We start from the raw sequence: 144,179 nt of genomic DNA on the forward strand, positions 1-144,179 counted from the left end.
ATCCAAGCCCGCTACGACCCTGGTGCAACTTCTGGTGGTGGTTAGCCATTGCTGCTGACTGCTGAGAGACAAAGAAGCATAGTAAGTAGAAGAGAAAAACTTTAGTTTTGAATCCCATCGCTCTCTGTGCCTGCGTCACTACCAGGTCAATTTCTTTTGTAATCCTGATTTTTCTTCTTGCGGTGTTATGTTTGTGTTCGTGTTGTTTGGTTTGTGGGCGTTTCTTCTTTTTGGGGCTTAGATGAGGTATTTTGTACGTGAAAATTTGAAAGGCAAGGGCTTTGCAAAGATACCCATTTTGGGGTTTCTTGTAGAGTTTTCTATGTTTGGGCTGCCATCGTGTGCTTACTTTTTGGTTGCTGGGGAAATTGAGGGAAAGTGAATAAAATGAGAAATTGGGTTTTATGGTTTCTTTTCTTGTTTTGTTTAAAAGAATAGAGAGGGAAAAAAGAAGAAGCACGAATTACTCGCTGAAACTCCTTTTTTTTTGTTGGTTTCTTTACTTGGGTGTTGAATAATGGGGAGTGTGTGATATTACTTTTGGTTTTTTTTTTACTCATAAAAAAAAAAAAAATCCAACAATCGAAATGCTTCTAATTAGAGTAATACAAGAGGTGAATTGCCCTGCATCTTACAAAATCTTCATCTGTTTTTCCTTTTTTTTTTTTTCACCCTTCATGAACTAGGTTCTATGTCCTCCAGAGTGTTTCCTACTCTTACTGCTGTTCCATTCAGTTAGTTGTGCTTTTAGGCAATGTGAGACTTTAATTATAGTCTGATGCTTCTATTAAAGTGCTTCTAGCATTTTATGGTCTCTTGTATGACTTTCGAAATAATTGAATATGTGGAAGACAGGTGGCACATATGTGGTAATTACTTGGGTAGTCATGCTCATCAGGTCATTACCATATAAATGGAATTTAACATATTTTTTGACTGTGTTAAACATATTGAGTTCTAATGGGACAGATGTGTATGATCATCTGTTTCGTGCTCTTGTACTTTGCCAAGATTCTTCTCTTTGTGTTTTTGCATCGACTGTTTTACTAGAAGCACTTTTGTAGAGGCTGGTTGCAGATTTCTGTTAGATTTGCATGCTATAATGTTTTAACAAAATCGAGCATTTAACATTTTCTATAAATATAGTGTTCTACTCAAAGTGAGCATCTTCGAGTTTCTGTGGATATATAACTTCAACTATCTGTATGGGCACTAAAAATGTTCAGCTTTGACTGTGTATTTTGTGGCTTTCACCACTTCTATATTTTTGTTCAGGAATTCATTTAACTTTTTTCTGCTTGAGCTTACCTAACCCCACTCTCTTCAATTGCCACCGAAAGGAAGACGATGTCAGACTATCTCCCAAACGAGGTGATCATCGAAATCCTCTCAAGACTGCCTGTGAAGTCGCTCATTAGATTCAGGGGCGTTTCCAAGACATGGTACACTCTCATCTCCAGCGCACACTTCATCGCTACCCACCTCAATCGCGCTCTTTCCAATCCCCAACACCCACCCCACCTTCTCCTCCACCATTTAAACTACGAACTCAATAAAGACAGCTTCACTCTCCATTCTTCTGATGACCCATTCCCTCACAACCATTTCACCAAACACCTGGACTACAGCTCCCCTGCCATACATATCCTCCTGCTTTCTCTCGATAAAGAAATAGAAGAGAAAGGGGGTTTCTTTGCATATCCATCGGATTTCATAGAATTGCATTGTTTACACCAGAGCATCAACCATTTCTTGTACGTAGTTGGATCGTCCAATGGCCTACTTTGTCTCGCGGATGATGTTTTCGGTAACAAAGTTGGGTTATATGTTCTTTGGAACCCTTCTATTCAAAAAGCTATATCCCTTCCGGAGCCTAATATTGGATTTAGATCTCACGGTCGGTTTATCCATTCTCTTGGCTTTGGGTATGACCCCAAGACTGAAGATTACAAATTGGTGAGACTTGTGTATATTGAAGGCACTACTGATATTCGTTTCAACACTGTTCCACCTCTAGTTGAGATTTATTCGCTTCGAACCAGCGCATGGCACTCTGTTAAGGCCCCTGGTCCTCCCTATGTCATCGAGATGTGGTCCTTATCAGTTTTCTTGAATGGGGCAGTACATTGGCCAGCACACACTCAGCGACACCAAGGTGCGTTTCGCAATGTGATCGTGTCGTTTGACATGAATGATGAGGCCTTTCGTGAAGTGGCTATGCCTAAGAGTTTGCAAGGAGTGGAACACTTGAATGTTACTGTGGCCATAGTTGATGGGTTGCTTGCACTTGTCCCCTTTAATGAATGGGGCAATGAGGAGTTTTACTCTGTGTGGGTGATGAAAGAGTATGGAGTAGCGGAATCTTGGACGAAGCTGTTTGATATTGACATTGGGGAAGGGTTGGAGAGGGTGATAGGCGTTACAAAGAATGGTGAAGTTCTACTGACCAAGGCTGGAAATTTGTTTTCTTATGGACCTAGTAGCCAACAAACTTTTGATCTTCACATTCGTGGCGCAACAGACTCATTTTCTTTGGATACCTATGTGGAGAGCCTTCTTCTTCTGAATACAGCAGATGGAGTTCTGGGAAACTAGGCAACTCAGTCTTGTTCTATTAACCACAAGGTTAAAGGAGAGGCAGATAGATGATACATGACAAGTCTTAGAAGTTACTATGTCATATGGCTTTGGATATATGCTGAAAATACATTTATTTCTTTACCGTGCTAATTTTTACCTGGTGTTGCTTCTTTTTGGTTCTAAGCTCTGTTGTGTTTTTTTTTTTTTGGGGGGGGGGGGGGGGGGGATGGGTTTTACAAATACTGCTGGGTCTGTTGAGCATAATTTGCATAAAATCCAAGTTTTGAATGATAGGTAATCATGCTACAAAGAAAAATAGTCATATTTTTGTTCCTCATTTAAGGTCAAGTATCCTGGATGTTTTAATGATGGTTGCTCAAGTATCGAGGTTAATTCCGAATGCATGAACATGTTTTCAAAGCTTTATATCTCTCTTTCCCACTGAGTTTCCTCATTTAAGGTCATCCTCAGGCATCCTGTTGTTCACGGCCTTTAATTTGGGTTCTTGTGACCATATGAAAGTGATTGGGGTTCCTTGTTTTCTACTGTCATTTATAGTATATATTGCTAGTTCATAATTCAAGTATATCTGCCTTGCTTCCCCCAGGCAGATAGAGAAGGATATATTTTCATTATCATGCCAAAACAAGCAGATTGGTTTAAAGTCAAGAGATCATTGCTGGGCCTTGAAGGGTATAAAAAACTTAAGAGAACATCAAATCATTGGAATGTGCTGTTACACTTCTGTGCCTTGAGGGAAAAAACGAACTGAGAGAAGCATTTGTGTCTGCCCCCATTGAAGTGCATGCTTTTATGTGGTGAAGATAATTTCATGAATATGCTAGAAAATATTAGTCGCTAGCTAGCAGTCCTTATCCTTAATTATGTTTCATCAAATATATGGATTTTCTGTGGTCGTTCATCTGTATTTCTTTTACTTTCTGTAGTATGTTAGAAAGGGGAATCTTTTGGTATGTTTCTGTAATGCATTTCTGAAAATCAGAAGCAGAAGCATTATGGAGTGTTGCCATTCAGGTATCTAGTACTCCACTTGCTTTTTCCTCTTTTATTAGGTGATTGTGGCATGAAAATGCAAATAAATACAAGATATTTTTATCCTGAGATCCTGAGTAATGGGAAGAGAGTGAAGCTTTATAATCATTGGAAGAACATTGGTGAGTTGTTTTTGAACATTTTATTAATGAGTTTGAAGGAAATGTGTTGGAATCGCATAACTTGGCCAAGCAGGCCATAAGTAAATGTTGTTGATTTTCTTTCTATGTACAATTGCATATCGTAGCTGGTTGTTTCTTTAATCAATTAGCAATTTTACTGAAGTTAGCTGCTGCCACTTTTTATTAAAAAATAAAATAAAAAAATCTTGGCTTATTATTGTTTTGTTTTTTGTTTGATTCAAGAGTAATGATAGGCAGGGGCCATCTTACCGGCCCCTGCCCGGCCCTTTCCTACGTGGAAAGGGCCATTTTAGTTTTACAGTTTTTTTTTTTTTTTTTTTTTTTTTTTTTTTCATAAAAAAAAAAAAAATTAAAAAAAAAAAATTCAAATTTTGAAACCCCCTCGGTTATCTATTCCCATTAGATCATTTTTTTCATTTCAGTTCAGAGCTTCCCCCCAAATTTTTCCCTCCCTCTCTCCATCTACCCATTTTCTTCCCACCGTCGACCGCGAAGAACGACCCGCCACCGCCGTTCTCAACTCACGACCCGGCGTCGCCGTTCTCCACGCACGACCCGCCACCGCCGTTCTCAACGCACGACCCGGCACCGTCGTTCTCAATGCACGACCCAACTCCGCCGTTCTTCCAGTTCCGGCAGTGACCATTCGACCATTCCAAACGTCTTTATCTCTGTAACTAATTTTTTGGTCCCCAAAACCACTACAAACGGCCACTGTCGTTCTCCATCTCCGGCCAAAACCCAACCACCGTGCGATCTCCATCTCCGACAGAACGACCGCCGACGAGCCTTAGGGTTCCGGCGACCCATTTCTGGCCCAAATTTCCCTCATTTCCGGCTCTGGTACCGATCTCCCCCATTTTTGCGTTTTTTTTCAGTTGTTTTCAGAGTTGCTTTCTTTAGTTCCTTGCTGTGATTTGTGGTTTTTTGCTATTGGGTTTCCGGTTATAAAATGCCTTCAGAATGGGATGTCTATGAATTCAAATAATTATCATTGCTGATTGTACCAACCGGAGAAGGCGAAGAAGAAGAAGAAGAAGAAACTCTCCGAGGTAATACCCACTTTCTCTCTCTCTCTGTGTCTCTCTCTCTATCTTTATGGTTTGGTTCTTTGGTTTCGTTGTTTAGTAATCTCTCTATACGGGTCGGTGTGTATCGTCCGTACGTACAGCTAGGATTTTCTGTGTAGGTGTGGGAATCTGTGAGATCGGGTTTTGTGGTGATGTTTGGTTGGTGAGAAAGGTTGTTGAAAGCAAGAGAAAATGGAAATTGTTGCTGAAATTGGAGTTGTCTATGCTGTTTTTTGGTTCTCTAGAAATGGCAACGAAATTCAAGAGTGAGAGTAAACGTGGAAATTGTTGCTGAAATTGGAGTTGTCTATTCTGTTTTTTGGGCCTCTAGAAATTGTTGACATATATGGGGGCTGTATTAAAAAACAATCACGTGAATCATTTCCCCTGTTTTTTTAGTTGCTTGCTGTGATTTAAATCACTACCAAAGGAACTGATTTAAAAATGTTTTTCAATTTATGGATGGACACAAAAAAAGTGCTCGACATATGTGGATTGGTTCCAGATTTTGTTTAGATGTTATAAAAAGTGTTCTTAACAGACGCTTCCTGTAATTAAGCTATAAATGAAAACTTCGGATTATTCTTTTCCTATTCTTAGCATCTTTGGAATTTTATTTTATCTTTTTTAATTCATCTGTTTAGTGTAAGAAGGCGATTCAGTTTACTTGATTAGATGTTTTTTTTTACTTCTCTTTTTTTTTTTTTTTGGGGGGGGGGGGGGAGTATGACTTTAGATCTTGTTCACTCTTATTTCTGTCATTTCTTTGTTGACCTGCAATCACTTCTGTTGCTATTATTTTTGTAAATTAACCATGGGAATTTGTCGATGAAGGAGTTTCAGCTTATTTACATCAGCTTTTAGTATGATTATATAATTCATGACAAATGCTTAGGGCTTTACCCTTTACTGCTCCTATTTTACTGATTTCAAGATAAATTGTTTTATCCTTCCTTTGAGAATGATAGCTAGTTCCATTACTATAGTTGGGTTGTGATTATTTTGGTTGCAGAGGAAGGTTGAAAAGAAAAGAAGTTGGCTTGCAATTTTGGATCATGCTGTGTGGACCCAAGAAAGTTCAAACTCAAATTTGAGACAAGGTATATGGAGATGTTTTTGGTTAGTTAATATGAGTTTTCTTCTTGGAATTTTGAAACACTAATGGGTTTTAGATTTCATTGAACCACCCCCTGCAATACGACCAATCAATGGAGATTACTGTAATGGAAATCTAAATGAGTATAACCTGTCTGATTTGGTCTTGGATCAGGTCAAAAACCCTTTTTTCTTTTTGTAAAGGAAATAGCATAAGCCCTTGAGCTGGAAATATGCTTAGATAATCATATTGGACAGATTTGGCTTAAACGTACCCACAAGTTGGTGGATAAAATTATAATGGTTGAAATTTGATGGTACAATCTAATATTGTGTTTAGGTAGGAAATGGGTGAAGGGGTTGTTGAGATTCTTCAGATAAGACAGATATATAGTTATTATTTTTTCTTCAAACCATTTTGAAAATAAGTGCTTTCATTTTTAAATAAATACATTAAACGTACAACTAGTTGGCCAAAGTCATACCAAAAGGCCAATGGAATAGGATCCTTTCCATTTGATGGAATCATTTTACCGTCTGAATTATGTTTTCAGCCCAATCTCATTCATCACTCTAAACAAGTTTTGTTATGCCTTAATTTGTATCACTGTGTCATGCGAAGAATAATTAGGGCATCACTAATTATGCGAACCACATTATTAGATGTTAACATATTATAGGTGTTGTCTTCTGAAAGTGGAAGTCACCAAACTACACTAATGAAAGGCTATCTACTAACATGCCCATGAAAGAAAAGAGGAAGATCACATCAAGCTAGCCTACAAATTTTTTTTTTTTTTTTTTTTTTTTTTTTTTTTTTTTTTTTTTCTTCTGTTTTAATAGACAGTTGTCTGCAATTCTGCAATTTTATCAATGCAGGGAAAAGTTCAGATATGGGAGGTCATTGCAGGCGCTGAAGACCTTGTTGATAGAGAAGGTGTATTTCTGACCATGACATGTTTGAGCAGAGGATGAGAGGCGTTGGGATAATTAGTTATTAGAGATTTGGTTTGCTTTCACCTGTTGCCATTTCTGTTCGTGAAGTAGTTCCATTAACAAAACTCTCTTTAGTGGAAATGTTTTTTGCTAATTAATTTGTAATCTCTTTGACAGTAATAATGAGCTCTTAGAAGTGAAGCTTGATTATCTATGTGCATGTATATTAATACATTATTAGTCAATAAGGAAGTGTGTACGTATGGAAAAAGAGAGACTTGATTTGTAACTCAAGTTGATATCTGTTATTTGTTTTAAATTATTCAGATCTATTCATAATCAATTTTCTGTAGGTGAATGCTGAAAGAAGACACCGGAAGTGGGGGCCTGCCTATTTGGCAGTTTGGTTATATTTTGGTTCTTTTGCTTCATTTGGACTTGTAATCATCCACAAATGCTTTATTTGGACCTGCAAGTAGGACTAATTGCTGCCATGTCTCTCGACGTGGATCTTTGGTTTAACTCAATAGCAAATGCAGATTCAGTGAAGTAGATGACCCTAAGTGGAAAATGTGTTTGAAATAATGACAATGATTTTGCACATACTATCAAATTGAAAAAACCAAATGAGGTAACTTACCTCTTACTATTGATCTTTTTATAAGGGTTGACAATTGCAGTCCATTGGCTTATCGTTGGCATAGCAGATATGTTTCAAAATGCATGTGAAAATTACATTGTCAATTAAAAATACACTTGTTAAGAATCTCATGCAAATTGGATAAAAGAGAACAAATATATATATACAAAATGAGAAGTGAAACTGTTGCTGCAGTGGGAAGCTAACAAAAAAAAGAATGTAAAATGAGGCTGCTCAAAAAGGTATGATCGCCTAAGATCCAACTGAAAATATGATACAAACGAGCCTTAATAAATGGTAAAATTGTTTAGGCTGCAGTAATGGGTACCCAAACAACAAACAATACAAACACACTTAACTGGTACTAAGTTTCTATTCAAAAACACCAAACACAACTCCTCTCTAAAACTTACAAAACTCAGCTAAACAGACCAGCCAAAATCACCCAACCAAACAAATGTGCAAAGAAAACTGCAGGACCATTTCTTTCAGATGTTGTGCTAATTGTTCTTTGTATTTTTTTTCAATCAATTCCTCAACTCTGTCATTATCAGCAAGTCTCTCCACCATTTCTTTCAGATGTTGAGCTAATCTCTTCTCATATGCAGACATATCCTTATCAGCCCACTCCAAAAAATCACAATTACTGGCTTTCTGCATGAAAAAAAAAAAAAAAAACAAACGACAAAATGTCATAAACTACTAACGACAAAATATAACCCAAAGCTAATTTCAAAAATTACCTTATAGTTATTACATCCATACTACTTTTTAGTGGGATTGGACGTGGTCCTTAGAACAAGAGTTCCTTAGAACAATTTGAGAAAGCAATGCACATGATCTTTGCCAAAACAAGAATAATTTGAATCAATAGTTAAACAAGCGACAATTCTTGCACAATCAGAAACCAGATAAGGTGCAAAACTATGTGAAATTGAATAAAGACATACAAGAACACGACAACCATTGAATAGTTTCTCTACTTGAGCAACGATTCAGTACATTAAAAAATAGACCTTAATTTCTATATATCAATTAGGAGGGAGAGAGATTTATTTTCATATATTACACATCTCTCCCGGTTGCCAATCTAAAAACAGAAGGGATATATGGACCCTCAGTGCTCAAATCTTAACCTTAACACAAGCATGGGCCGTAATTGAGTTAAAATTGGAGATTGTAATACTCAAAACCCATCTTCATTTCAGCTTAAAATCTCATTGAAATTAACACAATATGATCTGAAATCTAAAACTCATTAGTGTTTAAAAATTCCAAAAAGAAAACTCATATTAACTAACCAAAAATATCTCCATATACCCTGTCTCAAATTTGAGTTTGAACTTTCTTTGGTCCACACAGAATGATCCAAAATTGCAAGCCAACTTCTTTTCTTTTCAACCTTCCTCTGCAACCAAAATAATCACAACCCAACTATAGTAATGGAACTAGCTATCATTCTCAAAGGAAAGATAAAACAATTTATCTTGAAATCAGCAAAATAGGAGCAGTAAAGCCCTAAGCATTTGTCATGGATTATATAATCATACTAAGAGCTGATGTAAATAAGCTGAAACTCCTTCATCGACAAATTCCCATGGTTAATTTACAAAAATAATAGCAACAGAAGTGATTGCAGGTCAACAAAGAAATGACAGAAATAAGAGTGAACAAGATCTAAAGTCATGCTCCCCCCCCCCCCCCCCCCCCCCCCCCCCCCACCAAAAAAAAAAGATAAGTAAAAAAAAACATCTAATCACGTAAACTGAATCGCCTTCTTACACTAAACAGATGAATTAAAAAAGATAAAATAAAATTCCAAAGATGCTAAGAATAGGAAAAGAATAATCTGAAGTTTTCATTTATAGCTTAATTACAGGAAGCGTCTGTTAAGAACACTTTTTATAACATCTAAACAAAATCTGGAACCAATCCACATATGTCGAGCACTTTTTTTGTGTCCATCCATAAATTGAAAAACATTTTTAAATCAGTTCCTTTGGTAGTGATTTAAATCACAGCAAGCAACTAAAAAAACAGGGGAAATGATTCACGTGATTGTTTTTTAATACAGCCCCCATATATGTCAACAATTTCTAGAGGCCCAAAAAACAGCATAGACAACTCCAATTTCAGCAACAATTTCCATTTTCTCTTGCTTTCAACAACCTTTCTCACCAACCAAACATCACCACAAAACCCGATCTCACAGATTCCCACACCTACACAGAAATCCTAGCTGTACGTATGGACGATACACACCGAACCGTATAGAGAGATTACTAAACAACGAAACCAAAGAACCAAACTGTAAAGATAGAGAGAGAGACAGAGAGAGAGAGAAAGTGGGTATTACCTCGGAGAGTTTCTTCTTGTTCTTCTTCTTCGCCTTCTCCGGTTGGTACAATCAGCAATGATAATTATTTGAATTCATAGACATCCCATTCTGAAGGCATTTTATAACCGGAAACCCAATAGCAAAAAACCACAAATCACAGCAAGGAACTAAAGAAAGCAACTCTGAAAACAACTGAAAAAACGCAAAAATGGGGGAGATCGGTACCAGAGCCGAAAATAAGGGAAATTTGGGCCGGAAATGGGTCGCTGGAACCCTAAGGCTCGTCGGCGGTCGTTCTGTCGGAGATGGAGATCGCACGGTGGTTGGGTTTTGCCCGGAGATAGAGAACGACAGTGGCCGTTGGTAGTGGTTTTGGGGACCAAAAAATTAGTTAAAGAGATGAAGATGTTTGGAATGGTCGAATGGTCACCACCGGAATTGGAAGAACGGCGGAGTTGGGTCGTGCGTTGAGAACGACGGTGCCGGGTCGTGCGTTGAGAACGGCGGTGGCGGGTCGTGCGTGGAGAACGGCGACGCCGGGTCGTGAGTTGAGAACGGCGGTGGCGGGTCGTTCTTCGCGGTCGACGGTGGGAAGAAAATGGGTAGATGGAGAGAGGGAGGGAAAAATTTGGGGGGAAGCTCTGAACTGAAATGAAGAAAATGGTCTAATGGGAATAGATAACCGAGGGGTTTTCAAAATTTGAATTTTTATTTTTTAATTTTTTTTTTTATGAAAAAAAAAAAAAACTGTAAAACTAAAATGGCCCTTTCCACGTAGGAAAGGGCCGGGCAGGGGCCGGTAAGATGGCCCCTGCCTATCATTACTCGTGATTCAATCCTATTGTTTTTTGTTTTCAATTGATTGGGTTGGGCCTAAACCTATATGGGCTTATTTTTTATTTTTTAAAATTTTTCATTGGACATATAAACCCAACAATTTTGAGGCCGAAACAATTATGAAATAAATCTACCTGGGCCCTAGACAACTACAATGTATGTTTAACAGTTTAGCATATTGCACAAATAAAATTTAGCACACATAAAACTTAAGTTACATAAAAAAAAAAAAAGTTACAAAATATAGGCTAGTAGCCAACAAATCACTAGACCAGGCCTTGGCTCCTAGCAACAAAATCCAACAGATAACAGCCACCAAGCAGAATGCAATTTCAAGTCACTAATCATCCTCAAGTAAAATACTGATGTTCTTCAAAGTTATTTCTATAAAGAATGAAGTAAAAAAAAAAAAAAAAATACAATTTCAATTGAAACTGATAAATGAAATTTGTAAATAAAAAAATAAATTAAGAAGTGAATAATAGAAAGCTTACCTAAATCGAGCTTATAACTTTCAGTATCATTAACCATCTTTTAGTTATAGCCATTGCCACTAATTAGGGGTTTTGATCTTAACCAGTTTTGATAATCAGAATACTTTGATAATTAGAATCTAAGTTTTCTTCTTTATTTATTTATTTATTTTTAATACTTTTTTTCAATTCAAAATACTCCTATTTGAACAAAGATTTTAATTTATATTGTTCATTTTTTGATTTTTTTTAATACTTTTTTTCAATTCAAAATACTCCTATTTGAACAAAGATTTTAATTTATATTGTTCATTTTTTGATTTTTTTTAATACTTTTTTTCAATTCAAAATACTTCTATTTGAACAAAGATTTTAATTTATATTGTTCATTTTTTTTATTTTTTATTTTTTTTGATTCTTTGCTTCAAAAGAAGGCAAAAAATGATTTAATTGTTGTACAGAAAAAGAATAAAAACGCTTTCAAAACATCAAAAAGATAATTAAGCATTATTTTACTGCAGTAAAAGATGATTTATTTTACTGCAACAAAATATTAACACTTAATTTTATTTTATTTTTATTATTTTCTATTCAGTTGATTGAATCTATTTTCAGTACAGAGGAGGCAAAGATTATTGAGGGTTTACCTCTTAGTAAATATGGCCGAAATGATTTGTTGATATGGCGTGGATATTCTTCTGGTGAGTTTTTTGTTTGCAGTACTTATCATATAGAAAAAGATCGAATAGAGGCTTCGGGGGGTGGTTGTTCATATTTTTTGGAGTCTAATTTATTGTTGAAAAATATTTGGGGGCTAAGGATTCCAAATTCTATTAAAATGTTTTTATGGAAAGCTTGTCAGAATATTCTTCTGACTAAGGATAATCTGAGTAAGCGTGGTGTGGATTTGGATCCTTTTTCTTTGTTTTGTAATTCGGCTCGGGATACAGTTTTGAATATATTGTGGGAATGCCCTTTGGCTATGGATGTGTGAGGGTTGGTGGGGAGTAATTTGCAAAAGTGTTCGAGCACAAGGACAACATTTTCAGATCTTATGAAGTTTATGTTTGAGCGTCGAAATTTTGCAGAGGTAGAACTTAATTAATGCGGAGATTGCTCGAAGAATTTGGTTCAGGCGAAATGCGATTATTCATGGAGGTGAGTTTTTGCATCCTAGACTGGTTATTAAAGCTTCTATTGATTCTATAACTACTTATCGGAAGGTGTTGGAGAAGAATGCTGAGGTTGGTGAAAACAATTAATGGTTTTCCTGCCCTTGTGATTAATTGTTGAAAATTGCCTCCTTCTAGCAGTTATAAGGTAAATTGGGATGCTGCTCTTGACAAACAAAATGGGTGTATGGGATTTGGATATATTGTTAGGGATTCCAATGGTGGGGTGGTGGTTGCAGCTTGTCATTCTGTGAGGTTTTTGACTGATCCAATTATTGTGGAATCTCTTGTGGCTTTAAAGGCGGTTGAATTTTGTAGAAACATGGATTTTTTTAACATCATTTTGGAGGGTGATTCTCTGATTGTGGTAAAGGCTCTTAATAGTAGAGATGATAGTTGGTGCTGGTATGGGAAAATTGTGCATGATATTGTTGAGGTTCCATTGTTTTAGTAGTTGGCAGTGTTGTCATATGAAGCGGGGGGACAATAAGGCAACTCATACGTTGGCAAAGGAGGGGATTTTGAATGGCAATGATTAGGGCTGGCAATTCTGACACGACTCGACAACCCGACACGAAATTAGTGGATTTGGGTCGACACGAAATTAGCGAGTTTGAGTTTACCTTAAACGGGTTTGGGTTATAAACAGGTCGACTCGTTTATTTCGTTCTCCGGGTCATGTCACGGGTCACCATTGGGTGACCCGCCAGACACGATTATTATTTTTTTTTAAAGGAAATGGGATTAGGTAGGACCGTAGGAGTTTAGGACTGGACAGAAGAGAAAACAAAAAAAAACTGGAGGAGTCACGCACGCGGCACGCTGCATGCAAAAGAGAAAACAAAAAAAAAAACCTAACCTTTTTTTTTTCCTTTAGGCTTCACTCTTCAGCGCTGCCCTTCACAGTTCACTCTTGTAACGCCCCGCTTTTGAAAAAAGCTTAAGTGAAAATTTTCAATTTCTACATGACATTACTAACTCACCAGAGTTATAAATTAGCAGTGAAATATAATATTTTTTTTTTAACAATGACATGTCAGAGCTGACTGAATAACCTTAATATAAAAATAATAACCTTTTGTTCTAATATAATAATTACATTCCAAAATAATACAATATGTGCCACATGCGGCTCTTAATAAATACATAACTACTTTTTTTTTCAAATAATGATTTTATGTTAAAAGTTTCATCCTTAAGCTGCTTCCTCTATTCTTGCAAAAATTCGCATGTGATTGTGGTTAACACCACAATGTTAAGGACCGTTGACTCAATCAACCACAGCATGAGATTGTGGTTAACATTGTGGTGTTAACCACAATCACATGCTGTGGTTGATTGAGTCAACGGTCCTCAACCACAGTGATACATTGATTTATTTAACCATATACAATGCAATCAAATGATGATAGTTATATCCACATACATTTAATCTCATTCATTTATCTATTTTAACTCTTGATTTGCTTAAGTCATATACTTGCATTCATTCTTGCTAAAGTCTTGTGCTTAGCTAAGGGGTTCTCTATGAGCTTTGTGCTCCTTAAACTGTAAAGCTTGTTGGTTCTTAGGGCCTTGAGCCTCAACTGTGAGCGTTGTGCTCGCCAGTTTACCACGGGGCATTGTGCTTCAACTGTGGGCCTTGTGCCCGCCAACTTATTATCATTATTCCTTCAACCTTTGGTTTATCCATCGGTCTTATCAGTGTATTGATACCTTGGTAGCTAAAATTTCGGTTTACTCGTTGGTCTAGTCAATTGCTTGACACCTTGGTACTTAAACCTCAGTTCATCTGTTGGTCTACTCAATTCACTAATGCCTTACCTAAACCTCCAGTCTTTTTATTAACCCATTCATAACTCATAATATGATCATGCAAATAACATCATATACATAATTCCAACAAGAGCATGTTAAACAATATCAAATGCCAAATCATATGCATACAATTAAATAAAACAACAATCACTAGTCATTAAAGACTAAACCACACGTATCATCCTCAGTGAGTAAGAAATATTCACAATAATTTTTTTGGCTTCAGGAAAACGTTCACAGATATAATTACTGAAATATATACATATACAATACAAGCAAAGAGCGAATTAGTATAATTCACTAAAAATACATTTTAATCCTATCTTCATTTCTAACTTTTAAACCTTAATATAATTTCCTAATTATCTCCACATTTACAATTTGTCTAATTACATTTTATTATTAATCTTTTATGCAGAATTTATTACGGCATTTATTAAGATCTTTAAGCATAATATTTATTTTTTCATTTTTGATCTTTAATCAATATAATGTCATTTGGACATTATAACAGCATATAAAATTGATTAATTATATTGCTACATATTTCATGCGGGCATTATAATAACATTTATATATAATAACCAAAATATACATTTTATAAAAATAGATAAAATAGTTAAAACTCATAATTTTTACAATAAAGTTTTGCAACCCAACATAACTTAACCTTAACTTAACTAATATTAAGGCAAGTACTGTTTCAGTTATTTTAACTGAAACATTGAGATACCAAAATATATTTAAGTCTATATTTGACTCATTTTTATATCAAATAAACTTAATAAATATGTTAATATAATTAACGAGTTTTATACTTTAAACACAAGTGTAATAAAATAACTTTGTACTAATTTCTTATTTTAACCTTATAAAAATTGAGCAGAGTAACGTCATTAATATAATAAATGCCTGAATACTTAAAAGTATTTGGGCAGCATAACGACGTTTTTGTAAAATAATATATTTTCACTCGGGCATCATAACGGCGTATTTTTTATATTTTAATACTCCGCTTGAAATACCCTGTTTAAAACACATCTTAAAAACATTAGATTACTTAACAAATAACTCATAAAATCACAATATTAAAACAAAACTTTATCTGCGGGTAGAGCCGAGAGAGAGAGATAGAGAAATAGAGAGGGAGAGAAAAAGAGAAAGAGAATCTGAGAGAGATTACCTTCTGATCTTCCTTCCTTTTTTTGTTCTGTGCTGGACTCAAACCAAGAGAGAGACGATCAAAGATTGAGAGAGAGAGAGAGAGAGAGAGAGAGAGAATTGAATTTGAGAGAGAATGGGAGAGAAATTGAGAGAGTTGAGATGTGTGATCAAATGAGGGATTGAGTTCCTTATATAGTGAAATGGACGGCTTAAATCACTCCAAAATAATCGTATCTAACAGTTGGGACGAAGATTCAGGTAGATTTGGTATTAAAAATCAAATCCTAGGTGATTCGGTGCATGAATCTGTTTTCTGCAGAAAGTCGATCGATCGACTTGAACAGTAGGTCGATCGATCTACTTTTTACACTATAAAATAATCAATCGATCTATTATACTTAACCAAATTTTCATCCGTTTCAACACCTATATAACTAAATCGCTCAATCGATTATTTAATCAATCGATTGATTTCGGCTTCTAATAAGGGTTCGATTCCTTAATCGTACGATCGATTTTAAGACATTAAACAATCGCTCGATCGACTTTAATATCGATCGATCAATTTAGACTTAGTTTAATTCTAATCCATTTTAACTCTTATACAATTATACATATATTTCTAATAAATATTTAATTTCTTAAATATTTATACCTATCTTGATGAATATTTATTCCACAAATATTCATATGTATGTTATTTCTATTTTAAGATATTTTACTCAATATCTTAAAATACGGGGTAGTACAACTCTTCATTCAATCTTCAGCCAATCAGCCTCTTCTTCTTCCTCCATTGATTTTCATTTTTCTACTCTCTCCCGCTCGACGCTCTCTCTCTCTACTCTTCACTCGTTGCCGACATCGCAGCCGCTCTCCCCCTTTCTCTGCTGCGTCGCCAACGTTGCTCTGTCGCTCTCTCTCTTTTCCATCGATGTCGCATTCGGTACCAGTATGTTAATATTTGTTTATTTGTTAATTGATGAGTGCCAAATATTGTGTATTTGGACCCCTTGATTTACATTAGTTAGACCTTTAGCCTTGTTATTTTCTGATGCTTTGGTTAGTTTTTGTGTTTTTATATTTTGTAGGTCAATAAGTGAGGAATGGCAAAATTCATGTGGAATTGCTTGGAAAATTCGGAAGTTCTGAAGAACTCGATCGATCGAAATTTTTCAGAACTTACTTTTGCAGAAGCGCGCCAGAACCCCCAATCAGGAGCTTCTCCATGACAAAAAACAGTTTTCCCTCTGATTTTCGCAGCAGAATACGCTGGTTTCATGACCTTGGTTGTCTCTAGCAAGAGAGGAACCCTAGAGGGGATTAGAGGAGTCATTTTACATGGGTTTCTAGCCCTAATTTCCTTCTATAAAAGCCATAGCCATGCCCCCTTGTGGAGGGAGTTCAGAGAGCAGTAGATAGGTTTAATTTCGTGCATTTTGTAGTGTATTCCAGTAGTTTTTGTTCTTAGACACTTTCTCTCTGTAAAGCTTTTCTTTTATTTCCATATTTGTTCTTCATTTTCTTGTGGTGTTCTTAGTCATGGAAAGCTAGTAACCACAACTAAGGTTGATGATGAAACCTTTCCAGTGATGACACTCACACTCTTGTTATACTACTTGCACATTTAATGATATATTATATTTGTTGTTCAAATTCCATTCATTTAATGCTTCATCTTTTGCAATGAATGTGGTTGGTGGTAGATATAGGACATTTAATATGTTTCAACCGATGGATACATTGTTTTATCGGTTTGAATGATGATATCCATTGTGATTTGTTCATTGAAGAGATACATTGGATGATTTGATTTCAAATGGGTACTCTTTGTGATTTATCTTTGAGTTGGATTCATTTAATGGTTCTAGAGTTAGTGGTTAAGACATTTGAATGACATCCAATGCTTAATGTTCTTTGGGTGTTCAAGTGGAAACCAAGAGTGTGAGTTGTTGGATTTGGTTTGATAGATTCCTTAGCCTTAGTTCCTTTTAATTTGCATATTTCATTTCATCTCTTTTATTTAGTCTTTTGTTCTTTAATCAATCCCCAAACCTTTGGAACTAGGTTAAAATGAAGTTGATTAAACAAGACACCAATATTTGACCATTTCCCTGTGGATTCGACCTCGTACTTGCACACACTATATTGCAAACGATTCGTGCGCTTGCGAGTACTCATTAAAACACACATCATTAATCTTTGAAAAAATTGTTTATAACTTTCCAAATCTAATCTATTAATCTTTGTTTATTTGTTTATAACGTTAGTACCAAACCTAATCGTCTAATCATGGATTCATGAGTTAAGATTTGAAAAAAGAAAAAAGAAAAAAAGATTTTGATGACTTTTGGTATTTCGGCAAGTCTCAGCCCCTTGTTTTCTGCTGATTTCTTAGTCTATGTATGTATGTGTTTTCAAATATAAAACAATGAGTGAATTCATTCTGTCGTATCTTCTGCCTATATGTGTTTCTTGTTCTTATTATATGTTGGTGTCATTAACTAATTATGTGCTATTCTTCTTCATTCTTTGAAAGTGCAGAATTTCTTTTGTAGGATTAGAAGATATTATGTTCAGATTTAGGTATAAGAAATTAGGTGCAGAAATTCTAACTTACTAATGATTATGTGTGTAGGTGATTAACGAAGATTCGGTTGTATTCGATGACAATGTGGTTGAAATAAATACAATGGAAGATCCTTCTATTCATACGAATCCGATGAAGAAAAAAAAGGTCCAGAAGATGCGTAGGAAGACCTCAACAGTTTGGACCCATTTTGATGAACTTCTTTCTTCAGATTCAAATGACACAAGGATATGAACAAAATGCAAGTTTTGTGATTATAAATATATAGCTAACAGTTCACATGGAATTGGAAATCTACAGAAGCATGTGAAGGTTTGTGAGGGGAAAAATGATCATGATATTCAGCAATGCTTCTATCTAGAGATCAAGGAACTCTATCAGTAAGTGCCTCAAAATTTTGTCCTAAAAGATATAGAGAAATGTTGGTTGGTACGATTATTAAGCATGACTTGTCTTTTTTATATGTTGAATATGATGGTGTAAAAAAAATACATAGATACTTGCGTAGTGATGTACCATTAATTAGTAGAAATACTGTTAAGGCTGATTTGATTAAGATGCATATGTTGGAGAAACAAAAAGTTAAGTCTTTGTTAAATGTTTGTTCTTAGAGGATTAGTTTGACATCTGATTTGTGGACTTCTTTGACAACCGATGGGTGTATTTGCCTTACTGCACATTTTATTGACAAAAATTGGGTATTATCTAAAAAGGTGTTAAGCTTTTCATTCATGCCACCACCATATAATGGTGCATCTTTGCTTGAAAAGATATATAGTTTGCTAGAAAAGTGGAAAAATATTTTTTCTATAACATTAGATAATGCTTCTGCAAATGATTTGTATGTTATGAATCTCAAACCAAAATTAAACATGAAGAAAGCCCTTCCTTGTGAAGGTGAGTTGTTTCATATGCGTTGTTGTGCCCATATTCTTAATTTGATAGTGCAAGATGGATTGAAATAGATCACTGATGCTATCCAAAAGATTCGAGATAGTGTTAAGTATTTAGATGATCACAAATGAGAAAACAAAGTTTTCTTCAGGCTGCTAGTCAAATGTCATTGGATAGTAACCAAAGGGTTAAGACAAGATGTGCCAACTAGATGGAATTCGACATATTTTATGCTTGAGAGTGCAATTCATTCTAGGCGTGCTTTTACTTATTTGGGGATGACTGATAAAAACTATATGTTTTGTCCTAATGCACTTGAGTGGGAAAAGGTGAATGATATCAGTAGTTTCTTGGGTTGCTTTTATCGTGCTACATGTGCTTTTTTTTTGTACCAAATATCCCACAGCCAATCTATACTTTCCCATAGTTGCATTGATTTATCTGAACTTGAAGCAAGAACTTGTGAGCGAAGATGGGTATAGGAGATTAATGGTAAGTTAAATAATCTCTAAATTTGAAAAATATTGGTTAGAATTCAGTTTAGTGTTGGCCATTACAGTTGTCTTAAATCCTCGTATCAAGCTGTGCCTTGTAAAGTACTATTATATGAAGATTTATGGAGCTAAATCTCAAGAGTATGAGAATGTGACGAAAACATTAACCAAACTTTGATGGAGTATAGTGCTCCTACGACTTCAAGCTCCACATTTGTTCAACCCCAAGAAGACTCAGATTGAGAAAAGGTGAATAATATTACAAGTTTCTTAGCTTGTTAGTAACTTAGTATATATACTCATAACCATTTACTAATTTTATGTTTATTTTATCTCTTTTCATGTAGGATTTTCTAGCAGATGGAGTCTATGCTGATGCACAAAAGACTTAATTAGAACTTTATTTGGATGAACCCAAGTATTTGGATAAGATTACGACATTTGACATCTTTTCATTTGGAAATGAAGTGAATTTCGCTATCCTGAAGTAGCTGTTATGGCTCGTGATATTTTGAGTATTCCTATTTCTACTATTGCTTCAGAATCCACTTTTAGTATTGGTGGACGTGTAATTGATCAGTATAGGAATTCACTCAAGCTTGATATTGTTGAGACATTGGTTTGGACTAGAAATTGGTTATATGGAGAGCAAGGTAATATTAGTTATTTGCTATTTAATTTCTTCATTTACTTGTATTTTTTTTATCTTACTTTAATGACATTAATTTCTTTCATCTTTTGATATAGAACAAACTTTAATGAAGGTGGATAACGAAGAAGATGATGTTTTGACATTGGATAGTATCAGTTCCTGTGACATTCCAAGTTCATCTGGAAAATGAGCATATTTGTGGGTCATTCAAGAGTGGACAATATGGGTAAAAAATGGGAACCCAATTTGTATTTGTAAATTTGTAATGATGATTTTTTATTATTATTTTTGGTTATTTGATTAGACAATTAAGCATATTAAGTGATTTGGTGCTAGCCTACTAGGCGTTTAATTTCTAGAGATGAATTGGTAAAACTATTATTATTTCATTTAAATACCAAAAAAAAAAAAAAATCACTTTTAACCTAAATGAATTCAACGACATTATGCCAAACGGGTTTCACGAGTCATGTCGGGTGACCCGTGAAAATTACTGTGTCGTGTCGTGTCTAGGGCTCTGACCCGTTAACATAAACGGGTTATGTTTGGGTCTACCTTAAACAGGTCGTGGGCCCCCACGAGTTGTAAACGGGTCGACCCGCAAACCCGTTTTGTCAGCCTTAGCAATGATAGAGTTTGGCTTAATGTTATCCCAAATTTTCTTTTTCCTGTACTGAACTCAGAGCAACAGTCTCTGGTTGTTTAGGGCTTTTTAGGCTCTAGTTTGTAATCTTGGTTATGCATTGAAATATGTATCAGTGATATTTTATTTAAAAAGAAAAAAGATTTTGTTTATTTTGCTCTTTATATTTTTTCGAATGTTCAAAATTATATTAATTTTATTTGTATTCAAATATAATATCAAACCAACAATATTAGAAATTTATGCTAATTTTTAATTAATGCTTTAATAATAGAATCCAAGTTTTCTTTTTGCTACTCTTTTTCTTTATACTTTTTTTTTTATTTTAAACTACATGTATAGGAACAAATACTTGAACATGTTTTAAAATTTGATTTAACATGTTCAGTAACATACTAGTGTACCTTTAGTATGATAGATTGTTTTATACACATTTTTTAATCTATAACAAAAAGCACTATAGAAATACATTTAAATTTTAAAATTAAATTATAACAAAGAATCCAGCACATAACACGGGTTATGTGCTAGTTTTGATAAAGGTGAAACCCACAAGAACTAAATTTATTACTTTTAAAATTCGAGAGTTTTTATTTTTTCTTTATGGTAAACCATAGGAGATCAAATTTGTCTTTTAAGCCTATATATAATGCCCACTAGGAGAATGATGTTGTAGATTCATGTAATAGTTCAAGATTGTTAAATTGATATAAAATTTGAATATTACATCTTTTATTTTTTTTGAAAATATAAGAATCTTTATTAAAATAAACTCCAATCACCTAGGGTCAAAAATGACTCCCTAGATATAATACTACAGTTATTTTTGAGTGCTCCATTGCCACATTTGGACTTCTGCTCTTGAGTAGTTCTGGTTATTCCCTTCCAATTTTGGGGGGATGGGGTCCAGATTTTTATGGGTCAGCTGAAACCACCAAGTTATGATCCAAATTCCAGACTTACAATCCAACCACTGCTATTAGGCCCAGATAAGCTTTAATTTGAAATCTTTGGAAAAATATGTGTCGGTAAGTTATGTTTCGAGTCCATTTGAATTTGTGATTTTAAAAAATTATAGTTAAACGGTTGATAGAATCACTATTTAACGTTTAAAATCATAATTTCGATTTTAAAAAAAAGCAACTCATTGCTTCCCGTTTGAAAATGTAAATTTTTTCTACTTTTTCTAAGCCGAAATTATTTTAAAAACGCACTCCCAAACAATAATTTTTTACGATTTAGTTTAAAATTGTATTTTTTATTTATAAAATCGCAATACCAAATACACCTATCAATTGCTATTTACTTGCTCAAAGAGAAGGACTTATAAATCGCTAATGACTTGTTTGGATGTGTGATTTTTTGAAAAATTGTGAATGCCGAAAGAATTTATTTTTTGAAATTATATTTGATTGGTTTAGAAAACTTGAGACAAAATTTTATTTTATTTTTTAAAAAAATAGATAAAATCTAAGTAGAATTTAAATTCTAAAAAATAATATTTAAAATATTGAAGAATAGAGTTCACCCAAACATGCCTTTAACTGTTGCTTTAATTGTGAGGGAGAGAGACGCTTGTAGGTCAAAAAAAAAAAAAAAAAGTTGAGTAGGTAGACGTGGGAATTTGATTATTCGTAGGTTAAAAAATGACAGAAAGGAAAGAAGTTATGTATGCATGTGGATGCTATGCGCCCTTTATGCATGTTGTCCTTAGAATGAATCTATCCTATCCCGAGGTTTCTATTAATCAACTTTAATAGGGACCACAATCATTCAACAACATATAAATTGTCTTATAAAATTTAAACAACGACGATTAGGGAAATGAGTAGCTCATAATTTTAATTTTTTTTTTTTTAAAAAAAACAAGATAATATATATATTAAGTTCATCATTTATAAAAAAAAAAACCAAAAGAAGTCTAAAATGTAAAGCAGATGTCATAGACGGTCATTACAAAAACATCATTTGCATGTGTGCTGTTATGAGCAGACTCAGTAAAGTACAAATGCAGATGTAGTTACTAAAATTTACTATCAACAAAGTGTGAATGCATATACAAAATAAAGGTATTATCTGTTCATATAGTATGATTTATACCCTTACAATAGGGTATGACTTATCAATTATGAGCAACTGATGCCATAGATGCTCAAATAATAATAATAATAATAAAAAAAATGGAGAACTTCACTTAAGGGTATTGAGCTTTCACCATTTTTGAAATAAGGTACTTAAACTTCAAACCGTCTTAATTTAGGGTATTTATTTTTCAGAAAATCTTAATTAGGGATCCCTCTGTCAGGATTTTTTTGTTAAATCATATAAAAATTTCCGAAATACCTCTCATTTTTTAGAAAAAAAAAAAGAAAAAAAAAACTGTTAGGATTTAGGTCTTGTTTAGAATTTAACAAAATTTCCAAGAATATTCATACCTGAAATTTTGAAAAATTTTATAAATTATTTTTAAAAAATAAACACTGGTATTTTGTGTAATAGGATTTAACGAAAAGTCCTAACATAGGACCCCTAATTGAGACTTTTCGAAAAATAGATATCTTAAATTGAGATGATTTGAAGTTCAGGCATATCTTCTTTAAAATTAAATGGTGAAAGTTCAGTATTCTTAAGTGAAATTATCCATAAAAAAAAATATATAAATAAAAATAAGAACCAGGGTGATTTAACTTGTACACCACCCCTTTTTTTATTTTTTATTTTTTTTTAAAAATCTATATTTTTGTGCTCGTTTCAAGCTGACAATGATGTATCACATAAAAGCAACGTAATAATTAACCCTGTGTTTTGTTATATATTATTTTGTTGTTCTTTTTAATGAAGACCTTGGCTTTTACCCTACGAAAGGAAAAAAAAAAAAAAAAATGATAAAGGCTAAAAATTCCATAACCTGGGGTCCACAAGTTGTCAATGGGATCGATGCGAAACATGATACACGTTGTAATAAAGAGTAATATCCTAAATTGCAAAGCCAATATTCTGCTCAGTTAAAAAGTTAATTGGTATATATATATATATTTTGATATAGTATTTCTTAAGTATGTTTATGGCATGAAAACTTTGCCTCGAACTACCACCAAAATCTAAGCAAGCTGTACTTAAATGGCAGTACTGTTGCGTAATGTGATGATCATCCTGATGGTTTTTTTGAACGGAAATTTCATTGCATAAGAGGTTTGAAGGCAAATACAACAGCCCGAAGGCCAATAAACCAGTCTCGAAATCTACAACACAAGCTCGGATCTTGATGATTATAACAAAAAGAGAACAAAGTCAAGATAATTAAACCTCCCTCCTAAGTACGCACCTTTAATTAATAGTCACGGGAAGAAAAAAAATGCACATTATATAATTCTTGTAACATATTAATGTCAAGTATTTCTTGGAGATGGAGAATCTCTTGAAGTTGTGAAACTCACATGTTTTGAACAATTTAAAAATATGACCCGGTACACATGTTCGTCCGAATTTTATAAAAATTCGAAACAATCTAATAACAAAGGATCACAATCCATATTTTGACATTCTAATTAATATAAGATTTTAGACTTTTTGGTCGAAGATATATAAGGCTTTGTTCGTTAATTTTGACATAAATGTTTTTGGAAAACGTTTTTCTTATTTTTTGGTGTTTAGTAGAAAATCTTAGTCAAATTAAAAACATTTTCAATTGACCAGGAAATTGAAACTCCCATTAATTTCCATAAAATGATTTTATTTTTTTATTTTTTTTAATTGTAAACCATTTTTTCGAGTTTGAGTTTCTCATTCTCAAATTGTCGGACCAGTACTGTCGGAAGCCACTGGAATTTGTCCGAAGTTGTCGGGTCGCCGCTTGAATTTGTTGGACCACCGTCGGAAGCCTATGGGCACTGGAGTTCACTGGACCGTACCACGACCGTCGTAAGCTGCCGAACCGCTGCTATAGTTTTGCTATCCCTAATTTTCCGTACAAAGTTAAACGCCAAAAGAAAAAAAAAAAAATCAAGATATATAATCTGAAAAATAGTTTCGTTGAAAATGTTTAAAACACGAAAACAATTGGAGCCTAACAATATATGGAGTCTAAAGCAACCAGAGAGCAATATCATGACATCTGGTATGCGCATGTTAGAAAGTCGTTGTCCTGGTTTAGGTATACATAGAGCCAATAGTCTTGGGTTTGATTAGTTGTTACTGCTTCCTATAAACTTGTAATGAGAAGGACCATCTTTATTCAATCCTCTTCCTTTCTTTTCCTTTTGCCCTCACAAATCCAGGGCACTTTCATTTCAAATACGATATATATATATATATATATGTTTGTTTTTTCCTAGCTGGTCAGTGGATGATATATAAACGGCAACCATGAAATGATGAGTTCCTGGGAAATATCATATCATATATATAGATGTGCATATATAATTAATTTGAAGCAGAAAATATTCAGCAGGTTATTGTGTCTACACCAACATTAAGATCGAAGAAGATTGAAAAGGATCGAGAGTGCCAATATTTCAGAAAAGAGAGGTTTCTTCACTTGCATGAGAAGTCTACGTGAAGGAATAGAATTGCTATATAATTAATATATGGCCTTTTATTTTCTTTTTCTTTTTCTTTTTCTTTTATTGGTTAGTTTTATTCCGGAATAATTCATATTTTAGCTTTAGGTACACTCTACGACGACATAGGACCTAAAATCTCAATCTCTCTCTTTCTCATATTTGGTTGCCCCATCGCAACTCAAACCCTTTTCCCAACTTTTGTTTTTTGTTTAAGATTTGAACCCGTTTTAACAAATTAAATCTCCCTTTATTCTTCTACAAGTTTTTATACTTCTATAATATATGCAAGCAAAACCAAACTTAAGATCCAAGCAACACTTTTCTCTCTCTCTCTCTCTCTCTCTCTCTCTCTCTCTCTTCAAGTTGCTATATTTCTGAAAATTTGATTTTCAATTTGATTTTTTAGTTCTCTCTCTGTCTCTCTCTCATAGAAATTAAGACAAGGAGGGAAGGGAGGATTGGAAAAGTAGAGGACTAAAAAGCGAGGTGGAAGAATTTAATTCCTTCCCAACCCTCAAGAAGAACATGCATGAGGGGAGCGAGGTAGCAAGCTTTAGAAGAGACAAGTTTGCTTTTCATTCCTTTTAAATATTCCCATCTCTCTCTATTCTTAGGATTTTGTATGTTCGAACGTCGTCCAAGAAAGAAAGATCCACTGTGGAATGACCAAAAGAGGAACCTACACAAGGAAATGACTCATTGCGATGACCAAATAATCATTCCTGCAAAATCCAAAGATAATCTTATTCGAGCTTGTCCATCATGCGGTCATCAGATCAAATGCCAAGATAAGCAGGTTCTAAATAAATTTCAATCTCTCTCTCGAGCTCTTATATATTGTTCCAATATCATTTATATTTTTTAGGGTAAATCAGATTTTCATGAGTTTTACCAGCTAGCTTCTTTAGTGCATGTGTTATATACACACATATATATAAAATAATCATAAAAAAAGAACTAAAATATATATATATATACAGACTGGACTTCATGATTTGCCGGGGCTACCTGCGGGTGTGAAGTTTGATCCAACTGATCAAGAAATTCTTGAACATTTGGAGGGGAAGGTGCAGTCTGATGACTCTGATGCTTGTGCTCACCCTCTCATCGATGAGTTCATCCCTACAATTCAAGGAGAGAATGGAATTTGTTACACCCACCCAGAGAAGTTGCCAGGTGAATAATTACAATGACCCAAATTTCATTGTTTTTTTGTTTTTGTTTAATCATGCATGTTAGCTTCATTTGTTTTCACAATTATTGCTAAATTCTTTGTTTAAAACCCCATATTAATCGATCGTAAGTAAAGTACATGTATCAACTTAATTTTCCGTTTGTTTTTGCATGGGGAATTAAACAAACAACACCATGCACATACTTAGAACTCTAGAGTCTAGCTAGACCTTATTTTAACAATGTAATTTATTTTTTATTTTTTTAATTGTTTTTTCTGACTTGTTTAATTTGAATTGCAACGACAAATTAAATTACGGTAGTTGATAATTCATATGATATCAGTCTTCCAGGTTCAAGTTAGACTGGTTTAATTGTATAACATCTTCAGCATGACAATTAAGTGCGATTAATTTCTCGAAATTCAGTAAATTTCTTATCCAATGAAGCTTTAATTATTAGATTGCGTGGTAGAATATGATATAAATGACGACAATTATCTGAAGGAAAAGACCTCTAGTCTCCCATAGAAATATATATATATGCAAAACCCACTCAATCAATTCCATTGAAAAGTTAATCTATCTCTTTTGTTTGAAAAACCCCCGGCAACTAACATGCACTAGTATGTAGCATTTCCCATTATAAATGAATAAACCTTCCAACTATTTAACCAAATGGCATTTATGTAGCCTCTTTAAAAAAAAAAACCCTTCAATTAATTACCTTAGTAAGACAAGGTAAGATATATAGTGTCTTGGAAGCATCTGTTTAAGTATTAATTAAATTATTTATTATACTATTTTCTATTAGTTTAAGTTTTTTTGGAATAAGTGATAATTTAACATGGTATCAAAACAAATGTTTAAATTATGTTTCCGTTATTCACCTTCTATTTGAATTAAATATTTCATGTGTTGAATTAATTAAGTTCACAAATAAAAAGAAATGTTATATATCATTTTCTATCCATTTAAGCTTTTAAGATATACAAGTGGTGAAACACATTGTTAATGCGTAATATTATTTGATGCTCCATTAATGTGATAATGCAGGAGTAAGCAAAGATGGCTTGGTCCGCCACTTCTTTCACCGACCTTCCAAAGCGTACACGACCGGAACACGGAAAAGGAGAAAGGTGCACACGGACATGGAAGGCGGTGAGACCCGGTGGCACAAAACAGGAAAGACTCGGCCAATTTCCGCCGGCGGCAAGGTGAAAGGGTTCAAAAAGATACTTGTGCTCTACACCAACTATGGGAAGCAAAGAAAGCCTGAAAAGACAAATTGGGTAATGCACCAATACCACATCGGTAATAATGAAGAAGAGAAAGATGGAGAGTTAGTGGTGTCAAAAGTTTTCTACCAAACACAACCGAGACAATGCGGTTCCTTCATTAAGGACTCACTTTCTTCAAAATTGAAGGGACAAAATGGGCATGAGGGTGGTCTTAGAAACAATGCACTTTTTGAGTACTATAATTCTTCTTTGATATCCTTTGATCAGGGCAGCCAAAATAGGGCAAGCAGCACTCCTCAGCTACTTTCTCATTTTGCAGTCCATGATGGGTCTTCGTTTGTTTCTTGAAAGAAAGATCAAGGGAGGACAAAAAGGTGGGGAATAAGGAGGACGATATCATGCATGTATAGCTAAAGATTAGGCTATAGTTCTCTCTCTCTCTCTCTCTCTCTCTCTCTATTTGTCTGGTTTTTTAGAGTCTAGTTCATGGTTTCTACAGGTCAGAAAATGTACATTCAAAGGGGCCGGGTAATGTCCGCTTGATGCCAGTGCTGACTTTAGTCGAATGGATTTTAACTTTGTCTTTGTTATTTGATGTGCACTTTTCTTATATGACTCCTTGTAATGATTAAAATAAAAGTATAAAATTATTGTACTTGTTAATAGGAACAACTCTTTTTAGTTCTCTATAATCGAGTAGAGTGACCTTATATATATATATATATATATATATATATATATATATATATATATATATTGAAGAAATTCTAAAGGATATAGAAATATAAAAAGCAATAGTGGAAATAAAAGAAATAGACAAAAAAATTTACGTACGTGATTTGGTGTATGACCTCCGTCCACATAATAAATTCTTAAGGCTACATCGTGCTCTTATTCCTTAATAAGTTTACAATATAAAATGCTCTATTTTTAGAGCTTATAAATGAAATATAATTTTAAACAAATTCCTTAATTTATGGTGATTCAATCTCATCAAATCATCATTGAATCTTAAAATTAGACTAATTTAATCTTCATCAAAGATAATACAATCCTCCTCAAATTCTTAATTTTAGGGTAGTTCAAATATATATATATATATATGGTTTTTCTTTCTAATTAAGTTTGAAGAGCCAAAGGAAACTTAATGCATGGCAATGTCACAATCATCTGGATTAGCACATGAACAGTTCAAGATTAGCTAGTTTAATTTGTAGGCCTTGGAGGGGAACAGGGGATTTGGGCCTGGCATGAACCCAACTCTAAATGCCGGGAGCTCCAACATTAACCATCAAACTTAGCCAAACTTGATCCGTGAGATTTCAGTCTTTGATGTTTACCAATTTGCAATAAGTTTCTTATGATTTAAAAAATGACTGTTGTAAGCGTAAGTGAGAAATAACTTCTCATCCCAACGCGCCCCTCCACCATTTCCATCGGCGCGCCCTCGCTCCCTGTAGCCATTGACCGTTTCATCTTCCGACATCTACATGCCGGCACGTGGATCTCAAGCATTTGCGCATAGATCTAACCCTTAGGCGATTGGATCTTATGCACCGGCCCACGTACTCCTCACCTTCCTCTGCTCCACTTGTTGTTGAAGCTGCTAATTTTTGGGTCTTTTTTACTGTCTTTCTGTTTCTGTATCTTTTTGTTCCTTGGGTTTTTGTCTCCTTGCTTTTTTGTTGCTTGATCTTGTTTTCGGAGACGGGTACGTGTTCCTTATTGGCAAATTTTGTTCAGATTCTAGCAATGCGATTTCCCCTTCAACCGCCTTTCGATCATTGTTGTTGCCAAATATGTGCATGGGGTAGGGTTGAAGAATATTTTGAGTGTCATGCCCCTGTCTGCGTTCTTTAGGATTCGGGTAAGGTTGAAGGGTCTCAAGACGGTCATGCCCCTACCTGTGCTTTCTGTTTTGGTGTTTTCACCTCTTTATCTAGCCCCTATTGATAGGACCAGATCATTTTTTTTTGACTCATTTTCTACCGTTTATTTGTATTTGTTGTACTGTTATTTCCGTTTTGGGTTTGTTGCCGGAGAACCCACCCCTTTGTTTAGGCCTTCCACTCTCTCTTCCTCTTGAATCAAGAATAGAAAAGACCCTTCCTTATAACATTTTCCTCGTATTCAATTATAAAAAAAAAAAAAATACCAATAATAATAAGACATATGTCCCATTTGATAAAAAAATATAAAAGAAAAACAACTTAATATATATATATATATATAGAAAATAAGGTGTCAGAAGAAGCAATAGTCTGTGCATAAGTCCACTGCCGACAAATTACCAACGGCCTAGCCTGGCTCTAATGACACGATAGGAGAATGGTATTAATATGTAAAAGTTTTCTAAACATCGCTAAGTTGTTGGAAAGAATTGCTAATTTTTCGACATTTTATAAACGCTGTTAATCATTCATTTAGCAAAACACTAATAAACAAAGAAATAAAACTGGTTGAATTACCGTACCATCATATTACTAAATATAAGCTACATAACCATGCAGAAAATGTTCAGATAGCAAGCAATTATCTACAAATGCTTGATTTTCAAGGAAAAATAAAAAATAAAAAAGATCTGTCCAAGCATCCAAACATTTGCTCAGTACATTCTTCCCAAATAGTCATGAGAACATTACAGCAACGACCATCTGTCCAAATTAATAGTCATTACTCAAAGAGCTATTACGCCTCATCGTCCTCATACTAACCCTCGTCCTCATTGTCTGCAATTGAACATTAAAAACAAAGAAATATTAAAAAAAAAAAAATCAAATTGTGCAATCAACAAATATTTGAAAAGATTATATAAACACGAAAGGAGTATAAAAGAAAGGTTAATGAAATTTGTACACACAATATGCATACAAATAACACGTACATTTAGCTATGACAAAAGAGTTTACCACAAGCACAGAGCTTGAGAGTGAGAGGTTCAGTTCCTAACAAGAATACACTAAAAAAAATGTGTGTAACGACCACACCCAATCCACAATAAAATGAGGCAAAAGATGAAAAACACAACCACCAAAAGCAACAAACAAAATCAATCTGACGCTCAGATTGGATTTCAATTCAAAAAAGGAAATGGGAAAAAAAGGGAAATGATAAACAGAAAATTGAAGCATATCAACTACAAGCTAGCAGTGTAGTGAGGGTGAAAGCTTACCTGGACAAGGGAGAGAGAGAGAGAGAGAGAGAGAGAAAGATTAGGCTTTAGGGGTTTTACAACCCAACTGCCAACACACTCAAGAGTGTAAAAGTAGTGTAATCCACCCGGGAAATGCTGGTGTTCCCACCAGCCTCCCACCCCCATCCCACCACACCCTACGTGAAAAAACTGAAAATGAAATTATTAAATAAAAAAATAAAATCACTTAGGGTGAGTGGGATGTTGGTGGGAACACCGCCATTTTCCAATCCACAAACATTCATTACATTCCTATTGCTACAAATTTAAAGAACTTTGCTTTGGTGCTTAAAAAAAAAAGAAAGGGAAAAATACATATAATTCTCTCAAACTACCACTCAATTGTCAATGTACCCTCTAAACTATCAATTGTGTCAATGTCCCCTCCATAAACTACCAAAAAATGTCAATGTCCCGCCTAAGACCAACAAAAAGACAAAAATGATCATAATTTTTTTTGAATAAGAAAAAAATGTCCTCATAAATTCAAAAAATTAAAACTAAAACTAAAAAACTTAAAAAAAAAATAAAACTAAAAAAGAAATATTTTAAAAAAATTAAATAAAAAAGGAATTTTTTTTTTTTTTCAAAAAAAAGAACTAATTTTTTAATTTTTTTTTTTAAAAAAGTAAATAAAAAATAACTGAATTTTTTTAAAAAATAAAACATAAAACAAATGAAAAAAAGAAAAAAAGAAAAGCCAGTTTCTATTTAATTAAAAAAACAAAAAAGAACAATTTTTTTAAAGAAAAAAAAAACGAAAAACAAAAAATAACTGGAATTTATTTATTTTTTGAAAAAATAAAACAAATGAAAAAAAACCAGTTTTTATTAAATTAAAAAACGAAAAAGAACATTTTTTTAAATGAAAAAAAAAACGAAAAAAACAAAAAAAAACTAAAATTTATTTTTTTTTTAAAATGAAACAAATGAAAAAAAAAAACCTGTTTTTATTAAATTAAAAAAACGAAAAAGAACAATTTTTTTTAAAAAGAAATAAAAACTGAAAATTATTTTTTAAAAAAATAAAAAATAAAAAACAGTTTTAATTTTTTATTTTTTTTTGGAATAAATTTTTGTTATTTTATATTTTTTTAATAATTTTTTTTAGTTTTTATTTTATTTTAATAATTTTATGAAGGGCATTTTTGTCATTAGGACGACATTGATATTTTCTGGTAGTTTAAGGGTGGAGATTGACACAATTGGTAGTTTGGGGGGTACATTGACAATGATATGAAAGTTTGAGGGGGTTACGTGTACTTTTCTCAACAAAAAAAAAAAAATTGCAGCACGTGTAATAATTTACTCAATGGTCTAAATTTAATTTCACTCTCTCTTTCTTATAAAAAATTTGAAATTAAATTTAGACATCTGTTGTAATTTTTTCACAAAACCTAAGCCAAATCCAAATTTAACAGTAGCATATGCATAGTCTTTGTCAAAGGCCAAACTATTTAATAGTACCCCCAAAAAAAAAAAAAGAAAAAAAAAAAGCCACCAATCTTCCCACAAAACAGGCCACAACGTAGAATGGTAAACCATATAAATGTTGTCCAAATGGCAGTACCAAAAACCATACAAACGGCCAATTAAAAACAGCCTTTCTCACAGAATTAAATATTTTATGTGTTGGGCCTTACCTATTAAAAGGAATTTCGAGCCCACACGTAAGGAAAATGTTAAAATATTAATTAAATGATTAAATTTACATATTCCTATCAGCTTAAGTTTTTGAAATAAGTGATGGTTTAACTGTCCACAATTTTTCTTTTTAACATAAAAATTGGAGCCGGTTTTCAAAACCCTAAACTAAAGTGACACTAAACTAAACTCTTTCGTTTCCGCTTTCATTCTCTTTAAACTAAAAGCTAATATTAACATTAACATCGAAATGAAAACAGAGGTTAACTAAAGGGTACCAGCCATTAATGTTGGTTTCTTTGTTAATTAACACAATGGAAAGAGGTCATTTATAGGCAGATTAAGTCGTAGTTTAAGCTTTTAATTTGAATATATAGTCCACCTGCGTACGTACCTCATCCAAAACAATTCAAACATATAAAATGTTAAGAGTATTGATAAAAAAAATAAAAATAAAAAAAAACACCCACATTATATACCAATTACACACTCACACTAATATAAGGTGTAACCCATGTGATGAGTCCTACTCACATGTAGGGGTGTATAAGCGGTGTAGTTATTAACCAGAAATAACCGGCGCAGTTATTAACCAGAAATAACCGGTAACAACCGTTAACCGGAGAAACTGAAAAATTAAAAAAGCGGAAATAATCGCAACCAGATAATCGGATACTTGGTTGCGGTTACCGGTTATTATAGTTTAAAAAATCAGTTAATAACCGTGTAACCACACCCGGTTTTTATTTTATATATATACTATTGTTTGCCTAATGTTTGATGTCAGATTTTGATTCTTTTTTGGTTCTGTTTTGGTTTAAAAAGTTGTAAACAGAGTTTTGTCTCTGCATGCCAATGTATTGTTTCTGGTTTTGTTGGTTTTAGCTTGCTGTTTTGATCTGATTGTAATCTGGATCAGTTGTTTTGAATAAAATTGCTTACTTATTCATTTTTTTTAAAAAAAAGGAGGAGAAATTAAACCATTAAAAAAGAAGAAAAACAAAAATAAGAAAGTTTTGGTTGTATTACTTGAGTGTTTCGTGTAGCACAAGGAGGACAAGATGGTGGTGCGCATTGGTGTACCCAAAGCTTGGAAGTGATAAAGACTTCGTCCCTGGATTTTTGATAAGAACATGTCCATAGCAGTACTGTGACTCCAGTGATATCTTCATCACGGATGTTTGATTGGTTTGGAGGGTCTATCTACCAGGGGTCCAACAAGAAATAATTCAGTGTTATTTTGACAAGTAAATTCAAGAATAAAAGAAAACCGGTTGTCTGGTTAATAACCAGTTTAAAATAACCGGATAACCGGCAGTTGATAAAAACCTCAACCGGTAGCCGGCAGTTGTTAAAATAGGAATAACTGGGAACTCCGGTTGCAGTAGCGGTTATAAGCAAATAACCGCTATCGCAACCGGTTGTACACCCCTACTCACATGGATCCTAACCCATGTGAGTAGAGGTGTACAATTGGTGTGCATTGTGGGTGTCCCAAAATGCTAACATGTGAAACAACTATATTTCACATTTGCATACGTGCATAGAAGGGCATGACCTTACTTGAACATCATCTATTCTATAGGCTTGTACCTCTGCGTTCTTGAGTTGCATGTAAGAGCATTCACAGCAGCTTCCTTAAATAGAGTTTGTTCCCTAAATTTTAAAGAAAATTTCAAAAAAGTTACAAAAACCCATTCCCAGCAGTTTTCCTACAATTTTTGTTTCCATGGGAAGCTACAAAACAAAGAGAATCCAAGGACCAACACAGAGAGATAGCGGGACACGCCTACACGTGTCGCCTAGGAGGAGGGAGGGAAGGAGGGAGAGAGAAGGAGAAGGGGGGGGGGGGGGGGGGGGGTGCCTATTCTATCGCTCCACTCCGAAAATTTCATTCATTTTTTACCAATTAAAATGAACTCCATAGTCCAGAATAGCAAATTAAGCAATGTGAACCAAATAAATTGCAAAATCCATTATTTTCACCAATTTCCAGAACCACAAAACATGCTCTACAAACTGCATACAAAAGGGTTTTTTCTTTTCTTCTCTTTTTTCCATTTTCCTCTTTTGCTGCTTCTCATCCATTTTAGCAATCACATGGAAGCCATTTAAAAACCCAGAAGGAAATACGTAAAAATTGAAGTGCGAGGAAGCCAAAACACCCCTTTGTATTCTCTATATGAAACACATTTCACATATGAACAAAAAAAAAAAATGATACCCAAAAACAGGAAATGGAAAAATATCAAATGTAATCATACTTGTCACAAATGAGCAACAATAACTGTACCTCATTCAAAATGAAGCTCTTGCCCTGACGAGCATGGGCCCAGACGGAGACAACCCAAGAGGATCCTTTAACTTGCCTAAGCGATCCAATGGCTTCTGCGTCCATCTTCAGCTTGCCATTGTCATCATTGTACACTCAGGCGCAAAGGCCTACTGAACTACCTCTGAAGCATGGGAACCTAAAACGAAACCTTTAATTGTTCCTATGCCTCAAAGGTTCGGTTAGTATTACTGCAAAATATACATATTTTGGCACCCAAGGAATCCTAAACACAACCATCACCTCAAGACTTGGTAAAATTAAATTTAAATAGCAGGATACAAAAATTTCAATGCAATATATAGCTGTTTGCATCAAAAGTTTTTCAATTTAACATCCAGCGAAATGAGAATTGCTTGAGAAACTGAAATTTTGAGTCAATTGTGACAACATAAACTAACAATTCAATATGCTGTTGCCATATCAGAATCCTAAGTCACAGACAATCTTAGGACAAAATGCAACAATGATATATTGTGTTGTTATGCCACTAGAGGGGTGGGGACAATTTGATTCAGGACTGATCACTGACATTAGTGTTGAGTATTACAATACTTGTAGTCCTAACAAATATAAAATAAGAGGATTCAACCAAAAACCAGATTGAGTACTTGATAAATCTTGTGCTTCATGGTCGTCACTGAATGGGTCGAAAATCCAATTAACCTATAAATGATCTTCCACTGATTAAAAAGGCCAACTCCCTTCCAAGTATGCTCACAATTCAGACAAGACATTCTGATATCATGGAAAAGGAAAGCCATGAGTGTAGTATAATGCACAAGACAATCAGAAATTATGAGATTAGAACTTATGAAAAGAACTACCCAAAAAAAGAAAGATCTTATCAAAGACTCAATAACGTAATAACTACCAGTATATTATTTACTCTATTGCCTCCATTTGAATTTCTACCATCAATATCATTTGTATTATAATTGTCAGACTTTGTGTTTGGTGGCGCTTAAGACCAGACAAATAGAACCCTCTTGCAAAAAGAAGAAACAAAATGGTCTCCAAAAGTTCAAGGCAATAAAGACATCAAGGATTCATAGATATACACTCATTTAAGTTCTGGAAAGAAAGTATATTGGTGTAATACTTCACTTTCCCTCTTTTTGGAATGGAATTATTTCAGATACTGTGAAAATGTGATATTTGTTTGTAGGTTATTATCCAGGTTACATAATTACACCACATCAGGAATAAAGGTTGGAAACAAGACATCTATACAGACATGCCCATACAAACCAGTACACAGCACTTCGCTGCACTTACACTAAATGCAGTAATGCAGTACTATTTTCATGTATTGCTCTACTAAGCAGTTCGTGTGGAAATCAAGCGCTACGTGCAAGGCTAGTTTTTGTTTCGACACTATAAAATATGGTACATTCAATGTAAGACTTTACCACAAATTGACCAGTATGTATCTCCTGTTTGTTTTGGTTTCTTGATGTACGTGTCCTAGGCACAACTTTCCTCCAAAACCTTGTATACTACTAGGTTCTAAATCATTCACCTCTAAAATTGCATAGAAAATGGAGCAAGCCATCCCAGTTGTATACTACTAGGTTCATTTTCATGACAAGGACAACCCGTCATGAACAATGAATGATTTAGAACCAATGGCTTGCTCAGGTGGTGTATAGCACAAAAGGCCTTTTCTGCATTACCTTCAAAAAGATCCAAACAGGAAAAGTCGAACCATATAAGAAAAATTTGGAAGGATATCATGATTTGGGTCATGCAGATCACACAGAGTATTGGTAAATTTTAAAACACACGGGCAAAAAATCTACAAAGATGGAGGTCAAGAAATAAAGCACTTCATAATATTGACACGGATATGACAATTAGAAGAGTTCAAAAATCAAATTTCAAAATGTTGGCAGCAACGAGTTGTGAATGCCACAATTTCAGAAAGGATCACCCAAAATCACCAAAATGCATCAACTATTTTCAGTTGATAGAATACCATTTCAAATCCTAGGGGTTCCTATTACACAAGCAAAGAAAGATGAGAGAAGTATTTAGGAAGGGTAATCAAAGAGCAAAATCTTCACACACATCATGCCAAAATCTGATCCATGGACCCGTAACCCAAAATAAATCTGGTATGACTACAAAACAAATTTCACCCCTTCCTTATATTCTTCCAAAGAGCTAAATAGGTAATCAAGTATGCAAATTGTAGAACTACAGACTATTATAATTAATGTATTACCTTCTTATGCTATCTTCCCGAGACTCCATTTTTTGCATTTAGTAAAATGAGGCTCTCCCCGTATTTATCCAAATAAAACCAGTCCTCACAATACCTAGTTCCAGTTTCCGATTCTTCGGTAGAGGATAAAAATCCAAGTTGAGTTACTCGTTTGATATGTGGTTCGTACGAAAGAAGCTCCCCAATTCTGTCAGTAACTAGAACTTCACCATTTTTCCTGAAGGCTACCACCCTCTTTAATCCTTTACTGATATGAATGTTGAATAGCTTAGTCCAAGATTCTCCAATGCCATACTCTTTCATGATCCATATAGAAAAAGACTGTTCCTCCATTCGTTCATTAAAGGGGACAAGACAAAGTAATCCGTCAAGCACCGCAACAGTCATATTCAAATACAACTTCCCAACAAAGCAGTCGGGCACTGGAATCTCATGAAAAACTTCATCAACCATATCAAACGCCACTATCACATTGCGAAAAGTGCCCTCTTCTGGTGGAGTATGCGCTACCCAGTGGGATGCCCCATTGACAAAAACGGATAAGCAACGCTCATTGACAATATATGATGGAGCAGGGGCAGCAATGGCTCGCCAGCAGCCAGTGTTAAGCGTATAGATCTCGACCAGCGGTGGAACCTTGTAGCCATGGAGACGCCCTTCAAGATATACAAGTCTGACCAGCTTAATATCATTGGTAGAGGGGTCGTAGCCAAATCCATGGGAATGCTTGGAGCGGCCGTGTAATGAGAGGGTGAAGTTAGGCTCTGGAAGGCTTAGAGCCCTATGAATGGAAGGGTTCCATAGAGTATAGCTATAGTAATTTCTCTGATAATGATCATTGTAAGCAAAGCAGAATAGCCCATTCCACGAACCCACTATGTTGGTAAAGTCATAACGAGACCAAAAAGAATGTGGTTTAAGTGGGCAACTCAATTGGATGAAGTTATTGTTATTACCAAATGATCCATCATCAGTGCGCAGACTAAAGTTCTCGTATTGTCCAGAATTTACAATATTAAGGCGAATCGATTTTCCGTACCGAAAGAGAAGTAGGCCGCTCTTGTTGTTGTCATGGCGGTTGGTGTGGGTGGCGATGAAGGTGTTGCTGGAGATTAGAGAACACCAGTCCTTGCAAACGCACCTGAGCCTCACCAGTGACTTCACAGGGAGTCTGATGAGGATCTCGACCACCACATCGCTTGGGAGAAAATCCGACATTTCCTTTGCTTCTTCTTCTTTCTTTGAGAGATCGAATCCTCTAGTTTTGGGCCAAAACTAGAGCGTCAGAGATATAGGTGTGAGTATTCAGTTTTACAGTTTGACCACAGCTTCGCTTGGGATTTCGTTTGCTTCGATCTTCTTGTTCCATTTTGACCACAACTTCGTTTGGGAGATCATCTTTTTTGTTAGAGAATCTTCTTCTTCTAGTTTTGGAGATCATCTTTGTTCAATCTACGAATTAACATCTTTGGAATCCGCCAACTACCGGTAGTGTTTGAGCAAGATGATGATGAGTACGACAGATTCGAACATATGCAGGTGAGCGATGAATAATAGCAAAGGTGGAAGACTCACACACATGTAAAAGTCCTCTCCATGCGCTTTAAAGTTATAATTTTAGCATTATCCATTTCCTTTATGGATTTGCTGTCGGCAGTTCACCTTGTTAGACTTTTCAATCACCTCAAAAGTTGGTTAGAAAGTTATATACATTAATCAGTCCATTTCAATTTCTTTTCTTTCTCAATTCTAATTCCCAAACAATAAATTTCATTTCAGCACCTATCAGCCTAAATTTTCTTTTATTTATTTATTTAAATATCTACTTTGAAAATTTCTCCATCTCAATTTATAACACGAGTCATAAGAGAAAAGTACAACAGACAATAATGAATATCATAAATTATATATATATATATATATCATAAATTCGTACCACCAAATAAAATGGTTTTTATTTTTTATTATTCTTTTTTGGTAATAAAATTCATTAGAAAATACAGTTGGTAGGACTAGGACGGCTCCCTGCCTCCCAACAATTAATAAACAAAGCTTGTCGGTGCAGTACCCTATGCTCACACCAATACTAATATACACATTAAATCTTAACTTTTTTCCGGTATATGTTGTTAGAATAATGTATTTGTATAATTATTTATATATACTTTTAAGATAAATGATAACTGTTTATGATGTATATCTATACGTAGTTGATATTACATTTGTATCTTTTTTCTTTTCTTGTACACTACATGTGGTATAATTGTATATTGGCTTCACATTTAATTTTCTTCTCTGCAATACAATTAATAATGTCCTTCCCAAACCACTAAAGTGTTCCGAATAATCCCGCAATAACAAAAATACACTTAGTGAAAAATAAGAAAGGAAAGAAAAAATGAAAATACCCAAGGGGTGGTTTAAGCCATTTGGGGGGTGGTCGAACCACTCCCAAGCTGGCCAGAGGGCAGGAGCGGAGCCAGCATTTTGAATTTGGGAGGGGCAAAATTGAAAAAAAAAAAAATTGGGAGGCAAAACAAAAAAATAAAAAATTTAGTTGTAAAATTAAGGAACTCTAAAAGAGAAATGAGTAATTCTTTCCAACACATAAAGGAAAGGAATCAGAAGATAAAGAAAAGGTGGGAATGCAAATCTAGTCACGACCCAATTTGCTACATGATGGACAAAGATGTTTGCATTTTAGTTGATGTGTCTAGCAAACCAGCTTGTAGTAGAAGGTATGGTGGTGGAGAAATCCGAGATAATCGATGAAATTCTCCGATCTTGAGCAATCTTCGGATTGTTGATGGAAAGAGTGACTGTAAGAGAATTACCCTTGAAAGTGACATGAGACAGCTTCAAAGAATAACAAAGTTGTGCAGCTAATTGAGCTGCAGTTGCTTCTCCATAAACTAATGTACAAGGTGGACTGATTCTAGTTAAACATTAAATAATGGCTCCACTTGAGTCCCAACAAACAGTTGCTTGGGCAAAGAGTTATTTCTGATGGCTGTGTCGTAGGGGTGTACAACCGGTTGCGGTAGGTAGAGGTTATTAGCTTATAACCGCTACCGCAACCGCAACTGAGGCCCCTGGATATTCCTATTTCAATAACTGCAACCGCAACTTGCAGTTTTTAACAACTACCGGTTATCCGGTTATTTTAACCCGGTAATTAACCGGATAACCAGTTTTTATGTATGTCGATTTTATTTTATTTTTTTTGGGCAAACAGACCTTTTTCGACGCCATTCAAATCACCATCAACCCTCTCATCCTGCAAGTTATTAAATATTTTGCTTAAATAACGAATTGAATGAGACTGTCCTTAATCAGTTGGATTAATGCTTATTGAGTCTGAGAGTCTCTAACCTCTAAAAAGTATCTAAAAATAAGAACCCACAGGAGCAGAGATAATGGTCACAGAACTGCCAACAAAACAAATTTCTTTTATTTCAATTCACAAAGATTGGCGTATATAACCTTCTATCGGATAAAAGCATACAACTATATATCTATGGTACAAGTATTTTATACACTAACGAGTAATGGAATCACTTAATACTCATCTTTTTGGCTTTGACATGGACAAGAAGACAACATTAACTCAAGTCAATCTTGTTACGTAACTTTATATAATCTTGTTAGGTAACTTTATTAACTCAAGTCATGGAAATAATTGGTTGCGGTTATCTCGTTATTAACCGGTTTTTTAAAATGTAATAATCGGTAACCATAACCGGGTACCCGGTTACCCGATTATTCGGTTGCGGTTATTTTCAGTTTTCTTGATTAGCAATTATTGGCGGTTATTGGTTATTTCCAGTTAATAACCGCCTCGCTTGTACACCCCTACTGTGTCGTAATTAATCTTTTAGCAATGAGGATCAAGGTTTTCCCAAACATGTTTGGTTGTAATTGTTTTTTTTCAACCAGGCGGAAAAATGAATTTGAGAAATATGATTAACAGAGGCTGAGAGTTAGAGACTTCACTGTGAGGTAATTTTTCATCATTTCTTCCTCTAAACGCGATTTTTTCCTCTGCCTCGTTCATTCCACCATCGTTTGCAGTTAGGGCTGGCAAAACGGGTACTCGACAAGACCCGTGACCCGTTTATGCTAGACCCAAACACAACTCGTTTATGTTAACGGGTCAGGGCTCCAGACACGATACGAACACGATAATTTCACAGGTCACCTAACACGACGCGTGAAATCCGTTTAGCTTAACAGACAACCGAATACTGCAAATGCCCATCAAACTTCAACAGAATTACCAGAACTCTGAACCTCATCACAAACCCTTATCTGTCCAATACTGCAAAGCTTACAATTACGGTAAATTGTCACTAATTCAGGAAAACATCAAATTTAAAATAAAGGAAAGGAAGAGGCTAAAAGGATTAATTGCATGGACAAAAAGAAGGAGTCATTCTTTGTTTTTCTAGCAAGAAAATGAAGCACAGACACTTTAGAGGAAAATATTTTTGAAAAATCCTTATTTATTTGCCTAAATTTCAGAATACGAAATGGAATAAATTAAAGCAAATGATCACCAATTTTTACATGGAGACAAGAAAAAGTTGGATTTTTTTTTTTTCACCTTTGTTCATCAATAAGAAAGTGTCTCTAGATAGAATTGGGCATTTTTTGGATGCCATTAAACACAAGGCTACTGGTTTTTCAGTTTGCAAGTGGAGCCATTGTTTTAGGGATGCAAATGAAGTGGCTCATCTGCTTGCTAGAAGGGCTTCCTCAAAGGGCATTTCTCATGTTTGGATTGAGGATATGCCTTTGTTTATTTCCTCAGTTTCTTTTAGAGACCTTTTGGTCTTTAGACTGTAATGGTCTTTTTCTTTAATGAGAAGATATCCCTTGTTCAAAGAAAGAAAGAAAGTGTCTCTATGACGCACAAACTCACAAAGAGAGAAAGAGAGAGAGAGAGAGAGAGGTTGTTGGCGATAATCGTAAGATTCGTAACAGAGAGTGATGGAAATCAACTATTAACATACTAGGTCCAAGTGTCCAGCGACTCCAGCAGACTCCAACGGGATTGTGGTGTGGGAGGAAGAAGAAGGGTCGGCGGCGGCGCGGTGCGGAGCTGAAGAAGAAGAAAATGGAAGAAGAAGAGAAGGGCGGCGGCAGCTGAAGGAAAAACTAAAAGTGAACTTTTGAGAAAAAGTTAGGGTTTTGATTCTTTTGATTTTGTCACTTTTGTAGTTTTTGTGTTTTTGAATTTCAGCTAAACAGAAAATCAGAGTTAATTACATAATTTCCAATTTCTATTTCCCCCCCCCCCCCCCCACCCCTTTTTTTTTATTTAAAAAAAAGAAAAAAGAGTAAGAGTTAATCATGTCTGGCGGGTCACCCACGGGTGACCCACCACCCGACTCGTCAGACTGAGTTAAACGGGTTGAACCGTTTAAAGTAGACCTAAACCTGCTAATTTCGTGTCGTGTTCGTATTGGATTATCGGGTTGTGTCAAAATTGACAGTCCTATCTGCAGCTCCTTGGTACTCTCTCTCTCGGAGTCTCCATTGGCCACTATCAAAAGAGGATGAGCAAGTTTATAGGTAAGGTGAGGCTTTCGATTGGAATCAGATTTACAACTTAGTTTCAAGGGAGTGTCGATGGCTCGAAAATGGGTTGCCTATTCATGCTTACAAGAAGGATGTTCTTCGACAAATTCATTACGAACAGGTTTGTTTGTTAATTTTTTTCGTGATTTCCTTGTGGGTTTTGAATTTATGTTTTGAAAATTTTGTCCTTATTTTTTAAGTTTTATGATATTTTTTTCGGGGGTGAGTTGTATATATAACTATTTTTTTTTTTTTATGAGTTTGGAGGAATATTGGTGGGAAAGATTCTAAGATGATAACATATTGTTTATATAAATGTATGGGGTGCAAATAAGGGTATACAACCGGTTGTGGTTTTGACTTTTCTTTATGTACTTATAAAAAAGAAAAAAGAAAAAGAAAAAAAAGCTTCTTGTTGAGGAAGCAATGGATGTCACTTTGCATGTACACTCTTGTAGTTGTGGGGTTTACCAGATAACTATCCTCCTGAATCAGCGTCTACTGCCCTCAAATCTTTTTTTTTTTAAAAAAATTTCTCTTATTTTTTCAGTTGAAAATTTTTGTGTCAATTTTTAAGACATGTAGTCATAATATATTAATGGATATTTGTTTTGAAATAATGTTCATTGGTCCATTGTTATATCTTTTATATTTCATGACAAAGAAAGGTGAAACATATTTGAATTCTGGAAAAATACAATTTAGCTCTCCAAACTATCATCATTTTTTCGGATGCCCCCCCCAAAAAAAAATTATCAAGGCTTGCACTCCAGCCTCCCAAACTACCAAAACCTTTGAAAAATGTCATTTTTTGCGAAATATCTCCATAATACCCCTGACACGTGTCATTTTTCAATTAAAAAAAATAATAAAAATTTAAAAAGATTTAAAAAATAAATAAACTAAAATCTTATTTCTTACTTTTATTTTTTTAAAAAAGATGGGTGCTTGGGGTAGCGTTATTTCTCAACCGCGACCCGATCTTCCCGACACCCCTCCAGCCACCGTTTGTTTGCAACACCGCGATGACTGGTTTTATAGCCCGGCTTGGCGAGTTCTAATTTGCAATCATCAGCTCCCTGATCTTGGCCGAGCTCAAGCTTGCCCCGCTTTGAAAAATATCCTCCACCTGAGAGAAAAACTTGTAATCCTTAAGCTACAGGTAGCTATTGGCCAACGTTTTGAATGCTAAAAAATCACAGAGAGAAAAATGGATGTGAACATCAACGAACAAGTTCAAGGCCGTTGATTTCTCCGTCAGAAACCGATCGAGATCTTCCAAAATGATGATAGACTTGCTCGTCGTTTGTAACAAAACAAAATTCAGATTGGAATCATTCATAGCCTTCAAAAGATCAATATCATAGACATCAAAAGATAGGAAATTAGCCAGGTCCGCATTCGAAGAGGTGGGGACGAGTTCGCCGAGCTGAAAGCAGGTATCGTGCCCAACGACGATGCTGAAAAGAAGTAGTACGTCCTTCGGTCGATCGCAATATTTTTTTTTTAAAAAAAATTATTATTTTTTAATTTTTAATTTTTTTAATTATTTAATAATTAAAGTATAAAATTTGAGTAAATAAGTGATTAAAGTTAATTTAGTGTCCTTAAAAATGTTAGGGAATATTTTTAAAGTCCAAAGAAAATAGAAAATAGAAATAATAGAAATGAAATTAGAAAAAAAAATATAAAAGAAAAGAAAAGAAAAAGTAAAAGAAAAGTCAAAAGGAAAATTTAAAGAAAGAAAAAAGAAGTGGCTTGATGGCCATTTTACATGGCCATTCGGCCATTTAAAGAAATGGCCACGTGGGTCATTTAAAACATGAAAGCCAAATGGTCATCAAGGAAAAAGGGGGACATGGGTGGCATTTTTAAAAAACAAAGGGGGGCATGATGACCACCTAAAACTAAAAGGCCAAATGGCCTTTCTATGGTGCGTTTGGTTTGAATGAATATTCAATATTCGAACCGGGTTTTTATTCAAAAATTCAAACTCGGAACCAAGTTGAATAAAACCCACAGGCACTTGAATAAAGTTTGAATTCAGTTTGGATTTCAAGGTGATGATGCGTGAATTCAAGCTGACGTTTCTGGACAAGATGCACGCTTTCTTTTTTCCTCTGTTGCAATTTCTCTTATTTTAATATTTTTTAAAATCCATCATTTTTTTTCTTCAAGAAAAATAGAAAAATGCGGTGGCCTGCGAGCCACCCCAAGGGTCGGGGAGTGGCCGCGCGCCACCCCGCGACCTCTGGGGTGGCTTTCGAGCCACCTCGGGTGGATTTCGAGCCACCCCGGGTGGATTTCGAGGTGGCCTGAAAGCCACCCCTAAGCCTTATGGGTGGCCAGAAGGCCACCCCTGGGGCCAGGGGTGGTCGCGCGCCACCCTTTGAGCCCTAGGGGTGGCTTTCGGGTCACCCCAAATGGATCCAGGGGTGACCGTGCGGCTACCCCCAGTGGCCGGGGTTGGCCGCGTGCCACCCCCTGAGCACTACGGGTGGCTTTCGGGCCACCCCAAATGGATTTCGGGGTGGCCCGAAAGCCGTCCCTAAGCCTTAGAGGTGGTTTTCGGGCCACCCCTGGGGCCGGGGGTGGCCACGCGGCTACCCCCAGTGGTCGGGGATGGCCGCGCGGCTACCCCCAGTGGCCTGGGGGTGGCTTTCGAGCCACCCCAAATGGATCCAGGGGTGGCCGGCAGCCACCCCAAAACATTATATATATATATATATATTAAACAAAAATAAAAATAAAATTTTAGTTTTTAATTTTTTTTTGTTATTCTTTTTATTATTAGTTTTATTATTTTTCAATTTCTAAACATTAACACTTATTTTCATAACACTAATCATTATACACAACTTTTCATACAATCTAATCATTTTCAATAACTTTTTACCATTATAAAACACTTTTTTTCAATCTCAAAAATTCAACACCCAAACACATATTCAAAAAGAATCTGAATTATATTCAACATCCAAACACATTTTCATTGTGTTGAAATTCGCAATCAGATTCAGAAAATTATTCATATTCGAAATATTCAACACCCAAACGCACCATAAAATACACAGAGGCGTCGTGCGCCTCTTTTATTAAAAGGGGCAGAAACCCATTTGTTTTCAAAAGTTCCAGATTTTTGAGGTATTTTTTTCAACTCTTCTCTTTGGTTTTTTCTTGATCTATAAAGATCTAACCATCCAAATTTAAATCCGATTTCGGTAACATGATCTATGAAGCCCGATCTACGTTTTCACCAATCGTTTTGAGGTAAAACACTAAATTTATGATTTCGTAATTTTGAGTTAAAATATTGAAATGTGAGTTTAATCTAGTGTTTTCTTTAGGTAATAGGTTACTTGGAACTAGCTTGAGACTACCCAAACTATGAGATTTGGTTTGGTGAATTTTGGTGAGTTTCCTTAAACCCTAACTTTTGGGTTATGTATTTTAATTGAGATTTCTTGTGTCTAATCCTAAGTAAACCTTATGGGTTAGTGTTATTAATGTTTAAATAGCAATATTATGTTATGGGTTAGTAAAATAAATTATGGTTTAAGTTTGGAAACTCTAATTTGATGGGTTAAATTAATTTAAGGTTTTTAAGTGTTAGAACCTAGATTGTTAATTTGTAAAAATAAGTATTTATGGGTTATGTTCTAATGTTAGTAAAAATAAATAATTATGGGTATTTAGTTTAAATAGTATTTTCGAGGTTAACCCTAAGACTTTTTTATGGGTTAATGTTATTTTAAATGTGTTAATGAATTATGTTAATAAGTAAATAATTATTGTAAAAAATTAATGAAAATAATTTTAGGGTTAATAATATTAGTGAAAATAATTTATAGATTAGTGAATATAATTTGTGATTAGTATTTGATGTTATAGGCAATTATTTTAGATGGTGATTTTAATGTCTAACCCCAAGTAAATACTTTGGGTTGGTGATAATTCAGTTTAGTTAGTGTCGAGATTTATGGGTGTGTAATTGGGACCCTTAAAATATTATGGGTTTTCCAAGGGTTAGCTTTTGAGCAATTTAAGAGTTAAATGTCAAATAATGTGCAATGTGTATGTTCACAGTGATACATTGCAAGGTGGTGTCTAGGAGACCTAATGCTTAATATCCGCGCAGCCAAGGTGAGAGTATTCTACTCACTGAGAAAAATTACTTTTTATGTATTTTAGAGAAATGCAAATAATGTGTTTTCTTACCGAACCGACAATATGTTAATTATATGTTTTGGATGTTTTGAGTAATTTTAATTATGTTGAAATATGACAATAATGTTTATGTGATTTAAGATGATTTGAGATATGAGTATGAAATATGTTTGACGTATTGAGATATGATTTGAAGTGTTATTGTCTACTGCGGCTGAAAATTTAAGTTATTCAAATTGTTTGAGAAAATGACATGTTGAACTGTTTATGTTTTATGAATAAAGCATGTGTTAAAGTCATGTCCATGAAATTAAATGTATAGTATTTGAGCATGAGCATTGAGCATGACACGAACAAGACCAGGGTTCAATTCCCTTAGGCAAACGAATAAGACCGGGGTTCAATTCCCTTAGGCATCGAACAAGACCATGGTTCAATTCTCTTAGACAAATGAATAAGACCGGGGTTCAATTTCCTTAGGCATCGAACAAGACTGGGGTTCAATTCCCTTAGGCAAACGAACAAGACCGGGGTTCAATTCGGTTAGGCATACGAATAAGACTGGGGTTCAATTCCCTTAGGCATCGAACAAGACCGGGCTTCAATTCCCTTAGGCAAACGAATAAGACTGGGGTTCAATTCCCTTAGGCATCGAACAAGACCGGGGTTCAATTCTCTTAGGCAAACGAACGACAAGCATGCATAGCATTTGTTTTATAATAAATGAATTGTTTTCACGTTATGATAATTTTATGCTAGACGTATTAATATGCATAAGAGTCTCAATGGAAAAGAACTTATGTATATTTCTATCGAATGGTTGCATGATTTAGATGCCATTGTTTTTTTAGTCTTACTAAATCAAAGGTAATATAGTAGGTGAGAATGTATGTAGTTGTTTCTAACAATGGAACTTCTACGTATAAGCTTAACTGCGTAGTATGCTTTAAATGTTTTCTATTAGTCGGTGTTTGCTATATCAGCTATAGTGGTTTTCAAACAAAAGTTTATAAAATTAGTGGCTGTTATAGTGTACGCATGACTAGAAAAGAAAAGTTAGTTCTTTGCGAAAACTCAGTGAATAGTATACCTCTGAGGTTTTAGTGTAATTATTTATGCTAATACGGTGGGCTCATAATTCTACTTGTGCGGATGCGGCAACCCCCACAATTGTGCAGACATTGATGCTTTGGTTGCAGGTTATGCGGATATAGATATTGACACGTCCACCTAGCGTATGAGATGCTATGATTGGAGCATATTGCGATAGTCATAAGTCACAAACTCAAGGTTAGTCTGTATTTTGAGTATTTTATTTATGGCTCGTGTCTTACGTGGCACATGTATTTGTTGAGCCTGTATTTTAGTATGTAAATAGTGTAATATGTCTTATAAGCCTTAAGTAGATAAACTTGTAAATTACTCTTGTTGTAATTAACTGTTATGTATTAGATATATTTCCACGTATGATATGTGTTCCACTGCACATTGATTATGATATTCCGCTGTTAGATTTAACTTTGATTATCAGGTGCATGTTATGGGGCATGTGCCATATGTTGGCTGAGCGACATGTAGTCGTGCCACTGTGAAGATCCGTTTGTATGTTTTCAAAAAAAAAAAAAGGGTCGTCACAGTAATAACTACACCAGTATATTATTTACTCTTTGGCCTCCATTTGAATTTCTACCATCAATATGATTTGTATTATAATTGTCAAACTTTGTGTTTGGTGGCGCTTAAGACCAGACAAATAGAACCCTCTTGCAAAAAGACGAAAGAAAATGGTCTCCAAAAGTTCAAGCCAATAAAGACATCAAGGATTCATAGATATACACTCATTTAAGTTCTGGGAAGAAAGTGTATTGGTGTAATACTTCATCTATCTAAAGAGGTTTACCTTGGAAAATAGATTCACTTTCCCTCTTTTTGGAATGGAATTATTTCAGATACTGTGGAAATGTGACGTTTGTAGGTTATTATCCAGGTTACATAATTATCCCACATCAGGAATAAATGTTGGAAACAAGACATCTCTACAGACATGCCCATTCAAACCAGTACACAGCACCCCGCTGCACTTACACTAAATGCAGTAATGCAATACTATTTTCATGTATTGCTCTACTAAGCAGTTCGTGTGGAAATCAAGTGCTACGTGCAAGGCTAGTTTTTGTTTCGAAACTATAAAAGATGGTACGTTCAATGTAAGACTTCCCAACAAATTGACCAAGTATTGGGTTCTCCCAGTCATGAGTATGTATCTCCTGTTTGTTTTGGTTTCTTGATGTGTCTTGGGCACAAGTTTCCTCCAAAACCTTGTATACTATTAGGCTCTAAATCATTCACCTCCAAAATTGCTTAGAAAATGGAGAAAGCCATCCCAGTTGTATACTATTAGGTTCATTTTTATGACAAGGACAACCCGTCATGAACAGAACCAATGGCTTGCTCAGGTGGTGTATAGCACAAAAGGCCTTTTCTTCATTAGCTTCAAAAAGATCCAAATAGGAAAAGTCGAACCATATAAGAAAAATTTGGAAGGATATCATGATTTGGGTCATCCATATCACACAGAGTGATGTAGGGTGATTAATCAGAGAAATAAAGCAAGAATTCAAGAGGAAGAAGAAGCAGAAATTAAGAAAGAAAGAAGGAAGAAAGCCGAAAGAGAGGGAGAAAATAGAGAGAAAACATGGCGGAGCACGCTCAATTAATCAATATTCTTCCAAAAATTGCCTTAGTCTCCAGTAAACAATGTTTAAATAGTAAAATAACAACCCTAATTAAACCCTAGAAGGGCTATGAGTGGGCTAAATAACTAAAATAAATAAAGGCTATAATTAAAGCCCATTATTACAACCCAAATAAATAAAGCCCAAATAGGTAACTAAATAGAATAACAAGATGTCCGCATCAACTCTCCCGGGGTGGGAGAAAAACTCAACTCCATCGACTAGTCAACTCTCAACAAACTGCAGTAAATCACCCAACCATAAGCTAAGTGGTTGAGCGAGCCTCTTCCAACATCCATAAACACGTGTGAGTGGAGGGCAAAATCTGATGTCCCCACCAACTCCTCTGGAACGGGTGTGCGGTGATCCAGGCAAAGGAAGATCCTGCTGACTCCGATAAAGCTCAAGTAAATCTGGATCAAGCTGCTGGAGTGTCTCTCTGGGAATCCAGGCACAATCTGAATTAGGTCGATCTACCCAACGGACAAGGAAACGTTGTACCTCTCCATTTTTGGCAACACAATCTGTTCATCTAAAATAGCATCAATTTTATCTTTGTGTGCTGTGATAGATGGTACTGCCGTAGGGGTGGCAATAGGTTCAGGGTCAAGGTCCACAGATGGAGGTAGAAAAGGATCATTGGAGGGGTTAAAATGGCCTTTGTATGCAACTAGATCCTCAACATTGAAAGTAGAGTGGTAACCAAAATGTGATGGCAGATCAATGACATATGCATTTGGACCAACTCGCTTTAAATTTTAAAAGGACCATCACTACGAGCTTGTAATTTGGATGCGGATCTAGGTGGACGTCCCTCCAGTCAAATTTGAATCATAACATAATCCCCAATATTAAATTCAACATGTCGTCTATGCAAATCAACTCTAAGTTTATATGATGCATTACTTGCTTCAAGTTGTTTATTGATCTCAATATGCAATTCATGAAGATGTTGTGCAAATGCTTCAGTTGACATAGACACACTAGCATGGGGGGTCATGAGAATAAGGTCTAAAGGCTTCCTAGGCTTATAACCACGAACAACTTCAAAGGGACTCATACCTAAAGACTGATTCACAGAACTATTATAGGCAATTTGAGCTGTAGGGAGGATCAAATCCCAATTTCGAAGATTTTCCTAGACTAGACACCTTAATAAATCGCCAAGATTGCGATTAATAACCTCAATCTGACCATCCATCTAAGGGTGGTAAGCAGTGGAAAATTTTAATGTAGTACCAACCATATGCTAAAGAGTTCTCTAGAAATGACTGGTGAAACGAACATCCCTATCAGAAACAATAGTCTTAGGAAGGCCATACAATTTGACAATCTCGCTAAAATACAACCTAGTGATCCTAGACGGATCTGAAGTCTTGCTACATGGGATGAAGTGAGCCATTTTCGAGAAACGGTCCACTACCGCGAAAATAGAGTCCTGTTTATTTGGGGTACATGGGAGTCTTAACACAAAATCCATATTGACGTCTTGCCAGGGGCAACTAGGAACGGGAAAGGGCGTGTAGATACCAGTGTTTTGTCTCTTTTGTATGGCCAGCTGACAGGTGTTACAGGTGCTAACTATCTTAGCCACATCTTTCTTTAGGCTAGGCCAATAAAATTGACGTTATACTTCCTCTATGGTCTTGTCACGTCCAAAATGTCCAGCCAAACCTCCAGCATGAATTTCCCATGCTTTGAAGTCTTGAACTGAAGTTCGAGGGATGCACAACTTGTTTTTAAAAAGATAACCAGCCTCAAGGCGGAAACCATCTATGGTATTCGACTGCCTGCTTTGCAAAGCGAGAAAAATATCCTTAAAGTCAGGACAAGAATCATACTCTTCCTTCAGCTTTTCAAAACCTATGACCTTGCCATTCATAACAGACAAAAGAAACCTGCAACGGCTCAGGGTATCAGCTGCCTAGTTCTCAACACCTTTCCTATGTTTCAAAACAAAGGAATAAGCCTGTAAATATTCAACCCAACGACCATGCCTAGAATTCAACCTTTTCTGAGAGTTAAGGTAGCGAAGAGCCTCATGGTCTAAATAAAGAGCAAACTCCTGGGGAACAAATAATGGCACCAATAGCGCAAGGCCTGCACAAATGCATACAATTCTTTGTCATAAGTAGAGTACCGTTGTTTGGCATCATTTAACTTCTCACTGAAATAAGCAACAGGGTGGCTTTCCTAGCTAACGACGCCACCTATTCCTACCCCTGAAACATCACACTCAACCTCAAAAACTTTGGAGAAGTTAGGAAGTCGCATGACAAGAGCTTCCGTCATTCGCTTCTTGACTAACCTCAAGGCCTTAGCCGCTTCCTGTGTCCAATGGAATTCTCCTTTCTTCATGCACTCCGTGATAGGAGCCGTGATTGTGCTAAACCCCTTGATGAAGCGACGATAAAAGGTAGCTAGACCATGAAAACTCTTGACGTCATGTATCGACTTGGGCTCAGGCCAACTAACAATGGCCTGAATCTTTGCAAGGTCAACAGATATGCCTGTAGAAGAGACAATGAATCCTAGGAAGACAACTTGGTTGGTGAAGAAGGAACACTTCTTCACATTAGCATATAGGCTTACATCACGAAGGGTAGAACAAACCTATGTCAGATGATCTCGATGTTGTTCCTTGGTTTTACTGTAGATGAGTATGTCATCAAAGTAAACGACGAGGAACTTTCCTATGAAAGGCCGAAAGGCTTGTGTCATTACTCTCATAAAAGTACTCGGAGCATTGGTTAGTCCAAAAGGCATGACCAACCACTCATAAAGACCATCCTTCATCTTGAAAGCAGTTCTCCATTAATCACCCATGCGAATCCTAATTTGATGATACCCTCTCTTTAGATCAATCTTAGAAAATGTTATGGCACCAACCATCATGTTCAACATATCATCAAGCCTAGGGATGGGAAAGCGATACTTTACCGTGATCCTATTGATGGCACGATTATCGATGCACATCCTCCAAGAACCATCTTTCTTAGGAGTCAAAAGGGTAGGAACTGCACAAGGGCTTAAACTTTCACGGATAAATCCTTTGTGAAGAAGTTCATCTACTTGCCTCTGTAGCTCGACATGCTCAGTGGGATTCATCCTACAATGAGGCAAATTTGGAAGGGATGCTCCTGGAACAAGATCTATAGCATGTTGAATATCCTTTAAAGGAGGCAAATGGTCAAGGAGGTCCTTAGAGAAGACATCCTGAAATTCTTGAAGAAAAGACTGGGCCTTAGCAGGGGCCACGATTGGAGATTCCAAAGGAACCTCCATAACAACCACATCAAACACAACAATGTCATCCACAAGTGTACGCTCAAATTCCATAGGGTTAATGATATTTAACCCTTTACGTTTTATAACCTTCTTTGCTTGTTGTGAAACCACAGGTTTTGGGGGTAAAGGGTTTAGATGGATCTTCTTTCCCTTAAACACAAAGGAACATGAGTTGGATCGACCATGGATGGTCACATCCAAGTCAAACAACCAAGGTCGACCCAGAATGACATGACCAACATCCATAGGAATGACATCACACCATATATGGTCCTTATACTCAAAACTGGATAGGCACCAGATAACGTTCTTTCACAGCTATGGAAGAAGTATCAACCCACGAAACGCTATACGGTTGAGGGTGAGGGGTTGGTTACAACCGCAGACGGGACACAATAGTCACTGAAATGGCGTTAATGCAACTACCACTATCCACAATGACCTTACAACCCTTACCATTAATTTTGATATAATTATGAAAAATAGCATGACGATGCCAGTCATCAGTATCTTTGGGTTAGGTCAGGGTACAATGGACAACACTTAACCGGGTTGTATCGGAAACAAGGAGCTGAGGACCTAGATCCACAAAAAGGGTCCTGATACAACTTAAGAATGTGTCCTTATCATCACCCAAATCATCAAACTCTTCAAGCTTAGGTTCATAGACTTGATCTTCCAATGGCCCATCAATTACATCCTCACGTTCCTCAATGACTAGGGCTCGACTAGGACAATTGGATGAAATATGGCCAAAACCCTTACAGTTGAAGCATTGCAAGTGAAAGAAAGTCTTAGGAATTTCTAGCCCTTTACTCTTATTCTCCCGTGCAGGAAAACTAGACGGTGGTGGCCCTAAAAGAGACCTAGAGGGAAGAGTGGGCGCTAAGGTGACGGAAAGACGATTATCACCACGCTTTCCATACAACGTCCTAGTAATCGACTCGTAGTCTCTTACTAAAGAGTACGCATTATCAAGTGTAGTGACGTCCCGAAGGACAAGCTCACGTCTAAGATCATCTTTTAGGCCTTGTCTAAATCTACTCAAAGTCATGGCCTCGTCCTTAACTAAATGACACCTCATTCAAAATTCATCAAATTGAGTGACATACTCAATCACTGGCCGAGTGCCCTATGTAAGGGCATTCCATTGGTCCAACAAGTTACCCTTGTAAGATTGGGGTAAGTACTTCTCTTGCAGACGATGTTTCATTTCTTCCTAACTTTCAACAGGAGGCACATTGTGCCTCTTGAGGAGATCCTCTACACTTTCCCAAAAGAGTTGGGAGGTGCCAGTTAATTTCAAGTTGGTGAATTGAACTCTTCCATTCTCAAGAACTCCATACCAATTGATGAGTGCCAAATATTGTATATTTGGACCCCTTAATTTGCATTAGTTAGACCTTTAGTTTTGTTATTTTCTAATATTTTTGGTTAGTTTTTGTATTTTGGTATTTTGCAGATCATGGAGAGAAAACGGTAGTTTTAAAGTGAAAAAAATGCAAATTTTGGAAGTCAAAATCGGATTGGATTAAATTTCAAGTTCTGCACAAGTCATAGTATTTTGATCATAACTTTTAGTTCAAGTATCGGATTGAAGTGAAATTAGCGGCGTTGGAAATATAATTCAAAATGGTACAAATCATTGTGAAATAGAATTTTCCTAATTCGAATGTCTGCTACGTCATAAATGCCCTGCAATATAAGAGCGCGAATTTCCTTATTCTTGGAGGCTGCAGACACTCCAAACCCTAGCATTCTTTTCTCTTATTATGGTTTTTGAGGGGTAGAGGTGCCATTTTGAAAATATGGCCCTAAACCCTAGCGTTCTTTTTTCCTATTAGGGTTTAGAGGGGTAGAGGTGCCATTTTGTAAAAGATTGGTTTAACCTAATCTTCTGCTATAAATACCCATTGCTAGATACCACTTAGATAATAAAAAAATTTCTTCAGAGCACTTGTCTTAGCTCTTGTCTTTTCTTTTGTTAGTGTTACTTTGTTCTTATATTATTTTAATTCAAAGTTATTTGTTGTTCTTTTCTTTTATCGCTTTACTTTTATAATATTTAAATTTTTAGTTCTTCTTCTCATTCTTCCTTATCAATTTTAATTCATAGCACTTTTAGTTTATTGTTATTTAATTTTTGATCTCTCTTTCTTTTCCATTATTTCGTTTGTTGTTTTCTTTTATTTTTGTTCTCTTGATCTTCCTTTTTCTTTTCGTTTTATTTTATTATTATGATTTCATTTCAAGATTGCTCGGTGTTTTTAGTCATGAGAGGCTAAAATCCTCAACTAAGGTTGAGGATAAAACCTCATCAATGATAACACCTTCGCTCTTGTCATGATATTCATAAATTCAATATTTATTTATATTCAAATTCTATATCAATCTCTTTAGATTGATGATTTTTTTTTTATATATATATTTGTGTAATTCAATCGATGGATACATCGATTGATTTCTTTAAAATTGGGGTATCTAATAGGATTTTCGGATACAATAGATGATTTCAATTAAAAAAATGGATAATCGTTGTGATTTGTGAGTTGAGTTATTCAAATATTTTCATGTTTTGAATTTGAATATCGGGCCTATTAAATTGAATTTATGAATAAAATGAAAGAGTAGGGTGTTTGATTTGGTTTGGTGAATTCCGATACCTTAGTGTTTGTTTTATAAATTGTTCTTGTTTATTTTAATTTCGTTTATTATTTTGTTTACAAAAAAAAAATTCAACATCTTTGGGTCTAGGTTAAAATAAGATTAATTTAAATAGAAATTGATTTTCGTTTTTTTACACACACTTCCTTGTGAATATGATCTCGTACTTGCGCATGCACTATGCTGCATATGACTCGTGCGCTTGCGAGTATTAAAATTTGCACATCACCAATTAAAGAATCGATCCATATCCCTAGTCCATTGAGTAAAAACTCGAGGATCCAAATAGCCATCAAAAGTAGGGGCATTTAACTTAATATTTTTAAATAAGCGCTATTCGTGACAAGTTGGAGACTGAGTACCCTGGCGGTAATGGTCTCCTTCTCGCCCATGATCATGACCCCGATTCCTACGGTCACGTCTAACATGTTGTCTATCACCTCGTCGATGACGATAGTGTCTATCAGGGCAGACGAGTGAGGGATTTCCTCAAGATTGTTTAACCTAGTGGCTAGACCCATGTTCTCCTCACGGGTAGCAGCCATCTCATTCTGGACAGCCGCTAATTGAGTCTGCAATTGTTGCTGGCTAGTGGCTAGTTGAGCTAGCTGACGAGTGAGGGCATCAAATTGGGAAGGATCCGTAGTGGAGGGACTAGAGGTAGAGGTAACTAGATGACCACTACGCAAATGCATGCACAGTAATGCCAACTAAATGAAGTGCGATTGAGATCAATAAACAATAAGAGGTAGTAATGAAAAATATAAACCTAAGCAATCAATTAATTAATTAATATTATTATTATTATTATTTTGGAGGCTGAGAATACTAATAGTTTATCCGTAGCAAATATAGGTAAAATTATCTAAGGGAAATTATATCAGTCAATAGGTCCAATCAGGTGGGTTTGGATTAAGTGCTACAGAGAACAGCAACACAATAGAAAAAAATTGACACAATTCTAGAATAAAATGACAACATAAAACCAAAGATAAATAAGAATAGTGACTCCCTTTATTGTTGATAAATCTTGCAGTGGTCCGTGACTTAGCAGTGGTCTGTGTCTCTGCCTTTGGGCTATCTGCGTCCACGCACAAAGGAAATCATGCTCAAAGCACGATCGTCTTCTTCACCTTCAAAAGAATTTGCACACCGAACACCATCGAAATCGCCGAAAATTCGCTAGAAAAAACAAACAACGTCGGAAATACCACATAAGCCTCCAAAAACCACGAAAACACTGTTAATGGCCAAACGTCGCTAGTGAACACAACAGAATCGCCGGAAACTTGACGGAGACAAGCAGACGTCACCACAAACGATATGAAACAGCTGGAGAGGATCAAAACTCGTCGGTGAATGGATCGTTGGTGAGAACTGAGGTAGGGTTTGGATCGAAGGGAGGTCTCTGTGATGTGGACAAGCCGATGTGCAGTAGATCGATAGCAGATGGTGTACTCGCGTGGGAGAATCGATTTTACTGTTTGAGAAAACAATAAGACCGGCTTTGATACCAAATTTGATGTGTGGTGATTAATCAGAGAAATAAAGCAAGAATTCAAGAGGAAGAAGAAGCACAAATTAAGAAAGAAAGGAGGAAAGCCGAAAGAGAGGGAGAAAATAGAGAGAAAACATGGCGGTGCAAGCTCAATTAATCAATATGCTTCCAAAAACTGCCTTAGTCTCCAGTCAACAGTGTTTAAATAGTAAAATAGCAACCCTAATTAAACCCTAGAAGGTTTATGAGCGAATTAAATAACTAAAATAAATAAAGGCTATAATTGAAGCCCATTATTATAACCCAAATAAATAAAGCCCAAATAGGTAACTAAATAAAATAACAAGATGTCTACATCACAGAGTATTTGTAAATATTAAAACACATGGACAAAAAATCTACAAAGATGTAGGTCAAGAAATAAAGCACTTCATAATATTAACACGGATATGACAATTAGAAGAGTTCAAAAATCAAATTTCAACATGTTGGCGGCAACAAGTTGTGAATGCCACAATTTCAGAAAGTATCACCCAAAATCACTAAAATGCATCAATTATTTTCAGTTGATAGAATAGGATTTCAAATCCTAGGGGTTCCTATTACACAAACAAAGGAAGATGAGAGAAGTATTTAAGAAGGGTAATCAAAGAAAGATCAAGATCAAACTGATAATATAGCGTTAACTTCCGAGGCTCATATATTTAGTATTGTTGCCAAACCTGCAAAAGCAGGCTTAATTGTTACAATTCAGACTTTACCTCAACTCAAACAGACAAAACGCCTTCAGCATATTCCTCCAAGGCAGAGTTCGACACAGGACAACAAACTCGAGCAATTTGTAATTATCAACACTCTTTACAATTTTCTCTTGCGAAGCATGATCACACACAGGTCAAAACTTGAACGGGTCCAACCAATTGCAAGCTTACCAAAGACAGCAAATCAACTGAGGAAAAAATGGCATAGGGAATATATAAGCGAGTAGATTAAGCACAGCATACAATTTGATGGAGAACGTACAACATAATGAATGTGTCAAGAATGTAAAAACATCAAATAATTCATCACATCTTCCCCAAAAGATCGAGGAAAAAAGGTTAGCATATATTATGCTGTGCAAAGAGCCAAATAGTTAATCAAGTATGGAAATTGTAGAACTACAGACTATTATAATTAATGTGTTACCTTCTATGTTATCTTCCTGAGACTCCATTTTTTGCATTTAGTAGAACGAGGCTCTCCACGTATTTATCCAAATAAAACGAGCTCTCCCAATACATAGTTCCAGTTTCCAATTCTTCGGGCAAGGGTAAAAATCCCAGCTGAGTTACTCGTTTGATATGTGGTTCGTACGAAAGAAGCTCCCCTTTTCTGTCGGTAACTAGAACTTCACCATTTTTCCTGAAGGCTACCACCCTCTTTAATCCTTGACTGATATGAATGTTGAATAGCTTAGTCCAAGATTCTCCAATGCCATACTCTTTCATGATCCATATAGAAAACGACTGTTCCTCCTTTCGTTCATTAAAGGGGACAAGACAAAGTAATCCATCAAGCACCGCAACAGTCATATTCAAATACAACTTTCCAACAAAATGGTCGGGCACTGCAATCTCATGAAAAACTTCATCAACCATATCAAACGCCACTATCATATTGCGAAAAGTGCCCTCTTCTGGAGGAGTATGCGCGACCCAGTGGGATGCCCCATTGACAAAAACGGATAAGCAACGCTCATTGACAATATATGATGGAGCAGGTGCAGCAATGGCTCGCCAGGAGCCAGTGTTAAGCGTATAGATCTCGACCAGCGGTGGAACCTTGACCTTGTAGTCACGCCCTCTAAGATACACAAGCCTGATCAGCTTAATATCATTGGTAGAGGGGTCATAGCCGAATCCATGGGAATGGTTGAAGATGGCGTGTAATGAGAGGGTGAAGTTAGGCTCTGGAAGGCTTAGAGCCCTATGAATGGAAGGGTTCCATAGATTATAGCAATAGTAATTTCTCTGATAATGATCAGTGTAAGCAAAGCAGAGTAGTCCATTCCACGAACCCACTATGTTGGTAAAACTATAACAAGGACAAGAAGCAGGTGGTTTAAGTGGGCAATTCAATTGGATGAAGTTATTGTTATTACCAAATGATCCACCATCAGTGCGCAGACTAAAGTTCTCGAATTCTCTAGATATTACAGTATCAATGAGAATCGTTTTTGCGTACCGAAAGAGAAGTAGGCCGCTGTTATTGTTGTCATGGCGGTTGGTGTGGTTGTGGGTGGCGATGAAGGTGTTGCTGGAGATTAGAGAACACCAGTCCTTGCAAACGCACCTGAACCTCACCAGTGACTTCACAGGAAGTCTGAGGAGGATCTCGACCACCACTTCTCTTGGGAGCAAAGCTAAGTACATTTCTTTTGCTTCTTCTTCTTCTACTTGCATTTTGACCACAGCTTCGCTTGGGATTTCGTTTGCTTCTTCTTCTTCTTCCATGTTGACCACAACTTCGTTTGGGAGATCATCTTTTTTCTTAGAGAATCTTCTTCTTCTAGTTTCGGAAACCAGAGAGAGTCGCGAAAGCAATCTACGAATTAACATCTTTGGAATCCGCCAACTACTGGTACGTAGTTTGAGCATATGCAGGTGATCGAGCGATGAATAATAGCAAAGGTGGAAGGGAAAGTAGAAGACAGATGACAGAAAGCTCAAAAATGCACCGAATAAATTAACGTCCCCTGTCCTTTCCCACTAAATGTTTCCACCTCCTCCGGTCTTTTTATTAATTATTTTTTGTTTGCTGTTAATCGATCTACACGTACACCATTGTCATTCATTTGCCTATTCCTGGCCTTTACGGATTTGATCTTTTCAATTCCCTCCAAAGTTGGTTAGGCCAGGAACTCTCTCTCTCTCTCTCTCTCTCTATATATATATATATATATATAGTAATGGGTATGCTTTTGGAACAATGATCATTGGTCTATCTCCTTATCTTCTATATTTCTTCCACCTATTAAAAAGCACTCAGTTAATTTACCTTTATTTTCAGTGATCCTTCCATCATATTGCATTACAAATATATACCATCATTAAGGCGGCCGTCTCCTCGAACAATCTTTAACAAATTACATTGCTTAAATTACGAATTATTGAGCATTCAAACTTTGTACACCAACTAAAGTTGTTTGGCTTGGGGAAATTCCTAAGATTGATGGGCAAACTAGTAAAGTAGGAAAATAGCGTTACAATCTAAAAGACAAGGCAAGAGCATGTTTGGTTGCTATTTTGAAAATCTGTTTTCAAAACAACAAAACACGTTTTATTTGCAATTTTGGCGTTTGGACAGTTGTTTTGAAAACATAAACAAGCGAAGAAAAAAAAATAAATAAATAACACCAAATATGAAAACCGAAAATAGTTTTCTCATCAATAAAGAAAACACGCGGAAATCGAAAAACAGTATGAGAGTTAAAGACTTCACTGTGAGGTAATTTTTCATCATTTTTCTTTTTTCTTAATGCGATTTTTTCTTCTACCTCATCCATTCCACCATCGTCTGCGGCTCCTTGGCACTCTCTCTCTCTCTCTTTTAGTCTCCTCTCGGAATATTCATCGGCCACCATCCGAAGAGGACGGGCAAGTTTTTAGGTAAGGTTAGGGTTTCGATTGGAATCGGATTTACAACTTCGTTTTGAAGGAGAGTCGACGGCTCGAGGATGGGTTGCTATTTATGATTACAAGAAGGATATTCTTCAACAAATTCAATACCAACAGGTTTGTTTGTGATTTCCTTGTGAGTTTGAATTTACGTTTTTAAAATTTTATCCTTATTTTTAAAGTTTTATGATTTTTTTATTTTTTTTTATTTTTGGTGGGTTGTATATATCACTATTTTTTTATGAGTTCATAGGAATATTTGTGGGAAATATTTTAAAATGTTAACGTACTGGTTATATAAATGTATGGGGTACAAATAGGGGTGTACAACCGTTTGCGGTTCTGACTCTTCTTTATGTACTTTAAAAAAGAAAAAAAGAAAAAAAAGGCTTCTTGTTGAGGAAGCAGTGGATGTCACTTTGCATATACACTCTTGTGGTTGTGGGGTTTACCAGATAATATAACAATACTCCTTAATCAGCGTCTACCGCCCTCAATTTTCTTTTCATTTTTTTCAGTTAAATAATTTTGAAAATTTGTGTCAATTTTTAAGACATGTAGTCATAATATATTAATGGATATTTGTTTTGGAATAATGTTCATTGGTCCATTTTCATATCTTTTATATTTCATCGACCTCTTCGAACGCAACTATCGTCAGTACACCCTTATTTTCATCTATCATTTAAACAAACTACATTGGTCATGAAAGATAGGTTCGAGCAGGGGATTAGGCTGAATTGAAGGGTTAAGTACAACAAATGGACCAACTTCATCTCTCGGAATAGCCACCTACCTGATTCGACATTTTTTTTTCTTTTTTTTTTTATGAATCAATGCCTTTATAAACCAAACACAACAGAAAACGTCACTCCAGTAAACACTGGATACACCTTACAAACAAGAGAACAAACTCTCTACACATCAAACTAGCGACCAAACAAAATACTGCACAGCCAAAACCCAAAGAACAACTAAAACCAGAACCAAAACAACATTTTTACAAACACCACTGCTGTGATAGGCTACCCGAGAGATTCTTCAGCTTCCTACTAGACAAGACCCAATTTTTAACATCCCCTTTAATCCGAGCAACAAGAGCTTCTTCAGTCAAAAGAGTATTACCATAACAAAGGTCATTCCTCAACTTCCATAAATGGTATATAGCTGCTGCCAAACAAAGTTTACATAGTATATTTTGCAGACTTTTACCCTTCAACCTGCAGCTCCAGACCAAAATATCATCCCAGTACACACAAGGGTTAGAAACACAATAAGCATCCATCAAATGACGCCAAACTCTTCCACATAAACTACATTGGAAGAACAAATGATCAATCGATTCCAAGCACCCATAACAGAACCGACATAAAGGATTTCCAGTAAATCCCTAGCCACACATACGTTCTTTGATGGTAAGAGCATTCCTACAAACAAGCCATAACATGAAAGCATGTCAAGGAATGGCCAACGGAAACCACACAACCTACCACCAAGGAACCTCAGGGGCTTTAGTCCGAAGAGAATTCCAAGTCTCCGAACATGAGTAAGTTCTCCTTCTAGATTTCCACACAGGAATATCAGCTTCACCAATCGCAATAGCTGGAAGTTGACTCTGAATATGAACCAAAGCTTCCGAACAAGCAGGGGGCCAAATCCAATTTCCATTTTTTAGAACAGTAGACAGCTTAGCATCAATGCCAATCCCGGAATCATAAACTATCCGAAATCCATAGATATCAACAAGCCTACCAGCCGGGTGCCAAGCATCAAACCAGAGAGATATATCATGACCTTTCCCAACTTTAAAGCTAAGAAAATCCTTAGCTACATCCCGGAGCTTGAAAATCTTTTTTCAACCCCAAGAACAAACCTTAAGTAGAGGAATATGCCAGAAACTCCTCCCCTTCAACCAGTTTTGCTCGACCCATGCAACCCATAAAGAACCGGCTTGAGAAAATAGGTTTCATATATGGTTAAGCATGGTAGCACAATTCCAAACATCAAGCTTCCTAAGTCCAAGACCTCCCTCAGACTTTGGAAAGCAGACTTTGTCCCAAGCAACTTTAGCTTTAGCTTTGGTATCCTTCCCATTCCACAAAAATCTGTTAATTTTCTGTTCAATAATCCGGATCACTTTCTTAGGGAGAATGAACACTCTAGCCCAAAAAATTTGAAGGCTAAAGAGGATAGAAGAGATTAGCTGAAGCCTTCCTGCAAAAGACAGATGCCGCATTAACCAAGAATCAATACGACCCGCAATCTTAGCTACCAAAACTTCACAGTCCACAGCCGAGAGTCTTCTAGTAATCAGTGGAACTCCCAAATATCGGACCGGCAAAGACCCCTCAAGCATCTTCAGGACTTCTAAGAAAGCTAACTTATCATCTCTATGAATTCCAGCACAAAAGAAAGCACTTTTGGCAGGGTTAGCTTTGAGGCCGGATAAAACTTCAAATTCAGCAAGCACATCTTGGATAGTTTGAATAGACCCCATATCAGCTTTAAAAAATATGAGTAAATCATCTGCAAAGCACAGATGAATTAATCTTAGCTTGCTGCATTTAGGATGAAATCTGAACCTCTCAGGATTAGAAGAAGCTTCCATAAGTAGCTTGGACAATATTTCCATGGCAAGCACAAAAAGGTAAGGTGAGATCGGGTCACCATGTTTTAACCCTTTCTTGCCTTTATTATAATCCACTAAAGTACCATTAAGAGCTACTGAAAAATAAGGGCCAGTAATACAAGCTCTAACCCAAGAAACATACTTTTTTGGGGCACCAAAACACACCAAACAGTGGAGGATAAAATCCCAACTTACTGAGTCATAAGCTTTCATTAGATCTATCTTCAAAGCACATCTAGAGGTCCCCTTACTTTTATGATAATCATGCACAATTTCCTGGGCTAGCAGAATGTTTTCTGCAATGCTTTTCTTCGGGATGAAGGCCCCTTGGTTATTGCTAATTATATCAGGAAGCCCCAGTAGCAACCGATTAGCAAGAATCTTTGTGATAGTCTTGTAGACAAGATTGCAACAGGAAATAGGTCTGTAGTCACCCATGACAGACGGGTTCCTTTTCTTAGGAACAAGAGTGACGATGGTGGAATTGACTTCCTTGAGGAGAATACCTGAAGAAAAGAATTCCAATACTGCATCAATAACCCCATCACCTACTATAGACCAAGCCTTATGGAAAAACCCTGCAAAGAATCCATTTGGGTCGGAGGCTTTACTAGGCTTCATAGAAAAAACAGTAATAGAAAAGAAAACAAACACAAGTGACCTCGTCGGCTGTGCCGATGGGAGAACACTCTGAAGTCTAAGTTAGTATTTACATAGCATGAAAAAAAAAATGAAAAAAATGAAAATTCTTGGAGAGAATAAACTTCTTTTGATTTAAAGGAACCATCAAACCAAAAGAGCTTGTACCTAAGCTTCTAAGACCTCACTTTAAAATCATGACACATAAATGTGAGACATTTGAATTCATGCCCGCCATTAAATTTGGCCAATGCAGGGGACTATGTACAAGCTAGCTGCAATTATATCGATTACAAATAGATTCAAGATTAAAAGAACAACGTAAAGCCCTTTAATGTTAGCATTTTGTGGTTTGAGATTGTCATATCACGATTTCAGTGATCATTGAATCTTAACTCATACAAGAAAACGATGACATAGAAAAGGAAGGAATTTTTTTTTATTTTTTTTTTTCATTTTCCTCTTTTGCTGCTTCTCTCATCCATTTTAGCAATTCACATGGAAGCCATTGAAAAACCCAGAAACAAATGCTGAATGCGTAAAAATTGAAGTGTGAGGAACCATAAGCGGCTCTTTGAATTCTCTATGTGAAACATATTTCACATATGAACAAAAAAAAATGATACCCAAAAACAGGAAATGGAAAGAACTTCCCAAAAAAAGAATAATTTTATCAAAGACTCAATAATGTACTAACTACCAGTATATTATTGACTCTTTTGCCTCCATTTGAATTTCTACCATCAATATCATTTGTAATTGTCAGACTTTGTGTTTGGTGGGGCTTAAGAACACAGACAAATAGAACCCTCTTGCAAAAAGATGAAACAAAATGGTCTCCAAAAGTTCAAGCCAATAAAGACATCAAGGATTCATAGAAATACACTCATTTAAGTTCTGGGAAGAAAGTATGTTAATGGTGTAATACTTCATCTATCTAAAAAGGTTTACCTAGCTTGGAAAATAGATTCACTTTCCCTCTTTTTGGAATGGAATTATTTCAGATACTGTGGAAATGTGACATTTGTTTGTGGGTTATTATCCATGTTACATAATTATGCCACACCAGAAATAAAGGTTGGCAACAAGACATCTATACAGACATGCACATACAAACCAGTCCACAGCACTCTGCTGCACTTACACTAAATGCAGTAATGCAGTACTATTTTCATGTATTGCTCTACTAAGCAGTTCGTGTGGAAATCAAGCTCTACGTGCAAAGAGCCAAATAGGTAATCGAGTATGCAAATTGTAGAACTACAGACTATTATAATTAATGTGTTACCTTATGTTATCTTCCTGAGACTCCATTTTTTGCATTTAGTAGAACGAGGCTCTCTGTGTATTTATCCAAATAAAACCAGTCCTCACAATACCTAGTTCCAGTTTCCGATTCTCCGGGCACAGATAAAAATCCCAGCTGAGTTGCTCGTTTGATATGTGGTTCATACGAAAGAAGCTCCCCTTTTCTGTCAGTAACTAGAACTTCACCATTTTTCCTGAAGGCTACCACCCTCTTTAATCCTTGACTGATATGAATGTTGAATAGCTTAGTCCAAGATTCTCCAATTCCATACTCTTTCATGATCCATATAGAAAACGACTGTTCCTCCTTTCGTTCATTAAAGGGGACAAGACAAAGTAATCCGTCAAGGACCGCAACAGTCATATTCAAATACAACTTCCCAACAAAGCGGTCGGGCACTGCAATCTCATGAAAAACTTCATCAACCATATCAAACGCCACTATCACATTGCGAAAAGTGCCCTCTTCTGGTGGAGTATGCGCGACCCAGTGGGATGCCCCATTGACAAAAACGGATAAGCAACGCTCATTGACAATATATGATGGAGCAGGGGCAGCAATGGCTCGCCAGCAGCCAGTGTTAAGCGTATAGATTTCGACCAGCGGTGGAACCTTGACCTTGTAGTAATACTCATGCCCATCAAGATATACAAGTCTGACCAGCTTCATATCATTGCTAGAGGGATCAAGGCCGAATCCATGGGAATGCTTGAAGCGGCCGTGTGATGAGAAGTTGAAGTTAGGCTCTGGAAGGCTTAGAGCCCTATGAATGGAAGGGTTCCATAGAGTATAGCCATAGCCATTTCTGCGATAATGATCACTGAAAGCAAAGCAGAATAGCCCATTCCACGAACCCACTATGTTGGTAAAATAATAACAAGAACAAGAAGCAGGTGGTTTAAGTGGGCAATTCAATTGGATGAAGTTATTGTTATTACCAAATGATCCATCATCAGTGCGCAGACTAAAGTTCTCGTATTGTCTAGATATTACAATATTAACGAGAATCGTTTTTGCGTACCGAAAGAGAAGTAGGCCGCGGCTGTTATTGTTGTCATGGCGGTTGGTGTGGGTGTGGGTGGTGATGAAGGTGTTGCTGGAGATTAGAGAACACCAGTCCTTGCAAACGCACCTGAGCCTCACCAGTGACTTCACAGGGAGTCTGATGAGGATATCGACCAGCACTTCGCTTGGGAGAAAATCCGACATTTCCTTTGCTTCTTCTTCTTTCTTTGAGAGATCGAATCCCCTAGTTTTGGGAAACTAGAGCGTCAGAGATGTTGGTGTGAGTATTCAGTTTTACAGTTTGACCACAGCTTCGCTTGGGATTTCGTTTGCTTCTTCTTGTTCCATTTTGACCAAAACTTCGTTTGGGAGATCATCTTTTTTGTTAGAGAATCTTCTTCTTCTAGTTTTGGAGATCATCTTTGTTCAATCTACGAATTAACATCTTTGGAATCCGCCAACTACCGGTAGTGTTTGAGCAAGATGATGATGATGATGACGACGACGACAGATTCGAACAAATGCAGGTGAGCGATGAATAATAGCAAAGGTGGGAAGGTAAAGTAGAAGACAGAAGACAGAAAGCGGAAAATGGCACCGATTCAACATCCCGTCCTTTCCCCACTAAATGTCTCCACCTCCGTTTTTTTTTTTTTTTTTTAATTTTTTTTTTTTTGTTTGTTGTTAATCTACACCCACGCATTGACCATTGTCCATTGTCCATTCATTTGCCTATTCTCTTTTACGGATTTTCTCCTTTCTACTTTTTTTTTTTTTTTTTGATAAGTAAATTTTCTCCTTTCTACCTTATGGCTTCCATCCATGGCAAAATTGTCTTTTACATATATATATATATTTACAATTTTATCCTCTTAATTCAACTAGCCGGCTCTTCTCCAATTCACTTAAACTACAAAGGATCTAAATACCTTTCAATTTATACAACATGCAGTCATAATATATTAATGGGTACGTTTTTGGAACAATGATAATTGTGATAATTGGTCTATTTTCCTATATTTTATATTTCTTCCACCTCTTAAAATGCAATCATAATAGATTTACCTTTATTTTTAATGATCCTTCCATCATATTGCATTGCAGATCATCAGGATCTTCTTAAATTATCTATTTGAATTTGAGAAAATTCGGGTAGGTGATTATGAGATATCACTTCTAGGATTCATCTAACCAAATAAGTAGTTGGACAACTCAATTTTTATCCGGTCAGATAGATCTCATAAGTGGTCTTTCAAAATTATCTGCTCAAATTCTCTCAAATTCGGACAAATAATTTAAGAGAATTCGAACAGATAATTTGAAAGGATCCTAATCCATTGCATTACATACCATCATTAAGGTGGCCCTCCCCTCAAACAAACTCCAACAAATTACACTGCTTAAAATATCCGATACATACGAAATTACAAATTATTGAGCATTCATCCAATACATACGAAATTACAGATTATTGAGCATTCAAACTTTGTACACCTGCTAAAGTTGTTCGATTTGGGGAAATTCCTAAGACTGATGGGCAAGCTAGTAAAGTGGGAAAATAGCATTACAATCTAAAAAGCAAAAGCATGTTTGGTTGCTATTTTGAAAACATGTTTTCAAAACAACACAATACGTTTTATTTGCAATTCCGGCGTCTGGCTAGTTGTTTTGAAAACAAAAACAAGTGGGAAAAAAAAAAAAAAAAAAAAAAAAAAAAGAAAAAAAAAAAAAAAAAGAAGAAGAAAGAGAAGAAGGAAAAGAAAAGAAAAGAAAAGGCACCAAATATCGAAACCGAAAACAATCTTTTCATCCATAACGAAAACACGCAAAAACCGAGAACGGTATGAGAGTTCGAGACTTCAGTGTGAGGTAATTTTTCATCCTTTCTTTCTCTGAACAGCTGCTGCTCCCAAGTACTCTCTCTCGGTCTCTCTCGAAGTCTCCATCAGCCACTATTTGAAGAGGACGTGCAAGTTTTTCATAATCGCGACCGCTAGGGGTGGACAAAATCGTGCAAAACCACACCGACCCGCATGAACCGCCCTGCCCCGCCCCGCCACTACCATTTTTCACGTTGATATTTGCAGGCACGGTTTGAATTTTTGCCAAACTGTGCGGGGCGGGGGTTTAAGATCTTTTCAACACCGGATCCTCGCCCCCCCCCCCCCCCCCCCCCTCCCCACGCCCCGCATAAACCTAAAATACCTAAAAATAAAAAACCCTAACCCCCTTGTCCGGCGACTCCAGTTGTCCCTCATGAGTCATACGCCTTACTTCAAATGAAATGAGTCATCCTTTTTTCTCTTCGTTACTAGTCATGCTTTGGATTCTTTGAGCAGAATTGGAGGAAGGCAGTGGCTGAGATATGTTGATTGTTGAGACGGCGGCTGAGATAATGAGATTTGCGAAAAGATGACGAAAGGAAAAGAAAGAGACGAAGCCTGAATTTCAAGGAAAAGGAAAATAATAGTTTTGTTGATTATTGAAGGCATGAAGGGTATAATTGTAAAAGATGGGAGGTTGGAAGACTCTAGAAAGCCACATGCCAGATGAGCATTGAAGTTTTTTTCCAGAAGTTTTTGTTAGCCACTACTAACTCCAAATGGTGCGTTTTGCATTTGGTTTGAAGTTTGATAAATGACTCTGCATCCTGAATGCATACAATGTGTTTTGCTATTCTTTTTTTTTTTTTAATTTTTAATTTTTGTTTTTTAACTGGAAGCTTCAAGCTATTCATTTAACCCTCATTTCCCTGAACAAAAAAAATGTAAAAAGTAAAAGGTTGCGCATCTTCTATTCTGAGTATTCCCTAATCTAAAATATTCTTCATTTTCCTCATCTTCTTCTTCCATCTCAGACCATCTCCGTCTTTCTCGTTCATCCACTTCTTCTTCTTCTGGTTCTTCTAGGGCTTGCAAAATGGTGACCATGGAGAGCAAAAGCTTGATAAGCATCGCGAATCGGATACAAAGGGCGACAGGCGCGGTGGATTCGTCGACGCTCACTTCAAGACCTTCGGTTGTGACTCCGGGATTGCGTCCTCATCCATAAGTTGGTGTTTCTCTGTTGCTATAATTTCTTTATAATTTGTTTGGTTCCTGAGAAAATCAAGGAAACGAGAAATTCGGTGATTTGTTTGTGATTTTATTGGCTTTGGTTTGAATTCGCCTCGCCCCGCACCCCCCGCCCCACACATACTCGCCCTGCACGGTTCCACTCTATAACACGCGGTTCACGGGTTAAGAATTCTCAACCCGCAGGGGTGCAGGGTGGGGGCAAAAAGAGCAAAAATCCACCCCACCCCGCCCCGTGCACACTCCTAGCAACCACAACCAGTTTAAGCGGTTATTCACTTCTCAATAAACGCAACCGGTTGTTGTTATTTGCAACCTACAATTATACCGTTATTAAAAACAAGTAATCAATTTTCATAAATTGTTAGATTTTTTTTTAAAAAAAAAATCAAAATAAAAAAATCCATAAAAATAATAAATAAAAAAATCTATCAATAGTGAAAAGATCTCTAAAGTGGACTCGTGAAGTCTATATATTACGGACGTTTGGACCAGTGCACAGACAATTCAATATTCAATGCAATTGCAAGGGAGCAAAAGTCACATTCCCCATTCATTCATTTAGTACTTCTAGACCAGCACTGGTATCTTCAACGTAATCAACACATGCTCCAGACAGAAACTATGTACTTTTAAGTTTACAAGATGATGAAGTAAATTTGGCCCACATAACAACCAGAACGAATTGAATAAGAAGATTAATTGTAATGAGCTCACAATCAAGCCACTGAGCAGCGCGGCGTGAAAGAAGATTAATTGTATATATATAAAATAAACCAATTACTGGTTATCCAATTATTAACCGAATTTTTAAATCCCCACTTGTACTAACCTGGTACAAAGAATTGTAGCATCAAGAGATCTTAAGTGTCCTCTGATCTGTAGCAAGGGCTCTCTCTGACCCAAGCAAAGATCAATCAGTGACAGCTTGCCCACTCGGCTGACAACATTCATGGCAGCAACTTTAACTCGGTACTCAACCACAACCTGGATTTAAAAGTAATATAGGAAAACAAATCATATACGTAGAGAGTCACAACCTTAAAAGTTTAACAACCATATCTCTCTCTTTTTTAAGTACCTGCAGAATAGCATGGGGGTGCCTGAAGAAGTTTCATTGGCTCGAGTTGTTTCAGTGGTTCGGTTTTGGATTCCTTGTTGAAGCATTGTCATCACCTGAATGGAACAACCCAACTAAAAAAGAGGCAAATAGTAATCTTAGTCACCATCTATCTATCTAATCAGTTGTCTAAACTTCCAAATGTTGATAAAGAGGAGGGCTTATTACTTCATCTGTAGAATAAGCTCTGTAGAAAATTCAGAATATGGCAAAATCATTTCGAAACTTAATCATAGAACAGAATCACAAGATCAGTTATCTAAGCACAAAATATCGCAAAAACTTCTACCAAAACCCTAGACCAGCTACATATCCACGACAATCTGACTCAATTTCAGCAATCAGGCCGATCTATCGCTAGCATAATCTTAATTGAATCCTGGGGAATTGATGCAAAATTAATCACAAAATCTAACAAACACCAAATGTTTACACACTACATCAAATCAAACACAGGGATTCACTGTCAAAACCAGATCGACAGGTTTTTTTTTTTTTTTTTTTGATAAGTAAGAGAGATATCATTAAAAAGCGCAAAGCGCAATCAAGTACACAGGAAGTATACAAGAAAAGCAGCTAGGAAGAAAAAGAAAACAGAACAAGGAAATCATTAAAACTAAGAGGCAAAGGTGCGAGGAACACCGCCACCCAAGAATACAAGGAATGAAAGAAAAAGGAAATGAGTTCCTCAATAGATCTTTCTTTGTCCTCAAACTGCCTGTCATTGCGTTCCCTCCACAAGCACCACAGAATGCAACAAGGGACCATCTTCCACGCAGCTGCACTCTGAGAACGACCACCCGTCCACCAACAAGCGAATAAATCTACCACTCGCAGAGGCATAACCCAAGACAAACTGAAGCGACTAAAACCAGATCGACAGGTTGTAATTCAAAATCAAATGGTCAAAACCACCAAAATAATCAACCAACAGAAAATTAAACATAAATAATAGAACAGAATCACAAATCTACAAAAAAAACCAAGATTACCTCAAAAATTAGAAATCGGCTTTCACAAAGAAAAAGCGTAATCTTTTGCTCCGGACCTATAGAGAAAGACGAAGGGTGAAAAAGATCAAAGACGAAGAAGAAGAAGAACTGAAGAACCCTAGGTGAATGGGTGTATACGTAGCCATGTAGGGCCGAACTGCCGAAGAAGAAGAATACGATTCCAGGAACTAAAGAGTGAAGAACCCTAGGTGAACCGAAGAAGAAGAAGAACAGGAACTCTGGAACCACCGAACCGAAGAAGAACAGGCACCGCGTGAGTCGTGAGAGTCAAAAGTCAGAAGTGAGAAAAGAAAGAAAAGGCGGAGAGAAAAGAGGGGGCATCGTGTTTAGGGTAAAGCGCAAAACTGGTAATTTTCTATTTTTTAATTTATATTAAATATATATATTTATACATTTGGAGCCAGTTACCCGGTTATAACCGTGCGTCTAAAAACTAAATAACCGACTCCGGCTCCAAGTGCCCGGTTACCCGGTTATTTATAACCGGGTACCAATCCGGTTTTTCAGTTACCCGGAGCCAGTTAGTACCCGATTACGGTTTCCCGGCCGGTTATAACAGGCCCGAAATTAAACCCCTAATTAGGTGGGGCTTGGGACTACTACATCAGTAAAACCTCCTGGAAAAAAGATGAAGCAAATAGTTTACACTCTACAGAAATTCTAGTTAATGAAGACATCAAGATATAAAGAGGTTTAACTTGGACAACATAGTTCACATTCCCCATTATTTTAAAATGAAATTCCAAAATTGATCAGGAAATTGATACACATGTTGTTAGTTTTGCACGTGAAAAAATTATAGCAGCTTTTATGACACAAAATACATAGCACCAATAAAGAATAGGGTTAAATACGTTTTTAGTACCTGAGTTTTGAAAACTTTATTTTTTGGTACCTGAGTTTCAATTCACATAATAAATGATACTTCAATTTTGGGAAAAAACCAATTAATACCTCAGTCAAGTTTTCCGTCTAAAAACTAATGGCCCGCCACGTCACCGCCATGTCACTACCACATACCACCACTAGGAACATGACACCTGCCCCTTTCGAATGTCAGCACCCACATAATTGCCAAATCTCCCAAACACTTCAAAATCACACACCCACGTCATTTACTGATTTTGGGGGAATTTGGCAATTATGTGGGTGCTGACATGTCGAAAAGGACATATGTCGTGTTCCTAGTAGTGCTAAGTGGCAGTGACGTGGCCGGCTATTAGTTTTTGGATGGAAAACTTAACTGAGGTACTAATTTGGTCTTTTCCCAAAACGGATGTACCATCTGTGATGCAAATTGAAACTCAAATACCAAAAAATAAAGTTTCCAAAACTTAAGTACTAAAAACGTATTTAACCCTAAAGAATAAGGCTTGAAATATTGTATCCACACAAAAATACATGCTGCACACACAAATAGATACTCTATATACTGCATATCAATAAATCTTCTTCCAAGGAGTTGGGCCTGGGCATGTTGTCTAAACAAATCTTCTACAACAGGGTTTGGACATATATTGTTTCAGTGGAAGTCTAGAGGTGATAAGATCGCTATTAAGTGAAGACTAATTTCCCTTTCATCTTTCAAAGTAATATGTAAAATTTTTAGTGTGCAAAACTGTGTTCACTTCCACAACTTCAAAAGGAATCGGTCATGTTATCTCTTATTTTTGCAAGTATCTTGGTAAGTCATAGGCCCCTTTCACCCCAAACCCTTACATACTAATATGTTCCATTTCACCTTCACACAAACATACAGGAGTAAATATCAATCATTTTCACAAAGACTTCTATAAATTATGGTGAACTATAGAATATCAATCATTACGAACGCGGAGGTAAATAGCAAACCACTTAAGTAGAAATTCCTACCGTCAGAATTTTATAATGTCATTTGCAAAACTTATGAATACCACACAATTGCAGAAAGGGTCATCCATAGTTTCCTAATTACATGAACTTCTCCAATAGAGAACTACCTTTCAGAAACTGACTTATGCCTTACTACACTAGCTACCATGTGTTCAATCATAGTAATTAAAAGCCAAAACATAAATTATCTCAAAACATAAATTATTCCTTGTTTATCTAGCTGATTATTATCCATCTACAATTCACTTAAAAGGAATTATCCCTAGTGTTGGAACTAGGTCGCCTTAGTTCTTTTCCTAGATGACAATGTAAAAAGATTGCTCTAATCTTCCAGCTTCATTATATGTTGCAAAACAAAATGGTAGGTGATCGTGCATCAGCAGTGGACTGTTGGTTTCACAAAGAAAGAGACGAGGATGAATGAGGTGGCCAAGTAGTTGATTGTCTAAAACCTAATTCTGTGACACAGGAGATCTGGTGGCAGAATCTATACTTCTATATCACTATATAGAGCAGCAAGTGCTTATAGTGACATCATTTTCCGTCCATTTCAATGCCATTATGCTAACAGAGGGTGTAACTTAAAATGAAAAAGTAGTTGAAGAGGTGAAGTGTTACTTTTTAAAGTTTAGCGGTCTAAGTGCAAATAGACTTGCTGTCATGCAATCTAAGTTTTTTCTGAAGTATCAAAACAACCCACAAACATGATGAAGAAGAATTACAAAAACCTCCATGGTAGCTGCCATAAAACTAAACCTCTTCTTCACTTTTTAGCTCCAAGTTATTTCATTGCTTCATACCCAGCTTATACTCAAATAAACAGACAAGTAGCAGCATGAACTACTTGCAGTCAAACTGCAAATACTCTGCTACTGGAATTTTTTTCCTTTTCTTCTGTTTTCTGTTTTCTTTTTTGATGAGGACACACACACATGACACACTCTAAGCTTGAGTACATCTCTCCCATTAATTTTCTTCCAAGTTCCAAAACAATTAAATGTTCTGATTCTTGTCATTTGACCAATCACAAACATAAAAACATTCTAGCTGCGGACATTTTCTTTTATTATTTCTACATTTATGAATTATATGATCCCTGTCATTGAAAAAAAGAAAGAAAGTAACAAACGTATTACTGCAAAGTCTGCAATTGATTATTGATAGCTTACCTTTTCCTGCTTGCTTGCAATTGACCCCTGACATTTGTCCCAACCTGGAAAGACAGTTAACCCACGTGAGAGAATGCAGAATGAAAACGCTAACACTAGAAAAGGGGCACTGACTGAGGAAATGAAAACGAATACAATAGTGAGTTTCTATGCCGGATACATTTCGATTTTCACATAAGCCCATCAATCACTGAAACAAAGTCCAAGACCTGAAACTGAAACAAGGATAAAACTGAAAATTTTCCAAGTGCTAAAACAATGGAGCAAGGCTGACATCTGTATCTTCCTTTTTCTCTTCCTAACTTTTCTTTCTCCTAGTGCTTACCAACAGAAGACGAAGTCCCCTGCCCTCCCAAAACTCCATCTGCCAGACTGCTACATTCAGTAGAACAAAGCTCTTCCCATAAGTATTCAAATAAAGCAGGCTACGAATGTTAGATCCAAAGTTCGTTGGCTACTAGGTATGTAAGAAAACAACTTTCCATCCTTGGTCGCTAGAACTTCACCATTCTTTGTAAAAGCCCATCACCCTCTCCAATCCTCCCCCCGGAAGAGATTTGACACAACTCAATCCATTTATGTGCTTTATTTATCATCACAATTTGATAATATAAGAAACATAACCATCCAAATAGAGTAATGCTAGAAGGAAGACTTTTGTCAGTCTCTTATCCCTCTAAAAGAGATGTGGCTTTTAAAATTACCATTGGATCAAAATACAATAGTGATCTATTCCAAATTCAATGGTAATTTTAAAAGCCACATCATCTTTAGAGGACAAAAGTCTTCCTGCTAAAGCCTGAGAGTCCCACCACCATCTATTCCAAATTCAATGGGTTTGGGTGCTTTTGGGTGAATGTTGGGGGGTTTTTTTGGGCTTTGGGTTTCTTGTGGTTCTGGGTGTTGTGGGTGCTGCATGCGGGTTTTAGGGTTGGTCCTAATGGGTTTGGTTGGGTTTTTCTTTTTATGAGTTACCTTTGGCTATTTCTGTGTATACTCCCGGTGTACTAGAGGCGCCTTACGCTTCTATATAAAGTTTTCTTACTTATCAAAAAAAAAAATGGTCATCCATTTAATTGTCCAGCCAGAGTCATTATGTAAGGGGTCTATTATGTAGTGGGCTTTTAATGGGTTTATTAGGTTAGTGCGCCTTTAATGGGTCTATCCTTTAATTGTAGTTTGGGTTTTATTTGTAATTGTTTTGCATTTTAATCACTAGGAAACAGCTGGACATTCTGTTAGCAAATTGTGACAGACTGAGTCTATAAGAACAACCCAATCCTGAGAGAATAGGGAAGAAAAGAATTGTCAGAATTTTGTTACTAGAAATTTCCTGAAGATTGAGAAATCTCGAATCTGCTCTTATCATTTCAATACAAGTTTATCCATAATTTTCCATCATCAATCCATCATCTTTAATCCATATTTCACTAAATATCCATTTCAATCATATTTCCATACACAAATCACCAAAATACATAAACCAAGAAAAACCCATTACACATTCTTTGATCTGCATAGAATGAGCATGACAAGCACACTCCTATGCGTTCTATTTGAGTACAACAGGTTCTACCGTACTTGGATTTTTTTTTTTGTTAAAAAAAAAATGGGCACAAAAAGCTTCTGGAACAAACAAAAGAACAGCTAGTAAATTCTCTCGGAGAGAATAGGGAAGAAAAGAATTGTCAGAATTTTGTTACTAGAAATTTCCTGAAGATTGAGAAATCTCGAATCTGCTCTTATCATTTCAATACAAGTTTATCCAGAATTTTCCATCATCAATCCATCATCTTTAATCCATATTTCACTAAATGTCCATTTCAATCATATTTCCATACGCAAATCACCAAAATACATAAACCAAGAAAAACCCATTACACATTCTTTGATCCGCATAGAATGAGCATGACAAGCACACTCCTATGCGTTCTATTCGAGTAGAACAGGTTCTACCGTACTTGGATTTTTTATTTTTTTTTAAAAAAAAAAAGGGCACAAAAACAAAAGAACAGCTAGCAAATTCTCTCTCACAAAATGCATCCGCAGTCTAACTCCAAAAGAAAATAACATAAATTGTAGGAAAATGATATTTTTACACACTTTGTACACACTCACAATGGGTGTGTGTACAACGTGTGTACAAAATTTGTGTGTGCAAATAACACAACTCTAAATTATATTAGAACATTCGCGCGACACAGGTTCTCCTATGATTCAAGACGCAAAAAAAAAGGAGGGATTCAATAAAGCAAGTAAAACATCAGCAATGCCTTTTGGATACAGCATAAGAAACAAGCAGGCTATAGAAGCAATTGCATGTTGAAAGAAAATTAACCATATCAATAAATCTTCTTCCAAGGAGATGGGCATATTGGAAATCAAGAAAATATTGGAGTAAAGAATAAATCGGACCTTGAGGACGTAAATCCAATCTGGAAACGAGCGGTCATCACGCGAAAACGGTCATAATTATCATAACTATCAGATCAAAAACTTCTTTTGCCTCCGCCAGTATCCCCTCTTTGCGAAGACCGAAGTGCGTCCGCAAATATGCTGATAGAGGCAAAAGAAGTTTTTGATCTGATGAATCTATTAATTAACCATTCAGTTGAGGAACGAATTTCTATGAAACCTGATGGACAAGCGAAGAAACCTCCTTGAAATGGTGGTGGTGGAGAGAAGGTAGGATGGGTATTAGGGTTTGGAAAGAGTGGAATTGAAGTGGGCGCTGGAGATACGAGAGCGCCATGTCTTGGAAGGAGATCTCGTTTGGGCTGAGGCGTGTTATGTCCATTGACCAGGAAAATAAATCACGTCTTTTAATTAATTTCTCATATATTTATTTATTATTATTAGATGACTTTCTGAATTTAACTAAATATCTTTTTAATTAAAAAAACTTTATAATATCTTTTTGTTAAAGATTTTGTTATCCTTTTAGAACTTTATAATTGTAATTGGAGTGTTAGAGTCAGTTTCTAATTTCTAAAACATTTATTAGTAGGTGATTTTATTCGAATTCAACTATATATAATATATTTTTTTTCTTAATAATATTGTATACCACACCAACATCTTATAATGTGGTGTTAATGTTGCTGCTCATACACTTACTAGATTTGCTATTTCTTGCCAGTTGAACCAAGTTTGGTTAGATTCTATTCCGTCCTGTATTATGGGAATTGTCAATTCTGAACTTATCGTAGCTGATTATCTATGAAATTACAATTTCCCTTTAAAAAAAGAAAAAAGAAAAAAGAAAAAAACCATCTTATAATGTGGTAGTAACAATTTACTTTTAATTTTAATTTTTTTTTAACAAGAATTGATCCAATGATGAATTGGCACTGTCACATCAGTATATGAGGCATCGGTCTGGTATATAATATTTTTGTTTTAACTAAATATTTATTTGTTAAAGATTGCTCTCCTTATACAACTTTATCAAGTGGCATATTAAAATGTGTTTGGTATTATTTTCTTTCACATCTCTTTGCAAATCTATCATTATGTATATGAAACCCACATGTGGTCTCACAAATTCAATAGTGGATTTCCATATCTCTTGTACGAAGATGAGCAATATGAGAACTAGAGAATGAAAACAAACATTTCTCATAATTTATTAGTAGGTGAGTATTTTAATTCAACTACATATGTATTTGTTATGATTGTTATCCTTATAGCGAGGCTGGTTGGAGCCTTAGGCGGATTAGGCGGCCGTCTAAGGCCCCAGGACTGCAATTAAGAAATCTTAATGGAGATTTATTTCCAAAAAATAAATTAAAAATTTTAGGCCCTAATTTCTATCAATATTCTTTAAGTAAGGCCCCAAATTACGGTACAAATATAATAAGAAATGCATTAATATCATGCTTGCGACTCCAATTTAATAAGGCCCTTAATTATGAAATATTAATGAAAATTTATTTCAAAAAAAAATTAGCCTTAATTACCATCAATATTCTTTAATTAAGGCTCCAAATTATGGTAAAAATATATTAAGAAATGCATTAATATCGTTGCATGAGATATATGGTTTTTTTTATCTCTTTCTTACATGTGTTGCTTAAGTACACACACAACACTCTCATCTCCCTCTTTATTTCTTTTCACTTCTCTCAAAAAAGTGAAATCCAAAACATTCTAACTTTTTTTTTTTTTTTTTTTCACTTTTTATATCACATCAATCATTTTTTATTACTATTCAAGTAAAAAAAAAAAAAAAAACTACAAAAGAAAACTTTTCACTTTTCTATCAAACAAATCCAAACTTTTTTATACTTTATATCACATTAATCACTTCTTACTACTATTTTCAAACAAAAATTTCACAACACAACCATTTACCAAACACACTCAGTGTATTTATGATTGAGTCCAAGGTTCAAAATAGAATATATATATATATATATATATATATATATATATATATATATATATGTTAAGAAGATGAAAAGTTTTTAAATATCTTATTTAACTACTGTCAATATTATTTAATTAAGACCACAAATTATGGTAAAAAAATAATTAAGAAATACATTAATATCATTGCATGAGATATGAGTTCCCTCTCTCTCTCTCTCTCTCTCTCTCTCTCTCTCTCTCGCTCTTATGTTTGTTGTTTCAGTATACACACAACATTAAAAAATAGTGCATTTATTATTGTGTCCAACGTTCAAAATAGAATGAAAAAAAAAATGCTAAGAAGATAGAAAGTCTCTAAATATTTTATTTAATTACTGTCAATATTTTTTAATTAAGGCCACAAATTACGGTAAAAAAAATATTTAAGAAATGCATTAATATCATTGCATGAGATATGAGGTTTTCTCTCTCTCTCTCTCTCTCTCTCTCTCTCTCTTATATGTGTTGCTTCAATACACACACAACCTTCAAAAATAGTGCATTTATGATTAAGTCCAACATTCAAAATATAATGAGAAAAGAAAAATTAAATGTTAAGAAGATATAAATTCTCCTAAAGGACAAAAATTTCCTACAAACTGGTTTGTAGAAAATTTCATACAACCAACATATAAGAATGGTATGTGTCATTTAAACATATGAGAAACACATTTTTTATTTTTAATTAATACTATTAAAAAAGCATGTGAGAAGCACATGCTATTAAAACAACATGTGTTTCTCACATATGAAGGGACACATGTCAATCTTATATGTGGGTTATATAAAATTTCCTACAAACCGGTTTGTAGGAAATTTCTATCGTTCTCGAAATATTTTATTCAATTCCAAATCCTACACTTTATAAGTTTCCATTTTTATTTTTATTTTTTTATCTCAATTTCCCTATTCAAGTCTTATTCAATTTTTTTTGAAAATCATGGATATTATTAATCAAGCCATGAAGACTTTCTTGGCGAGTACAATAGAAAGATAGAGGAAGAACATTCCTCCACCCATACAGAGTCTAGAGACTGATTCAAAACAATTTTGGTTAACACATGAGTAGCCATGTTGGCTACACGACTAACATGCCTTATTGCATGATAATGAAAATCTTAAAGCTTTGTAATTGTATCCTCAATCACCTGGCCGTAATTGTTCCAACAAGGGAGATCTTGGCACACAACATTAACAACATTCAAATAGCCACCTTCGAAGATAATTCGTGCATAGCCCAAGTCGCTGCACATCTTGGCCGCTCGCCAAAGGGCCACGACCTCAACCACACTCGGATCATTGACTTAAGAGACAACTTGAGCCGTTGCTGCCACCAACTAACCATTTTCATTCCTTAAGACTTTCCCCATGCCCATAGTCCTCGTAGTTCTATTGAGAGTTGCATCCCAATTCAATTTCAGGAAGCCCACAGGTGGTGGTGACCACCATTGTTTGCTAGACTCTTGCACAAAGGCCGTTGGGGCTAAACACTCAATGTACATGGTGGAATTTAACACTGTCTCTTGGGCTTGCTGCACCACCTGTTTGGGGGGGCATGAAGCCCCTATCAAAGACAAAAGAATTTCGGCATTTCGGCACAGCTAGAGGCATCTGGCCATGGTTAAAGCAAAGATGAAATCATCATCATCCAACCTCTCCTTTAACTGTTTGAAAAAACCCATACCATCACTCTCTAGCAAGGCAAGCTTCTGCATCAATTTCTTTCCCTCTTACCAAACTGCCACCAAGGCTGAACAACTCTGTTAGTTTTATTGGCTTCATTCTGTTGATAAAACCACTATCATGTAATGATGCTATCTTAACAGGGATACAGTATTATTTCAGAAATCTTCATATATTTAGAGTTTATTTTTCTAATATGGAAATAGCTTTATTATGACAAGTTTCAGTGTCACAAATTTCAAGAAGGCAATTTTAGAGTTCCAGGAAGATTCTACGAAGTTTTCAACTCAGCAAAAGTCAGATCCCTTGTTCCCGTTTGGACGGTCCAGTGAATCGTCCGGACGCCCTCCAGTGTCGAGAAGATTCTGACAGCTCAGCGTGCATCTGTCCGGACGTCAGGGCAACACCGTCCGGACTCTCTTCAGTGTTCGAGAAGAATCTAGATTTCCTTTGCAGACACGGATCTGGAAAGACAGCTTGCAACCGTCTGGATGTTAAGGCAACACCATCCGAACATGACCTTAATAAGGAAACTAGCGCATTATGGAAAGACAATTGCACAGTTCACCGTCCGGACGCTCTATGCCTCCATTCGGAAGCTGCTTAGAGAAATCCAAATCAGTGGCAATTTAGGCATTCTAAGTCTATAAATAGAGGCCACTAGGCATGTATTATTTACAGAATTCGGTATTGAATTCTTTAGAGCTTAAAAAGGGTGTTTAGGTAGAAATTGTATAAATCTGCTAGCTCTCTAAGAGTTGCTCGGTGTGTGGTTTCTATTCATGTGAAGTCTAGCTTAGGGAGGAGCCTTAAGCTAAAGGAATCCATTGAAGACCCCTTCAGGTAGGTGACCTGGTTAGGAAACATTCGTGTATAGGTACACGTTAGAGTGCAAGGTACGATCGCTGCATCAGGGTATGTGAGTGTTACTGCTTTGTTATTAGCTTTATTTTCTGAATAGTGGAATGCCTAGGTTTGGCTGCCACGAAGTGGTTTTTCTCTTAATTGAGTTTCCACTTCGTTAACAAAATATCTATCTCATTTAAATTCCGCACTTTGATATTTTGTTACACATTATTCACACACACAAACACACACACACACACACACACACACACACACACACACACACCGTAAATTAGAAGTCTTTCTTATTTCTCAAGCTCCACAACACATGCCATACATCTTTAGGGCAAGAATAGCACAAAGGATAGAGAGGATCCTGCACTAGGTGCTTTCTAAAGAGGGCAGTTTTTGTTGGTAATATATTATTATAGAACTTCCAAGCGAAATTTTTCAACACTTCAGGGTCCTGCAACTTCCAGTTTGCCTTCCAAACCTCCTTGTTCTCCTGAGATCTTGAAGCTTCCCCTCAAGGTTGTGCTCTTCTATTCATCTCAAAATGGTAACCACTCTTCACAGAGTAGCAACCATTAGACGAACCAATCCAAATTCTTTTGTTAGGATTCCTAGAAGGTTAGGGAGCAAGCTGCATATGGTGTTAGCTTCACTAGCATAAAAAGATGCCCCAATGAGTGAAACATTCCACCCACCTGTAGTCGGATCTAACAGAGAATTGACTATGGCCTCCGGGTTGAGACAAATCACAGGAAATTAGACCTTATAAGAAGAAGGAATTGGGAGCCACTGATCCCCCCAAATCCTAATTTGTTCCCATTCCCAACTCGCCAAACCAGATCCCTTTCCAACACTTCCCTCGCTTTGAATGAACTTTTCCATGCATATGAGGGATTTCGGCCCAATGAAGCATGCATAAACTCACCACCCCGATAGTATTTATCCCTCAGGATAGTTGCCACCATAGATTTTGGCTGCTGCACTAATCCCCACCCCTGCTTGGCTAGTAATGCAAGATTAAATACTTCCAAGTCCCTGAAGCCCATACCATTAGAAGACTTAGATTTTCCCATGCTGTCCCACCTCATCCAAGCTGCCTTAGTGATGTTGTGTTGATGCCCCCACCAAAACTTGCTGATTAAGGAATTTATTCTCTTGCACAGGGTCTTGGGCAACAGAAAAACCCCCATGTTATATGTCGGGATAGCTTGCACTACAGCCTTAATCAAGACCTCCTTCCATGCTTGTGATAAAAACCTCTCCTTCGAGCCATCTAATTTCTATTGAACTCTATCCAAGATCCCTGCAAAGGTGTGGTTTTTTTAGCGCCCCACCATTGCAGGCAGCCCCAGATACTTTTCATAACCTCTAGTGGCTAAAATCCCCATTGAATTGCTGATAGTCCTTGAAAGCCCTACCTATATTGGTACCGAAGAAGATAGCAATTTTCTCATTGTTTAGCTTTTGACTTGAAGCTTGTTCATATTTATTCAGCAAATGCAATATATTACCCCATTCCTTAAAATCATTTCATATCTGATCAGTGATAAAAATAAAAATAAAAATAAAAAATAAAAAGAAAGAAAGAAAGAAAGAAAAAAATTATTTACCAAAAACTCAATCAATCAATTGCATTATTTTTTTTATTTTTTTTTTATTTTTTTTATTTTTACGATATTAGGAAATATTTTTACACTAATTTGCCTTTCTTTGAGCAGGTTAAAAGTGTTAGATAATTCTATCATAAAGATTAAAATCCTATTTAAGAATCTAAGATCAACAATGTCACAATAAAGATTAAATGGATTAACCATATTATCAATTGAAAAAGAAATGTTAAAAAAACTTAAATATAAAAACTTAATAAGTAATTTTGCATCTCAAAAAGCGAAAAGAATGAATTTTAAATTAAATAATATTTAATTTTTAATAAAATGCACCACTTAAACTTCTTGTTTAAGGCTCTAAAATGTATCGAGCCAGCCCTGCCTTATAGCGCTTTGTCATTATATATGCCTCGTTTTTGGTTCGTGGAATAAACCATCGGAATGGAATGACTATTTCTATGGAATAGTCATTCTAATGTTTGGTAGGGATCTATTCATTGGAATAGTTAGTCCCATTGGAATACCTATTCTCTTACAAAGATGAATACCTATTTCACTTAAAAATGAGAGGAATAGCTGTTCCAATGAGAATAGATTAGATTTTCCAGGAAAAACCACTATTATTTTTTATTTTCTTTCAAATTTTTTCAAAAAAAGAAAAAGAAAAACGAAAAACGAAAAAATAGAAACCCCAACCCTACCTTAATAGTGGCTGGCCGACCACCCCAATGGGTGGTCGGCCAGCCACATATGGCGCTAGGGGTGGTCGCACCACCCCCGACACCATTTGGGGATGGCACAGGCCACCCTCGATGGGCTTCGAGGGTGGCCGCAACCATCCCCGGAGTGGTCTCCGGGGGTGGCAATGGGTGGTCAGTCACCCTATAGTTTTCAATTTTTTTTTTTAATTTATAATTTAATTTAATTTAATTTATATATATATATATAATGTGGGGTTTTTTTAGTAATTTTGATTGTATTTCAATTAAAGTATATGAATTGTTACCAAACTAAAGATTAAGAATAATTACTCCATTCCATCATCTTCTATTCTTAGGAATAGCTATTCCCTTTCCTAATGGAATAGTCATGCCGCAAACCAAATGAGGTCATATAGTTGAAGTATTAGAGTCGGATTCCAAATCTAATTTGCGGCATTTTTTGATAGCTTATGCAATTTGTATTTTCTTCTTTAGTTAGTTGTTGTTTTTTTTTTTTTTTTTCCCTATGCACGTGCCTTTTGTATATTTGCTTCGTAATAAATGAGGAATACATGCCCTGTTTAAAAAAACTCTAACAACATGTGAGTTTCGGTATTTCCATTTCGATGAAAAAGTAGGCATTCTTTTGTCTTCTTCTTCTTTTCTTTTTTTTTTTGTTAAATACGTTTGACCTTATGTGGTTTAAAAAATTTATTTTGTGCCCTGTACTTTATTTTGTATCGCAGATAATACTTCATTTATGTTTAAAGATGAAGACATAACCTCCATCCAAAAATTGATGGAAGTCCACGTCACTAGCCTTAAAAAACCGACATGTGTACCTATACCTAATTAAAATTTAAAAAAAAAAACTAAAAAACTAAAAATATTAATAACATTTAAAAAGATAAAAACATTAAAGAAATCTACTTTTTCAAATATATATATATATATATATATATATATATATATATATATATATATATATATATATATATATATATATATATATATATATATATATATATATATATATATATATATATATATATATTAGGGGTGACCGAACCACCTCTATGGCCTTTGGGGGTGGCTTGGCCACCCACTTTTGGCAGGGGGTGGGTTCAACAACCCTAGACTGGCCAGTCTAGAGGTGGCTGAACCACCAACAAAAAAAAAAACGGTCTTAGGGTTTGGCCCTTGGGGGTGGCTGAACCACCCCCAGGCCAAAAAAGATTGGCTCTACCACCCCCAAGGCTCTCTGGGATAGTTTCGGCCTCCCCCATTTTGATCTTTGGGAGTGGCCGAATCACCCCCAAGGGTCATGTGGGTGGCTCCAGCCACTCCTAATTTATTTTTTTTATAAAAAAAATTAGATTTTTTTTAATCTTTTTTTTAAAAGAAAAGTTTTTTAATTGTTTATTTATTTATTTATTATTTTTTTTTTTAGTGGGACATAGGACATGTGTAAGTTTTTTTAAGAGTGTTGATGTGGACTTTTGTCAATTTATGGACAGAAGTACCATCTCTGTCTTTAGCTATAAACGAGGTGTGATCTGCAGTACGAAATGAAGTAAAGGCGGCAAAAAATAAAGTCTTTAAACCACAGAGGGTAAAAATGTATTTAACTTTTTTTTTATTTTTTTTTTTTAATTTTTTATTGGCTCATTCTAATATTAGGGATATACATGTGAGCGAATATTAAATGCTCACATATGCTATACGCTATCCGCATATACGGATACAATTAGCAAAAATCACTATCACCATATACGGATAGTAGTTTTAGAGTATGCGGATGTTGTTAATAACCACATCCACATACCCTTTATATATACTATATATTTTAACCGTATCTGCATACCCTTTGTATATAATATATAATTTTTATATATATTATATTTAATAAATTCATCAAATCGATGTTGTTTTGGTGTTTAATACCAAAATGACGTCGTTTTAGATTAAATATAGATTATGTTTACATTGTTTTAATTTTTTTTTTCCATTAAAAAAAAAAAAAAAAAATTGAAGCTTTTCACTAGGAGTGGGAAGTGTAGACATATGATCAAAGTGTGTAACTGTGTATGAACATGTTAGATAAGAGATTTTCCAGCTTTTGGAGTATCTCTGATTGTGTTCTTTTAGATAGATAGCTATGTCTTATGTTATTCGTTGCCGGTTTTGTTTTGCAGCAGGTACTATAAATGATTTTGTTGGTTGTGTTACTTTCTCGTGTAACACTTAGGCAAAAAGACAAAAGTACTGTGAAATTAATATGTTTTCAAAACATTAGGGCTATAAAAAAAATTAAAACAAGCTAAAAACACTAAAAATCGATCCAAATTATTTCCAAATCGTTTAAAATAGGCTTTAATAGAGACCCAAAAAGGCCCAAAAGAGTAAAATAAGCTCAATACCTAATATGCAGATAGCAAATAATAACCATATGGATTTGGTTAGTAAAAACATGATGTAAATGCAGATGCAGATGTCTAAAAGTGATATCTGCATTTTGCGAATACGGCTACGAATATTGCAATATAAAATCTTAGTAATTTGTTACGATTTGCAGTGGTTTAGGGTTATTTCTCACCAAAAGGTGTTCTTCGTGACTTCGCTCATCAAGTAAGTTTTCCATTATCTTGAAAATTCTTTGTTAGGGTTATATGGTTGATTCGTAATGATGTTATCTTGTTGGGAATTGGTTTGCAAAAACAATATTGTGCCGCAAAAAATAAAATTCTCAAATCCATGAACGAACTTTATGATGAACAGGCGAAGAACAATGCTATTTTAAAATTAAACTATAAAGCAGAAACACTTACTTGAACGTGTTTAAGCTCATTGCTTCTCGAAGAACGTGTGATGAACCTTTAGATTTTTTCACCAATGATTGATGATAACCAAGAGAGTGAAATATCAATTTGCTCTTCAAAATTTAAACTTATTTTCAAAGAATTATCTCAAGAATATTAGTTCTTAGTAAAAACTAAAGAACTATAGCAAAATAGCTTATTTTCTGAAGAGTTACAGACATTTATTTATAGGCTCAGAATACTATGAGACTATGATATTTAAGCAATGTGGGACAAGTTGTAGCAGCAATTCTAGATAAACTAGAACTGCCTTTGTGGTGAATGGCTAGGGCTTAGAAAAACCCTAGCCTTCCACCCTTTTAGTTGACGCATTGGGCCAGGAAAAAATTCCTTGGCCCATGCGTCAACTGCACTGCTAGTGAGCTTGGGTTTTATCCTAAAGCTTAATCTATCCCTTGCATCTGATGCACAGTTTCTTTCTAGCATATATTTTTAATTAAATAAAAACAACTAGCCAAAAAAATAAAAAATCTGATCTGGTTAAATTAAATCAGCTTGGTGAGGAGCCTAAAGGAAAAATAAAAACTAGTCAAAATAGTTCTGACTCTTCCAATGAATATTTAATTACAATTGATTCCACTAAACAATTATAATTAAAATCTAATTTATATTTTTTTTATTAAAACAATTAATCCTTTAAATTTACTTAATTTTGAATTTTGATTTCTCCATGAAATCTTCCGTAGCAGAATTAAAGCCAAAGATACTATCATTGAATTTTCAACCTCTTTTTCCTTGAGTCCCCTGATTTTATATATTATTCTCGTACTCATGAAATACTTATCACATGTACTTTGTATTTCAGTATCTCATGCCAAAATGCTTTGGCCAGAGACTTAGAATAATCCAATCCATAAAATCAATCTCAATGAAAAATTTCTTATTATTTTTAATAAAGGACTTGGATTCATTCTTGAGAAAAGCTTTCTCACAATGTTAATTGTGATCATCCAACGCACCGAGTATATTGACCATCAATTTCATCTCATCACCTATAAATGCATCAAAGTAATCTACACTTCACATCTGAGTATACAATCCTCTCAGGATTTATAATCAATATTATAAGTAGTTTTAAGAGTATGAGTTTTTCCTTTGACACCTACACATAAACCTAAAGCCTTCAACTTCGCCTGATCAAGATAAATCATAAAGATTTGATGTGTAATAGTCTTCACAAATGGAATGCTCAATTCCATTACCGACTACGAACTATCCAAAGTTTAAGATTACAAGGATGATGGACTGAGATCTTGTGTGATAACCCTTTATTCACACCATAGATCATATTCAATGTAATCCAATGACATTTCACATGCAAAATATACATAGAACAATATTAAGCATGTAAAAAATCATATGCCTTATGCTCAAAAATAGATCAATGAATAAAAATTTTATTCATTATAAACTTATATGTCAACAGTACATTGAGATTTAGGGCATAAACCCCAACAATTATGTCATTTTTATTTGTTAAATTGGTGTTGGGGCTTTGGGTTTTATCAATGTTTTACATGCAATTTTTTTCCTAAAATTTTGTACATATTTGGGCTTTCTATTTCTATTCATGTTGTGCAAAATATTTGGTTTAGGTCTTATTGATGTTGACAAAAGGTTGAACTTTATGCATTACATGGGTCTTGTGCTGGCATATGATATATATATATATAGTTATTTGTGGGAGCATTATGGTCCATTATCTGTTGCCTAAATAGAACACGTGATGCCTATGTTATATGTTTAACTCTCTTTTGTTTAGTATTATAGTTGGGATAAAATGGTTCATTTCATAACTTTGTAATTGTTTGGTTGCTTTCTTTTAATGTATATGCCCTTGTTTGTTTTGTGTCTATTGTAAAGTAAATCCTCATTAGTGGGTTTTAATTATTTTTGTCAAGTTGGTGTTGATTGTATTGTGGCTGGTATGAAGTGAAGTTCAATATGGGAGCAATGTGGTCACTTTTTACTGCTTGTGTATGTGTCCAAGTTACCTTTTGGATATTATACTATAATTATGGTAACCCATTTTATATGTATTATTGGGTTAGTGTAGAAGTGAAAAATGGCATTATCTTATTTAAATTTGTGGATGCCATATCTTTATGATATTGCCTATTAAAAAGTCAAGCTTTTAGGTTAACTTTGATTTAATAACTCTATAATCAATTTTTGTTGACCTGTTATCTACTAATAAAAATTGTTCATATCTTAATATAAATTGTAAAGTAAGTTGTAAAGCTTAATAGAGTAAATTTTCATTGGCGGTTATTAATGTGGCAGGACACATGATGGGTCAGACTTATTGATGTTTAAGGTGCACTATAGGGGTACCTTTAATAGGCAAAATAGGTGTACTTATGTTGGTGACAATGTTAATAACTAGCATGGCCCATATAATGAAGATAAATTGTTTTTTTTTTTAAAAAAAATATTTAGTATAGCTAGAGTACACATATGTAAGACTTATGGGTATTAGGTCTAGGGACCTTATTTATTACAAGTTAATTAGAAATGTCTTTAGACCAATGATTGAGACTTTTATCCTCTGACCATGATGTAATTGAAATGGTCTCACACCATGTATGACATGGTCTTGTAGAGTTATATATAGTTACATATAGTGTAGTAGATGTAGATGTAGAAGAAGAAGATTCAGATACAGAAGATGATTCAAAATATGAGAGAGAGGTTGTATTTAGAAATGATGATTTATGGGATAAGGTTTTAAGTGATGATATTGATGCTTGTGAATTGGATGAGGGGGGGTGAGCTAGAGACTGTAGAGGTGGGGATTGCTGATGGTCTAGACAATCATGATGAAGATGTGGGGTTACATGCAAAGGTTGGAAATGATGAAGAATTGGTATTAGATGTAGAGGTAAAAAGGGATGAGATTGTTGGAAATGATGAGAAAGCTAGAGGTGGGGAACAATATGAGGATAGTTCAGATATGTCAAAAAGTGATGTGCTTAGGTCCCCCATTCCTAGTTATGAAGAGGATATAAGGACCTCAACCCAATGTGATGTCACGAAGAGGGTACAATTTAATCCCGCTAACTTGAAAAATCCAATGTTGGTGGTAGGAAACACATTTCATGATGTTGCTGAGTTTAGAAAAGTTGTGTGTCGAGCCAATAGTGTGAAGGGAAAGGATATGGAATTCAAGAAAAATGAAAGGAAATGGGTTATGACAGTATGCAAAGACATAAGGTCCAAGTATAGGGTTTATGGGAGACAAATGAAGGATGAGTTGACATTTATTCTAATATCACTCAGGCCAAAACACACTTGCACTAGGAGATACAAAAATCATATGATCACTTCAACTTCAATTCATTCAGAGAACAACCAAACGTGTCCATAAAGGTCTTACAAAAAAGGTGAAAGCCAAGTGGAATGTTGATGCCTATATGAGTACTTTGTAGAGGGCGAAGAAAAGGGCACAAGATAGAATTTATGGGAAATTGAGTGAGAAGTACCATCGTTTATGAGATTATTGTTCCACAGTTAGGAGTACTATTGTGGGAAGTTGTTTCCTTCTGATGGTCAAGAGACCAATGCCTGACATGCCCTACAGATTTCAAAGGTTGTTCATATCCTTGGCAGCCATGAATAATGGATTCAAGGAAGGGTACAAACCTATCATAGGTGTTGATGCATGTTTTTTAAAGGGAATGTACATAGGGCAGTTAATGGCTGCTGTTGGGAGGGATGCTAACAAAAATATGTACCCAATCGTCATGGTTGTGGTAAAGGAAGAAAGGAAAGATAGCTGGAACTAATTCCCCGAGGCACTTGTTGTAGATCTTGGCCTAAGTGGCCCACATGGGTGGATTTTTTTCATTTTAGATCGATAAAAGGTAATATAATACTTATTGATTTTTCATTTAATTTTGTCAGGCTAATACTTATTCATGTTTTCAACTATTGAGTAGGGCCTCATACCAAGCCTACATCAAGTGTGTCCTACGTCTGAGCATTGTATATGTGTCAAACACTTGTATGCAAATTTAAAAAATGAAGATCGCCGAGAGGTTCTACTTAAGGATCTACTTTGGCAAGTTGTATCATCTTTACACTAAGGCTGAGTTTCATGCTGTAGTGGATGATAGTAAGAAGATTAGTAAGGATGCTCATGATTATCTTTCTATGGTTTACCCTAACACTTAGTGTAGATGATGGTTCAATACTACGGCAAAATCTGACCTCCTAGACAACAATACCTTTGAAAGTTTCAACTCTTGGGTTAAAAAGTTTCGTGAGCAGACAATATTGAGATGTTGGAAGGGATTATAAATAGGGATAATTTTACAAAAAGGTATCGAATTATATGCCGTTTTGAGATAAGGGTACTGAATTAGCAAATGTCTCAAACTGGGGTATCCAAATTTCCAAACGTCTCACTTAAGGGTACTCCATTAGGATTTGCTGCTGTTAAATCCTGCAAGAATTCCCGAAATACAATACCATGTGTTTATTTTTTAAGAAATATTTATAAAAATTTTCAAAGATTCAGGCATGTGTATTTTTGTAAATTCCATTAAATTTTGACCAACACCTAGATCCTAGCTTCTTTTTCTTTCTTTTTTTCCTAAAAAAAGTAGGGATATTTTGGGTACTTCGTTAAGATTTAACAGTAAATCCTAACAGAGTACCCTCAAGTGAGACGTTTAGAAACTTGAATACCTCAGTTTGAGACGTTTGCTAGTTCAATACCCTTATTTCAAAACGGTGTATAATTCGATACCCTTTTGTGAAGTTATCCCTTATAAATAAGTTAGGGAAAACTATACTTTACCCCTCTAAAGTTTCACCCAAATTGCAATTTTGCCTCTAAAGTGTTAAAAAAAAAAAAAAAAATTGATTTTTTTAGGGGTATTTTTCGAAAGAATTGGCTACATTGCAAAATTTGGAAACTTGGTTGGAGTCCATTGCAACTTTTTTCACTTTGGAGGCAAAATTACAATTTGGTTTAAAATTTGGAGGGGTAAAGTGTAGTTTTCCTAATAAGTTAATTCGAAGGTATGTGAGGAAAAATGAGTTGATAAGTTCAATGAAGGAAAATTTAGGGCAAAAAATCAGGCCAAGTTGGAAAAAGAAGAGAATGATGCCAGCCGTTGTTGGTGTACATATGTTGGTGAGGGTATATTTAAGATTGAGTACCATGGAAAACGTTTTGTAGAAGATGTGGAGGTTTGAACTTGTGGATGCAGAAAATGAGATGTTTCTGGTATCCCATGTGGTCATGTTGTATCAGCCATTTTATACCATGGTTGCAACCCAGCTGATTTTTTGATTTAATTTTATATCAAGTATAGGTATTTGAAGGCATATTAACCCATCATCTACCCTATGCCAAGTGAAGAACAATGGGCTAGAAGCAATTAACCGAATATTGAACCACCCAAGACGAGGGCAACTTCTGGTAGACCTAAAATGGTAAGACAAAGAGGGGTTAAAAAACCAAAAAAAATAAATAAATAAAAATACTCTCTACCATGAGAAACGGGGCTACAAGAACCAATATATGCATTGTTAAAACATGGTCACAACAAAAGAACATGCCTTGCCAGGAAGAGACATGATGAAAGAAGACAACATGCATGTGAGATCTTACTATGGAGATAATGCAGCCACTAATTGGAATTTGGATATGGTAAGTGTGGTAGAATTCCTTAAAGTTGATTGTGTTAGGTAGTTATTTTTTGTAATAGTTGATTGTGTTAAGTATTTATTCATCCTTATAGTTGATTGTGTTAGATTAGTATTTATTTTTCAACACTTATTGCTTATGTCAATTGTGATAAGTTTTTTTTTTTTTTTTTTTTTTTTTTTTTTTTTTTTTTTTTTTTTTTTTTTTTTTTTCCTTTTGTAGTTGGATGGCTCATCAATTGCCACATCAAGCACAGGAAGAAAAAGGGGAAGGGGAGTTACAAGAAAATAGCAGACCCTGCCACACCAACCAGGGGTGCAAAAAGTGCAAGTTGAGTTATAAGAACTTAACCTCCTGCAGCCTAATCAAAATCAAGACAAGGTAGAAGGGGACAAGGTTATAGTCAAACAACACAACAATCTAGTGCTCAATAAACCATGACAACTCAACCAACTGCTGCTGAATTAACTAGGAAAAGTCAACCAACTCAACCTTCTACAACCTAATCAGGCTGGGCAACAAGGACAACAACTCAACATCTTGCAACCCAATCAAATGTGAGTGCTTCTTTTCAGATAAAAATGGTGTTTGAGTGATATGTTGAGCTGATTAAAGACTTGTATTTCAACCTGTAGGCATCTTATGCAGTTACTACTAAAAAGAAGACAACTCTAAGGTTGGCCACAAGGTGAAGGATAAATGGTAGGTTGAGGGCATGTGTTAGAAATGTAAGGGAGCCTAACAGCAAGGGGAAGCTTGTATTTGATATGACTGGAGATGCAGAAGGAGAAATGAAAGTCCACTACAACCAACAAGGACAAAGAAAAGAAAAAAAAAAATGTGTCAATTTTGAGTTGTCGAGAAGGTCAAAGGGCCAATTTTATTTTATTTTATTTATTTTTAATTCAATTCAACCTTGCTGATTTGTGTTACTTTTTTGAAACATTTTTATACTAATGATGGTTTCTCATGTATAATCAACCAAGATTGTATTTTTACTGTAATGTAACTTTTGTCTACATTTTGAAAACATTGAAATGATGGTTTATTATGTATTTGCAATGACAACTGAATGTAATTGTGCTTCTATCTAATTTTGGGGATGGTTTTTCATGGGGAGTTGAACACAATTTGGATGTGTATAAAGTATATTGAGCTGACCATATTTGGTAGTTGGAAGTGTTTCTTATTCTTCATTGCAGATTGTGTTCGGTATATATTTGGAGATTATTGAGTATTATATAAAATTGTTCCTTATGAATGCTCAATGTGAGTGAATGTGAGTATATTGGATGTGTTTCTTTAGGAAAGTTCATTACAGATTGTGTTTGGTGCAACATGCTTTAATTTGTTCAAAAGGTTTAGGTGTATTGGATGTGCTTTTTTCAACCCACAACCTTTAGCATCAACCAGATTGTGATTGATACTTGTTTTTCAACATGCTTTGTTCATAAGATGTGGACGTTGCAAATAGCGAATCACTACACCTTCACCTAAAGTACCAATTTATACATACAACAAAAGTCATATGTTTAGATGTGCAAACATTAACATTACACAGTTAACAAGTCTGAGTGAATCAACTAAGTGAATGTGAACAAATTCACATTACAAATGGTTACAAAATCAGTCTTACAAATTCTTGAAAAATGATCAAGGCAACATCACCCTTGACACAAGTCTGTTAGAAGATGGATAAAATAATAAGGCAACAACAAGACCCCATGAACATGCAAGTGCAAATCGATACTTCATATGCATTGAACGAAACTTATACTTTTGTCTTTCTAGTTTTAGTGCAAAATTAGCAACTTCAACTTCCATTTTGGACTTGTATTCAGCAACTTAAACCTTGCATTTCGATACTTCATTCAAGATGATTGTTTCAATCAATGCCCGTTCACACTTTAGATTCTCGTGCCAGTCCCTCAGCATCGACACCATTTGATCACTGTACACAAATTTTGGGATCAAGTCATTTAAAAAAACCACAACCACGATTTTCTTCATTCTGCAAAATCACAAGAAAAAAAAAAGTTTTAATCCATCCCTAAAGGATTTACACCAAGAAAAATCCCAAACAAATAAATTTAAATTCAATTCAATTAACAAATGCATCTTACAACATAATTTACACAAGCATAAACGTTCTACAGAAATTAGGTCTCATGAATGTTTTTCTAATGCATATCTTGCTCCCACATCTACAAATTAGATAGCTCGATCTCGACTAGTTGACTTCACCATCAGAGGGCTCCATCGTTCACCATCGAGGCCACACTGATGGTGGCTATCACTGCTGATTGAGAGTAACGAGACCGTCGTTGCTGGTTGAGAGGTTGAGAGGAAGAAGAAAGCATCTTCAATAATGCCGTCGTGAACGAAGAAATAGAACCACACATTTCATTATCCTTCAGCGCTACGTGTTGCATTTTAAAATTTTCACAAATAAGGGTGAGGGGTATAACAGGGAGAGAAGAGTTAAAAAAATCATGTGCAATACACATGTTGCCCCGTCCATTAGGATTTAATAGAAAATCCTAACAAAGAGGGAACATTACAAAAAAATTAGAAGTTCGATGGTCCAAATTGAGAGTTTTTGAACTTTGGAGGTTTATTTCAAAACGTGTGGAAGTTCAAAGGGGGTTTTGTAAAGTTTTCCATTTGAATTATTTGTTAATATTTGTGTTTTGAGAATAGAAAATAAAATACAGAAAAAGATTTCATAAAAGTAATGCAAAAAACTAATTTTTATCCTACAAATATCTCACAATGTTGATGTTAGTTGATGCTAGACACTGTGTTGGCAGCAAACAGAAGCCTTGATAAAGAATTTGGTACTTTTAAACACAAGCTAAACGAGGATCAAGAGATGCTACTTCTTGCATCAACACCATCTCCCAGTCTTTCATTGATAGCTGCATCTGCTGATAATGATAATGCAAGCTCAAGCTCGCATAGTAAGAGGAATTGTTGTTGGGATAATTTCAGTGTCACAGATGGATGAATTATATATATTTGCACTCTGTCCAAGTCTCTCTTGTTCTTAGAGAGAACTTTTTCCTCTTCTTTTAGTAGAAGTCGGCCATCTCTTTGTGAGGCTCTCCTCCGCCTCATGCAACTCTTTCGAGGGAGGAGAGATGCCGTTGTTTCCCTCCCTCCTCCCTTCCCTCCTTATCTTTTTCTCTCTTTTCGTTTTACACCATTTTCATGGTTCAACAGCTCCTTCACCCCATATCGTTTGGTTTTAGCCTCCTCCAGCCGCTCCCAACCTCGTCTCCATCACCTTTTTGAAGTTTTTGGATTTGGTTTCTTCAAAACTGGATCAGTCAACTCCAGGAAGGTCCACCCTCAGATGCGCCACACCACTAGCCATGACTCCATCCGTCCAACATGTGCCGGCGCATGTCCCACATGCGCCCTCAAGTGGATCTCACTCACTGGTGCGTGTCCTACACACTATAATCCGTGGATAGCCCTACGCCGCACGCGACACCTCGGCTCCTCCCTTCCACTGCCTCTAGCTGTTGTTGCCTCTTTCATATGGTGGTCTCCTACCTCTCAGCCTCCACTACTAGTGCGTGGTCTTCACGCGCCGACTAGTGGCTTACACGCGCTTGCCTACAATTGTGTCCTTGCCGCCATCCTTCACCCTGCCCTCCGCCAATGATACTGTCCCTGTTGTGCAAATATCTACCTAAATAAATAGATAAATATTTGTACGTTTTACTCGCAAGTGCACAAGATCAAAACGATAGTATAGTAGGCAAATACGAGATCATTCCCACGAGGATTGGTAAATTATGCTTAAAAAGAATTCCTTAATAATTGAGACAAGTGAAAAGCAATAAAAATATTAATCAGATCAAATAAGAGAAGAGATAAAAATATTGAAGAAATATAATATGAAATAAGGTAGGGCTTCGATATCCACCGCTAATCATACTCAATTAAGATTCACAATGCCAATGCTACTATCATAACATAATGCTTAATGTTTACTAGCCACAAGGGAATGGTATCTTCTCCTAAAGCTATTGATTTCCCTAAGCAACGAGTTAGACATGGTATCTACTCTAATTCTTTTCTTCATTGAAGGATTTAGCATGGTATCTACTAAGTTGTTCTTCAAGAAAGCATAAATTTATGGAAATCGGTAAACACACTCAGATTGGAACATGGTGTCTATTCCAGTTGTCTTTATGTTGATTAATCTAAGAACCTGTGTCGGGGTTCTTCCATTACTCTATTATGCCCAGGACTTGGTCATCCAAATTGACATAAATAACAAATCCATACCACAAGAATATGCTAGCTAAACATAAACATGCGAGGAATTCAAGAAACTAGAATTAATCAAGTTAAGCATCAATATATAAATTGTAGCAAAGGCGCCAATTGAAAACCTTAACAAGACATAATTAGGGCTTCAATCGAGCCCTAACTAAAGTATTAGTTAAAACTAATATAAACTAAAATTATATACATACAGAAAATAAATAAAGAAAATAAAAACTAGGAAGAACCTCCTTCTTGATGGAACCTTTGATTCTTCTCCAAAGCTTGTGTGTCTTTCTTCAAAGGCTAGAGGCCTATTTATAGGGATTAGAGAAGCTTTAGAAGCTCTAGAATTCCTATTACAACTCTAAGTAGGTTTTCTAGTCCAAAAAGAATAATTACAAGTCTTTTCCTTTTCTTAAATTTCTATCCAAGTAGGAAAAGGATTCCAAAATTCGTACAAATTTGCGGTCTTTTATTGCGGGACGATTTTGGCATGGTAAACATCTGAATTAGGAAAAACCTATTTCTGACATATTTGTTTAATTTCTTATTAGATTTCCAACGCCACAAATGTTGTTGTAATCTGATACTTGAGCCGAAAGTTATGATTAAATTACTGAGACGTGCTCATTTTGGATTCTTTCCAAAAATAACAAATTTTTGCCAACTTCTCTTTCCTTAAATTCAAAATTGATTTGGAGTTGAATCTATCCAAAAGTGAGTTTGCCGACTTCGTTATAATCTTGGAATTTGATTGATTTTCTTCCAAAACCTGTAAAATACAAGAAAACACAAAAACAACACAAAACATCAAACTATAACAAAACTAAGAGCTTAAAATATAAAAATTAATGGGCTTGAATGTATAACATTCAACACATATCACACCTCCAAACTTACATATTACTAGTCCCTTAGCAATGCAGAATTGAAAATAAAAGGAAAACTAAAACAATAACTACTCTACCTCCTCTATCGCGGGAAACACGATTGCATTTAGCGTATGCAATAAGCCTTTTAAACCCCTAGGACTCCCTAGTGGACGAGTAAAGTCTCGTGAGGGTTTGCCATGAATGATACCCACAAACATTATGCCAAAATTCATGTTTATTCCAAAGAGTTAAGTGTTACCAAAATTATGATTCTCATTCATTAGCAAGCTTAGAAAGATAAACTCCTTCTTCAATATAAAATAGAATTCCAAAGTCTAACCACTTACAAACGACAAGCTCAGGCATCATAAGTTCAATTCAGTGTAAGGTGAACTAACACATAATTATGAGGCTTCAAATTAATTCCAATGTGCAATGATTCAATATCTCAAAATTCACTGGGATCCCCATCAAATTGAATAACCAAGGCATAACAGCAAGAGCTTTATTTATTTATTTATTTATTTATTAATTTTTTTCAGACTGTGCAATGCTTAGTTCTCTTAAGCTTTTTAATTGACCCATGTAACGAGTGTTAGGCTAATGCTCCCAAACCAGATAGTTTTAAGGCATTAAGTGTTGAAACGCCCCTAAGAGCTTACTAACTCGAGTCAAAAAGGCTACAGAACTAAACTAGTCATGACTTTAACCAATCTGAATTTCTCACTTTTTGACGTGAACATTCACTGCTTAATGAGGCAAGAAGTCCAGTTACTCGGTGAAAGCTTCAAAAATGGTTTTATTATTATTATTATTATTATTATTATAAATATGCCAAGGTATCCATTCAACAAGTCACCCAGCTTCACTCAAGACATTGAACAAATACACAATCAGGTTCATATATCATACCTCACAAATTATATGCTAATGTGCTTGTGATAGTTTAGATTGAAACAAATGAATCCTTAGATGCCAAAAGTAAGTAGTAGGACTTTAGAATCAATTTCAAATAATCATGTGTTCAACATTCTAAGCTCATCAATGAAATTCAAATCACAATTTTTAGATCAACCAAAGTCTTAAAAATAACATGAACATGCAATTTCAATTTTTTTTTTTTTTTTGAACAGAAAGTGTGTGTGTGTCCCATACCCCCAAACTTAAATTACACATTGTCCTCAATGTGTAGATAGAATGGAAAGATCATACCCGAGAGATGAGAAAATTGGTTGGACTAGGTATGGCTCTTAGCATACCCCCAAACTTGAATGCAAAAACACTTGTCCCTGAAAAACAAAACTAGAAAAACAAAACCAAGGAAAGGAAAACTTAAAATAAATAAATAAATAAATAAAATAAGACTAAAAATAAAATAAAAATAGAAACTAAAATTAACCACAATAAAACTAAAATTAACCAAAATAAAATGAACAATAATTAAAAACAAAACCAGAATTCTTTAAAGGATATGGATTTGTAGTGCATGCAGTGGCCTCAGTACCACTAATCTGGGCAGATGCGCTTGAGCTCCTAGACTGCTCGAGTGCTTTTGGTAGTAGCTTTTGAGTTTAAACTTGAAGCACCAATCTTTTCTTCTCTTGGACCATAGAGAATGAATTCTACCTACAAAAAGGTAGTTCCTAATTTTCACAGATCAGGGTAAATCACTCAGAGAATTCTCAAACAGTTTCTCATCCGGAAGGGAATCATGAACTGAAATACTATGAGGAGAATACTTAGAGAGTTTTTCTACTTTGATGACCTCAGTTTGCTCGTCTAATGGTCCTAACAGACTACTCTCATGGTCTCTTGGTAATTCGGGAATAGGAGTTGATGTTGAAGAAGCCTCAACGCTCACTTTCTTACATTTTTCCTGATGTAGATCATGTGTGACCTCAATTTGCTCCTCCTTCCCCTCTTCCTCATGATTTTTGACCACTTCTTCACTCAATGTTGTGATAGCTTGCTCATGATAGGAAGAACTCCAATCCTCCATGTAATATCCACTAGGATTACCCAGCAACTGACTTTGAAGCTCTTCTTCTCTTTCTCTTTTGAGGTGGTTGATGATTTGTTCACAGTCAGCCTCTATTGTGAATTCGCCCCTTTTTCTCTCACTTAACTCTTTGACCAATTGCCCCACTTGTGTTTCCAATCTTTGGATAGCTTGACTAGTCTGAGTATTACTCTGTTGTTGTAATTGGAGTAGAGCACTTTCGAGGTCATTCTTCTTTGGCTTTGGATTTGGTTGGACCGCTTGTGGTGGAGCTTGATAGTTATATCCTTGATGGAAATTTCTTTCCTGCCTTTGTGGATTCTGCGTATTCTGATTGTTACTCCATGAAAAATTGGGGTGGTGTCGCCACCCTGCATTGTAAGTGTTGGAGTATGGATTGCTCTTTGGAGGGTAATTATTCTGGCCCAAATATTTTGCTTTCTCTTGATCTGTAAATGAAAACATGGTGCAAGTCTCAGTGGTGTGGTCAGAATGAGAACATATGGCACATACCTCCACTTGAGCAATCTGTTGAATGGGAGAGATGTTATGAGTAGTCATGACTTTAACTAGCATATCCAGTTTCCTCTCCAAGGTAGCCATCTGAGTTTGAACTCCATTATTGCCGTTCACTTCATAGACGCATTTTCTTTTGAGTCCTTGCCTCCCTCGGGATGAGAATTGTTGGGAGTTTTCGCTTAAAGTCTCAAACAGTTCTTTTGCCTCCTCGCTATTCTTTTCCATTAGTACACCTCCACAAGCTGAATCTACAAGACTTTTGTTAGAATCATTTAAACCTTCATAAAAATTTTGTACCTGATCGTCTTGAGATAGATTGTGATGTGGGCATTTTAGAAGTAGCTCCTTGAAGTGTTCCCATACCTCAAAGAATAGGTCTCCATCTTTTTGTTGGAAGGTTTGAATCTCCCTCCTCAATTGCCTAGTCCGTTGGGCTAGAAAGAACTTTTTCAAGAACTTTGTGGCCAACTCATCCCAATTGTGAATAGACCATGCAGCCAAAGAATTCAACCATAACTTAGAATTATCTTTCAAGGAAAAAGGGAAGAGAATTAACCTGATTCCTTCCGCATTTAAGCCAATGACGTTTTGAGTTTTGCAAAGATCAAAGAAGTCCCGAATGTGTAGATATGGATCCTCTGTAGGTGTGCCTCTATAGTGTGGAACCATATTGAGCAACGGAGACAAATCAAAATTGCTTTGCACATTTGGTTGAAAAGCAATGCAAGATAGCTAATTTGGATTTTGTGGTATGAAGGAACTCTTCATCGGCTTCCGCTCGGGTGGATTCTCTACACGTACTTCTGCCATGTCTTCCTTAACTTTGATTTTTTATTTATTTATTTATTTATTATTTTTACATGAACATAAGCATAACAAAAGGAACACAAAAATAAAAAATAAAAATAAAAATTAAAGGAAAAAAACCTTTTTTTGTTTTAGATTATCATAAAAAGAAATAACTAAAGTAAAAGGAAAAACTTTAAAAACACAATTTAACACAATCCCCGGCAACAGCGCCAAAAACTTGTTGTGCAAATATCTACCTAAATAAATAGATAAATATTTGTACGTTTTACTCGCAAGTGCACAAGATCAAAACGATAGTATAGTAGGCAAATACGAGATCATTTCCACGAGGATTGGTAAATTATGCTTAAAAAGAATTCCTTAATAATTGAGACAAGTAAAAAGCAATAAAAATATTAATCAGATCAAATAAGAGAAGAGATAAAAATATTGAAGAAATATAATATGAAATAAGGTAGGGCTTCGATATCCACCGCTAATCATACTCAATTAAGATTCACAATGCCAATGCTACTATCATAACATGATGCTTAATGTTTACCAGCCACAAGAGAATGGTATATTCTCCTAAAGCTATTGATTTTCCTAAGCAACGAGTTAGGCATGGTATCTACTCTAACTCTTTTATTCATTGAAGGATTTAGCATAGTATCTACTAAGTTGTTCTTCAAGAAAGCATAAATTTATGGAAATCGGTAAACACACTCAGATTGGAACATGGTGTCTATTCCAGTTGTCTTTATGTTGATTAATCCAAGAACTTGTGTCGGGGTTCTTCCGTTACTCTATTATGCCCAGGACTCGGTCATCCAAATTGACATAAATAACAAATCCATACCACAAGAATATGCTAGCTAAACATAAACATGCGAGGAATTCAAGAAACTAGAATTAATCAAGTTAAGCATCAATATATAAATTGTAGCAAAGGCGCCAATTGAAAACCTTAACGTGACATAATTAGGGCTTCAATCGAGCCCTAACTAAAGTATTAGTTACAACTAATATAAACTAAAATTATATACATACAGAAAATAAATAAAGAAAATAAAAACTAGGAAGAACCTCCTTCTTGATGGAACCTTTGATTCTTCTCCAAAGCTTGTGTGTCTTTCTTCAAAGGCTAGAGGCCTATTTATAGGGATTAGAGAAGCTTTAGAAGCTCTAGAATTCCTATTACAATTCTAAGTAGGTTTTCTAGTCCAAAAAGAATAATTACAAGTCTTTTCCTTTTCTTAAATTTCTATCCAAGTAGGAAAAGGATTCCAAAATTCGTACAGATTTGCGGTCTTTTATTGCGGGGCGATTTTGGCATGGTAAAAATCTGAATTAGGAAAAACCTATTTCTGACATATTTGTTGAATTTCTTATTAGCTTTCCAACGCCACAAATGTTGCTGTAATATGATACTTGAGCCGAAAGTTATGATTAAATTACTGAGACGTGCTCATTTTGGATTCTTTCCAAAAATAACGAATTTTTGCCAACTTCTCTTTCCTTAAATTCAAAATTGATTTGGAGTTGAATCTATCCAAAAGTGAGTTTGCCGACTTCGTTATAATCTTGGAATTTGATTGATTTTCTTCCAAAACCTGTAAAATACAAGAAAACACAAAAATAACACAAAACATCAAACTATAACAAAACTAAGAGCTTAACATATAAAAATTAATGGGCTTGAATGTATAACATTCAACACATATCAGTCCCATGGATATATATGTATGTATATATTTAAATAAATAAATAACTTTTTCATGTATTTTTCTATTCTGTGTTGTTGGTTGCTAATTGTCCCCTTGGTTGTGTTTGGGTTATTCCTGTACTGGCTTCTTTTTCTTTCCTTTTTTTGACAGTGTTTTCCCCCTCTCAACCGACTTCCAACAGTCGTGTTTGTTACCCTCAACCGACTACTGATGGTCGTGTTGTTATCCTTGCAAGGGTTTGGATAGGGTTGAAGGGTATTTCAAGGGTCATACCCGTGTCTGTGTCCCCAACATTGGGAATCTGAATAGGGTTGAAGGGTCTCGCGACAGTCATGCCCCCTTCCTGTCTCTGTTGGTCCGTAGTTTGTTATGTTTACGAAACTTTCCTTATTTTAACCGCCTTTTTTGGTGGTCCCAGTTCTTTTGATAGGCCGGATTATTTATTTGAATCATTTCCAATTGTTCTTAAGACGACTTTGTCACCTTTTTTTTATTTTTTATTTTCTTGTAATTTTCCTCTCTCCCCCTTTCCCTGCATTGAATAGCCAAAAAAAAAACAACACATGCCCAACTATTTTACGGATGACTCTGTCACTTTTGTTTTCTGTTTTTTAGTTTCTTGTAATTGTTCTCTTTTCCCATTTCCACGCATTGAACACTAAGCATCTCATGGTGTGCAGATTCGAACTTTCCTTTACCCTGCATTTTCTTCCAATGGAGAATTCTGAAGAGTGTAATTTTCCACATAGAGATATAGAGATATTAGCTGTTAGGCTAGATTTTAGTAAATATAAGCCTTCTAGCTAGAAATTTCAAATTCCCGAATCCATTTGTTTATATGCAAATACCCATTCAATGTGAGATTGGTAAATTTGAGATAATGCAAGTACTTAATTGTGAGTTTGATGGCAGAGTTAATTAGGTTCTAAATTTTATTTAAGTTTTATCAATTAATTAGGTTATCAATATTTAATTTTATATTTTATTTAAAATTTAAGAGTTATGTTATTTTGTAATTCAATAATAGAATTTGCCCAAAGTCAGTCAAATTAGGCTTAGAATAATAAAATATATTTTGTTTGAGGTGTGACTTCTCTTCTCCTTCACCATTTTAGATTGTGTAACCCAATTTCTTTTCTTTTTCCACTTTTTCTGTTGTTCTTGAAAATAATAAATCAAACTCCAAACAACACTTAGAAGGAGGGTTGAATAGGTGTGTACCAAAATAATGTGAAATTTAAAAAGTATCAAGCACACAAACATTCACCAAACATTATTAAAGCAGTAAATCAATTGACACAAGGAATTTGGTGACAAAGTGGAAACTCTTTGAATTTCAAAAAGAAAAACACTCCATGGTAGTTAACCCAAAAAATCAATCCACCATAGAAGATTGAGAAATTACTAGATGTTTATACTTACAAAACCTTTGCAATTGACACACCATTGTACTAGTCAAGCGATCCACTTGCCTTTTACCGCAATAGTTCTCCTAGAGCCTCTAGATAATTCTTCAACTTGGTTTCCTTTATCGGAACTCCGATAGGTTTGAGTTATTGTTGATGAAAGATTGTGGTTTACAACAAAGATTCTAAGATAAGTGCACTTGAAAGTATAAAAACTTAAACTTTCTCTCTTAATACATGAAGGAAAAAGACTATTTTATTCTCTTGAAATATTGCCTCGAATTAATCCTTACACAATTCGTGTGCCAAAAGCCTTTAAATAGACTAGAAAAAATAGCCTTAAAATCATAAAGTCGGTTCTCAAAAAGTGCATATTTATGGGGCTCGATCATATGCACTGCAAAAATCGTCTGCAATCTCGTTTAGACAAGTTTGCAGCCGAGCAATTCGGACCAAAATTTCTTCCCTCTATTCACGGTCCATTTTGACCTAGTAAAACTTGGAATTGAAAACTTATCATGAAATGCAAAGTTGTAACATTGTGAGTCAGCTTTCTAATGCCACCAAGTTTGGAGCCTAGAATCAAGAGTTATGACTACTTTAGTCCAACTAGGTCAATGTTGACAGCATATAAAAACTTGAATAAACATGTCTTGAATCAGCTTTTTCACCGACTAAACCATAGATTTAAAACTTACACCAAAATATGTTTTGACACTGAATTTGCTAACACTAAAAACCTAACCTTTCTTCCAAATTCCATTTGTCTTGCATCACTTTCAGAAGTGTTTCTGCCACAGTTTCCAATATCAATTCTGAGCTCTCCAAAAGATAACTCATCCTTCAAATTAACAATTTACAGAGAGGAGTTGGACTATATCTGGAGGATAACTCTAAAATTGAATGTCTACAAAGAGGGGAGACCATGCACCATAGACCATCAAGAACCAGATTCTATCTCTAATTTATAAAAGTACCTCAGAAATGCATTAGAACACTCCATTGCTATCTAAATTAAAATAACTAGAGCTGCTAGGCCCCGAAGAGGATGATAACCAGGAAAGGTATACAGGACAAGCTATGATCATTTCGATTCTACTTTCTTCATATTTCTTTACTCCAAGAACAGGAAATCCTACGCTAATTCATGCAATTATCCTTCACCATCTAGCAAATCATTTATTTAGCAAATCATTTCCAGCATCAAATTGCACACAATCTAAGAAAATAAATATAAAAAAAATTGAAACAGCATATTCCATCCAACCCCCAAGATTCCACAAAATTTACCAAACGCTCCCCGAGGGCTACGACCCCTCCTTCTTCTTCCTCAGAAGATAAACATCGGTCTCCTCGTACGCGTAGTCCGGGTGAAGATCCTCGTGCGGAACCTTCTCGATGTCAAACACTGTCTGGCACAGTTCCCAGAAGAGCTTGTCGGCCTCCGGGGACCTGAGTTGGTAGCCGAGCAAGACGACGCCGTCATCGGCCACCAGGACCTCCATGGTGGACACCAGCGGGCCCACGGTCTCCTCGATATAAACAACGTCGGTGGCGATGACGTAGTGGAAGGGCGGGTTAAGGGACTTGATCTGGTCGGGGTTGTTCCAGTAGAGGATGGAGTGCTTGAGGGTTTTGGCGAGGACGGGTTTGTTGCGCTTGAGGTTGCGTTTCAGCGCGGGCATGACGGGGGCTATGTCGGTCAGCACCAGGTCGGTGAGTCCCAGGAGATGGAACCCCATGCCGGCGGCGCCGCATCCGGCACCAAGTTCCACGGCGCGCTTGCCGCGGAAGTCGAGGAGGTCGGAGTAGGGGTTGTTGTTGCTGCTGCTGCTGCCGCCGGGAGCTGGGGTTGGGGTTGGGGCGGGTGGGGCCCAGCGGTCGGCGAATTTGACGAGAACGAGAGAGCAGGGCCAGACGGAGGTGCCGACGTGGAGGGAGCCGTTGTCCTGTTGGATAGAAAGGAGGGAGTTGCGCACGGGAAGCTCGATTACTGGAGAGTCTGTGAACTTCATTTTGTCTGTTGGGGGTAACAGTTGTCCGGTCCGAAACTGAAAGCGTCAACGGGGGTTCAATTTGTGCGTGCGTGCGTGCGTGCGTGCGGGATCCAGATCTCCGACCAAAATTTCAGACACAGACTAGGTTAAAAATTTTACAACTCAATTTCTAAAAGTATTATTTAATTTGTCATTTATATAAGCAAATCTTATTTTTACATAAAATTTTATTCATTATAACTCCTTTTGCACGAAATATATATTCTTAGTAATTTGGGCAGCTTTATAAAGAAATGTGAGAGTCCAAGACACTTGTTTCGGGTAGTTTTCACTTTTCACTTTAAAGCAATTTAACTGTTTAAATTGTTAGTAATTTAGATAGCTAATTTGAAATAGTATATAAAAGATTTACTTGTATGTTGTTTAGGTGCAATTTGTAGCAGTCGTGGCTTGTAATGGGCTGAGTCTGACTTTGCCTGGGTGGACAAAATCTACTTATGTGCCTCTGACTTGGTTTATTAGGGTATCTTTGTAATCCTGGACATTTGATCATCCTTTTTATATATTGGAAGGAACTTTGAATCAAAAAAAAAAAAAAAAAGTTGAGTAGTTCAAAATTTATTTAGACAAGTTGATCTTGTATATACTCTCTCATATTAATTGTTTAAATTACTAAGCAGCTAATTAGAACATTTGTAGTGAAGTCATCAAAATTTCAACAAATTTTGACGAAAAATATTATTTTTGTTATTTTAGCTACCTAATTTTCAAAAGTTTCAAATATCAAACTTCCTAAATATTTCCCACTTTAAAATAAATACTATTTTTTATTAACCTTTCAACCAACCAACTAACAAAAGACCTAATCCAGACTTCCATCGGACCCAACCCCACTTCCACCGGACCCAACCTTCAACGACCAACGACTTCACGATCGGTGGATGCTCGATGACCGGCTGTTCATCCTGAACCGGCTTCTTTGACAACCGGTGAGGCTCGACGATCGGTGAAGGCTCAACCTTCTCTGCTTCAACGATCGGTGGAGGCTCGACCTTTTCTACTTCTAAATCCATCGGAACTGGCTTTCCTCGTCAACCAGTTTCTTCGACGGTCGGCTTTTTCTCACGGCTGGCATCTTCTCTATCGATTTTTCCCTCGATCAATTTCCACCTCTGACCAATGACCTTCACTCGCGAAATAGAATAAAATATTGCAAAATAAGAAGAGACGATCGACTTTACCCTCAGCAGACTAGACGAGCTATTTCAGCTCTTACCAAATTTATTGTAGCAGAGACAAGTTTGTTATAGACACGATTTTAATGAAACTCAGCTGATTTTGACGATTTCCTCACTTTGACGAGCTCATTACAAATGCACTTATAGTAGATCTCAATCCGTCTACAGCAGAGACTTGAACAAGTGAGTTCCGCAATCTCCTACTCCGTTACCGTCCAAATTGCTAACTTTTTGAGCAATTAAGTGCAGTACATCCTCGTCCGTTCACGAATATGTGTTGGGGAGGGTTGAGTTTGGAGAATTTGCAGGTAAATAGGTAGGCCCATTTCTGATTGGGGGCAAGGGGATTGGGCTTAGGTTTGTATGAGGTTTCATTAGTGAGAGTGGTGAAGGTTTTCAGTTTGGGGTTTGGCTGAACAGAGGTCTTGGTGATGGTGTATCTGATTCTCTAATTTTTTTTTTTTTTTTTTGGATGTTTGTATTCTATTAATAATTGATTAGGCATTCCTAGTTTGGATTTGGTCATCCAAGTTTTATGTAACAATAAACATATTCCATAAAATATGTATCATGTATAATTAATCACAAATCCAGAAGAAGAAAATAATTTAAGTATATATACAATAACCGTATGAATCTCTTTTTATTTCTCTCTCTCTCTCTATAACCTACAAAAAATAAATCAATAACATCTGCAGTACTATCCTCAAATCCCATCCATCTGAACATACACCAAAAGAATCAACCAATCGAAATTATCCAATCTCTAGTGCTTCAACAGAGTGAGCATAAACAAAAACAGGGACGCCAAAATGGTAGCCCCGGAGACAGCAGAAGAGTACGCAGCTCCTTTCTCCGATTCCGGTGCTGGTGCCGGTGCAAAATCCTGAGCCAACACGGTTGGAGCAAAGGTAGAGACCATTGCTAGCACTGCGAAGACAAGAGCGAAGACTAACGTGCTCCCTTGTGCCATTGCTACCACAACAAAAGCAGCTAAACTCCAAAGGTAAAAGAAGACTTGTAGGAGATGGGTTGTGGCGTGAGTGAATTGGTGGCTTCATGGTTTGGAGTGTATGTATATATATAGGGGGTTTATGGCGGTGGGAAAATCGTGTGGGTTCAGACTCCAGAGGAAAACGTGGACAGGTGGATGGGGGGACTGGGCACGTTGAGGAAAGAGAGAGTTCAAGATCGACCAGGAAGGAAGCAAAATGGTCTAATATGGTTGGCGGGTGAACGCGTCTCTTTGCTGTCAAATTGCTCTTTCTTTGCATCCAAAGTAAAACCACAAGTACGTCGGTGTAATGAGTAATGTTTCTTGCACAATTCTAGTAACTTTTTTTTAAGATCAATCATTGAATATTGAGGGTCCACATGTAAGAATACAAATCAAATGGTTGATCATATAAAAAAGTAACTAAAATTGTGTAAAAGTTGTGTAAGAAACATTACTCGTGTATAATATATGGCACCATGATGTTATGGCCTTGTGGCGTGTGCCGGCTCAAAATATTTTGAGCCCTAAAGTGACAAGGTTAAGTGAGATCCCTTTTTTTTTTTTTTTTTTTTTTTTTTTTTTTTCAATATTAATATTATATTTTTATTTAAAAATTAATCTTTCACTTTTTGGAATGCAAAATTTTTTTCTTTTTAAATTACAATTGAAAATTTGGCCGTTGCCTAAGGCCCTTACTCCTAGTTTCCAGATAGGTGTCAATGGCAGCAAGCGAAGGGAATGTGTTGGGAGGACTCCTTTTGACGGAGGGGAAAAAAAAAGGAATTGAGATTGCTGAGGAGACAGTTCAGGATCTTCGTATCAAAGGTTCCAAGTGTCTCGTTAGTCGGTTAGGGGTGCCTAAAAAACTCAATAAAGAGGCCTTCAAAGCCATCCTTATGCGGATATGGAGACCAGCCGGAAAACTGATGATCAATGAGGTGCAGCAAAATTTATGGTTGTTCGAGTTTGCAGAGGAAGGTGACAAACGGAAAGTAATGGCAGGAAGACCATGGTCGTATGATCGTACGCTCCTAATCCTCAATGAGTTTGAAGGACGACTTGCACCCTCCCAGATGGAATTTTTCGTGCTCTCCTATATGGGTCCAAATTCATAATATGCCGCTTGGGTGCATGAACCGTGCGGTGGGTACCCAAATAGGTCGTACAATGGGGGAAGTGGAGGACGTAGTAGTGGTGGAGGATGACGTGGGATGGGGTAGGTACCTTCGAGTTAGAGTGGTGATTAACCTATTTTAGCCCCTTGAGCGTGGTAGAACACTATTCATCTCTGGAAGTTCGTGCTGGGTTACTTTCAAGTACGAGAAGCTTCCAATTTTCTGCTTTCATTGTGGTTGTATTATTCATGGCCCCAAAGGATGTTTGGAGGTCTCTGTCAGGAAACCAAACCATAGGGAGGGATCTGAAGGATGGGGTCAATGGCTGCGCGTTGATGATCATCCTAAGCGGCTTAGAGGCAACGAGGGGAGGAAGGCGGATCCACCTTCTTCGCCGACTGTTTCCGATCATTGTTTGATGGAAGAGAATCTGACGGAAGGCTTTCCTGAAAAGGAAAGATCGCAGAAGGAGAAAAATCCGGAGAACATTGACGCTCATTGAAATCGGGAATCCCGGTCCTCATGCAAAACGGATGATGCTGTGCTTAACCAGTATGGAAATGAAGCTAGGAAAATGGAAAGGTGCGATCAGCAGAATGTGAAACAGAAGGAAGTCTTTCAAAATCCCATGGAGGGCGTTCTTGATTTAAGGAAAGGTGCTGCTAAAGGAAAGAAAGGCGGAATTAAAGGGGGAGGATTGGGCGAGAATGGAAAGAAAAAGGAATATGTGCGAATGATAGATTTGAATGCTGGGACCCAAAAGGTAGGAACTGGGCTAATGGGTGAAGAGGGCAGGCCCAAAGATTCTTTGAGTCATCCCCGACAGTCTTATAGGCCCAAGGGTGACAAGTGGAGAATCCAGGAAGGTCCCAAAAATAGGAGCCCCCAAAGTCCACCTAGAAAGGTGTTGAACAACATTGGTCCAGATAAGATTCCTTATGAAAAAAACTCTCCAGACACTTCCACTAGGGAGATTCCGATTCAGAAAGCTCCTTCCCCTCCACTCACACATTACAGAAAGAGAAAGGACAGAGAAGACTCGGAAGTAGAGATGAAGCTAAGCGGGAGTCCTATGGAAAAGCCGAATTCTAGAGGTGGATTTAGGAGCTGGAAGAAATTAGCTCGAGAGGTTGCAAATGTGACGACTTCCCTGAAAGATTTTGGAGAAGAACTGGTTTGGTTAACTTACCAAAGCCAGATAAAAGCTGTTATTTATAGAGTTACATGTACACTAGTTTGGGAAGCTAGTACGAGGTTTTTACAACAACAGAAAATGAGAGAACATGAGAAGCTATAAAAGAGGAAAAAGGTGTATGCTGAGTTTGAGGAGCAGAGATGAATCCAGGAAACATGGAGACCATATTGGGCAGCAGGAATCCAGGAGGAAATTGTGTTGAAGTCTGCTGCTATGCTATTGTTCACAGGCCGGCTGGTCAACATGAAATGTAGAGTCCTTTTGCTGATTTTGAGGCTGGTCTTGAGGAGAAGTGAGCTGCTGCTTTTATCCTCTAACACTCCCCCGCAAACTGATGGGAAAAACTTCCATCAGTTTGATTTTGATTCTCATCATCATCATTTTTTTTTTTTGAATTGGCTCGGGTCTTTAAACTGTACCTCAAAAGCCAAACATAGGGCCAACTGTGGACCAAGAAAAGAGCCACTAAAGGGCTAAAAAGAAAAGCCTGGGCATTTTAACTGTACCAACAAGGCTAAGATTGAGCCAACTATGGGCCAAAAGAAAATAGGTGTTAGTATTTTGGCCTCATTCTGTGTTTGGACAAAATCACTTATATGTAAGGATCCTGCAAACAGGGATTCCACTGTTCAGAGTGAAGTCAGAAGAATTTCAAAGTTCCTGGTCAGCCATTCGGACGATGTGCATCCCGTCTGGACGCCCATTTGTCTACTGCTCCATCCGTCCGGACGATGTGTCATCCCGTCCGGACGCCAGACAGTCCAGCATCATCCGTCCGGACGACGTGCTTCTTCCGTCTGGACACTTCACTGTATCGAGAAGTTTCTATGCCAGCTTGCTCCGTCCGGACATTTCAGCAGCACGTCCGGACGCCTATCAGTTCTCGAACGGTTCAATGATTCTTTCCAAGTTCCAAGAAAGGGAAGATCAATCAACCGTCCGGACGATGTGGTATACCGTCCGGACGCGTATCTCCATAAGGCAAGAATCGCAGTTCAAAATGAACTGTCCGGACATCTGACGGCTGTGGTCCAGACGCTGGTGCATCGTATATGGTAACTGACGATTCGACTTCAACCGTCCGGACGTCTCCCCCTTATGGTCCGGACGCACACGCATCAGATATGGAAATTGCGTGTTGAAGTTTAGCCGTCCGGACGCTCTTGCTCCTTGGTCCGGACGAGCGAAGCCTGTTATGGAAATTACTTACAGCGGACGTGCGTCTGTCCGGACGATCGAGCCATCCCGTCCGGACGATGTTCTTATATAGGAAAGATTTCTCAGCGGAATTTTCAGAAAATCCTGTCGCACAGTTGTCCGTCTGGACGGTCATGGTCCACCGTCCGGACGGCTCACAGGCTTATTTTGCCTGACTCCCATTCTGACCCCCAGACTATAAATAGGGGTCCTTGGGCACTTAGAGCTACAAGAATTCAGTGTGAATTCTATTAGAGCTTAGAAACGTGTTATTTCCTCTAGAGCCGTTTTTCAAGTGTGTTGCGCTATAAATCGAAGTCTATCTTAGAGGTCGGCTTTAAGGTAAGGAGTTCCATTGAAGACCTCTTCAGGTAGGTGAACCTGGTTGGGAAGCGTTCGTGTTGGGTTACACGTCAGAGATCAAGGTACGACCACTGCATCGGTACATGTGAGTGTTACTATCTTGTATCTAGCATTGTCTTCTGAATAGTGGAATTCCTGGGTTTGGCTGCCCTAGAGTGGTTTTTCTCTTAACTGAGTTTCCACTTCGTCAACAAAAATCACTGTGTCATTTACTTTCCGCTATGCTTTAATTTTTGTTGACACTTATGCACACACTTTACTTTTAGAAGTCATTTCAATTTTTCAATTGGTATCAGAGCTTGGTACACTCTGAGAAGATTAATTTCTTGAGTGTTTTTATATTTGACTTCTATCTTTATTATGTCTCAAACTCTTAATTCTGTTCCTGCCTTTGATGGCTCGAACTATGGCTATTGGAAGGCACGTATGCGTTTCTTTTTGAAATCAGTTGACTATTGGGGTATTGTTGAGGCTGGTTGGACTAAACCAGAGGATACAACACCTGAACTAGTCACTGAAAAGAACGCTCGTCTTTCAAATGACAAAGCCCTCCATGCTCTATGCCAAGCACTTTCTCCATCTGAATTCGCCAAAATTTCAAATTGCGAATCAGCCAAAGCAGCATGGCAAATTTTGGAAACAACATATGAAGGCACAAAACTTGTAAAATCTGCCAAACTTCAGATGTTGATTTCAAAATTTGAAGAAATTAAGATGTTAGAGGAAGAGACATTTGGAGAGTTTTACTCCAAAATAAGTGACCTAAGGAACTCCATGGTGAGTCTTGGGAAACCTATCTCGGATGTAAAACTCATCCGAAAAATTCTTAGATCTTTGCCCGAGCGTTTCAGGATTAAGGTAACGACTATTGAGGAAAGCAAGGATCTTGAAGAAATGAAGATTAAAGAGCTGGTTGGATCTCTTCAAACATACGAGCTGTCTCTGCCCCCAGTCAAGAAATTAAAGACCATTGCTCTTAGGGCTTCCAAGAAGAGGGTAGAAACCTCTTTTGAAGAAGAATCTGAGGATGAAGAAAAAGCTGTGGCAATGCTTGCCAAAAATTTCAGAAGATTAATGGAAGATGATCGGTTCAAGAAGAAGTTTTCTGAAAAAGCCAAGAAACCTCTCAGAGAAGCTGAACCAGAGGATGAGAAAGATCCGAGAGGACCCCGATGTTTTGAATGCTCAGGCTATGGGCAGATCCGGGCCGATTGCGGGAATCTCAAGAAGGGCAAGGGGAAGGCTTACAATGTGACTCTCAGTGATGAGTTCGAAGAAGATGCTCCAGAGTCTGACAAATTTCTAGCTTTTGTGGCCCCTTATGTTGAAGAAGAAGACTCATATTATTAGGAGCATAGTGAGAATGAGGTAGAGCTCAAGGAAGCCTACAAAACTCTCTACAAAGAGTTTGAGAAGCTGAGGGAAGGCCGAAAGCAGCAAGTTAATGATCTGAACAGTCTACATACTGAGAAGAGTTCACTGCTACTCAAGATACAGGAGCTCGAGGAAAAGCTACTTGAGACACAGCTCCAGCTAGAGAGAGTCACTGATGAGAAGTTGACTCGTATGCTGTCCATCCAGAAGAGCCCACATGACAAGACTGGTCTCGGGTATGTAGCTTCCTCTTATGATATTCCTTCTTCCTCGAAGACTATGTTTGTGCCTCCTACAGTCCCAGAGCTTCCTCCAGTTATTGAAGATAAACAGAAGGAAAAGGTCAATGATGATGTTCCAGGCACTCAGCAGCCTCATTCCATCAGAAGACCTCCTATTTGCCATCACTGCGGTCTCAGTGGGCATGTACGGCCTCAGTGCTCTCTCTTGAAAGCACAAAAGGCCAAAGCCAAGAAAGAAGTGCCTAGACAAGCTCAGTATGGCACTGTACTTGCAGTTCAGCATCATACTCCTTGGCATCAGGCACTATGGGGACAAGCACCAAGACATCAGTTCCAAGCCTCTTGGTTTCATGCTCCTCAGCATCAGCCGCCTCAACAGCGGTTTGTACCAGCCAATCAGAGTGGCACTTACAATAGCAAACCCAGGCATTTGAGAAGGCCTCAAGAGCAATACATCGGTGAGCCTCCTGTTTGGATGCAAAACATGATGGAGTGGATGATGCAGTCTTGTCAGCAACCACCCACTAGAAGGCAGACTTGGGCTGAGAAGGACAGTTACCCCAGGAGGGGGAATAGGCGCACCTAGCGGATTCAGGTGTTCATGCCTAGGATTTGGTTCCTAATCCTAAGGCATCAGGTTTGATTACTAGCATATTTTCCTTGTCATATTTATGTGCTAGTTATCTAGGAACCAGTTGGATGTGCCCCTTTGTGTTTTTCTTGAGAAAACTTTGCAGGTATTTTTGGGGAAGACAGAAAAAGCAGGTCGAGCGACTGTTTTTCTGTAGTGGCATCTTTGAGCACACACAGGTTTGATTGTACCTTAGCATATGATGTCTTTTTCCATATTGCTTGTTATGTTGGTTTATTTCTTTTATTAAAAAAAAAAAAAAAAAATTTGGGAGAATTTGCAAGATATTATTTCTCTTGGCTTATTAGATATTGCATGCATTCTTGCATAATATCTCAATTCGGTATGCATTGATTAAATACGCTTAGATATAATTAAGAGTTTTGACTATGCTAGCCAAGTGTTTTTCCTATTTATGCAAACTGTGGGAACGATTATTTGTTTCTCATAAAAAAAAAAAATGTGATTATGATGAATACGCATTCAAAAGTTGCTAGAAGAATTGAGACTACTTAAGATGATGCATGGACTTGGAATGATCCCCATACACAAATAAGTCCGCGCTAGTCTTCACCGGGCATGCGATAAGTTTAAGTTCTTCCTTTCATCGTTGTTAGTAGTAGTTTGCAATTTTAGCAGTTTATTGTCTTCTATGACTTTCCATTCAAATACATGCCTTCTGTAATTCTAAGGATTGTAAAAATTTATGACCATTGGTTTTACGAGAAAAGACAAAAGTTTAAATGAGATAAGTATTATCTCTTGAATGCTTTATTATTGAAAGACAAAGCTTCGTCTTTTATGAGAATAGCGCTGGAAGGTTTTGTCGAGATAAATAATAAATAAAAGTGTTTACTTTTATTAACATGTTTGTTAGTACAGTTTTCGGTATGGTGTGAATTTGCATATTTTTTTGATCTTCATGCTTCTCAATAATTCTGCAAAACAAGAAAAAATTAAGGGACCCTTCCGGGGGTCATCTCCGATGCCTAAATTAGCTTCTGTGAGAAAATAATACTGTGTGCATAAAAATATTGAGTTTGAGTTCATACTTGGGGTATGGGCTTATTTATAGGCAAAAAAGTGGAGTCAAACCTGGATTAGAATTCCTTCTCCTTGTCGATCTAGAACCACTATCAGAGTTCTAATCTGGATTTAGAACTACTGTCAAAGTTCTAATTGGTCTTTGATCCTTTATTAGACTTCTAATCTGATATCTTATTAGACTTCTGATTTGATATCTTATTTGACTTTTGATCTGATTGGACTTTGAGTCCTATCCCGATTCTACTGGGAATAGGATTACTCATCAAAATATACTTGGATCGGGTTGAGTAGAAATTATCCCCAACAATGTTAGTATGTAGCCTTTTATAAATGTATAAGTGCAGAGAACAAGAAAGGGAGAAAACCCTAAGGTAAATCTAGGGAGACAACTCTACAGAGAAAACAAGGATGAGAGAAAACTCTAAGGCAAATCCAAGGAAATAATCCTGCAGAGAAAATAAGGATGGGAAAAAACCCTAAGGCAAATTTAGGGAGACAACCTTGCAGAGAAAACAAGCATGGGAGAAAACACTAAGGCAAATCTAAGGAGACAACCATGCAGAGAAAACAAGTATGAGAGAAAACCCTAAGGCAAATCCAAAGAGATAACCCTGCAAAGAAAACAAGGAAGGGAGACAACCCTCAGTTATCAGGTAATTCCAGGGTTTGAAGGTTAGCAGGTTTTCAGGAGGCATAGAGCTAGCCCTGGAGATAGGTACAAAACCCTAAGGATAAACAATAAGACATGGGGGTCGAATTTAACCCTCGGGTTTGCAAGTTAGGAGGTTTTCAGAAGGCACAAGTCATCCTCGGAGACGGGGAGAAAACCTTAAGGAAAAAAACAAGAAGTCATGGGGGTCGTGATGAGTGCCAAATATTGTATATTTAAACCCCTTAATTTACATTAGTTAATTCTTTAACTATATCTTAATCTAATGTTTTGTGTTAAATTTGTATTTTTAGTATTTTATAGGTTGCTAAAGAAAAACGACATTTTTAAGATGAAGAAAGCACATTTTGAGAAAACCTAGACGATATGGTTATGTTTAACCAAATCAATGAAATGATTAAATTGAAATTTCTATAATTGAAGTCAAAATCGAATTGGATTAAATTTTAGATTCTGTATATGTATTAGTATTTTGACCATAACTTTCCACTACAGTATTAGATTAAGATGAAAGTAGAGGCGTTGGAAAGGTAACGCAAAGTACTACAAATCATTGCGAAATAAAATTTTCCTAATTCAGACATTTGCTATGCCAAAAGTGTCTCGCAATATAAAAACACAAATCTGAACGAATCCTATTCCGATTTGTACTAGGATTGCTTCCTAATTTGACTAGGAGATTGAAGTACGTTTTTTCTGTGATCTCTAAGGCTTCTAAGGTTTGTTTGCTCTCTATAAATAAACTGCTAAGGCTCAATAAAAGGAGGTGGGAGACCAGAAACAAAATTTCACATATTTTCTGTCTTTTAGTTTAGTTTTTCTTTAGGTTTAGGTTTTATTTTCAATATTCATTTGTAGCTAAATTCTCAACTAAGGTTGTGGGTGAAGTCTCACCAATGAAGAGTAACAATATTTTCATGTAAGTTTATACTAATCCAATTTTATGAGTTTTTATTTTATTTTATTTTTTATTTTTTATTTCTAATTGTTCTACTTCAATTTAATTATTGAAATGATTCTTGGATATCTATTGTGATTTACGGATACATGTGATGATTAGAGATAGTTTCATTTAATTGATTGCTTAGATTTTTATTTATCAAAACATTGGATATTCATTGTGTTTCGTTTTACGGATACATTTGATGATTTGGTTTAAACTGGATATCTTTAGTGATTTGTGCAAAGAACGGATTTACTGAATGGTTTAATTAATTTTTGAAGCATAGTAGAACATACATAAGATTTGTATGGTGAGAACTTTAAATACGTATTAATCAATATGAGAATATGTTGCTATGATTTGGTGGGTGTAGATTCCAAAACCTTAGTACCTTACCTTTTGATTATTTTTACTTTATTTAGTTTATGTTTTCTTTTTACCAAAAATCAAACCTTTTTTAGAACTAGATTAAGATTTAATTAGTTTAGATATAAAACTATTTTCAAGAACAAAATTCTCTGTGGGATCGACCACACACTTGCAAAACCCTTTATTGCAAACGATTCGTGCACTTGCGAGTTAATTAAAATTTGTACAATAGGTCGGATTTAACCCTCGGGTTTGCAGGTTAGCAGGTTTTCAAGAGGCATGAGCCATCCCCGAAGATAGGGAGAAAACCCTGAGGAAGAAACAAGAAGGCATGGGGGGTCGGATTTAACTCTCGGGTTTGCAAGTTAGCAGGTTTTTAGGAGGCATAGAGCCAGACCCGGATGAACGGAGGCGACCTTCGATTTTTAGGTCTTTTATTGCGGGGTGATTTTGGCATAGTGAAAGTCCGAATTAGGAAAAATCTATTTCTGACATATTTGTTGTATTTTTTATTAGCTTTCCAACACCACTAATTTCATTGTAATCCAATATCTGACACAAAATTTATGATTCAAACACTGAGACATGTGCAGAATCCAAATTTGAATCCAATCCGATTTTGACTCTTATTGGAGAAATTCCGATTTAATCATTCTCTTGATTTGATTAAACTAAACCACTTCATATAGGTCTTTTATTATGATTGGTTAAGCTTAAAAATATCTTTTAAGTCTTCTCAAAGTGTGTTTTAAGCCCAAAACCAATGGAATTAATTGCAACTTTATTTAAAACATGAAAACAATAAAACAACACAAAATTAAACAAATAACAATGCTAAGGAATTAACATATATAAGTTATGGGGCTTGAATGTGCAACATTCAACTCTTATCACACCCCCAAACTTACATATTGCTAGTCCCCTAGCAATACAAAACAAGAAATAAAATTGAAAAACAACAAGATAACTCCTTCTTTCGTGGGATGTACGATTGCATTTAGCGTATGCAACAAGCCTTTTAAACCCCTAGGACTCCCTAGTGGACGAGTGAAGTCTTGTGAGGGTTTGTCAGGAATGATACCCACAAACATTGTTCCTACCATGTTATCCTCAAGAATGTAGCATCATAAAAATAGTGGTTCTCATTCATTAGCAAGCTTAACAAAATAAACTCCATATTCACAATTTTAGGGAATTAAAAATTAAGCTACTAACATGGCATTATGAGATATCACAAGATTCAACTAGTGTAAAGTGAACTTAACACATAGTCATGAGGTTTCAAAATTAGTCTCAATCATGAATGATTCAACACTCAAAATTCGCTGGACTCCCCATTAGATAAAACAACCAAGGCATATATATTTATTATTATTTTTATTTTTATATATATGCAGGCTGTGCAATACTGAGTTCCCTTAAGCTTTCTAATTGACCCATGTAACGAGTGTGAGGTCAATGACTGCAAAACTAGATGGTTTTAGGGCATTAGGTGTAAAACACCCTAAAGACTTACTAACTCGAGTCAAAAAGGCTACAAAGCTAAACTTAGCCATTTATCAATCAAAGTAAACTTCCACCTTTTGACGCGAATACTCAATGCTTAATGAGGCAATAGATCCGGTTACTCAGTGAAAAGTTCAAAGTGATCAATATTATTATTTTTTTTATTTTTTATTTTATTTTATTTCTTTATAATGCCAAGGTTATTCCTCCAATAAGTTACCTAGCTGCATCTAAGATATTGATAACAGACATAACTGATTTCAAATTTCATACCCCACAGATTACGTGCTAGTGTGCTTGTGAGAATCAAATTGAAACAAGTAATATCTCATGCTACCAAAGAAAATAACAAAACTTCTTAATTCCCTAGTCAAGTGATCATGTGTTTATCATGTTAAGCTCACCAATGAAATACAAATCAAAATTAAAAATCAACAGCATGCTTAAGAATAACATAGCAAAATACTGGACAGTGTTTCGTTCTTCCAAACCCCCAAACTTGAATCACACATTGCTCCCAATGTATGTCAAAACTGAATATAATAATAAGAGGATAGGAATACCCGAATGAGCAGATGCGGGGCATATCATCCCCCCAAACTTGATTGTAAAAGCACGTCCTGAAAAAGAGAGTGATACTCCAACCAAATACTAGTCAAGTGCAACACATTGTTAATCCAAGACCTGTGGGATTTCAACAAAAAACAATTTGATCTAATATGACCAATTTTTCCAATATTATGACAAATAGGAACAAACTTACCTTGTGTTCCTGAATCCTTAGAGTTAGGTATCACATGATTAGTTAAGCAAGAATTATCTAAACAAGTTGTATCTTCTATCATAAGCTTAATATCTAATTTAGAATTAGAAGCATGTGAAGTGGAAGTACTTAAATCATCAACAGTTAAATCAGGCTTTCTAGAAACATCTGAGTGAATACAAAGCATGCTCTTCAAATTATCACTAGAGAATTTTTCTAATTTGTTCTCAAGTGCATCAATAATATTAAGCAGCATGGTATTCTCAAATTTCAAAGAGTCAATCAAAACATGTGATTCAGAAAATTGTATAATCAAAGACTTTTTTTCTTGCTTTACCTTTTTGAGCTCTTTTACAGAAACTATTTTGTCCAATTTAACAAAAACTTTAGAGAGCTCAATATCATAATTTTCTTCAGATAACTGAGAGAAATCCATGATAAAAGGTGTAATAAAAAAAATAGAAGTCACAAGAGATAAGGATCACACTCAGGAAATAAATCCTTAACAGAGTGTACCTGCTCTGATACCAATTGAAAATTATTGGACTTCTAATTAACTGTGTGTGTGAATAGTGTGCAACAAAATATTCAATGCGGAATTTAAAGGAGACAAATATTTTGTTGACGAAGTGAAAATTCAATTAAGACAAAAATCACTCCGGGGCAATCAAACCCAGGATATCCACTATTCAGAAGACAAAGCTAGTTACAAAGCAGTAGCACTCACATACCCTTGATGCAATGGTCATACCTTGAACTCTAACTTGTAACCCAACACGAAACCCACCCAACCAGGTCTCCTACCTGAAGGGGTCTTCAATGAAATCCTTTACCTTAGGGCCAACCCCTAAGATAGACTTCACAGCTGATCAAATCACACACTGGCAAAAGCTAGAGAGCTAGCAGATCTTCAATATCTCCCTAAACACCCTCTCTAAGCTATAAGGAATTCACTACCGAATTCTGTACAAAATGCATGCCTAGAGCCTCTTATTTAGAGGCATTAGAAGCCCTAATTCTAGTTAGAATCGGAGTCTCTTGAACGCGTGTCCAGATGGCAGCCTTGGGCGTTTGGACGGGTAACTGTTTCCGTGTCTGAAAAGCAATTCTGAAACTTCTCAAATTTTGGCGGGCTGTCCGGATGCTACTATCTTTCCGTCAGGACGGTGGGCCGTCCGAACGTTTCTATTGGTCGTCCGGACCATTAGTGTGCAGCATTTTTTGTTAGCTTTCCAATGACGCCAATTTCGTCCCAATCCGATATTTGAGTAGAAAGTTATGATTAAAATACCAGAGGGTGTCTGGACGGTGTTGCCCTAGCGTTCGGACAGTTGCACTTCTGCTGTACGCAATTTTCCTAATAAGGTCTGAGCGTCTGGACCTTGGAGCCTGACGTTCGGACGGTTGAACTTCTTCTGCACGACTTGCCTTATCAAGGATAGCGTTCGAACGAGACTACCACATCGTCTGGACGATTGCAGCTATCTTCCCATATCTGTGTCTGAGACAGAAACCCTATTACTTGTCGAACACTGAATAGCGTTCGGACGGTATTGTCACTTCATCCGGATGAATGCACTTGAATGCTGGATTCTTCTCGAACTCTGGATAGCAGCCAGACGATTTGTCATTACGTCCGGACGGATGCAATCTTGAACAGTTCAAAGTTTCTAAACATTGATGGGTGTCCAGACAGAAAGTTCTCGTCGTCTGGACGGATGATGCTTTGACAGATGAGCGTCAGGACGGAATACCACGTTGTCCGGACGGATGCAAGGGAACTAAATTGACTAATTTGAATTCTGCACAGTATTTTTGAAGCTCATAACTTAAGTGTAGATTCTGAATAAAATAATATCCCGTGAAAGCAGGAACATTACATAGAAGTGATTTTGTCCAACAGAATGCAGCCAACACAAAAACTAACAAAAAATACAATTTTTACAAACATAGTTAAACTTTCGTTAATTTTACAAATTTTAATTTTTTTTTAAAATGTATTCTCAAAACTAGCTATACATAAATGAGTAAATGAAAAAGGAAGTAAGTTTTATTATTTCATCGGTATCATCTAAATCTCGGATTATTTTAGTTGTCACCATTGCTTAGGGAAAAAAAAATGTAAATGTCACAATTACAAACAATGATACATTTTGTTATGAATGATATGTTAAAAATCTCTTCATTATTAAAGTTTGACACACATGTTATTGACGGTTAATTAGAGACAAATTAAAGGTGTTTGATGATTTAATTTAAATAAAAAGTTATTGTGGAATAAAAATCAGAATTCATTTTTATTTCTTTATAGGAAGAATAATTAAGGAAAAATTTTAATTGAGGATACATAACCTATACTATAAATATAGAGTTATAATATTTCATCAATAAAGCATTAGTAAGCATATGTTAGAAGATACTTCCTGTTAAAATATTTCTTAAGAGTTTTTGTTGCTGCTGAGTTTCATAGCATATTATTTGTTTTGTGTGCTAACATGATGGGCCGACCCTAATTTTATTAGGGTCAAGCTTAGTACTTTTAGTTTTAAGCCTATATATAAATCTTAGGCTTCTATTGTTTCGAAATAAAATGATTTCTGTTGAAAAATATTTTAGCTGAAAAATATTTTTTGGAGAAATCATGTTTTCAGGAAAATGATTTTAGCTGAAAATATTTTCCAATGTTTGACTCGTATCGAAAATTAATGTCGGATGGGCAACAACTGGCAACCTCCGACATCGGCTAAAAACGGCCAGCGAACTGTTGTGGACAGTGGTAGAGAATGAACTGCAAGAATGAGAAGTTCAAACTCGAAAAATAGTACGATTTAAAAAAATGAAAATTATTTTACAGAAATTAAGGAAGATTTTTCTAGTTAAAAGAAAAATATTTTTAGTTTGATCACAATTTTTCGATCATACCAAAAATTGATAATTTGAAAGAACATTTTTTTTAAAAAATATTTTACGTCAAAATCTTAATGCAAATATTTTAAGAAAAAACTTGAAAATTATAACCTCCCTGGCCGACAGTCCCTGCAGAACAATTAACACCAAATTATCTATTGAGTTTCGATCTATATAAAGCTCATTGCCTCTGCTTTTTTTGCTTCAGATGGACCATTTCGAGTTACGAAGCTTTAAATAGAAGAAACCTATTTATTAAAATGATAAAACTTAGGGAAATATATATATATATATATATATATATATATATATAAGTCTCTTAAATTAACAGTTGATTTTAAAATAGTTACATGAATTTTTAAGTGTGCTAAAGTGATCTATCAAATTACACAGGTGTACCAAAAATGTCACTTTCTCCAATAATACCATTATTCTCTTAAAAAATAAAAATAAAAACAAAAAAACTTAAAAACTGAAAATAAAAACAAAAACTTTAAAAAATTTTGATTAAAAAAAAAAGAAAAAAAAAAAAAGAGGAAGGGCTTGAGCTACCCCTACGAGCAAAATGGGGGTGGCCAAACCAACCCCCCATTTTGGCCATGGGGTGGCTGAACCAACCCTATTGCCCTTGGGCGTGGTTTAGTCACCCCAAAAAGCAAAATGAAGGTGGTCGAAACCACTTCCAAAAGCCATGGTGGTGGTTCAGCCACCCCCGTTTGGCTTGGGGGTGGGTTCACCCATCCCAGATTGGCCGGTATGGGGGTGACCGAACCACCTCCATAGCCCTTGGAGGTGGTTCGACCACCCACACAAGACCAAAAAGAAAGAAAGAAAAAATTGCCTTAGGATTTGGCATTTGGGGGAGGCCGAACCACCGACATGGGCCATGGCGGTGTGGTTCGAGCAACCCCTTTAGTTTTTTTTTTTTTTTTTTTTTTTTTTTTTTTTTTTTTTTTTTATCCCTTCAATGTTTTTAGTTTTTTAATTGTTTTATTGTTTAATTTTATTTTTAATGGAGCATAGAACACGTGACAGCTTCTTAAAATTGTTGATGTGGGCTTCTGTGAATTTTTGGAAGGAAGTTGGACATAGGTACCATCTCCGTCTTTAGCTATAAACGAGGTACCATCTACGATACGAAATAAACCACACGGGGAAAAAAACAAAATCTTTAAACCATAGGGGCAAAAAGGTATTTAAACCTTATTTTCATACCGAAGGGAGCAATTTGTAGTTTAGGCCAATTATAGAGATTAATTTTGAAATTTATCAAATTATTTATTTATTTTTGGGGAAACTATAATTTACTCCCCCTGATTTTTACACCAATTTGTAATCCTAGTACCAATGTTTAGATTGCTTCAATTTCATTCCAGAAAGTTGCAAAAATTTGCAATCCACCCCATTTCGTCCAATTGCCCCATTTGATGAAACGAAAATGCACCCACGTGCGCAGCACGTGAGTTTTTTGGGGCCAAATAGACGTAAATGCCCTCATCAAAACGCTGCGTTTTGATGAGTCTCCTTCTCAGCAAATTTTCGAAAAAACTGGGGTTCCGATGGTCCTGGGTTTCTGAACCAGCTCGTCAACCCAATCTGGGACTTTATTGGAGGAACTAGAGGGAAAAAGGTTTGGGGACTCGATGATGGAAAGGCCGAGAGTGGTGAGGGATATATTTCTGACGAGACAAAGCTGGGTTTTCTAATAGGTCGACGGTGGGCTGTCGGAGACGCCGGCGGAACCCAGGGCGATTTTCAGCGAGACAAAGTTGGGTTTTCAGATAGGTCGACGATGGACTGTCGGAGAGCACGGATTCCGGCCGTTTCAATAGGATTTTTCCGGTGGATTTCAGTAGAAATCCTTAATGTGAGTAAACCTAGTATTTTAGTTTAATTTAATGATTTATTCTTGTTGATTGTTTTGACCAATTATATGTTTGATTTTTGAAGATGGGTATTTTTGGGTTGTTGTTTGTTTTTGGCCGTATACCTCTATTTTCCAGCCAGTGACGTGTGTGTGTTGATGGCCGAATGGTGGTGGTGTTTGATGGACTGATTATGCGTCTTTTGTGGGTTTGGTTAGTAGAGTGTGTTTGGCTTGTGTAGCCGATCCTTTGATTTGGGTGTCTCCCCCAGTCGAGCACGAGGAACCCACCGGCGACCAACGCCTTCGAGAAAATTCGCTGAAGGAGATGAACAAAACGTAGCGTTTTGATGAGGGCATTTTCGTCAATTTTGGCCCAAAAAACTCACGTGCCGCGCACGTGGGTGCATTTTCGTCTCATCTAACGGAGCAATTAGACGGAAAGGGGTGGATTGCAAATTTTTGCAACTTTCTGGAGTGCAATTGAAGCAATCCAAACATTCGTACCAGGATTGCAAATTGGTGTAAACATCAGGGGGTAAATTGTAGTTTCTCCTTTATTTTTTTGTATTACTCCACCAGCCCCCTTGGTTTTTTGGTTTAAAAAATATTTTTTAATTAATTTCTTATTTTAGTTTTTAAGAGAATAATGGTATTATTGGAAAAGAGTGGCCTTTTTGGCACATCTTGGTAGTTTTTGATATGCTACTTTAGCACACTTAAAAATTTATCGGGCTATTTTAAAATCGGTTGAGTTGATAGAGGCTTTTTATATTTTTCCCTGGTTACAATGAAAAAGGGGAACAAAAATTATATAAAAGCCCTTCAACTGACAACCGGTTTTAAAATAATCTTATGAATTTTTAAGTATGCTAAAATGACCCACCAAACTACCAAGGTGTGCTAAAAAGATCATTTTTTTTCGATAATACCCTTACTATATTAAAAACTAAAATAAAAAAATTAATAAAAACTTTTTTTAAAAAAAAAAAAAAAAAAAAAACCAAGGGCGTGGATTAATAATAAAAAAAAAAAAACTTTTTTTTTTTTCCCGAATAAATGAAAAACCTGTCCCTAGCCTGTAATTGGTCTAAATTACAAATAGCTACCTGTGAGATAAAAATAATTAAGAGTTCATCCGTATAGGCTAAAATAACAATTTAGTCATTGTAGTCAAAATACTTGACAGATTTTGTTAGTGTCCATGTAAGCACAAATAAAATGATGACATGTGTCACTCTTAGTAAAAAAAAAATAAAATAGAAATACGCAAGATTAGTTCATATGGTTTACCTAATTTACAATTAACTTTTTGCGGGGTATAAAAAATGAAGTTAGAAGTCCTTGTGGTATGCCAAAAATACAAATCACTCCCTCCTATTGAATTTCGTCAAAACACTTGACGAATTTCGTTAGTGTGCCTTGTCAGCGCCAATAAAATAATGACACATGTCCCTTAAAAAATTAAAAAATTTTAATTAAAAAAGAAGAAAAAACTCTGGGGTGACTACTAACAGGGCACCCCCAGTGGTTTAGGCCACCCCAGAGGAAGTTAAGGGTGGCACCGCCGGTCCATGGGGGTGGCAGAGCGCCACCCTTGGTTTCCTCTAAGGTAGTCTTCGGGCCACCTCAGATCCACCATTAGGGGTGGCTCGCGGGCTACTTCTAAGGGTGGCTGACAGGCCATCCCCAGCCAAGAGGTGGTTGCTGAGCCACCCCTTAGTTTTTTTTTTTTTTTTTTTTTTTTTTTTTTTTTTTTTCAATTAAAAAAATTCTAATTTTGAAAGTTTTTAGTTTCTTTAACTTTTTAGATTTTTTTTATTTGTTTAAAAAATATTTTTCTGTTAGTATTTTTTTATTTTAGTTAAATTATATTTTTAGCACACCTTAATGATTTGATAGGCTACTTTATCACATTTAAAAATATATGTTGCTATTTTAAAATCAAAGGCTTTTTTAAAATTTTCTCGTGAAAAAACATTACAGGTCAAACTGGGGTCACCAATCACCATACTCTCTTACCAAGTAAGCCAGGAGATGTATCTAAAAAAAAAAAAAAAAGGAAAAAAAAAAAAGAAAGTAAGCCAGGAGATAAAAACCCTTATCCCTTGTCCTCATTGGCAGGTTTATTAGGATCCTGGGGAGGCCCCCATTCGTGTTTTCGGCGACGGTGGAAAAGGCAAACATTAACACGAGGATGACGCGACGTACGCTTGATGACAATCATTTTCTTTTCTCACCATGACATCCTAACTGTACATATTGATTCGGGGCACAAATCAAGGTTTAGGGCTATGGAGATAAATATAGATCTCCATTAATTTTGTTGGTTTAATGGCTAAAGATTTGAACAGTAAATATATATAAAAAGAAGTTTTTATGAGTTTATTTATTTGAATAGGTCTCGAGTAATCCATCATCTATTTGTTTGGATAAATATGCCTCATAAAATTATATTTGTTATTTGAATTATTAAGGCATGTTTGTGACTGTGTTTGAAAATAGAGTTTTTATAGTAAAAATGAACTTTTGAAAAAAAAAATCTTTATTTTCAAGTTTTTTGTAAAATGCATTTTTGACATTTTTTAGAATAAAAAAAGTCAAATAAGTACTTTTTTGAAGATTTTATTAAATAAATTCATTTTTTGCTTTGCATAGCTTAATTTCCATATACTAAAATTACTTTTTAAATTTCTTAAATGCAATCCCAAACAAGGAATTAACCGTATTTAAACATTTCCTGTGCTCAACCCTAATACACAACACGTACGTAACATGCACTCACATCCTATCATGTAACCAAAAAGCAAAACAAAGTCAAAGAGGCCGACTGGTGCAAGAATATGGCTTCCTTTTCTCTTTCCCCCTTTGTTTCTTTTTCTTTTTGATCCTTATTTTTCCTTTCCATGTTTGATGATTCGAATGATGCACTCATGCAAAGGCATGATAAAACCCATTTTGAAGGACTACTCAATGGAAAATATGCACGGGGTTCCTCAAAAAGAAAATACAATTTTTAGAAACTATTGATAAAAACAAAAAAGGATAAAAACCCTCGTTCATACCCCCATAGTTAAACATTCACAAAATGCTTTGACAAAAAAAGAAAAAAAGTTAGTATGGGGATAATACAAAAACTTGAATTATTGTCTCCATATAATTTTGCATATAATATTATAGCTAATTAATCTTGTTATAGTACAAGTGCATGTTCATGGGGTTGGGCGATTGAAAAACTACAAGAGTTTATTTTAACAATAGGGTAAAGCCTAGATGTACCAGAATGAGCTTTTGCCACTGGAAATTCTCTTTTTTTAAGTCCAGTTTGGCAAGCAAGAACCACAACAAATATGAAGCAATGCAATAATGGAGTCGAAAAGGGGTTCTTGCTTTTCCCCCACCACTCTACCCCCCCTTTAATCAAAAACAAAAGTCACCATTTTCAAAAGGGGTCAGCTTTCAGGGTTCAAGAGAATATGCATGGATCTCCTTCCTTCACCTCTTAAATAGTTTTCTAAGCACAAACTTTTAGCCCCCCCCATCAACCACTACTCAATGCCCACCTTTTCCTCCCTCCAAAAACCTTCACTTTATTATCAACTTTGCTTTACAATATTGCAAACCATAAAATTCCCTTATCATCAAATCCATCCATTGATTGATGGAGGGTGGCAAACAGGTTGTACACCCACCCCCAGAAAGTCCCTAGTTTGCCCTCCACCACCATCTTGATCATTCTGTATCTGCCTGCGTTTTGCAGGGTGTATCAGTAATACATCATCTACAGATTTCTCTACATCATTTCCGAGGCTAGTAAGTGTAGTGTTTGAACCATATACAACCTCACCCTCATTGCCCTTCAATCCAAAGCTCCCTAGGAATAATGGATCTGTCGAAGTTGCGCCAATTTGAGCAGCTTTCTGCAACAGAGCCGTGGCTGACATGTTTGCAAAAGGTGTTTGATGAGTTTGGTGTTGCGTGCTGTACAAGGAAGGAACACTTAGAAGCTGAGTTCCTGTACCCTCCTTCACATCTCTTTGTTCATTGCTCGAGGAGAGCTTTGATCCAAACACCCAATTTTGCTGAGTGTAATGATCTGACGGTGGAGGATTCGAGCATGAAATTAGTGGATCTCCAAAGATTGCAGCTTCCTGGCCTTGAAATATTCCTTGGCTCATCCATAGGGGTAGCCCCTGCGACGTCGTCGTTGGGTTAACTGCGTCGTCGTTGCATGAGATTGGCTTGAAAATAGAAGAGAAATTTTGTGCCATGGTAGGGCCTATGAAATGGTAGCTCATATTGCCGGCGGCGACTACATTGTTCATGTTGGATACTGCATTTACTCTTGCTGTTTCTTCGGCTAAGGCATCGCAGAAGGCCCTATGAGTGATGAAGCTATCTCGCCTGTTCACAAAAAAAAATGTTTTACAAACTTCAAGAGAGGAGTGAATAAAATGTACAGAATACTGATAAATAAAACAAAGTAGAGCACGCAAATGGAATAATTTTGATATCAGGGCTAGAGGTTTTAATAAGTTTGAATCTTGACTCCACAATTCACTGTTATTTCAGTTAAATATTCTACTTGTTGAAGAGTAATTTGAATCCACATGTGAGGAGGAGTGTTAGAATATAAATTAAATAATTAAGTTTATCTCTTTCTACGAGTTTAAGTTTTGAAATAAATGGTGATTTACCGATGAAGAAGATTGTTAGAACAAAATCATCCACATTGGCATGGAAATTATTATGAGGAACAGCCAACCCTTTTGTTGTTGGGAAAACGAAGAAAATTTTACAAACACATAAACAGTGCAACACAAAATTCTAAGGGGAGAAATTTTATATATATAAGAAGATGAATTTCACAGGGTGAAAATCAACAACTTTTGTAACAAGTTATTTGTCTTCATTAGGCCCGGCCCCTTCTCCTTTTCCTCCTAGTCCTATAGAGAGAGAGAGAGAGAGAGAGAGAGAGAGAGAGAGAGGGTACAGAAAAGGAAATAACAGCCACAAAAATCACTTTCGTGCTTCTTTTGGTTTCTTGATTTTCTTCGATCTTTGAGGTGTTTGATGGCTACCGTTGCATGAAGAAGCTAATTAAGTGATGATTATTTGTTACACAGACAAAGATATTACAACCACTAGTACATATCCTTAATTTCCTAGCTTTAATTTTCTTCCTCAGATTAACTACCGACAAAAGATTTAGCAAGAAAAGAAATAAATTACCGTGAAAATATTGTCCCACAGTCGCATTTGTACTCCCTAGTGCCACAGGTCTTGGAGTGCGCTTTCCAATCTGACTGAACGGCGTACCGTTTTGAGCACTTCTCGCACTTCCACTTCTTCTCGCCGTGTTTCCGGCAGAAGTGCTTCTTTATTCCGGTTAGGTCTCCGAGAGCCCTGGAAGGGTGGTTGTGGACGCAGCTCTTTTCAGGGCACACATAAACGCGCTTCCTCGGCTCTTTGCTGCTCCGTTGCTTGAGCTTCCATGGAAGGTTATGCCCCCGCCGGTGGAGTTGCAAGTTTTGATCCCTTTGAAAACCCTTCCCGCAAATTTCACACAAGAATCTGTTGGTCGCCATCAGGGTCTTTGGCGATAAGGCTATCACTTCAGCTTCAGGATCTGTTGAAAATAATCAATTAGGAATTAATCACCATTTGATCATAAACATGAATTACTTTGAATATATGTATATATATATATATATATATATATATACCCATGATCTTAAAGCCACCGAGATAATATGGTGGTGCACGGGTCGGAGTTTGCCCTTCTGGTACACGAACTGCCCTGCCTTAGGGTTGCTCGTCATTAAAAAAGAAAAAAAAAAAAGAAAAAAATTGTAAATGCTTGCCTGGGGTGCCTGGGAGGTTCCTCTTCTTCTTTGGGACAGGAGGATTGGATCCAGAAATTGAGTTTTCGACAAAACCATTTGGAAGTGCTTCTTCAGCCATGTTTCCTAGCATCCCAAGCTTTCTCTTCTCCTGATCAGTTTGACTTAATCTGTAAGTAAGCTAGCTAGCTGGAGAAAGTTTTTTCTGGGTAACCCAGAAAAGGTTAATTATTAAGCTTACCAAAGTGATGAAGATTAATAGAGAAAACCCAGAGAATGAGTTGCTTTCTTATAGCTTCAAGCTCTCTTAGCCCTAGCAACACAAGCTGATATATGCAAGATTGAAGATTGGATCTCTCTCTCTCTCTCTCTTGAGAAAAAAAAAAAAAAATTGTTTGTAGTCGCATTTTTGTAATCTACTTTTTAGGTGGAATAGAATACTATTATGTTGTGGGAGGCGGTGAAAAGTTAAAGTTGGCAGGGACTGTGTGTGTGTGTGTGTGAGATCGAGAGAGAGAGAGAGAGTGAGAGAGGGTTTGAAGAGCAAAGGTGTATGATGACACATATCATTTGGACGGGAGAAAAGCTAGTTCCTCGCTTTTCTATTTGGAATGATTATCCCATAATTTGTTTGCCTTTTGTTTTTGCCATTTTTATAATCTTCTCTCATCCAATCACCATATATATTTGTTTTGATTATATGCATGAACATAATACTTCAAAGGAACCCTAGGTCATCAGCCTGTGTAATAGATGTATATAATATTAGCTAGGTGATCAACTATCGAATTTCTTTAGTTTTACAATATGATGTTGTAGAATATTGACCATGCTAATGCTAATTAGGGACTAAACCAACCAAAATTTCTCACCTGAGAACAAAATATGAATGAAAGGTCCAACTTAATTTTTATAGGGCCATAACTATTTTTAAACGTAATGTATATTTAAATTAATTAAAAAAATTGAAGGAAAAATTTGAAAACCATAGGGGCGATGGTCCCCCAACCAACACTTATAGTTTTGTCATTGATGCTAACTCAAACCAATTATGGTATTCTGGTTTTAATTTAGGAAGAATTTCACTTACCTTTATAAGTGTCTCAGGTATTGCTATATTGACCTCGAATTACTTTATAGTGCTATGCTTTATACGCTGGTTTACTTTATAGGGCGTGGTATACTAATACCCATAACATTTTCACAAGTTAGGACTTGAATTCCAACACCCTCAAGTTAGAAGCCAAATTATTTTCTTTTAAGTCTATATACAATTTTGTATTTTCTGTATATTAAAAGGAAATGATAGTTTAGGCATTGAGATACCTTCTCCTATGCAAATCCCTTTCTCAATCCAATGGATCCAACTCAACATTCTCTTCGTAAAGGATCGGAAGTATGATAGAACATTAATTAAATAATTAAATTTATCATTTTTTAATAGCTTTATATAACTTATGATTTTACGTAGTACCAAAGACCAATGCAAATTAATGCCCCAATTCAATGGTACTGCAGATTAAAGAGCACTTTGTGCTGTCTCCTTGATTTGAGTTTTGGTATGATTTTCAGACCAGGATGCATAACATTTATCTGTTCGAATTACTAGCAATTAATTGGTTAGGTAATGTGAGAGACTTTATATGAGATTTCACCTGTCTAAATAAATATATGATCGAGCAACCTAAAATTTATTTGGACAAATAAATCTCATACGAAATTTATCATATAATCTGTCCAAATCCTTCCTCCATGATTTCCTAAGAGTGATATGTAAGAATTTCTTAATCATTCAACAATTTCAGTGGGGTAAAAGCAGTATAGTGGATTGTGTGTGTTTGTCAAAAAGAGAACTCAACATGTCTGAGTGAATGTGACTGGCAAGGCATGCCCATCCAATCACACCACCTTCTTTAATCCTCATTTTCAACAAGGGCAAGATCCAGTCAGTTTACTCATTACTGCTTAGTCAAAGACTCAAAAAAGTGGAAGTTAAGGCAATTCCCCAGGAAGATTGATACATGCCACCTAGCTACATTTTAATCAACGATCGGACGGTCATGGTTTCTCTTGATTTTGATGATCTAAATCTACATGCACGTGCATCCATGCAGGTGCCCAACTGCCAATGTAGGTAAATCCAACGGAAACGACGAAACAAACACATTCGTCCTCATGACTACAGAATTAATGACTATGGCATCCCCATGTCATGTCAACTAGATCTGTTACCCACTTGCCCTTTTAACTTACTATATTAATAACAACTATAAAATGTTTTTGTCGATGTGATTGGCTTAATTAGTTTTTAATAATTTTTTCCCCGTATAAATAGATTGTAAAATTTACAGCACCTAAACCAAATTCTGTGTTATTATTTACAACATGAGATTTTCAGTTGTTTTGAAATTCTATGTTCTAGTACTTGAATCTGACCACAAAAATTTTGAAAATGAAAAATTAAATCTAAATTAATATGAAGGAATGTGCAAAATGTGAAAGTTTGATATGTTGGTCATTGCTTGGAATGGTAGATGCTAAACTTTAAAGCCGACATGCATGGGGTACTTCCCTTGATTTCCCTTGGTTTTTTGCAGATTGCTTGGCTGACCTACAAAGTGAATGATTGTGTTTGCTGTCGTGTGGAGTGTGGAAATGGATCAAAAAATGAACCGTCCTCTCAATAAGAGCCGTATAAAGCGATACTAACACGTATAGCATTACTCTTAAATGACACGTTAAAATTGTGTGGCATTGAATTTTAGCAAAGTTTTTTATTTTTTTCCTCATCCTATAACCCTTTTTTACCTTTGGACACTACTTGAACTTCATTAATTACTACAGGACTTCAATTTGTTAAAATCTAGATGTCACATGCATGGTTCTGAAAAAGGATAGACTTGGAAAAGCTCAAGGATTAAAATTAAATGTCCACTAATTAATAGTGAGATTAGTATGCAAGGAAAGAGGTTAAATATTTCAAAGACAGCCAGCTGACAAAGCCAGTGAATTTTTGGAAGTGTGAGCAGTCGTCTCCTTGTGGGCTGACCTTTCTTCCTAACCCTTAATCATAATCAAATGATGTTCTTGCTTTCTAACGTTGTTTAGTATATAATCTTTGGATTTTTGCTGTTGAACTTTGGTGTCCCCAGAATATTCTCTCCTTCTCCAACACTCTCCCAAAAGCTTCAACTTTCAAGGCCTTATAAGATTCCAATGAAAAAACGTATTATTATACAATTTGTCTAACAGACCATATGCATTTGAAATACAAGGGTTTTGGGAAAAGCAAAGTGTTGTCAACAAGGGTATGTTTGTTTCCCAGCTTGTCTTTTGCTTTTGAAGTACATGGGGAACACTTGTTATTTTAAAATTGTCTTTGTAATTCAAACAAGCCCTAGCCTCCAGATCATGGAATTCCTCACTGAATTAATGCTAATATGAGATAATTGCAATTTCTCTTTTAAAAAACTATGAAAATTTATCCAAAGGCTTGTTATATTAATATTGTTTGTCTAATTTATTAAAGCACAAGTTAGTTCAAACCGAAGGGCAATTTAGTGAAGGTAAAGATTGGATAATTTGCATGGGAGGGTAATTAAGTTTTTAATTAGTCTTGAATAAATATCCTTAAAGTTGAGTAGATTTGGATCCAGGATTCCATTGCAGAAACCCACATGCTTTGGCTCACCAAAAGTTGAAGAATATATGCCTTTTTACAAACCCATGGCTAGTTTTTTTAATTTTCATTTTCCTTCCTTTTTCTTTACTTCTTTAATCATCTTGTTACACATGGCGAAATCCTAGAGGAGCCCATTGCATTTTGCCCAACCTAGCATGCCTTCTTTACAGGTGTAAAATAGTAGTGGTATATGCATGAATATTCTTTTGCATTTTGGGGTTTGTACTATATATATTTTATGGAAATGTTTATGGCTTATAATTAAATTTTATGATTTTTATTTCCTTTTTCTCCCCTTCCCTAGGTTTACTGTTAAATTGAAAAAAGTGATAATGCAGGCAGTCCCCCAATATATATATGGATTATAATATCAAAATCTTCCTCTTTGGAAAGAATAACTACACTTTGAATATTACACGCAAATTCATTTCAAATGTAACACCTAAAGTACTCTTGGATGCATGCATGTATATTGCCACGTTTGACAATACATTTTTTGAAGGTTTTTTAGCTTTTTAGCCAAAAAAAAAAAAATTAAAAAATTAAAAAATTGTAGAAGCAAAAATATTAATAAACAAATCCAAACACAAAAATATAAAATTATTTTCATCTTTACGTCACATCAAAACACTTTTCTAACAAATAAAACTAAAAACACTATCTAAAAGGTTTTATCAGAGGACCCCAACAATCAGCATTTTGAACTAGAATTTTTTATTTATTTTATTTATATATATATATATATTTTTTTTTTTTTTTTTCAACTTATCAAAGACTTTCATTTTGCGCGTGAAAATGCTGTTTTTCACGACTCAGTCATCTTGTTTGGAAAAATGGGAAATTAATGAAATGAAAGAGACAAGTGATAGACTCAATTTTTTAAAATAAAAGAAATGGTCTATATGTAAGAATTTCTTGGACAGAAATTATTTTCCATTTGGGTTGAAAGCGATGATCATAGAATGAAGAATTAAATTTGAAATGCACCTACATTAACAATGTTTCGTAATAGCAAATTAAGGAATTAATTAAACGCAATTTGTGCAGGCCCGGCTAGCTAGCTAGGAATTATAATATGGGTTAATTAGAAAATTAATTGGGAGGGCATCAAATGTAGTGAAGTGTTTGATATATAAACCGGGATTTGGTATTTAAAAATTATAGTTTACCCTTTAAAATTGTGCATTTTTTAAAACGTATATACCCCCTTATCTGCGATTTAAAAACACACATTTTTCTACATTTTCAAACCACAATCTTTTAAAAACACTCCCAAACGATACCTTTTCCGCGACATTGTTTAAAATAGCAGGCCAAACAGACTATGAGAGGAATCATTTTGATACTGATGTATGATAGCTATGTAGGCACTAGATTAGTGTTCATAAAATTCTGCAGAAGAACCAAAAGAAGAGATTGGTCCTCCTTTCTTAATGTGAGTATATATATATATATATCAAACTATATAAATATTCAACGGTATTATCGAACAAGACAAACATCTTCATGAATTCAACCTTCTTTTAGATCGAGAAACATCATGGAGAGATTAATTAGATGAGAGAGTAAAGTATGTATATGTCACCTAGTGGATGCATGGATCACTACAAAAAAAAAGCAAATTCTGGACGGTTTTAAACCGTCCAGAAATGCAAAAAAACCGTCTGGAATCAATTCCAGACGGTTTTTTTCAGACGGTTTTAAACCGTCTAGGATATATCGTCGCTAATTGAATTTCTAGACGGTTTGGACAAAACCATCCGTAATTCTAGACGGTTTTGGCGAAACTGTCCAGAATCAGTTCTAGACGGTTTGGGCAAAACCGTCCAGAAAAATTATGGACGGTTTTGCCCAAAACCGTCCACAATTTGTTATTTTTTTATAAAAAAAAATAATTTTTTATTTGTTATTTTTTTATTTTTTCCAGTGGTCTCTTAAGCTTCTACGTACGCGCGTTCTACCGGAAAATCCACCGGAGAATCAACCAAAATATATACCCACAAAACAACCCAAAGCCGTTTCGGCCGGATCTGCTCCCTCATTGCACAACCCAACAACCACAGCCACGGCTAAACACCCCCCTTTCACAAATCAACCAAAAAATATACCAACCCAAAACAACCCAAAGCCGGTTTCGGCCGGATCTGGCCGGAAACCCCAAATCGTTCGACCATTTCGCCATGGACCCGGAGATCGTGAAGACCCAGGAAGAGCGGAGGCGTATGGAGCAGCAACTGGCTTCCTTGACCTCCGTCACCTTCGACACCGACCTATACGGCGGCAACGACCGCGACGCCTACGTCACGTCCATCCCCGTCAACGAGGATGACGAGAACATCGATACCATGGACAACGAGGTTGCCGGCGATTTCGGAGAGCACTGCTCCACTACGATGCAGAGAGTCGCCAAGACCGTGGACGCGTATCTGGGTCGGGTGAGATCGCCACCTAGTGAGAAGGATCAGAGAGACGAGAGAGAGAAGAGAGATTTGGGGAGAAGAGAGTTTTCTGGGGAGAAGAGAGTTTTGGGGGAAGAAGAAGACTGAGAGATCAGAGAGAGCAAGAGAGAGAGAGAGAGATCGATGGTTCTGATTTTGTTTGGGAAATAAATCTGACGGACGTGGTGAAATAAGAGGTATTACATGGATTGATGACATGGCGTGGGGGAAAAAAATTCCAGACGGTTTGGTGAAAACCGTCTATAAATTCCAGACGGTTTTAACTAAACCGTCTATAAATTCCAGACGGTTTTAACTAAACCGTCTGGAAATAAAATTTAACGACGGTTTAAAAAAAAACCGTCTATAAATTTATAGACGGTTTTTATAAAACCGTCTGGAAATGAAAATTTTTAGACGGTTTTAACTAAACCGTCTCGAATTTTATAGACGGTTTAATCAAACCGTCCATAATTAATTTTTTCTAGACGGTTTCAAAAAAACCGTCTGCAAATTTTATTTTCTAGACGGTTTTAGAAACCGTCTAAAAAAAAAACCGTCCATAAATGTCTTTTTTTTAGTAGTGGATGGATGTTAATGGATTCTCGTTTTACCCAAAACGACCAACTCACTAATTAAACCCCCCGACCCTCGTCTTTTTCTATTGAGTGCGACTATAAAAGTTATGTATTTTCAAGCAAATAAAAAAGAACCACGCGCATATATAGAAACCCCACAAATTGAAATCCAGTTATTTTAAGAATAGAAATCTTAGTCCTTTTTTCCCAAGGATTTGTAAATCATCCTGATTGTCCACTAGGATTGTAACTTCTATTCTTTTTTAGTTTCTATAAATAAAACTCATTTTAATAGGCTTTAATTTGTATTGTATCCAAATTAGTTTTTTAAGGTTTTAGAAAGAGAGAGAGGGGTTAAAGATCTTTCTATTTCTTCTTGATATATATAATAATGAAAAAGTGTAAGAGTATATCAAGAGTTCAAGAATTCAAGCTACAATTGAAGGTTGTCACCTAATCCAATATGTTAAAAATAAAATTATGTGATTCGGTCTATAACCTACATCTACATGATAAAATTCAAAAGGCTATATTTTGTGTTTATTTCTTTGAGTGATGTTTACAATATAATAGACTCCTATTTATAATAGAATTAGATAATATAAAAAAACTTTCTGAACTACAACTAGCTAGGTAATAGTCTTTAACTGTGATTATGTGATAGACTACAACTTTGGCTAGGTCACAATCTTAATTCCCTATTTGCGTAACTTCTATGGCAATTATAGGTTGAATATGAATGAATTAACAAGAGCAAATTACTATTCTGCTTTGTTTTAGGATAGACTCGTGGGATGGTGTGATTATATATGTACTTGAGTATTAATGCTAAAGATATCAATTTTAAATCTACAATTAATCAATTGATTGTTGAGGAATCTCACAAAAAATAGTGAGAATTGATCCGGTGATATAGTGACAGTTAAAGATAACTTTGTTAATAGAGAGTCCAGTAAGTGAGAGAAATTATTCCACATCAAAGTCAAAAGAGAAAGAAACATGAAAGTATTGGAAGTCTGAAACTCTGGTAAATTAAAAAGGAAATTTTACGTGAAGATTTGTAGAGTACTTCAAGTACTTTCTATTCTATACATGGAAAATGGAGGATTACATAGAGGTACGGTCCTTGCTACTCCTAATTATGAGGAAAGAAAAGGGGAATGAACGGAATGCTTCTAAACATGCGATGGGAAGTGACCTATGAAAGTTGGCAAGATCTAGAAGATTTCAAAGAAGTCCACTTCTCAAGGAGGAATAGCTCCTTATGAATGTCCAATCAGTGAAGAGAATCAGGGACGGAGGGAGGGGGCTGGCAGCAGGGGCATGGCTCCCCCAATTTCTAAAAGAGAAAAAAAAAATTATGTTTGTGGAAAAAATATTTCTAAAAAAAAAGTATAAGGTAAAAAATAAAAATTTAACTTATTGGTCTCTACAATAATGATAAAAAAAATAAAAAATAAAAAATAAAAAATAAAATAAAAATTGGCCACTGTCCCTGCCCATAAGATTGAGCTTTTGACACCATCCCTAAAGAGATGGTCTTTATTGATGGCCAAAATGGTTAATAGAAAGTTACCTTTAAAGATGAGAGAAAAGTATCCATTGATGATATATTGCTAGACGAACAGCTAGAGAGTTGTCTGGACCTCCCAACTAAAGCCTCGCTCGGTTGGGCGGAGCAGCAATGAACGATATTACCCTCGTGGTCACTTAAAATTGTCGTAGCAACAGCAAAATGGGGTCCAATATTATATAGCAATTTCAAAGTCTGCCTTGAAAGAAACTGTAGGAGGTCGAGTTGGTTAAATAACTAACAGACTTGTTCTCATCATCTTCTTTGTTCTTTTAACCTAACTTTGAAACTCCGAAACACCAAACAGTAAAACAAAATTTCAAGGAAGTAAAATACAGAGATCGAGGCTCGTAGTCTTGCTTGTTCTTTGCCAGTAATGTCGATTGCTTCTTATGAGTGGTTGGTGATGGGCAACTAAGACATATGAAAGACTTTTACTAGGAGAAATACGATTTACGTTGAAATACCGGAAGGAGGCATTAGCTCTTTTTCTCGTTCTTGAATCGATTGGAATGGAACAATGAATCTATTTTTTCGGTTCTTTGCCAATAAATCTGAATTTTCATGGAGAATAGCAGAATATATGAGATTACAACGACTAAGTTTTGATTAATCCATAATCCCACTTTCTTTCTTTTCTTTACTTTTCTTTCTTCTTTTTTTTTTTTTTTTTTTTTTTATCAAAAAGATCTGAATGGAAGAATTTTTGTTTTACTTGATTATTATTCCCTGAAAGACTAGAAATAAATCTTCCTTCAGTAGAAAGAGAAAGAGAATGAACGTTAATTTGATTTTGATCATTTCGTAGAAAAAAAATTTAGGAGCTGACCCCTCTCAACCTTATCCCTCAGCCCCTGAGTGTGAATAGTTAAAATAAAACAATTGTACCAAATCTATCAACGTAACTTGTTGGGTTGAATAGTATATATTTGTAGGAATGCTACTTTTTACATTCATATACATTTTACGTCGCATGACGTGAAGTGTTTTAATTAGCTTTTTTACATCATGTCAACCGATATGAAATAAATGTGAAGAATAAATTATTCGTGGGTGTGTATATATATATATATATATATATATATATATATATATATATATATAGTCTACCTAAAAGATTTAATCAAGTTTATTAAAAAAAGAAAAAAAAAGAAAAAAAAAAGGACTTAATCAAGATGTTAATCTCCTCGATGTTAATTAATAAGAACCATCCGGGTGCATGCTGGTTTCTAAGCACTTTAGGGCTTCGGTGGCTTGTACTGCTCAGATGGGACCACCCACTACAAGCTCAAATTACAAATGCAATATAAGAAGATTACAAATTCTCTTTTTGCTTGGAAAGCAAAGCTAAAGCACCCACTCTATCTCTCTTTCTCTTTGTTATAATCGTAAATCAAACATAATTTATCCTTTCAGAGAGGAGAGGTAGGGACCATCCTTCCCACGGAGAGAGAGAGAGGTTGCAAATAATGCCCAAACAAAGAATTAAGTATTCAAGAAAATCAAAACAAGCTATATTAAGGGAAACCAAGAATCCAAGATCAACATCATCTTTTCCTTCTTCTTTTCTTTGTTGTTTTTTTTTTCTATTTAATGGTGCTTGGATGGGAAGGTTATCATCAAAAAATTATCTGAGCACTGAAGTTCCACTATGGAAAAGATCATACGAGCAATATATACGAGAAGAATCCGGTTGGCGATTGAATCATTTAGAATTATTGGTTGATTAGATTGGGAAGAAAGAAATGATAAGGACTTGTTTCTCTTTTTTAGTATTCGTAGCTAGATGATGACAAAGATTTGTTCAAAACCTTTAGTAATTAATAAAGATCTAGAGTTGGAACATTCAAAGGAAGACCCTAATTCTTCCAATTGGTTTAATTATCACTACAAAAGTCACTTTAAACATTGTTTTTTTTTTTTTTTTTAAAGAGATCTTTCTTATATCTCTTAGTTCCCAAATTGATGGTAATTAACCTCTATTAAATAGGGCAAGGGCAAAGGTAAGAACTTCGATCACAAGATAACAATAGTACGGAGATTGTTTTTCTTTCTTTTCGTTTGAATTCTTCTATGCATGCATCAATTACTTGTTATAATATTAATTAAATGATTAAATTTATTTATTTTTTTATTAACTTAAACTTTTAAAATATGTGATGATTTAAAATGGTAGAAGAGCAAATGTGCTGAGTTCAAACATTCTCTTAGTCATTCACCTCTCAGTTCAATTAAATATTTCATGTGCTAAATCTCACATATTAAGAGAGATTGTTAGAAGCCAGAGGGCTTTGTGAAACATCTATTTCTTAATAACTTATCAAGAAAAATAAAATAAATTTTAAAACTATGTAAGAAACTTTGATAATTAATGAAATTGTATTTTGAAAACATAATTTTATAGAGATACTTCACTTAACCCCCTAAACTTTCATCATATTTGTAACTACCCTACCAAACTTAAAAAAATTTCAATTTAGTATATCAATATTTCAATTATTTTCAAATTCACCTATCTATTAGGATTTTTCATTACATCTTAACGGAGGGGTGTCAGAATTCTCAAAATACCTCTCCTTCTATTTTAAGAAGAAAAAAAAAATTGTAAGGATTTAGTCGTTGATAAGGATTTAAAAGGATTTGTGAAAATATCCACGCCTAAATCTTTGAAAAAAAAAATTATAAGGGTATTTTGGTAATTTTGAATAACGAAAATCTTAAAAGATGAGTGAAATTCAAAAAAAAAAATTGAAAGATGCATACACTGAATTAAAATTTTTTGAAGTATAAAGAGATAATTGTAAATATGATGAAAGTTGAGATGGTTATGTGATATATATATATATATACCCTTTGGTAATTTTGAATAACGAAAATCTTAAAAGATGAGTGAAATTCAAAAAAAAAAATTGAAAGATGCATACACTGAATTAAAATTTTTTGAAGTATAAATATATATATATATATTGACGTATTTTAAAATCACAATCTTATTCGTTCTGTTCAATATATATGAAATTATGTATTTAGAGCACAATTTTACGAGTAATTCTATATATACATTAAGTGTCTATCAAGTGTCCATAAAAAAATGAGGTAACTTTTAAAATCATTATTTGATCAATCACGTGCCTATTGGTGATTTTAAAAGCCCCTTCATTTTTTATGCACACTAAATGAATAATTAATGTACATGTAAAATTACTAAAATTTTACAAGTATTCTATAAATTTTAGGACTTTCAAAACCGTTTTATTTTTGGAGATATTAGTAAAAAAAAGAAAATGAAGATTGATGGGCCTTGTTCTTTTTGTAAGACTTGGATTTGAGACCAATAATTGTCTAAATTTAAGATCTATTTATTGTAGAATTTATACATTGGGTTACACGCATTAGAGGCCCATTTTTTCAAAACTGAATTGCAACGACCCGATTATATTGTTATCACAACTCAACTTTGAAAAAATCGCTGAAAATTGGAGGCCCAAATAATCAAACGGATCCTAATGCAGTTGGACTGGTTCCAGTGGTAAGGCTGCTCAATTTTAGACTATCTACTTCAATTGAAAAATATTTAGGGTACTATATTTTTCCACTATAATATTTATATAAATTTACGTGACAATATTTTAATAAAAAAAATTAAATAACAAAATTTGACAAATAAATTCTAACGTAGTAGGTGATACGTGACTGCAACATCAATTTATAAAAAACTTATAGCAAAAGCTATAATATCTGGCAATATTCATTTTAATTTCTATAACAATTGAAAAGATAAAGAAAAAGAAAAAGAAAATTACCTCACTTTCTCTTCTTCTTTAAATGTTTAAACAAAGGGGGTCTTCCACCTTAGTGAAAGAAAAAGTGCTATAATTTTTTTTTTTTTTTTTTTTTTTTTTTTTTTTTTTTTTTTTTGTAAACAAAAAAATATAAATAAAAATTGAAGAATTAGGATAAAAGATGAGTAATCTTTGTTATCCACATAGCCTGTATTGAATTAATTATAACGTGAAGGAAACTAGAAAGATATATATTTATGAAAGAGATGTGCTTACATTTTCTTCCCGTCCTTTTCTCATCCTCCCATTTTTTTAAAATTACCATTAAATCTTTGTGGCCCATATGAAAGACCTACATAGACCCCACAGATCCAATACTTTAAAAAATTGAAGGATGAGAGAAGGACAGGAGGAAGAAAATAATCATTTCTCTTTATGAAAAGATGATACCGTACAAGAACCAATTTGCGAGCTTTTCTTTTTCACCCTTTTGTTAAGACTTTCTTTATACATTGTACTGTGAATATTCGTAGTAGTCCGCATCAACATCATATATATATATATATATATATATATATTGGGAAAGGGAAGAAACAATGTAGAAATACAACCATAGTAGGATGATAGGAGGATGAAGGCTTGAAGTTGGAAGGCCGAAGATGACGGTGGATGAGCACGTGTGAGACTGGGACTAACGGAGGAAATTAGATCGGGCTTTGAAGAAAACCGATCTAAACCCAAGCTAGATTCGGGTTGGAGGAAATGAGCAGTGCGATACTAAGCAGGGAGGAAGGTGAGTGGCACTGTGTATAGGAGCAAAGGATGGTTGTAGTGAGCAGAAGACTAGGCTAGCTATTGTGTATTTGGGTGACAAAGAACAGGTGAAAAACCACTAAAAGAGAAAAGATGAGGGGGAATGGGGAGGAGGGAGGGAGAGAGAACCATCCCTCCTTCCTTAACAACTGTACCACCGGTAGAAAAAAGCCTCACTAGGGAGGAAGAAAAACTCTACTTCGAGAGTGGGGAGAGCTTCCCTCACTAATAGCAGAGAAACTTACCTAACTATCAACATCATATCCTGGATAGACACTATCTTCCCCCCCAAGCAATACAGGTGCTCCGAAACATCAGGCGAAACACAAGCATATACACATATCTAAGTAAGAAATCATAAAACATCATATGCACTCCAGCTATAACGGTATACATATGTTTCATGTCTCATCTAGAAACACATATATACTGATACATCTAGTATGAAATCTGTCTTAAATCACATCACAAAATATCATTAATTCATTCATTTACATCATCATATAACTGACGGATGGGGCTCACCCTTACTGGGATCTTTGTTCCAGCTCATTCAACCTTTTTGCAGGAGGGATGGGGCTCACCCCCATTGAAATTTTTTACCCCGCTCATCATTACATCATACATTATTGACGAATGGGGCTTGCCCTTACACAGGACTTTCTTGTTACTCGTCCAACCCTTTTGCTGGACGGATGGGGCTCATCCCCATTAGAAAGTTTTACCCTGCTTGTCAATCCATCATTATTATTGTGTTTAGATTACCCATTCGTGTACACATTTGAGATGCATGCCCTAAAATATTTCTTTACATTACTTTCATACTAATGCAACCATTAACATTATATCTTAAACACAATTCAATAAGCATACCTCATTCTTTGCAAAGTCAAAGCAAATACTCATAAAGCATCTATCAAGGCATATCTCAACACAATGCAAAAACATCTTTGCGTAGCGAAAAATAAAATTCCCAAGCCAAGATCGAACTTTAACAATACTATTTTAAAATAAACTATAAAGCAGAAACACTTACTTGAAAATTATGACCACTCCCTGGCTTTAGGGCAAAACTTTTCTTCTTTGCTCATTTAGGAAAACGTGCAATCTCAGGGATCACGAGACTTTCATATCTTCTCACCACTAACTAATAATAACCGAGAGCGTAAGCTCTCAACTTGTTCTTCAAACCTAAACTTATTCTTTGAAAATTAACTAAAAAATATTAGTTTCTAAAGACTTAAGACCTATGTAGATCAGTCTACAGCAGGGACGGAGGGA

At 35.8% G+C, this 144,179-nt stretch overlaps 8 protein-coding genes, 2 long non-coding RNA genes and 1 other non-coding gene across 16 annotated transcripts in view; 4 read left to right on the forward strand and 7 right to left on the reverse strand.

The window, feature by feature from the left end:
- The window catches only part of LOC133861039 (F-box/kelch-repeat protein At3g06240-like), a 7,448-nt gene extending 282 nt beyond the window's left edge, over positions 1 to 7,166 (forward strand). The window contains exons 1-5 of one of the 3 annotated variants that reach the window (XR_009898950.1): positions 1 to 85; positions 1,341 to 2,625; positions 3,188 to 3,615; positions 5,859 to 5,946; positions 6,821 to 7,166. The exon at positions 1 to 85 is cut by the window's left edge and continues 282 nt beyond it. Coding sequence is in view for 1 of the 3 variants with exons in the window: in XM_062296738.1 (XP_062152722.1) it covers positions 1,348 to 2,595 (1,248 nt within the window). In the remaining 2 variants the exon portion in view is untranslated. Of the gene's footprint in view, positions 86 to 1,340; positions 2,751 to 3,187; positions 3,616 to 4,785; positions 4,829 to 5,858; positions 5,947 to 6,820 lie in introns of those variants that run through there. The other 2 variants (XR_009898949.1, XM_062296738.1) reach the window with 2 other exon arrangements.
- Positions 7,167 to 25,497: 18,331 nt separating this feature from the next.
- LOC133861025 (NAC domain-containing protein 73-like) lies at positions 25,498 to 28,232 on the forward strand. The gene is made up of 3 exons (XM_062296722.1): positions 25,498 to 25,950; positions 26,135 to 26,330; positions 27,383 to 28,232. The coding sequence occupies exons 1-3, from the start codon at positions 25,777 to 25,779 to the stop codon at positions 27,913 to 27,915; spliced, it is 903 nt and encodes a 300-aa protein (XP_062152706.1). The 5' UTR covers positions 25,498 to 25,776; the 3' UTR covers positions 27,916 to 28,232.
- Positions 28,233 to 35,015: 6,783 nt separating this feature from the next.
- LOC133859524 (F-box/kelch-repeat protein At3g23880-like) lies at positions 35,016 to 38,226 on the reverse strand. Its single transcript, XM_062294945.1, has 2 exons — positions 36,964 to 38,226; positions 35,016 to 35,474 (listed from the first exon to the last, which is right to left on the reverse strand). Exon 1 carries the CDS (start codon positions 38,179 to 38,181, stop codon positions 36,973 to 36,975), a length of 1,209 nt encoding a protein of 402 aa, XP_062150929.1. The 5' UTR covers positions 38,182 to 38,226; the 3' UTR covers positions 35,016 to 35,474; positions 36,964 to 36,972.
- Positions 38,227 to 45,880: 7,654 nt separating this feature from the next.
- LOC133860176 (uncharacterized) lies at positions 45,881 to 48,107 on the forward strand. Its single transcript, XR_009898885.1, has 3 exons — positions 45,881 to 45,955; positions 46,630 to 46,686; positions 47,889 to 48,107. It is a non-coding gene; the product is annotated as an uncharacterized LOC133860176 (long non-coding RNA).
- An 8,310-nt stretch (positions 48,108 to 56,417) lies between these two features.
- LOC133860999 (F-box/kelch-repeat protein At3g23880-like) lies at positions 56,418 to 59,617 on the reverse strand. Of its 2 annotated transcripts, XR_009898941.1 has the most exons (3): positions 58,084 to 59,617; positions 57,657 to 57,844; positions 56,418 to 56,877 (listed from the first exon to the last, which is right to left on the reverse strand). XR_009898941.1 is itself a non-coding variant. In XM_062296690.1 (2 exons), exon 1 carries the CDS (start codon positions 59,532 to 59,534, stop codon positions 58,092 to 58,094), a length of 1,443 nt encoding a protein of 480 aa, XP_062152674.1. In that variant the 5' UTR covers positions 59,535 to 59,617; the 3' UTR covers positions 57,087 to 57,844; positions 58,084 to 58,091. The 2 variants fall into 2 exon arrangements, 1 of the variants encoding a protein (XP_062152674.1); XM_062296690.1 differs by lacking the exon at positions 56,418 to 56,877 and having other exon boundaries at positions 57,087 to 57,844.
- A 1,750-nt stretch (positions 59,618 to 61,367) lies between these two features.
- LOC133860273 (F-box/kelch-repeat protein At3g23880-like) lies at positions 61,368 to 66,484 on the reverse strand. The gene is made up of 3 exons (XM_062295909.1): positions 66,443 to 66,484; positions 65,111 to 66,394; positions 61,368 to 63,689 (listed from the first exon to the last, which is right to left on the reverse strand). The coding sequence occupies exons 1-2, from the start codon at positions 66,482 to 66,484 to the stop codon at positions 65,117 to 65,119; spliced, it is 1,320 nt and encodes a 439-aa protein (XP_062151893.1). The 3' UTR covers positions 61,368 to 63,689; positions 65,111 to 65,116.
- Positions 66,485 to 68,361: 1,877 nt separating this feature from the next.
- LOC133861001 (uncharacterized) lies at positions 68,362 to 77,165 on the reverse strand. 2 transcript variants are annotated; one of them, XR_009898943.1, is made up of 5 exons: positions 76,800 to 77,165; positions 74,385 to 74,428; positions 70,292 to 70,404; positions 70,043 to 70,197; positions 68,362 to 69,234 (listed from the first exon to the last, which is right to left on the reverse strand). It is a non-coding gene; the product is annotated as an uncharacterized LOC133861001 (long non-coding RNA). The 2 variants fall into 2 exon arrangements; XR_009898942.1 differs by lacking the exon at positions 68,362 to 69,234 and having other exon boundaries at positions 69,628 to 70,197.
- A 4,916-nt stretch (positions 77,166 to 82,081) lies between these two features.
- On the reverse strand, positions 82,082 to 82,525 carry LOC133860274 (uncharacterized mitochondrial protein AtMg00310-like). Its single transcript, XM_062295910.1, has one exon. It carries the CDS (start codon positions 82,523 to 82,525, stop codon positions 82,082 to 82,084), a length of 444 nt encoding a protein of 147 aa, XP_062151894.1.
- A 17,637-nt stretch (positions 82,526 to 100,162) lies between these two features.
- LOC133862106 (small nucleolar RNA R71) lies at positions 100,163 to 100,269 on the forward strand. Its single transcript, XR_009899130.1, has one exon. It is a non-coding gene; the product is annotated as a small nucleolar RNA R71 (small nucleolar RNA).
- A 4,655-nt stretch (positions 100,270 to 104,924) lies between these two features.
- Positions 104,925 to 105,911, reverse strand: LOC133859199 (uncharacterized). The gene has a single exon (XM_062294522.1). The coding sequence runs from the start codon at positions 105,784 to 105,786 to the stop codon at positions 105,079 to 105,081; it is 708 nt and encodes a 235-aa protein (XP_062150506.1). The 5' UTR covers positions 105,787 to 105,911; the 3' UTR covers positions 104,925 to 105,078.
- Positions 105,912 to 127,327: 21,416 nt separating this feature from the next.
- Positions 127,328 to 130,526, reverse strand: LOC133859184 (zinc finger protein NUTCRACKER). 2 transcript variants are annotated; one of them, XM_062294513.1, is made up of 4 exons: positions 130,274 to 130,526; positions 130,054 to 130,183; positions 129,422 to 129,818; positions 127,328 to 128,593 (listed from the first exon to the last, which is right to left on the reverse strand). In XM_062294513.1, exons 2-4 carry the CDS (start codon positions 130,163 to 130,165, stop codon positions 127,831 to 127,833), a joined length of 1,272 nt encoding a protein of 423 aa, XP_062150497.1. In that variant the 5' UTR covers positions 130,166 to 130,183; positions 130,274 to 130,526; the 3' UTR covers positions 127,328 to 127,830. The 2 variants fall into 2 exon arrangements, with proteins under 2 accessions (XP_062150497.1, XP_062150496.1); XM_062294512.1 differs by having other exon boundaries at positions 130,054 to 130,525.
- Positions 130,527 to 144,179: the final 13,653 nt, after the last annotated feature.

This window comes from Alnus glutinosa, chromosome 2 (genome assembly GCF_958979055.1).
Source record: "Alnus glutinosa chromosome 2, dhAlnGlut1.1, whole genome shotgun sequence".
Taxonomy (NCBI): domain Eukaryota; kingdom Viridiplantae; phylum Streptophyta; class Magnoliopsida; order Fagales; family Betulaceae; genus Alnus; species Alnus glutinosa.

Bases quoted from the DNA above. Each gene is read 5' to 3' on its own strand.
- LOC133861025 (XM_062296722.1), top strand. From the start codon at position 25,777: ATGTTCGAACGTCGTCCAAGAAAGAAAGATCCACTGTGGAATGACCAA. The intron at 25,951-26,134 runs GTTCTAAATAAA...ATATATATACAG, and splicing joins TCAAATGCCAAGATAAGCAG to ACTGGACTTCATGATTTGCC. The intron at 26,331-27,382 runs GTGAATAATTAC...GTGATAATGCAG, and splicing joins CCACCCAGAGAAGTTGCCAG to GAGTAAGCAAAGATGGCTTG.
- LOC133859524 (XM_062294945.1), bottom strand. From the start codon at position 38,181: ATGTCGGATTTTCTCCCAAGCGATGTGGTGGTCGAGATCCTCATCAGA.
- LOC133860999 (XM_062296690.1), bottom strand. From the start codon at position 59,534: ATGCTCAAACTACGTACCAGTAGTTGGCGGATTCCAAAGATGTTAATT.
- LOC133860273 (XM_062295909.1), bottom strand. From the start codon at position 66,484: ATGGAACAAGAAGAAGCAAACGAAATCCCAAGCGAAGCTGTG. The intron at 66,395-66,442 runs GTCAAACTGTAA...CTGACGCTCTAG, and splicing joins AAATCCCAAGCGAAGCTGTG to TTTCCCAAAACTAGGGGATT.
- LOC133860274 (XM_062295910.1), bottom strand. From the start codon at position 82,525: ATGGGGGTTTTTCTGTTGCCCAAGACCCTGTGCAAGAGAATAAATTCC.
- LOC133859199 (XM_062294522.1), bottom strand. From the start codon at position 105,786: ATGAAGTTCACAGACTCTCCAGTAATCGAGCTTCCCGTGCGCAACTCC.
- LOC133859184 (XM_062294513.1), bottom strand. From the start codon at position 130,165: ATGCTAGGAAACATGGCTGAAGAAGCACTTCCAAATGGTTTTGTCGAA. The intron at 129,819-130,053 runs GCAAGCATTTAC...TATTTTCAACAG, and splicing joins GAACCTCCCAGGCACCCCAG to ATCCTGAAGCTGAAGTGATA. The intron at 128,594-129,421 runs GTAATTTATTTC...TTTTGTGAACAG, and splicing joins TGTGGGACAATATTTTCACG to GCGAGATAGCTTCATCACTC.